Source organism: Somniosus microcephalus, chromosome 22, assembly GCF_052327205.1.
Source record: "Somniosus microcephalus isolate GS21.2 chromosome 22, FLI_Smic_1.0, whole genome shotgun sequence".
Taxonomy (NCBI): Eukaryota; Metazoa; Chordata; class Chondrichthyes; order Squaliformes; family Somniosidae; genus Somniosus; species Somniosus microcephalus.
Genome location: NC_141008.1, coordinates 45,041,488 through 45,183,537, shown reverse-complemented (window position 1 = coordinate 45,183,537; position 142,050 = coordinate 45,041,488). Strand labels below are relative to the sequence as shown.

General features: G+C 52.5%; 4 protein-coding genes across 11 annotated transcripts in view; 2 read left to right on the top strand and 2 right to left on the bottom strand.

Moving 5' to 3' along the window:
* Nucleotides 1-46,023: 46,023 nt before the first annotated feature.
* Nucleotides 46,024-103,382, bottom strand: poldip2 (polymerase (DNA-directed), delta interacting protein 2). 5 transcript variants are annotated; one of them, XM_085964594.1, is made up of 12 exons: nt 103,131-103,382; nt 92,426-92,507; nt 86,957-87,054; nt 80,523-80,622; nt 79,195-79,270; nt 78,068-78,175; nt 74,556-74,692; nt 73,173-73,199; nt 71,900-72,025; nt 61,149-61,228; nt 54,101-54,237; nt 46,236-46,324 (listed from the first exon to the last, which is right to left on the bottom strand). In XM_085964594.1, the coding sequence occupies exons 1-11, from the start codon at nt 103,262-103,264 to the stop codon at nt 54,108-54,110; spliced, it is 1,098 nt and encodes a 365-aa protein (XP_085820720.1). In that variant the 5' UTR covers nt 103,265-103,382; the 3' UTR covers nt 46,236-46,324; nt 54,101-54,107. The 5 variants fall into 5 exon arrangements, with proteins under 5 accessions (XP_085820722.1, XP_085820720.1, XP_085820723.1 ...); XM_085964597.1 differs by having other exon boundaries at nt 74,556-74,677; XM_085964595.1 differs by lacking the exon at nt 46,236-46,324 and adding an exon at nt 49,250-49,338.
* A 3-nt stretch (nt 103,383-103,385) lies between these two features.
* On the top strand, nt 103,386-117,678 carry vma12 (vacuolar ATPase assembly factor VMA12). 2 transcript variants are annotated; one of them, XM_085964599.1, is made up of 7 exons: nt 103,386-103,488; nt 103,923-104,162; nt 106,491-106,564; nt 109,063-109,152; nt 109,289-109,331; nt 110,327-110,439; nt 117,012-117,678. In XM_085964599.1, the coding sequence occupies exons 2-7, from the start codon at nt 103,979-103,981 to the stop codon at nt 117,105-117,107; spliced, it is 600 nt and encodes a 199-aa protein (XP_085820725.1). In that variant the 5' UTR covers nt 103,386-103,488; nt 103,923-103,978; the 3' UTR covers nt 117,108-117,678. The 2 variants fall into 2 exon arrangements, with proteins under 2 accessions (XP_085820725.1, XP_085820726.1); XM_085964600.1 differs by lacking the exon at nt 103,386-103,488 and adding an exon at nt 103,511-103,601.
* Nucleotides 117,679-128,169: 10,491 nt separating this feature from the next.
* LOC147102239 (homeobox protein SEBOX-like) lies at nt 128,170-131,555 on the bottom strand. Its single transcript, XM_085965078.1, has 2 exons — nt 131,279-131,555; nt 128,170-129,116 (listed from the first exon to the last, which is right to left on the bottom strand). Exons 1-2 carry the CDS (start codon nt 131,507-131,509, stop codon nt 128,556-128,558), a joined length of 792 nt encoding a protein of 263 aa, XP_085821204.1. The 5' UTR covers nt 131,510-131,555; the 3' UTR covers nt 128,170-128,555.
* Nucleotides 131,556-135,246: 3,691 nt separating this feature from the next.
* Nucleotides 135,247-142,050, top strand: part of LOC147102238 (kinesin-like protein KIF12) — a 47,695-nt gene continuing 40,891 nt past the window's right edge. For 2 of the 3 annotated variants that reach the window (XM_085964588.1, XM_085964589.1), the window contains exons 1-4: nt 135,247-135,326; nt 135,443-135,502; nt 137,830-137,908; nt 140,366-140,487. In XM_085964588.1, coding sequence (XP_085820714.1) covers nt 135,310-135,326; nt 135,443-135,502; nt 137,830-137,908; nt 140,366-140,487 — 278 coding nt within the window. In that variant the 5' untranslated portion in view covers nt 135,247-135,309. The remainder of the gene's footprint in view (nt 135,327-135,442; nt 135,503-137,829; nt 137,909-140,365; nt 140,488-142,050) is intronic. The other variant, XM_085964587.1, reaches the window with a different exon arrangement.

Sequence of the window (142,050 nt, the reverse complement as noted above, 5' to 3'; positions counted from 1 at the left end):
GAGCCCCGGGAGCACCGCCCGGTGTGGGACTGAGCCCCGGGGAGCACCGCCCGGTGTGGGACTGAGCCCCACAGACTAGGAGTTTTTAAGGTTCCAGTCAGATCTGATCAGAGCCCCTGCTGCCCAGCGCTGTGTGGATATTGGGCTACGACAGGCTCAGGTACTATGCCAGTCTGCCGTCCTCTCCTCACTGCGCTGGGTAACTTTCCCAGAGAATGGGATTCATCGGAAGAGCTCCTTCAAGCAGACGTTCCATTCTTGAACAATCCTCACTGTCCCTTCAAATCCCCCATAATACAATGCAGTGCCGATAGTTTTTAAATGTTGTTGCTTTTAATTCCTAAACAATTTTTGAACACTGCAATCATAGAATCATACAGCACAAGAGGAGGCCCTTCGGCCTGCCGAGCCTGTGCCGGCTCTTTGAAAGAGCTCCAATTTGTCCCACTCCCCCTGCTCTTTCCCCAGGGTCCTGCAGATATTTCCCTTGAAGTATTTATCCAATTCCCTTTTGAAAGTTACTATTTTGGGTGAGGGACCGGAGGGAATCTGATAACCCAGAGCCCACCCCCAGGAAGAGTCATCGCCTTCATGAGAGGAAGAGAGGCTCTGTGTCCAGCCCCTGGGGAGTGACTGGTCCAGTCTGGTCTGGGTCAGTGCTAGGTCCTGTGTCCAGCCCTTGGGGGGTGACTGGTCCGGTCCGGTCTGGGTCAGTGCTAGGTCCTGTGTCCAGCCCTTGGGGAGTGACTGGTCCGGTCCGGTCTGGTCTGGGTCAGTGCCAGGCTGTGCCCAGCCCTTGGGGAGTGACTGGTCCAGTCTGGTCTGGGTCAGTGCCAGGCTGTGTCTAGCCCATGGGGAGTGACTGGTCCGGTCCGGTCTGGTCTGGGTCAGTGCCAGGCTGTGTCCAGCCCATGGGGAGTGACTGGTCCGGTCTCGTCTGGGTCAGTGCCAGGCTGTGTCCAGCCCCTGGGGAGTGACTGGTCCAGTCTGGTCTGGGTCAGTGCCAGGCCCTGTGTCCAGCCCCTGGGAAGTGACTGGTCCAGTCTGGTCTGGGTCAGTGCCAGGCCCTGTGTCCAGCCCCTGGGGAGTGACTGGTCCAGTCTGGTCTGGGTCAGTGCTAGGCTGTGTCCAGCCCCTTGGATTCTCACCGTTAGTTAATGAGGAGCCTTTGGATTGGTGGAGGGATGGTTATCACATGGGTGCAGCTATCTCACGCTAACACCAGGCACCGCTATTTCCACTGTGGGATCCTGTTTCTCCTCCAATGTTGACTATGGCTTAAACACCACCTCCAGCAACCAACGCCACAAACACAGAGAGACTCAGCCCTCCACCATTACCCAACAGCGATCAGTGGCCACAGACCTCACCCCTCGCCTCCTACAACCACAGCAAGGTGATCAGCCCAGGCTGGGCTAGTTCAGTCAGCCAAACACGGCATCTGGTCCCACCCGAACTGCCGGCCTTCCGCCTGAGGTCGGGCAGTGTCTCGTGGGTGGAGGCTCCCTGATAACTCTCGCTGCCTTCCACCTAATCAGACAGTGAGGCTTCGAGTCTGCAGCTCACCCTGTTCATCAACCTCGCCACACTCCCAGCACAACACAACACACAGACGCACAATCCACTCAAACCTATTCTGTTGCTCACCTGTCCTGACTCATTCACTATTTACTCAAACAGGCAGTCCTTCTCATTTTATCCAATCTTTCCCTGAAGGTGCTGACTCTCACTGGGGTACAGTTCCTGAAGGTGCTGACTCTCACTGGGGTACAGTTCCTGAAGGTGCTGACTCTCACTGGGGTACAGTTCCTGACGGTGCCGACTCTCACTGGGGTACAGTTCCTGAAGGTGCTGACTCTCTCTGGGGTACAGTTCCTGAAGGTGCTGACTCTCACTGGGGTACAGTTCCTGAAGGTGCTGACTCTCACTGGGGTACAGCTCCTGAAGGTGCTGACTCTCACTGGGGTACAGTTCCTGAAGGTGCTGACTCTCACTGGGGTACAGTTCCTGACGGTGCCGACTCTCACTGGGGTACAGTTCCTGAAGGTGCTGACTCTCTCTGGGGTACAGTTCCTGAAGGTGCTGACTCTCACTGGGGTACAGTTCCTGAAGGTGCTGACTCTCACTGGGGTACAGCTCCTGAAGGTGCTGACTCTCACTGGGGTACAGTTCCTGAAGGTGCTGACTCTCACTGGGGTACAGTTCCTGAAGGTGCTGACTCTCACTGGGGTACAGTTCCTGAAGTTGCTGACTCTCACTGGGGTACAGTTCCTGAAGGTGCTGACTCTCACTGGGGTACAGTTCCTGACGGTGCTGACTCTCACTGGGGTACAGTTCCTGAAGGTGCTGACTCTCACTGGGGTACAGTTCCTGAAGGTGCTGACTCTCACTGGGGTACAGTTCCCGAAGGTGCTGACTCTCACTGGGGTACAGTTCCCGAAGGTGCTGACTCTCACTGGGGTACAGTTCCCGAAGGTGCTGACTCTCACTGGGGTACAGTTCCCGAAGGTGCTGACTCTCACTGGGGTACAGTTCCCGAAGGTGCTGACTCTCACTGGGGTACAGTTCCTGAAGGCGCTGACTCTCACTGGGGTACAGTTCCTGAAGGCGCTGACTCTCACTGGGGTACAGTTCCTGAAGGTGCTGACTCTCACTGGGGTACAGTTCCTGAAGGCGCTGACTCTCACTGGGGTACAGTTCCTGAAGGTGCTGACTCTCACTGGGGTACAGTTCCTGAAGGTGCTGACTCTCACTGGGGTACAGTTCCTGAAGGTGCTGACAGTGTAGAGGGAGATTTACTGTGTTGGATTTATACCTCTGATAAATATTCCCTGTACAATCTGAAATTGAAGTATTCGGTGAGCTATTGACGTGGGTTCTCCAGTACCGCGTCCCCGAGCTCGGATTGAGTCTCTGTATCGAGTCGTTCCATCGCTCCTCCTGGAATATTTCGTGGTGCAGCGATCCGGTGATTCTGGTTTTCCTGCTGGTTTGCTGCAGTGTCTGTGTGACTCGCCTCTCTCAACTGTAAGAGTTTATGTGCTGACACAGATCACACAGCATATAAACCCTTACTGTTCTGTGAAACAAGCCGACTCTGTGGGTCAGCGAGGGACCCCTCCTCAACACCTGGGAACACACGGCAACAGGTCACAACACGCCGAACTCCCCTCCGCAGCCCGAACCCCCAAACACCCTCCTCCACGCCACCTGGGAACAAACAGCAACAAACACTCAGTGCCAATCCCCCCCTACCCCACACACCTTCCTTCCCCCCCCCCCCCCCAGCAGGGGTCATTCCCCATGTCGAGTGAGGTCTGGCACAGGTTGGGAACGGTGACCCTGATGAGGAGCCACAGGTGTGAAAGGTTCTGACCCCTGATTCCCTCCCTGAGTCTGTGTGTGTTGTAGTGAATGAACAGCAGATAGAATCATAGAACGGTTACAGCACAGAAGGAGGCCATTCGGCCTGTCGAGCCCGTGCCGGCTCTCTGCAAGAGCACTTCAGCTAGCCCCACTCCCTCGCCCTTTCCCCGTAGCCCTGCAATTTTTTTCCTTCAGGTACTTATCCAACTCCCTTTTGAAAGCTATTTTGGAATCTGCCTCCACCACCCTTTCAGGCAGTGCATTCCAGATCCTCACCACTCACTGAGTAAAATGTTTTTCCTCATGTCGCCTTTGGTTCTTCTGCCAATCACCTTAAATCTGTGTCCTCTGGTTCTCGACCCTTCCGCCAATAGGACCAGTTTCTCTCTATCTACTCTGTCCAGACCCCTCATGATTTTGAACACCTCTATCAAATCTCCTCTCAATCTTCGCTGCTCCAAGGAGAACAACCCCAGCTTCTCCAGTCTCTCCACGTAACTGAAGTCCCTCATCCCTGGAATCATTCTTGTAAATCTTTTCTGCACCCTCTCTAAGGCCTTCACATCCTTCCTAAAGTGCGGTGCCTAGAATTGGACACAATACTCCAGTTGAGGTCGAACCAGTGTTTTATGCAGGTTCATCATAATTTCCTTGCTTTTGTACTCTATGCCTCTATTTGTGAAGCCCAGGATCCCGTAAGCCTTTTTAACCGCTTTCTCAACCTGCCCTGCCACCTTCAATGATTTGTGCACCTTTACCCCCCGGGTCTCTCTGTTCATGCAACCCCTTTAGGATTGCACCATTTAGTTTATATTTCCTCTCTTCATTCTTTCTACCAAAATGTATCATTTTGCACTTTTCTGCATTAAATTTCATCTGCCACATGTCCACCCATTCCATCAGCCTGTCTATGTCCTCTTGAAGTCTGTCACTATCCTCCTCACTGTTCACTATACTTCCAAGTTTTGTGTCATCTGTAAATTTTGAAATTGTGCCCTGTACACCCATGTCCAAGTCATTAATATATATCAAGAAAAGCAGTGGTCCTAGTACCGACCGCGGTGAGAGGATAAAGAGCGGCAGCGGCAAGAGGATAAAGAGCAGCCTGAGAGCGGACCTGTATTAAATCAGCAGCAGCGGCGAGAGGATAAAGAGCGGCCCGAGAGCGGACCTGAATTAAAGCAGCGGGATCGGCGAGAGGATACAGAGCGGCCTGAGAGCGGACCTGAATTAAAGCAGCGGGATCGGCGAGAAGATAAAGAGCGGCCCGAGAGCGGACCTGAATTAAAGCAGCGGCAGCGGCGAGAGGATACAGAGCGGCCCGAGAGCAGAGCTGAATTAAAGCAGCGGGATCGGCGAGAGGATAAAGAATGGCCCGACAGCGGAGCTGAATTAAACCAGCGGCAGGAGCGAGAGGATAAAGAGCGACCCGAGAGTGGACCTGAATTAAAGCAGCGGCAGCGGCGAGAGGATAAAGAGCGGCTCAAGAGTGGGGCTGAATTAAAGCAGCGACAGCAGCGAGAGAGAGAGCGGCAGCGGCGAGAGGATAAAGAGCGGCTCGAGAGCGGACCTGAATTAAAGCGGCAGTGGCGAGAGGATAAAGAGCAGCCCGAGAGCGGAGCTGAATTAAAGCAGCGGCAGTGGCGAGAGGATAAAGAGCGGCCCGAGAGCGGAGCTGAATTAAAGCAGTGGCAGCGGCGAGAGGAGAGAGAGTGGCCCAAGAGTGGAGCTGAATTAAAGCAGCGGCAGTGGCGAGAGGAGAGAGAGCGGCCCAAGAGCGGAGCTGAATTAAAGCAGTGGCAGCGGCGAGAGGAGAGAGAGTGGCCCAAGAGTGGAGCTGAATTAAAGCAGCGGCAGTGGCGAGAGGAGAGAGAGCGGCCCAAGAGCGGAGCTGAATTAAAGCAGTGGCAGTGGCGAGAGGAGAGAGAGCGGCCCAAGAGTGGAGCTGAATTAAAGCAGCGGCAGCGCGAGGCACCGATTCAAAAACAACAACAAAGAGTGACGTCACAGGAGAGCAGGTAGGTGATTGGTTGCTGACTATTACGCTCTTTTAACCCTCTAAGTTAGGGAAGGGGGTTAAATTAAGAGCTGAGAAACTGTAACGTGCTAGTACTTATTAAATGAATAACTTAAACTAAAAAAATAATCAAACAATAAACCTAAAATATCGATTGAATAAAATAGTTAACTAATTAATTAATAAATGAAACAAGGTTAGAGATGGCAGGGCAGGTGGTGTGTCGTAACTGCAGCATGTGGGAGTTTGTAGAGAGCATCGTGATCCCGAGCAACTGCACCTGCAGTAAGTGTCTGCAACTCGAGGAACTTCGGCTCAGAGTTGTTGAGCTGGAGTTCGAGCTGCAGACATTGTGGAGCATCAGGGAGGGGGAGAGTTACCTGGACACTTTGTTCCAGGAGGCAGTCACACCCTTTAGGTTAAGCAGTACTTTAGAGTTTGTCAGTGGTCAGGGACAGGAGGGTGTGACTGCGAGTCAGGAAGGTATGGGGACCCAGGATGTAGTGGTGGAGGAGCCTTAGCCCTTGACCTTGTCCAACAGGTACCGGGTATGTTAAGTATGTGTATTGTATTGAACAATTAACACAAAGACTTAAACGTATAACTCAAACAGGTCTTTACTGGTTGGAGGTAGGGACTATACATAGGTCTTTACTTCATGCCCACAGGCGGGAACTGAGGGGGATCAGTACCCACAGTACTATTTATACCCCTATGGCCAGTAGTGGTACTGCGTATCACTACGCCCAACAAGTAGTGCAGTCCTGTCCATAGGTTCAAAGTAGCACACATATTACATACACAACATTCCTCCCTTCCTAGCTTTACAGTCATCTCCCCATTTAACATAACGTAATAACATATATACATATATAACTTCAGGTTTACATAACAGAATAACATAGATACATAGATAACTTCATGTCAAAACAGATCACAGATTCAGTCTCTGCGGAAAACAGTTCACAGATTCAATCTCTGTGGTGTAGTCGGTTCACGTTGCTGGAGTGACTCATTCAATAGTCCTTCCATGGATTTAACAGTTTGAACTTCCGAACTGAATTGGCTCCGTTCGGAGGGACCACGTGTGTGATCTGGTAGAGGTGATAATGGTTCAGATGGGTCATCTTCTGTTTTTACTTTTCCTTTTCTGCTTCTTGGAGACTCTCTGGGCTCCATTGTCAGCTGCCACAGCTGCCAGCTGCATGCGCAGTTCCTCCTTCTCTTCCTCCTGTTTCCGTCGTAGAGCCAGCTTCTCCCGATGTTCCGTAGACTTTTGGTGCTCCTCCATGATTTCTGCACTTTGGGAGTCGAAGTTACAAGCTGGGCAGGACAGGACATCGTAATATTCGGTGTCGTCCTGAGCTAGACCAGTGAGAGGGTCGTCTATTTCCTCCATACCCAGCTGGACGTTAGCCAGCTCTTGTTCCAAATCCAGACATCTTTCCTGAAGAGACTTCTTCATGTGTACCTCTGCATCCAGCTTTTTCTGGGCTTTCAGCAAGTCGTTTACTAGTGACCTCATTTGTGATTTTAATACTTCAACTTCCTTTGGAGATTGATTGATCGGACTATGCAATCCCTCTACCGGAGCAGCTGTTTCAGCGGTCTGTTGTTCTACGTTGACGTGAGTCAGCATACTTTTGGCATCCAAGGGCTGCTCTGTTGCAGTCATCTCAGTCTGTGTTGCCACCTCAGCTCTTCCAATAACCTTTGAGAGCTCCGAACCCCTTTCGTTTGAATATTGAAGTTCATGTTCAAGTTTTTCCCATTTCAGAGTCCTGTCCTTCAGCATATGCAGGAGTTGGCTGACCGTTAACTCCTCTGACATCAGACGTTTTGTGTGCTCCTGCTCCATTTTCTCCATCAGCTGCTTCTGTTGTCTTTCCAGATTCTCCAACTCTATATCAAAGAACTCTTTCGTTGCATTCAACTCTTGCTCAAAACGGCGAAGCATTTGTTCTAATTGCTGTTGTAGTTTGAAATGGAGTTGAGTTCGAGCCCGGTGTCCCTCAGAAATGGGCACATCAGTAGACTTGCCAGACTCAGAATCCACAGTTAAACTATGTTGTTGTTGCTCAGTGGAATTCTGTGCTGAAACTTTGTCTTTTGCACCTGAGTTGGGCTTACCATCATCCGTTCCAGAGTCTGGGCCGACTATCTTCACCGAGTTCTCACTCGTTATTGTTTGTAGGAAATGCCAGTCCATATTCATTTTCCTAATCCACTCCCATCCTAGTAGTGGAGGACCTCCTTCAGATATCACATATAAGTCCATTATTTGATTGTCTTCGCCCTTGTGGACCACTGCAACCTCTATTTTCCCGATGGGGTACACTCTTTGCCCCGTGTATGTTTTCAATATAATCCCCGTATCCTGTAGGGGAATATGTTGGAATAACTTTCCGTAATCTTTCTTATTTATGACCGTCAATGCCGATCCAGTGTCCAATTCCAGTTTTACTTGGATTCCTTCTATCTGAAGAGTGACCCAAATTGTCTGGAGGTCTGCACCCTTACCAGCGTTGAGTACTCTTAAGCTAGCCAGTTCATTACAGCTTAAGCTAGCCAGTTCATTACTGCTAGCGTCTGAATCGGACTCCTGTTCGGTCACCTTGTGTACCTTTGCGTATTTTCCTTGCGGTGACTTCTTGTTGCTGGTCTTCTTCCCTGACCTGCATACTCTAGCTATATGTCCAAGCCTACCACAAGTTCTACATTCTTGGTTTTTAAACCAACACTGGTTCTGATCATGCGTTGTCTTTCCACAACGATAACATTTGCCAGAACTCACACCCAATTTGTGTGCACTGAGCTCCGGTGACCGTAGCTGCATTACTGCCGTGCCTCTCGCTGCGGCTTCGTGTGCTGCTGCCATAGTGACCGCCTTCTCAAGCGTCAGCTCATTCTCCTCGAGCAGTCGCTTTTGTGTATCCTGTTTAAATAAACCACACACAAATTTGTCTCGAAGTGCCTCTGTCAGTCCCGTTCCAAACTGGCAATATTTCGCTAATTTACGCAATTCCAGCAAATAATCAGCATTGCTTTCATGCTGTAGCTGCCTTCTGTCGTAAAATTTAAATCGTTCCGCTAGCATCAGCGGCGTGGGGTTTAGATGATCTTTCAGGACAGTAACAATCTCATCGAACGTCTTATCCGCCGGTTCATCTGGTGATAACAGGTGTTTCAATTGCCCGTATGTCTTCGCACCCATTAAATTTAATAATGTTAGTGCTTTATCAGCCTCACGAATTTTATTGGCCTTACAATAATTTTTAACTCGTTCAACATATATGGCCCAATCTTCGATGTCACTATCAAAGTTGCTAATATTCCCGTGTTTAGGCATTGTAGTACTTTATCAGATTTGCAATTTCTCAGATTTTTTTTTTTACTGTTATCCAAGATGGCGGCTTCCCGCTCTTGCCGTCGTCCTCCGCCCACAAAATGGCGGTTTTCCCGCTTCTGCCTTCTTCCCCAGCGGTTTTCCCGCGAAAAATGGCGGCTTTCCCGCGCTTCTCGCTCTCCCCGCCCACTTCAATGGCGGTTTTCCCGCGCTTCTCGTCGCTGACTTTCAGCCCGACTGCGGCTCTTATCTCCTGTGCGATCGCTGGTGCGCCGCCCGCCCGAAACGGTTCTCAGCCCTTATCACCGGTGCGATCGCTGGCCCGCTAAGCGCCTCCCGCTTGAAGCAGCTCCCGGCCTCTGGCTCACCCGCTCGGCGGCTCTTGCTCGCTCCCTCCCGGGCTCTGGCTTACCCGCTCGCGCCCTCCCGGGCTCTGGCTTACCCACGAGGTTATGGAGGCTTCAGGGTCCTAATGCCTGTCGCTTCCAGTCGCTGGAAGCTGTCAGGATTTCTGCTGCCCTTCAGTTTTCAGTGGGGTGTTGAGGATTGGAACCTCTCTTCAACGTCCTGTCTTTGGACGAAGCCGCTGTGGAATAACTGCCGCAGGGTTCGAACCGACTCGTCGCCAGTGTTAAGTATGTGTATTGTATTGAACAATTAACACAAAGACTTAAACGTATAACTCAAACAGGTCTTTACTGGTTGGAGGTAGGGACTATACATAGGTCTTTACTTCATGCCCACAGGCGGGAACTGAGGGGGATCAGTACCCACAGTACTATTTATACCCCTATGGCCAGGAGTGGTACTGCGTATCACTACGCCCAACAAGTAGTGCAGTCCTGTCCATAGGTTCAAAGTAGCACACATATTACATACACAACAGGGTACTTGCTACCTGTATTGATGAGGAAAAGGACTGCAGGGAGGATGGGCAAACTGACCACGGCACTGTGGTATGGGGGCCATCCAAGTGGGGGGAGAAGGAAGGAATGTGGTAGTAGTAGGGGGCAGTATAGTCAGGGGGATAGATACTGTTCTCTGCAGCCGCGAAAGAGAGTCCCGAAGGCTGTGTTGCCTGCCCAGTGCCAGGGTTAAGGATGGGCCAGAAATTTGGGTCGTAGCTTCCCGCGGGTGCAAGCCTCCGACCTGCACTTACCTAACGCGCCGGCCGTTGTGCTGTGGGCCCGCGTGGGATTCCGATCCTGGGCCTCCTCCAACTGCCGGCGCACAGTGCTTGCGTATCCCAGGGGCGCAGTTAGTTCAAAGCGTCCCCTGGGATTACGTGGGCCATGGAGAGCCAATGGTAGCAGGGAATCTGTATTCATAGATTTGACAGGAAGACCTGTCAAATCTATGAATACAATTCAGCTCCAAAACATCACTAAAACTTCAAATAATTTTTTTTTAATCACATTTTTAAAATAACTATAAATTACATAAAATAACTACTTTAAACAATAATTTAAATTTTTGAAAAAATTAATTACAGTTTCTAATGGGGCTAAAAATAAACTTACCTTTCTTTAAAGTATTTAAAAATAATAAACCAGTGGAAAAAATGTTTTAATTTAACTTAATTCACCACTTACCTTGTTAAAAGCAGGCCTTGCAACTGCTTTTTACAAGCGTAGCTCCTGGAGACTTACCCTCCCAGAGAAACCTGAAAAAAAAACGTAAGTTCAATGTGCACGCGCTGCCTCTCCGGCGCACGCGTTCGACCTGTGAACCCCTTCCTTTAAGGGAACAGAAGTTCCGGTTTCCCGCACATGCGCAGTGCATGCACGAAACCAGCATTTTCGTTGGGCCTACGCGTGAGTATCCAGCGCGTACTCACCCGTGGGGACCCGAAGTTCTGGCCCGATATCTCCTTGTGGCTGGAGAAGAACTTGGAGTGAGAGGGGGAGGATCCAGTTGTCGTGGTCCATGTAGGAACCAACGACATAGGTAGAACTAACAATGAGGTTCTGCTGAGGGAGTTTGAGGAGCTAGGGTCTAAATTAATAAGCAGAACCACAAGGGTAATAATCTCTGGATTACTACCTGAGCCACGTGCAAACTGGCATAGGGTCAAGCAGATCCGAGAGTTAAATGCGTGGCTCAAAGAGTGGTGTGGGAAAAAGGGGTTTCAATTCATGGGGCACTTAAACTAGTACTGGTAAAAGAGGGAGCTGTTCCGTCCGGACAGGCTCCACTTAAACCGGGCTGGGACCAGCGTCCTGGCGAATCGAATAACTAGGGATGTAGATAGGGCTTTAAACTAAAAAAAGGGGGGAGGGGTCAGGTGAGGGTAAATTTAAAAATCTAAAGAGCAAGTTCAAGGCAATAGAGAAGTGTAGCGATTTGGGTAAAAATAAGCAAAGTGTGACAGGAAGGGACAGAGAGTTTAACGGTGGCAGTGCAGCAGAGAATAAGGTCAAAGCAGGGAATAATGGTAAAAAATGTAAATTAAAGGCACTTTATCTAAATGCACGAAGCATTCGTACGTAACAATATAAATGAACTCATGGCAAAATAGAGATAAATGGGTTTGATCTAATATCCATTACAGAGACATGGTTGCAAGGTGGCCAAGGTTGGAACTAAATGTTCCAGGGTCCTTGACGTTTCAAAAAGACTGGCAGAATGGAAAAGGAGGGGGAGCAGCCCTGATAATAAAGGATGACATAAGGACAGTAGCGAGAAAGGATCTCGGCTCAGAAGATCAGGAAGCAGAATCAGTATGGGTGGAGATAAGGAATAGCAAGGGGCAGAAAACACTGGTGGGAGTAGTATATAGGCCCCCTAACAGTAGCTATACCGTTGGACAGAATATTAATCAAGAAATAGTAGGGGCTTGCAACAAAGGTAATGCAATAATCTTGAGGGACTTGAATCTTCATATAGACTGGACAAGTCAAATTGGCAAAGGTAGTCTGGAGGACGAGTTCATGGAATGCATTCGGGACAGTTTCCTAGAACAATATGTCATGGAACCAACCAGGGAACAAGCTATTTTAGATCTTGTACTGTGTAATGAAACAGGCTTAATTAGCAATCTCATAGTAAATGATCCTTTGGGGCAGAGTGATCATAATATGATAGAATTTCACATTAATTTTGAGAGTGACTTGCCTAAGTCCAAAACTAGAGTCTTAAACTTAAATAAAGCCAATTACATAGGTATGAGGGGCGAGTTGGCTAAGGTAGATTGGAAAAATAGATTAAAAGCTATATTTTTTTATTCGCTTATGGGATGTGGGCGTCGCTGGCAAGGCCAGCATTTATTGCCCATCCCTTGTTGCCCTTGAGAAGGTGGTGGTGAGCCGCCTTCTTGAACCGCTGCAGTCCATGTGGTGAAGGTACTCCCACAGTGCTGTTAGGGAGGGAGTTCCAGGATTTTGACCCAGCAACAGTGAAGGATCGGCGATATATTCTAAGTCAGGATGGTGTGTGACTTAGAGGGGAACTTGGAGGTGGTGGTGTTCCCATGCGCCTGCTGCCCTTGTCCTTCTAGGTGGAAGAGGTTGCAGGTTGTGCCTTGTAGATGGTGGAAAGTCTTTGGGGAGTCAGGAGGTGAGACACTCGCCGCAGAATACCTCAGCCTCTGACCTGCTCTTGTTGCCACAGTATTTATGTGGCTGGTCCAGTTCAGTTTCTGGTCCCTAGGATGTTGATGGTGGGGGATTTGGTGATGGTAATGCCATTGAATGTCAAGGGGAGGTGATTAGGCTCTCTCTTGTTGGAGATAGTCATTGCCTGGCACTTCTGTGGCGCGAATGATACCTGCGGTAGGTGAGCAGTGGCTAGCATTTAAAGAAATATTTCATAATTCTCAACAAAAATACATTCCATTGAGAAACAAAAACTCAACAGGAAAAGTGATCCAACCGTGGCTAACTAAAGAAGTTAATGATAGCATTAGATTGAAAGAAGAAGCTTAAAATGTTGCAAAGAATAATAGTAAGCCTGAGGATTGGGAGAGTTTCAGAAACCAGCAAAGGTTGACCATAAAATTGATAAAAAGGGAAAAAATAGAATATGAGAGAAAACTAGCAAGAAACATAAAAGCAAAGAGCTTCTACAAGTATGTAAAAAGGAAGAGAGTGGCAAAAGTAAACTTTGGTCCCTTGAAGGCTGAGACAGGAGACATTATTATGGGGAATAAGGAAATGGCAGAAACATTAAACAAATATTTTGTATCTGTCTTCACAGTAGAAGACACAAAGAGCATACCAAAAATGGTGGGGAACAAAGGGTCTAATGAGGGGGAGGAACTTAACGTAATTAATATAGTAGAGAAAAAGTACTGGAGAAACTAATGGGACTAAAAGCCGACAAATCCCCTGGACCTGAGGGCCTACATCCTAGGGTTCTAAAAGAGGTGGCTGAAGAGATAATGGATGCATTGGTTTTGATCTTCCAAAATTCCCTAGATTCTAGAATGGTCCCAACGGATTGGAAGGTCGCAAATGTAACACCGCTATTCAAGAAAGGAGGGAGAGAAAAAACTGGGAACTACAGGCCAGTTAGCCTGACATCAGTCGTCGGGGAAATGCTGGAATTGATTGTTAAGGAAGTGGTATCAGGGCACTTAGAAAATCATAACATGATTTGGCAGAGTCAACAGGGTTTTATGAAAGGGAAATCGTGTTTGACAAATTTATTAGAGTTTTTTGAGGATGTAACTAGCAGGGTAGATAAAGGGGAACCAGTGGATGTAGTATATTTGGATTTCCAAAAGTCATTCGATAAGGTGCCACATAAAAGGTTATTACACAAGTTTAGGGCTCGCGGGGTTGGAGGTAATATAGTAGCATGGATCGAGGATTGGTTAACGGACAGCAAACAGAGAGTAGGGATAAACTGATCTTTCTCAGGTTGGCAGGCTGTAACTAGTGGGGTGCCGCAAGGATCAGTGTTAGGGCCTCAGTTATTTACAATCTATATGAGTGACCTAGATGAAGGAACCGAGTGTAATGTATCCAAGTTTGCTGATGATACAAAGCTCGGTGGGACAGTAGCTGTGAGGAGAACACAAAGGGCTGGATTTTACCAGCCCTGAGGAGGCGGGTTTGTAGGCGGCACTGCTGGGAAAGTCAAAAAGAATGGGAGTGGTTACCAAACCCGCTCCCAACCCTCCTCCAACCAATCTTCCCGGGAGTCGGGTCCCTGATTTGCACAGGGGCCCGACTCCCAGCGGCGGGAAGAGGATTATAGCCACTTAACTGCCTGTTAACAGGTAGTTAAGAGGCGTTTTCCAATTTTTAGACTTCTGCTGCGGGCTTCCCGACATCGGGGAACCTTGCCTGGGTAAGTCACTAGGTTAATTCCAGAGATGAGGGGGTTGACTTATGAGGAAAGGTTGATCAGGTTGGCCCTATGCTCATTGGAATTTAGAAGAATGAAACATAAGATACTGAGGGGGCTCGACAAGGTAGATGAAAGAGAGGATGTTTCCCCTCGTGGGGAAATCTAGAACTCGGGGGCATAGTTTCAGAATAAAGGGTCGCCCTTTTAGAACTGAGATGAGGAGGAATTTCTTCTCTCAGAGGGTCGTAAATCTGTGGAATTCTCTGCCCCAGAGAGCCGTGGAGGCTGGGTCATTAAATACATTTAAGGTGGAGATAGACAGATTTTTGCAAGGGAATGAAGGGTTATGGGGAGCGGGCGGGGAAGTGGCTTTGAGCCCAAGATCAGCCATGATCTTATTGAATGGCAGAGCAGGCTCGAGGGGCCAAGTGGCCTATTCCTGCTCCTATTTTTTATGTTCTTATGTTCCCCTGGCTGGAGAGTCTAGAACTAGGGGGCATAGTCTCACGATAAGGGGTCGGCCATTTAAGACTGAGATGAGGAGGAATTTCTTCACTCAGAGGGTAGTGAATTTTTGGAATTCTCTACCCCAGAGGGCTGTGATACTGAATCGTTGAGTATTTTTACTCTAGATTGCTCCCTGTCCTTTTCCATAGCTAATCTAAACCTTATGATATTATGATCACTGTTCCCTAAATGTTCACCTACTGACACTTGCTCCACTTGACCCACCTCATTCCCCAGAACCAGATCCAGCAATGCTTCCTCCCTCGTCGGGCCAGAAACATACTGATCAAGAAAGTTCTCCTGAACACACTTCAGAAATTCTTCCCCATCTCTGCCCTTTACACTATTCACAATCCCAGTCTATATTAGGATAGTTGAAGTCCCCCATTATTACTACTCTATAGTTCTTGCACCTCTCTGTAATTTCTCTGCAAATTTGCTCCTCCATATCTTTCCCACAGGTTGGTGGTCTATAGAATACACCTAGTAGTGTAATGGCACCTCTATTATTTCTTCACTCTAGTCATATAGATTCTGTCCTTGACCCCTCCAGGACATCCTCCCTCTCCAGCACTGTAACATTCTCCTTGACCAATACTGCCACACCACCTCCTAGCTTTCCTTCCCTATCTTTCCTGAACACCTTATATCCAGGAATATTTAATACTCAATCATGCCCTTTTCTGAGCCAGGTCTCAGTTATTGCCACGACATCATATTCCCATGTGGCTATTTGTGCCTGCAGCTCACTTACCTTGTTTACTGTGCTTCGTGCGTTCACATACATACACTGTAAACCCATCTTAGACCATCCTGTATTCTCTCTTAGTTTGACCCCACCTAATACCTTACTATTTCTTACTTTAGTGCTATCCGTCTCTCCCAATCCTTTGAGCACTTTATTTCTCATTTCGAATGCTACATCCTGGTGCCCATCCCTCTGTCAACTTAGTTTAAACCCTCCCCAACAACACTAGCAAACCTCCCCATGAGGATATTGGTTCCGGCTCTGTTGAGATGCAACCTGTCCGGCCTGTACAGGTCCCACCTCCTCCAGAACTGGCCCCAATGCCCCAGGAATCTGAAGCCCTCCCTCCTGCTCCATCTCTCCAGCCACACATTCATCTGCTTAATCCTCCTATTTCTATACTCACTAGCTCGTGACACCGGGAGTAATCCGGAGATTACTATCTTTGAGGTCCTGCTTTTTCATCTCTTTCCTAGCGAATTAGTGTTAACGAGTATAATTAACTAAATGACATTATTAACGACCAAAAGACATTCAACCGCGGAGTGGGAGCGGTTCTCATCAACAGGCAACTAATTAATGATCAATTATTAATAAGAGTGCAGCCTCCCACTGGTGCTCAAATCCTCTCCCCGGCTGTGCTAGAAGTCAAGGAGACCAGGTCTGCTTTTCCGCCTTTAACCAGAAACCTCAGTCCCTCTAAAATCTGAAATTATTGAAAGATTTGTACCAACAACTTATAAATATCCCCTGGAACGTATCAAAGTCCCGCACTGCCCACAAGATCTCCTTCCATCCCCCTGGGTCAGTATCTTGCCCCGTGGGTCAGTGTCTTGCCCAGTGGTCAGTGTCTTGCCCAGTGGGTCAGTGTCTTGCCCCGTGGGTCAGTGGGTCAGTGTCTTGCCCTGTGGGTCAGTGTCTTGCCCCGTGGGTCAGTGGGTCAGTGTCTTGCCCAGTGGGTCAGTGTCTTGCCCCGTGGGTCAGTGGGTCAGTGTCTTGCCCCATGGGTCAGTGTCTTGCCCCATGGGTCAGTGGGTCAGTGTCTTGCCCAATGGGTCAGTGTCTTGCCCCGTGGGTCAGTGTCTTGTCCCATGGGTCAGTGTCTTGCCCGATGGGTCAGTGTCTTGCCCAGTGGGTCAGTGTCTTGCCCAGTAGTCAGTGTCTTGCCAAATGGGTCAGTGTCTTGCCCTGTGGTCAGTGGGTCAGTGTCTTGCCCCATGGGTCAGTGTCTTGCCCTGTGGTCAGTGGGTCAGTGTCTTGCCCCATGGGTCAGTGTCTTGCCCTGTGGTCAGTGTCTTGACCCATGGGTCAGTGTCTTGCCCAGTGGGTCAGTGTCTTGCCCCATGAGTCAGTGTCTTTCAGTGGGTCAGTGTCTTGCACAGTGGTCAGTGTCTTGCCCCATGGGTCAGTGTCTTGCCCTGTGGTCAGTGGGTCAGTGTCTTGCCCAGTGGGTCAGTGTCTTACCCGATGGGTCAGTGTCTTGCCCAGTGGTCAGTGTCTTGCCCCATGGGTCAGTGTCTTGCCCTCTGGTCAGTGGGTCAGTGTCTTGCCCCATGGGTCAGTGTCTTGAACAGTGGTCAGTGGGTCAGTGTCTTGCCCAGTGGGTCAGTGTCTTGCCCCGTGGTCAGTGTCTTGAACAGTAGTCAGTGGGTCAGTGTCTTGCCCCGTGGGTCAGTGGGTCAGTGTCTTGCCCCGTGGGTCAGTGTCTTGCCCTGTGGTCAGTGGGTCAGTGTCTTGCCCCATGGTCAGTGGGTCAGTGTCTTGCCTCGTGTTCAGTGGGTCAGTGTCTTGCCCCGTGGGTCAGTGGGTCAGTGTCTTGCCCTGTGGTCAGTGGGTCAGTGTCTTGCCTAGTGGTCAGTGGGTCAGTGTCTTGCCCTGTGGTCAGTGGGTCAGTGTCTTGCCCCGTGGTTCAGTGTCTTGCCCCATGGTCAGTGTCTTGCCTCGTGGTCAGTGGGTCAGTGTCTTGCCTCGTGGTCAGTGGGTCAGTGTCTTGCCCAGTGGGTCAGTGGATCAGTGTCTTGCCCCATGGTCAGTGGGTCAGTGTCTTGCCCCATGGGTCAGTGTCTTGAACAGTGGTCAGTGGGTCAGTGTCTTGCCCCATGGTCAGTGGGTCAGTGTCTTGCCCTGTGGGTCAGTGGATCAGTGTCTTGCCCCATGGTCAGTGTCTTGCCTCGTGGTCAGTGGGTCAGTGTCTTGCTTAGTGGTCAGTGGGTCAGTGTCTTGCCCAGTGGGTCAGTGTCTTGCCCCATGGTCAGTGCGTCAGTGTCTTGCCCCATGGTCAGTGTCTTGCCACATGGTCAGTGGGTCAGTGTCTTGCCTCGTGGTCAGTGGGTCAGTGTCTTGCCCCGTGGGTCAGTGGATCAGTGTCTTGCCCCATGGTCAGTGGGTCAGTGTCTTGCCCCGTGGGTCAGTGTCTTGAACTGTGGTCAGTGGGTCAGTGACTTGCCCAGTGGGTCAGTGTCTTGCCCCGTGGGTCAGTGGATCAGTGTCTTGCCCCATGGTCAGTGGGTCAGTGTCTTGCCCCGTGGGTCAGTGTCTTGAACAGTGGTCAGTGGGTCAGTGTCTTGAACAGTGGTCAGTGGGTCAGTGTCTTGCCCCGTGGGTCAGTGTCTTGCCCCGTGGGTCAGTGGATCAGTGTCTTGCCCCATGGTCAGTGGGTCAGTGTCTTGCCCCGTGGGTCAGTGTCTTGAACAGTGGTCAGTGGGTCAGTGACTTGCCCCGTGGGTCAGTGTCTTGCCCCATGGTCAGTGGGTCAATGTCTTGCCCCATGGTCAGTGGGTCAGTGTCTTGCCCAGTGGGTCAGTGGGTCAGTGTCTTGCCTCGTGGTCAGTGGGTCAGTGTCTTGCCTCGTGGTCAGTGGGTCAGTGTCTTGCCCCGTGGGTCAGTGTCTTGCCCCGTGGGTCAGTGGGTCAGTGTCTTGCCCCGTGGGTCAGTGTCTTGCCCAGTGGGTTAGTGTCCTTCCCGGCTGTGCTGAGCCCGGCCCCTGGGGTTAGGGAGAGGGAAACCATGCAGGGTCCCAGCTTCTGATCACTGGAGAGAATGGGAGCGGTCTCCGCTGTGATGCCCTCCACAGTGGAACATCTTGTCGACATTCTGTCCGGGCTCATCGTGGCGGGGAAGGGAGTCTGAGGCAAGGCTGGAGGGAGGGGGGAGGTGGGTGGGGGGAGGCAGAGATTGTAGATCCAGTCACTCAGCAAGAGCCAGAACCTGCAGGGGTGGGAGATGAACTAGTTTATTATCTGCATTGCGGAATATGCACAGCCAGTTTTTCTTTCCATTGTACAAATGTTTGTACTGGATCTTTTACTGAACATATTTTTAGGTGGATGCTCTTGATACGAGAGATTATTTGTTGTGATTTCTGAGCTTGGCTCTTTATTACATTGTTTGAGATCAGCGGAGCCAGAAACCAGCAGCAGAATGTGAGGCAGCACTGCCACACTGTGGCGCATCCAGGTATTGCACCAATCAGCAAGACTCCAGTTGGAGAACAATTGAGGCCCCATCAGTGGGTGGGAAATGAGTTACTGGTCGGGCTGTGGACCCTCCGCCCGGTTACTGACTGCCAAGAATGAGTTAGCAGATCCCAACAGTGACTGACAGCAATCCCGGGGATAAGGAGAAGGGGAAAAAAGTGATTCAGAATTCCTGCAGCTCGTCCTGTTCTAATGACCACTGGAAAGTGCCTGTGTGGGTGGGGGGGGGGGGGGGGAGGGGGGGGCGTGGAACAGCCAGCCAGAATTGACTGCCCAGGATCATGAATGAAGAATGGTCAGTGGAGCTCTGGACCCGAGATCAGTCAACAGCAGAGGGCAGAGGGTAGGGGACAGGGAGCAGGGGGTAGACAGCGGGGGGTCAGAGGGATGCCGGTACAAACAGCTTTGCCGTCAAACTACTCGCACTGTTTGAGACGCTGAGTGGCCGTATGTCCATCGCCTGGAGACAGTGCCCCGGGGGTTAAATTCGAACCCTGCCTCACCCTGGGTGCTGGTTTTGCTGTGGTTTCACCCCTCGAGCCCCACAGATTGAGCTCAGTGAGGCTGCAGGGGCGGGAATCTAAACCAGCCACTTCACAACATAAAATCATGGGCTGCGTGACATCTAGTGTGAACAGGGGGCTAGTGAGTGTGAACAGAGACTGGTACCAACAGACGCCAGTGAGTGTGAACACAGACCAGTACCAGCACACGCCAGTGAGTGTGAACACAGACCGGCACCAGCACACACCTGTGAGTGTGAACACAGACCGGCACCAACAGACGCCAGTGAGTGTGAACACAGACCGGCACCAGCACACGCCCATGAGTGTGAACACAGACCGGCACCAGCACATGCCCGTGAGTGTGAACACAGACCGGCACCAGCACACACCCATGAGTGTGAACACAGACCGGCACCAGCACACGCCAGTGAGTGTGAACACAGACCGGCACCAGCACACGCCCATGAGTGTGAACACAGACCGGCACCAGCACATGCACGTGAGTGTGAACACAGACCGGCACCAACAGGCGCCCGTGGGTGTGAAAACAGACCGGCACCAGCACATGCCAGTGAGTGTGAACACAGACTGGCACCAGCAGACGTCCATGAGTGTGAACACAGACCGGCACCAGCACATGCCCGTGAGTGTGAACACAGACCGGCACCAGCACACGCCCATAAGTGTGAACACAGACCGGCACCAACAGGCGCCCGTGAGTGTGAAAACAGACCGGCACCAGCACACGCCAGTGAGTGTGAACACAGACCGGCACCAACAGACGCCCATGAGTGTGAAAACAGACTGGTACCAACAGACGCCCGTGAGTGTGAACACAGACTGGCACCAGCACATGCCCGTGAGTGTGAACACAGACCGGCACCAGCACACACTAGTGAGTGTGAACACAGACCGGCACCGGCACACGCCTGTGAGTGTGAACACAGACCGGCACCAAGACATGCCCGTGAGTGTGAACACAGACCGGCACCAGCACACGCCCGTAAGTGTGAACACAGACCGGCACCAGCACCCCCCCCGTAAGTGTGAACACAGACCGGCACCAGCACACGCCCGTGAGTGTGAACACAGACTGGCACCAACACAAGCCCGTGAGTTTGAACACAGACTGTTACCTACACAGTCCTGACATACCAGCGAGTGTGAACAGGGGGCTGGTACAAACACAGCTCAAATCCCTCAAGAATGTTGCGAAGCCACTGAACTCAATGAGCTCGAAGTGGAGTTTGGGCTGGACCGTATCTGGCAGAAAGTCTTCAGCGAAAAAGAACAGAGTGTCCTACACAACAGGAAGTGTGAGAATCCCCTGGGGCCACAGCTCAAATATCCCATCGCTACTCATTCTCTCAGTGTAACATGCAATGAGCAGCACAGTGCCAATCCCGGGGCTACACTACAAACAGACACACAATCCAGATACATGTACGAAAGTTCAATCCCAATTACAGGGCTTATTTACAATGATATTCAAAGAGCTGCTACTCACTCACATCTCACCAAACATACACACTCCCTGCAACATAGAGTCCTCCAAATGCATCAAGTTGTGTGGGACGGAGCCCCAGGGAGCCCCGCCTGGTGTGGGCCTGAGCGGCGGGGAGCCCCGCCCGGTGTGGGCCTGAGCCCCAGGGAGCCCCGCCCGGTGTGGGCCTGAGCCCCGGGGAGCCCCACCCGGTGTGGGCCTGAGCCCCGGGGAGCCCCGCCCGGTGTGGGCCTGAGCCCAGGGGAGAGCCCGGTGTGGGACTGGGCCCCGGGGAGAGCCCGGTGTGGGACTGGGCCCCGGGGAGAGCCCGGTGTGGGACTGGGCCCCGGGGAGAGCCCGGTGTGGGCCTGAGCCCCGGGGAGAGCCCGGTGTGGGACTGAGCCCCGGGGAGAGCCCGGTGTGGGACTGGGCCCCGGGGAGAGCACCGCCCGGTGTGGGACTGAGCCCCGGGGAGAGCCCGGTGTGGGACTGGGCCCCGGGGAGAGCCCGGTGTGGGCCTGAGCCCCGGGGAGAGCCCGGTGTGGGACTGGGCCCCGGGGAGAGCCCGGTGTGGGCCTGAGCCCCGGGGAGAGCCCGGTGTGGGCCTGAGCCCAGGGGAGAGCCCGGTGTGGGCCTGAGCCCCGGGGAGAGCCCGGTGTGGGACTGAGCCCAGGGGAGAGCCCGGTGTGGGACTGGGCCCCGGGGAGAGCCCGGTGTGGGCCTGAGCCCAGGGGAGAGCCCGGTGTGGGACTGGGCCCCGGGGAGAGCCCGGTGTGGGACTGAGCCCCGGGGAGAGCCCGGTGTGGGACTGAGCCCCGGGGAGAGCCCGGTGTGGGACTGAGCCCAGGGGAGAGCCCGGTGTGGGACTGGGCCCCGGGGAGAGCCCGGTGTGGGCCTGAGCCCAGGGGAGAGCCCGGTGTGGGACTGAGCCCAGGGGAGAGCCCGGTGTGGGACTGGGCCCCGGGGAGAGCCCGGTGTGGGCCTGAGCCCAGGGGAGAGCCCGGTGTGGGACTGGGCCCCGGGGAGAGCCCGGTGTGGGACTGAGCCCCGGGGAGAGCCCGGTGTGGGACTGAGCCCCGGGGAGAGCCCGGTGTGGGACTGAGCCCCGGGGAGAGCCCGGTGTGGGACTGAGCCCCGGGGAGAGCCCGGTGTGGGACTGGGCCCCGGGGAGCCCCGCCCGGTGTGGGACTGGGCCCCGGGGAGAGCCCGGTGTGGGCCTGAGCCCAGGGGAGAGCCCGGTGTGGGACTGGGCCCAGGGGAGAGCCCAGTGTGGGACTGGGCCCCGGGGAGAGCCCAGTGTGGGACTGAGCCCCGGGGAGAGCCCGGTGTGGGACTGAGCCCCGGGGAGAGCCCAGTGTGGGACTGGGCCCCGGGGAGAGCCCGGTGTGGGACTGGGCCCCGGGGAGAGCCCGGTGTGGGACTGGGCCCCGGGGAGAGCACCGCCCGGTGTGGGACTGGGCCCCGGGGAGAGCCCGGTGTGGGACTGGGCCCCGGGGAGAGCCCGGTGTGGGCCTGAGCCCCGGGGAGAGCCCGGTGTGGGACTGGGCCCCGGGGAGAGCCCAGTGTGGGACTGGGCCCCGGGGAGAGCCCGGTGTGGGCCTGAGCCCAGGGGAGAGCCCGGTGTGGGCCTGAGCCCCGGGGAGAGCCCAGTGTGGGACTGGGCCCCGGGGAGAGCCCGGTGTGGGCCTGAGCCCAGGGGAGAGCCCGGTGTGGGACTGGGCCCCGGGGAGAGCCCAGTGTGGGACTGGGCCCCGGGGAGAGCCCAGTGTGGGACTGGGCCCCGGGGAGAGCACCGCCCGGTGTGGGACTGAGCCCCGGGGAGAGCCCGGTGTGGGACTGGGCCCCGGGGAGAGCCCGGTGTGGGACTGGGCCCCGGGGAGAGCACCGCCCGGTGTGGGACTGGGCCCCGGGGAGAGCCCAGTGTGGGCCTGAGCCCCGGGGAGAGCCCAGTGTGGGACTGGGCCCCGGGGAGAGCCCGGTGTGGGACTGGGCCCCGGGGAGAGCCCGGTGTGGGACTGGGCCCCGGGGAGAGCACCGCCCGGTGTGGGACTGGGCCCCGGGGAGAGCCCAGTGTGGGCCTGAGCCCCGGGGAGAGCCCGGTGTGGGACTGGGCCCCGGGGAGAGCACCGCCCGGTGTGGGACTGAGCTCCATCACACGGCTCGTACCGTCCAGACTTGTACAAGATGAATGGCCACGAGTGGGAGACTGGAGTTTGGTGCCTTCAGAACCCGTACCCCACGAGAGACAGCGTCTCCTATAGGGGATAAGGATTAGGGTATAAAATGGCCAAAAAATATTATTCATCAGGATCTGTGGCTACATTATTGAAAATACATGATTTCGGCAGGGTAAGGGTCACTCACTGTGTAACTGTACAGAGTCACTGTTTATTCAGGGTAAGGGTCACTCACTATGTAACTGTACAGAGTCACTGTTTATTCAGGGTAAGGGTCACTCACTGTGTAACTGTACAGAGTCACTGTTTATTCAGGGTAAGGGTCACTCACTGTGTAACTGTACAGAGTCACTGTTTATTCAGGGTAAGGGTCACTCACTGTGTAACTGTACAGAGTCACTGTTTATTCAGGGTAAGGGTCACTCACTGTGTAACTGTACAGAGTCTCTGTTTATTCAGGGTAAGGGTCACTCACTGTGTAACTGTACAGAGTCTCTGTTTATTCAGAGTAAGGGTCACTGACTGTGTAACTGTACAGAGTCACTGTTTATTCAGGGTAAGGGTCACTCACTGTGTAACTGTACAGAGTCTCTGTTTATTCAGAGTAAGGGTCACTGACTGTGTAACTGTACAGAATCTCTGTTTATTCAGGGTAAGGGTCACTCACTGTGTAACTGTACAGAGTCTCTGTTTATTCAGAGTAAGGGTCACTGACTGTGTAACTGTACAGAGTCTCTGTTTATTCAGGGTAAGGGTCACTCACTGTGTAACTGTACAGAGTCACTGTTTATTCAGGGTAAGGGTCACTCACTGTGTAACTGTACAGAGTCACTGTTTATTCAGGGTAAGGGTCACTCACTGTGTAACTGTACAGAGTCTCTGTTTATTCAGGGTAAGGGTCACTCACTGTGTAACTGTACAGAGTCTCTGTTTATTCAGAGTAAGGGTCACTGACTGTGTAACTGTACAGAGTCACTGTTTATTCAGGGTAAGGGTCACTCACTGTGTAACTGTACAGAGTCTCTGTTTATTCAGAGTAAGGGTCACTGACTGTGTAACTGTACAGAATCTCTGTTTATTCAGGGTAAGGGTCACTCACTGTGTAACTGTACAGAGTCTCTGTTTATTCAGAGTAAGGGTCACTGACTGTGTAACTGTACAGAGTCTCTGTTTATTCAGGGTAAGGGTCACTCACTGTGTAACTGTACAGAGTCACTGTTTATTCAGGGTAAGGGTCACTCACTGTGTAACTGTACAGAGTCACTGTTTATTCAGGGTAAGGGTCACTCACTGTGTAACTGTACAGAGTCTCTGTTTATTCAGGGTAAGGGTCACTCACTGTGTAACTGTACAGAGTCACTGTTTATTCAGGGTGAGGGTCACTCACTGTAACTGTACAGAGTCACTGTTTATTCAGGGTAAGGGTCACTCACTGTGTAACTGTACAGATTCACTGTTTATTCAGGGTAAGGGTCTCTCACTGTGTAACTGTACAGAGTCAGTGTTTATTCAGGGTAAGGGTCACTCACTGTAACTGTACAGAGTCACTGTTTATTCAGGGTAAGGGTCACTCACTGTAACTGTACAGAGTCACTGTTTATTCAGGGTAAGGGTCACTCACTGTGTAACTGTACAGATTCACTGTTTATTCAGGGTAAGGGTCTCTCACTGTGTAACTGTACAGAGTCAGTGTTTATTCAGGGTAAGGGTCTCTCACTGTGTAACTGTACAGAGTCAGTGTTTATTCAGGGTAAGGTTCACTCACTGTGTAACTGTACAGAGTCACTGTTTATTCAGGGTAAGGGTCTCTCACTGTGTAACTGTACAGAGTCAGTGTTTATTCAGGGTAAGGTTCACTCACTGTGTAACTGTACAGAGTCACTGTTTATTCAGAGTAAGGGTCACTCACTGTGTAACTGTACAGATTCACTGTTTATTCAGGGTAAGGGTCACTCACTGTGTAAATGTACAGAGTCACTGTTTATTCAGGGTAAGGGTCACTCACTGTGTAACTGTACAGATTCACTGTTTATTCAGGGTAAGGGTCACTCACTGTGTAAATGTACAGAGTCACTGTTTATTCAGGGTAAGGGTCACTCACTGTGTAACTGTACAGATTCACTGTTTATTCAGGGTAAGGGTCACTCACTGTGTAACTGTACAGATTCACTGTTTATTCAGGGTAAGGGTCACTCACTGTGTAACTGTACAGATTCACTGTTTATTCAGGGTAAGGGTCACTCACTGTGTAACTGTACAGAGTCACTGTTTATTCAGGGTAAGGGTCACTCACTGTAACTGTACAGAGTCACTGTTTATTCAGGGTAAGGGTCACTCACTGTGTAACTGAACAGAGTCACTGTTTATTCAGGGTAAGGGTCACTCACTGTGTAACTGTACAGATTCACTGTTTATTCAGGGTAAGGGTCACTCACTGTAACTGTACAGAGTCACTGTTTATTCAGGGTAAGGGTCACTCACTGTAACTGTACAGAGTCACTGTTTATTCAGGGTAAGGGTCACTCACTGTAACTGTACAGAGTCACTGTTTATTCAGGGTAAGGGTCACTCACTGTGTAACTGTACAGAGTCACTGTTTATTCAGGGTAAGGGTCACTCACTGTGTAACTGTACAGATTCACTGTTTATTCAGGGTAAGGGTCTCTCACTGTGTAACTGTAGAGTCAGTGTTTATTCAGGGTAAGGTTCACTCACTGTGTAACTGTACAGAGTCACTGTTTATTCAGGGTAAGGGTCACTCACTGTGTAACTGTACAGATTCACTGTTTATTCAGGGTAAGGGTCACTCACTGTGTAAATGTACAGAGTCACTGTTTATTCAGGGTAAGGGTCACTCACTGTGTAACTGTACAGATTCACTGTTTATTCAGGGTAAGGGTCACTCACTGTGTAACTGTACAGATTCACTGTTTATTCAGGGTAAGGGTCACTCACTGTAACTGTACAGAGTCAGTGTTTATTCAGGGTAAGGTTCACTCACTGTGTAACTGTACAGAGTCACTGTTTATTCAGGGTAAGGGTCACTCACTGTGTAACTGTACAGATTCACTGTTTATTCAGGGTAAGGGTCACTCACTGTGTAAATGTACAGAGTCACTGTTTATTCAGGGTAAGGGTCACTCACTGTGTAACTGTACAGATTCACTGTTTATTCAGGGTAAGGGTCACTCACTGTGTAACTGTACAGATTCACTGTTTATTCAGGGTAAGGGTCACTCACTGTAACTGTACTGAGTCACTGTTTATTCAGGGTAAGGGTCACTCACTGTAACTGTACAGAGTCACTGTTTATTCAGGGTGAGGGTCACTCACTGTGTAACTGTACAGAGTCACTGTTTATTCAGGGTAAGGGTCACTCACTGTGTAACTGTACAGAGTCACTGTTTATTCAGGGTAAGGGTCACTCACTGTAACTGTACAGAGTCACTGTTTATTCAGGGTAAGGGTCACTCACTGTAAGTGTACAGAGTCTCTGTTTATTCAGGGTAAGGGTCACTCACTGTAACTGTACAGAGTCACTGTTTATTCGAGGTAAGGGTCACTCACTATAACTGTACAGAGTCACTGTTTATTCAGGGTAAGGGTCACTCACTGTGTAACTGTACAGAGTCACTATTTATTCAGGGTAAGGGTCACTCACTGTAACTGTACAGAGTCACTGTTTATTCAGGGTAAGGGTCACTCACTGTAACTGTACAGAGTCACTGTTTATTCGAGGTAAGGGTCACTCACTATAACTGTACAGATTCACTGTTTATTCAGGGTAAGGGTCACTCACTGTAACTGTACAGAGTCACTGTTTATTCAGGGTAAGGGTCACTCACTGTAACTGTACAGAGTCACTGTTTATTCAGGGTAAGGGTCACTCACTGTAACTGTACAGAGTCACTGTTTATTCGGGGTAAGGGTCACTCACTGTAACTGTACAGAGTCACTGTTTATTCAGGGTAAGGGTCACTCACTGTAACTGTACAGAGTCACTGTTTATTCGGGGTAAGGGTCACTCACTAACTGTACAGAGTCACTGTTTATTCGGGGTAAGGGTCACTCACTGTAACTGTACAGAGTCACTGTTTATTCGGGGTAAGGGTCACTCACTGTAACTGTACAGAGTCACTATTTATTCAGGGTAAGGGTCACTCACTGTGTAACTGTACAGAGTCACTGTTTATTCAGGGTAAGGGTCACTCACTGTGTAACTGTACAGAGTCACTGTTTATTCAGGGTAAGGGTCACTCACTGTGTAACTGTACAGAGTCACTGTTTATTCAGGGTAAGGGTCACTCACTGTAACTGTACAGAGTCACTGTTTATTCAGGGTAAGGGTCACTCACTGTATAACTGCAGGGTTGATGTACAATCCCACACTGGGTGGTGCTCTCAATCTCTCCACTGTCTCTGATTTGTCACATTGTTTGTCCGACGTCCAACTCTGGATGAACTGAAACTTCCAATGATTAAATATTGGGAAGACTGAAGTCATTGTCTTCAGTCCCCACCATAAACTCTGTTCCCTAACCATCGACTCCATCCCTCTCCCTGGCCACTGTCTGAGGTGAAACCACAGCATTCGCAACCTTGGTGTCGTATTTGACCCCGAGATGAGCTTCCGACCACATCACTAAGGCCGCCTATTTTCACCTCTGTAACATCACCTGACTCTGCCCCTGCCTCAGCTCATCCTCTGCTGAAATCATCATCCATGTCTTTGTTACCTCTAGACTTGACTATTCCAATGCTCTCCTGGTCGGCCTACATAACCTTCGGGTTATCCAAAACTGCTGCCCGTAGCCTAACTCGCACCAAGTCCCCTTCACCCATCACCCCGTGCTCGCTGACCTACATTGGCTCCCAGTTAAGCAACGCCTTGATTATAAAATTCTCATCCTTGTTTTCAAATCCCTCCATGGCCTCACCCCCTCCCTATCTCTGTAACCTCCTCCAGCCCCACAACCTCCCGAGATCTCTGCGCTCCTCCAAATCTGACCTCTTGTCCATCTCCCACTCCCTTCACCCCACCATTGGCCTTCAGCTGCCTGGGCCTCAAGCTCTGGAATTCCCTCCCTAAACCTCTCCGCCTCTCTCTCCTCCTTTAAGACGCTCCTTAAAACCTGCGTTTTTGACCAAGCTTTTGGTCACCTGTCCTAATCTTTAGTACACATAAAAGGCGCTATATAAATGCTAGTTATTGTTGTTGGGCTCAGTCCCACACTGGGTGGGATGGTTCCCACTGAATCTCGGGTGAGTTGTTGGAAAGCTTCTAATGGGACGGATGCCGGACTGGTGCCGTTTACATCACGCGGTGCCGGGTCCAGTTACATAAAAACTCCTGTGTGACCGGGATTAATGTCATTGCCCCAGACAGCCCTCCCACTGAAAGTGACTCCGGATCCAGACCCAGATCCGGATCAATTAAGGGGCAAGCAGGAGGCAGGAGATCGGCAACCGAACTGGCTCCCGCTCCGGGGAGCAACCACAGGGATTCTACACCACTTCCTGCTAAAATTCATTGGCAGACAATCAGACAGACAGGGAATCAGAGAGACAGACAGGGACTCAGACAGACGGACAAGGAATCAGGCAGACAGACAGACGGACAAGGAGTGAGGCAGACAGGGACTCAGACAGACAGAGAATCAGACAGACAAGGAATCAAGCAGACAGACAGGGAATCAAACAGACAGAGAATTAGACAGACAGACAAGGGATCAGACAGGCAGGGAATCAGACAGGCAGACAGACAGAGACTCAGGCAGACAGACAGGGACTCAGTCAGACAGAGAATCAGACAGACAATCAGATGGACAAGTGATCAGACAGACAAACAGGGAATCAAACAGACAGGGAATCAAACAGACAGGGAATCAAACAGACAAGGGATCAGACAGAGAATCAGACGGACAGAGAATCAGAAAGGATCAGACAGACAGAGAATCAGACGGACAGAGAATCAGAAAGGATCAGACAGACAGAGAATCAGAAAGGATCAGACAGACAATCAGACGGACAGAGAATCAGAAAGGATCAGACAGAGAATCAGACGGACAGAGAATCAGACAGACAAGGGATCAGACAGACAGAGAATCAGAAAGGATCAGACAGACAATCAGACGCACAGTGAATCAGACAGACGGAGAATCAGAGAATCAGACAGACAGAGAATCAGAAAGGATCAGACAGACAGAGAATCAGACGGACAGAGAATCAGAAAGGATCAGACAGACAGAGAATCAGACGGACAGAGAATCAGAAAGGATCAGACAGACAGAGAATCAGACGGACAGAGAATCAGAAAGGATCAGACAGACAGAGAATCAGACGGACAGAGAATCAGAAAGGATCAGACAGACAGAGAATCAGACGGACAGAGAATCAGAAAGGATCAGACAGACAGAGAATCAGAAAGGATCAGACAGACAGAGAATCAGACGGACAGAGAATCAGAAAGGATCAGACAGACAGAGAATCAGACAGACAGAGAATCAGACGGGCACAGTCGGGTTCGGGACCGCACCCACCTGGGTTTGCTGGATCCGGATCCAGCTCCTGGTTCACGGCCTGTCTTCAGTCTGTGCTCCAGATACAAACAGCTTCTCCTCGCCCCCTGCTCTGCTGATCCTACCAGAGATCCGGGGTTAAACCGCTTCTTGCGCCGCTCTGCTCTGCAGCCGCCCTCTGACAGCGAGAAATGCCGATTTTAACCCCACTATAAATAGTTCGGAGAGAGTCCGGTCCCTCCCCGTCCCTCCCACCCTGATCCCGGCCAAGAACCAGCCCTGAATCCGCCACACAATAACAGCGCAGCCCTGAGCCCGGCTGCAATCTGGACACTCACTGGAGTCAATTTAAATCTCGCAGGAAAATGGTCCGCGACATTATCAGAGACACATGTGGACTCTCTCCAGCCAGGAGAGGAATGTGAACGGGAAGCTGAGCCAAGGCACTGACTGCTGACTCCAAAACATGTTTTCAAAACAATCCAGGTTCATGGTGGAGGCGATTGGGCTATTTATATAAATTTATAGTAAGGACAGACAGTGATTTTATCAGTCAAATTATTTGTCTTATAATACTCCTGTGAAGCACCTTGGGACGTTTTACTACGTTAAAGGCGCTGTATAAATACAAGTTGTTGTTAATCTCGATTTAAAACACAAAGTGAGAGTTTTTATTTATATTTGCATAAGTAAGTATCCAAACATTGCAGCTTTACCCAGCTCATACACTGTCTTACACAGGAACAGGAGGAGGCCATTCAGCCCCTCGAGCCTGTTACACAGGAACAGGAGGAGGCCATTCAGCCCCTCGAGCCTGTTACATGGGAACAGGAGGAGGCCATTCAGCCCCTCGAGCCTGTTACACAGGAACAGGAGGAGACCCATTCAGCCCCTCGAGCCTGTTACACAGGAACAGGAGGAGACCCATTCAGCCCCTCGAGCCTGTTACACAGGAACAGGAGGAGGCCATTCAGCCCCTTGAGCCTGTTACACAGGAACAGGAGGAGGCCATTCAGCCCCTCGAGCCTGTTACACAGGAACAGGAGGAGGCCATTCAGCCCCTCGAGCCTGTTACACAGGAACAGGAGGAGGCCATTCAGCCCCTTGAGCCTGTTACACAGGAACAGGAGGAGACCATTCAGCCCCTCGAGCCTGTTACACAGGAACAGGAGGAGACCCATTCAGCCCCTTGAGCCTGTTACACAGGAACAGGAGGAGACCATTCAGCCCCCTCGAGCCTGTTACACAGGAACAGGAGGAGACCATTCAGCCCCTTGAGCCTGTTACACAGGAACAGGAGGAGACCATTCAGCCCCTCGAGCCTGTTACACAGGAACAGGAGGAGACCCATTCAGCCCCTCGAGCCTGTTACACAGGAACAGGAGGAGACCCATTCAGCCCCTCGAGCCTGTTACACAGGAACAGGAGGAGACCCATTCAGCCCCTCGAGCCTGTTACACAGGAACAGGAGGAGGCCATTCAGCCCCTTGAGCCTGTTACACAGGAACAGGAGGAGACCATTCAGCCCCCTCGAGCCTGTTACACAGGAACAGGAGGAGACCCATTCAGCCCCTCGAGCCTGTTACACAGGAACAGGAGGAGACCCATTCAGCCCCTCGAGCCTGTTACACAGGGACAGGAGGAGACCCATTCAGCCCCTTGAGCCTGTTACACAGGAACAGGAGGAGGCCCATTCAGCCCCCTCGAGCCTGTTACACAGGAACAGGAGGAGGCCATTCAGCCCCTTGAGCCTGTTACACAGGAACAGGAGGAGACCATTCAGCCCCCTCGAGCCTGTTACACAGGAACAGGAGGAGACCATTCAGCCCCTTGAGCCTGTTACACAGGAACAGGAGGAGACCATTCAGCCCCTCGAGCCTGTTACACAGGAACAGGAGGAGACCCATTCAGCCCCTCGAGCCTGTTACACAGGAACAGGAGGAGACCCATTCAGCCCCTCGAGCCTGTTACACAGGAACAGGAGGAGACCCATTCAGCCCCTCGAGCCTGTTACACAGGAACAGGAGGAGGCCATTCAGCCCCTTGAGCCTGTTACACAGGAACAGGAGGAGACCATTCAGCCCCCTCGAGCCTGTTACACAGGAACAGGAGGAGACCCATTCAGCCCCTCGAGCCTGTTACACAGGAACAGGAGGAGACCCATTCAGCCCCTCGAGCCTGTTACACAGGGACAGGAGGAGACCCATTCAGCCCCTTGAGCCTGTTACACAGGAACAGGAGGAGGCCCATTCAGCCCCCTCGAGCCTGTTACACAGGAACAGGAGGAGGCCATTCAGCCCCTTGAGCCTGTTACACAGGAACAGGAGGTGGCCATTCAGCCCTCGAGCCTGTTACACAGGAACAGGAGGAGGCCATTCAGCCCCTCGAGCCTGTTACACAGGAACAGGAGGAGGCCATTCAGCCCCTCGAGCCTGTTACACAGGAACAGGAGGAGGCCATTCAGCCCCTCGAGCCTGTTACACAGGAACAGGAGGAGGCCATTCAGCCCCTCAAGCCTGTTACACAGGAACAGGAGGCCATTCAGCCCCTTGAGCCTGTTACACAGAACAGGAGGCCATTCAGCCCCCTCGAGCCTGTTATACAGGAACAGGAGGAGGCCATTCAGCCCCTCGAACCTGTTACACAGGAACAGAAGGCCATTCGGCCCCTCGAGCCTGTTACACAGGAACAGGAGGAGGCCATTCAGCCCCTCGAGCCTGTTACACTGGAACAGGAGGAGGCCATTCAGCACCTCGAGCCTGTTACACTGGAACAGGAGGAGGCCATTCAGCCCCTCGAGCCTGTTACTAGTCTTTCTGCATTAGACATCTGGAAGTTAAAAACAAATCAGGAAGATTCTGGAAACAATGAAAACAGTAAAGATATGAGATCAGATCCAAATGTTCCAAATAAATGAACACTTGCTAAGAGGGGAGGAACTGGGGCAACATCCCACCTTCACCCGGCGTTTTCAAAGTCCCATGGTATAATCAGTCGCCCGGTCAAAGGTATTAGGACAAGTGATGGCAGGAATGACGTATGAAGAGAGATTGAGTCGATTAGGCTTATATTCGCTAGAGTTTGGAAGAATGAGAGGGGATCTCATTGAAATTTATAAAATTCTAACAGGACTAGACAGACTAGATGCAGGAAGGATGTTCCCGATGGCGGGGGAGTCTAGAACCAGGGGTCACAGTCTAAGGATAAGGGGCAAACCATTTAGGACTGAGATGAGGAGGAATTTCTTCACCCAGAGAGTGGTGAACCTGTGGAATTCTCTACCACACAAGGCAGTTGAGGCCAACTTATTAAATATATTCAAGAAGTAGTTAGATATATTTCTTAAGGCTAAAGGGATTAAGGGATATGGGGAGAAAGCAGGGACAGGGTACTGAATTTGGATGATCAGCCATGATCTCATTAAATGGCGGAACAGGCTCAAGGGGCCGAATGGCCTACTCCTGCTCCTATCTTCTAGGTTTCTATGTGAACAAAGCTTGGTTAAAAAAATAGGATTCACAGAGGATCTTAAAGGAGAGAGGTGGAGAAGTGGAGGGTTTGAAGAGGAGATTCCAGAGCTTGGGGTCCAGAATAGTCAAGCCTGGAAGTGAGAAAGGCATGAATGAGGGTTCCAGCAGCAGATGAGCTGAGGCAGGGGCGGAGACGGGCAATGTTACGGAGGTGGAAATAGGAGGTTTTAGGGTAAGTTTGGGGGGCACATTATGATCTTATGGTTGAGTTTAAAGGTAAGGATGAGTTTTGGTTGAGTATAGTTTGACAGTATGGTTACAATTGAGGAGAGAGGTTGAATTTGAGAGTGTGATTGGGTTGGAGTAAGGATGTGTGATTGAGTTTGTCGGTTAGAGTTTTCTGAGGTTGTAACTAGCAGAATAGATAAGGGGGGACCAGTGGATGTGGTGTATTTGGATTTTCAGAAAGCATTCGATAAGGTGCCACACAAGGTTATTAAACAAAATTAGGGCTCATGGGATTGCGGGTAATATACCAGCATGGATTGAGGATTGGTTAATGAACAGAAAACCGAGAGTAGGAATAAATGGGTCATTTTTGGTTGGCAGGCTGTAGCTAGTGGGGTACCGCAAGGATCAGCGCTTGGGCCTCAGCTATTCACAATTTACATCAATGATTTGGATGAAGGGACCAAATGTAAGATATCCAAGTTGCTGATGATACAAAGCTGGGTGGGAATGTAAGTTGTGAGGAGGATGCAAGGAGGCTTCAAGGGGATATAGACAGGCTAAGTGAGTGGGCAAGAACATGGCAAATGGAATATAATGTGGAGAAATGTGAAGTTATCCACTTTGGTAGGAAAAATAGAAAAGCAGAGTATTGTTGGTGTTCAGAGGGACCTGGGTGTCCTTGTACACGAATCACTGAAAGTTAACATGCAGGTACAGCAAGCAATTAGGAAAGCAAATGGTATGTCGGCCTTTACTACAAGAGGATGAGTATAAGAGTAAGGATGTCTTACTGCAATTACATATGGCCCTGGTGAGAGCACACCTGGAGTACTGTGTACAGTTTTGGTCTCCTTATCTAAGGAAGGATATACTTGCCATAGAGGGAGTGCAACAAAGGTTCACCAGACTGGTCCCTGGGATGGGAGGATTGTCCTATGAGGACAGATTGAGTAGGCTAGGCCTATATTCTCTAGAGTTTAGAAGAATGAGAGATGATCACATACAAAATTCTTACAGGACTTGACAGGGTAGATGCAGGGAGGATGTTTCCCCTGGCTGGGGAGTCTAGAACCAGGGATCAGTCTCAGAATAAGGGGTCGGCCATTTAGGACTGAGATGAGGAGACATTTCTTCACTCAGGGGCTGGTGAATCTTTGGAATTCTCTACCCCAGAGGGCTGTGGCGGCTCAGTTCTTGAGTATATTTAAGACAGAGATCGATAGATTTTTGAATCAGCCATGATCTCTGAATGACGGAGTAGACTCGAGGGGCCAATTGGCCGACTCCTGCTCATATTTCTTATGTTATGTTCTTATGCGTGGTTGGGTTTGAGGCGGAGAGTCTGAAACAGTGAGTGAGGTTTACCCTCTGCTGCCTGGTTATTTCCCAGATTGTTTTCCAATATAGAAGAGGTAGCAGTGGTGGGGCGGGGGGAGGGTAAATGTTGCAACCTCGTGCGGTTTGAGAGCAGAGAGGGTTTTGTTTTGCCAGTTATGATGCCGAGTTACCCCTCCCAGGCTGCAGAAGACTGTTTGTAGCCGTCATGGACAGTATCCAGGAACAGCACATGACAGTGAGTCAGAGAGTACACGGAGTTCTGTGGTTCTGTTGTTTGTGCTTTGCGTGTCTGCCTCAGTCCCACTCCCAGGCATCGTCCTTCCACAGGCACACAGCCATAGGAAGCACAGCAAGGGTCAGCGTGCTCCCAAACAGCGAGGTCCAGTGAGAGAATTTGGAGCACGTTTCCCCTCTCCCAGTAAAAGTCTCCACATCTTCTAGCGAGCTTGCACTGAAAATGCCAGATACAGTAAGGTGTAAAATACGTTCACTTCCACATATATCGGGTTATTTTTATCCTGGAGTTGGATGTTGTCTGGATCTGTCAGGACGGGAGCTGAACACAGTGCTGAACTATCAGGCTCCCCCATCCCAGCTACTAGTAAATTCATCGCCCAGTGTGGCACTGAACGGAAAGATCCCAGGCCTCCCTCTCTTCACCTTATTGGTCCCAGGCCTCCCTCTCTTCACCTCATTGGTCCCAGACCTCCCACTCTTCACCTCATTGGTCCCAGACCTCCCACTCTTCACCTCATTGGTCCCAGGCCTCCCACTCTTCACCTCATTGGTCCCAGGCCTCCCTCTCTTCACCTCATTGGTCCCAGACCTCCCACTCTTCACCTCATTGGTCCCAGACCTCCCACTCTTCACCTCATTGGTCCCAGGCCTCCCACTCTTCACCTCATTGGTCCCAGACCCCCCACTCTTCACCTCATTGGTCCCAGACCCCCCACTCTTCACCTCATTGGTCCCAGGCCTCCCTCTCTTCACCTCATTGGTCCCAGACCTCCCACTCTTCACCTCATTGGTCCCAGACCTCCCACTCTTCACCTCATTGGTCCCAGGCCTCCCACTCTTCACCTCATTGGTCCCAGGCCTCCCACTCGTCACCTACCCAGGGCGGGGCTCTCAGGCAAGGCCAAAGGGGTGGGGTCCCCACTGTGATGCCCCTGCTGTCAAATAGCTGCCAATACTCGCTCTCTGGGCTCACATATGAAGTATGGAGACCCAGCTGGTTTCACATTGGTATCAGGGAACATTCTAGAATCGACTGTTAAGGAGAAGTTGTTGGGACATTGAGAGATGTAAACGGGATGGATTTACAAGTTACTTTTGATAAGTTGTCTCCTGGAACAACCAGTTGAGATAATATCCGGGCACCAGCAGCCATGTGCTGGGATGGATTGAATCGCAGCCAATGGGAAACGGAGAGTCTGTGAGACAGCAGTTGTTGTGGGTGAGATCGGGGTTGGGTGTCAACAGCCTCATCTCAAAGGTTACACCAAATGGAGACAAGCTACACGGGGTCCGGACTGTGGGGACCGGCAACCGGCAGATACAATTTAATGGGGATACATTTAAGGTCGTATTTAGGATGACTAAATAAGCGAAGTGATTCTAGGATTAATATACTGACAAATCAGGAGAGGGAGCTGGAGTCATCTCTGCGGACATCAAAACAATGTCTGGCTGCAGCAAACGGGATGTTCGGCTGTGCGAACAGATTGTAAATGGAACAAAGTTATCCTGCTGCTTTATCAATGAGCTGCCACAGACAGGCCGTACACTACCAGACAGGAGTGTTGTACATGTACAGGAGCTGACACTGAGACACACACAGGCAGCACAGTAATGATGACACTGGCCTGCTGTAATATATACTTTTATTATGCCTTGATCAATATGTTTCAAGTGAAAATAGAATGAGTTTATACTCAGCTAGAGATGAAAGTTGCAGCCATAAAAGTGAGCCTGGAACAGACCTGAAGGAAATCCAGAACCAGAACTATTAAGAATTCCTTGACACGAGAGACTTAAACAGCCCCAGCTGTGATTCTGGGGTTGTGCCTGGGATCATTAGGGATTGCCGCAGACACCAACACGAGCCAGCCCTCGGGGTCTGTGAGCTGATTATAGTGGATACAACATCAAAGTATTATCAGGGGCTAGTGACAGAACCAGCTTGGGGGGGCGGGGGGGGGGGGGGGCAGGTCGTAAGATGCTCTTTATAGGGGCAGGGAGGGAGTGCAGAGCAGATGGCAGTCAGTGAAGCCGTTGGTGTGTTGGATTAACCTTTTAAAATCTGGGGTAGCTTCTGCATCAGTCACGATCACAGAAATGAAGCAACGCTCTTGTACATTTCCCGTCTTCCTCCTGATGGCACAGACTCTGGGGAGTGACGGTTCTAACCTTCTTGTACCCACTCCAGAGACTTGAGCACATAATCCAGACTGACAGTTCAGTGCAGTACTGAGGGAGCACTGCACTGTGGGAGGGTCAGTACTGAGGGAGCACCGCACTGTCGGAGGGGCCGTACTGAGGGAGCACCGCACTGTCGGAGAGGCAGTACTGAGGGAGCGCTGCACTGTCGGAGGGGCCGTACTAAGGGAGCGCTGCACTGTCGGAGAGGCAGTACTGAGGGAGCGCCGCACTGTCGGAGGGGCAGTACTGAGGGAGCGCTGCACTGTCGGAGAGGCAGTACTGAGGGAGCGTTGCACTGGTGGAGGGGCAGTACTGAGGGAATGCTGCACTGTGGGAGGGTCAGTACTGAGGGAGCACCGCACTGTCGGAGGGGCAGTACTGAGGGAGCGCTGCACTGTCGGAGAGGCAGTACTGAGGGAGCGTTGCACTGTCGGAGGGGCAGTGCTGAGAGAGCCGCACTGTCGGAGGGGCAGTACTGAGGGAGCGCTGCACTGTCGGAGAGGCAGTACTGAGGGAGCGTTGCACTGTCGGAGAGGCAGTACTGAGGGAGCGTTGCACTGTCGGAGAGGCAGTACTGAGGGAGCGCTGCACTGTCGGAGAGGCAGTACCGAGGGAGCGTTGCACTGTCGGAGAGGCAGTACTGGGGGAGCGCTGCACTGTCGGAGAGGCAGTACTGAGGGAGCGTTGCACTGTCGGAGAGGCAGTACTGAGGGAGCGTTGCACTGTCGGAGAGGCAGTACTGAGGGAGCGCTGCACTGTCGGAGAGGCAGTACCGAGGGAGCGTTGCACTGTCGGAGAGGCAGTACTGAGGGAGCGTTGCACTGTCGGAGAGGCAGTACTGAGGGAGCGTTTCACTGTCGGAGGGGCAGTGCTGAGAGCCGCACTGTCGGAGAGGCAGTACTGAGGGAGCGTTGCACTGTCGGAGAGGCAGTACTGAGGGAGCGTTGCACTGTCGGAGAGGCAGTACCGAGGGAGCGCCGCACTGTCGGAGAGGCAGTACTGAGGGAGCGTTGCACTGTCGGAGGGGCAGTGTTGAGAGCCGCACTGTCGGAGAGGCAGTACTGAGGGAGCGTTGCACTGTCGGAGGGGCAGTACCGAGGGAGCGCCGCACTGTCGGAGAGGCAGTACTGAGGGAGCGCTGCACTGTCGGAGGGGCCGTACTGAGGGAGCGCTGCACTGTCGGAGAGGCAGTACTGAGGGAGCGTTGCACTGGTGGAGGGGCAGTACTGAGGGAATGCTGCACTGTGGGAGGGTCAGTACTGAGGGAGCACCGCACTGTCGGAGGGGCAGTACTGAGGGAGCGCTGCACTGTCGGAGAGGCAGTACTGAGGGAGCGTTGCACTGTCGGAGGGGCAGTGCTGAGAGCCGCACTGTCGGAGGGGCAGTGCTGAGAGAGCCGCACTGTCGGAGGGGCAGTACTGAGGGAGCGCTGCACTGTCGGAGAGGCAGTACTGAGGGAGCGTTGCACTGTCGGAGAGGCAGTACCGAGGGAGCGTTGCACTGTCGGAGAGGCAGTACCGAGGGAGCGCTGCACTGTCGGAGAGGCAGTACCGAGGGAGCGTTGCACTGTCGGAGAGGCAGTACTGAGGGAGCGCTGCACTGTCGGAGAGGCAGTACTGAGGGAGCGTTGCACTGTCGGAGAGGCAGTACTGAGGGAGCGTTGCACTGTCGGAGAGGCAGTACTGAGGGAGCGCTGCACTGTCGGAGAGGCAGTACTGAGGGAGCGCTGCACTGTCGGAGAGGCAGTACCGAGGGAGCGTTGCACTGTCGGAGAGGCAGTACTGAGGGAGCGTTGCACTGTCGGAGGGGCAGTGCTGAGAGCCGCACTGTCGGAGAGGCAGTACTGAGGGAGCGTTGCACTGTCGGAGAGGCAGTACTGAGGGAGCGTTGCACTGTCGGAGAGGCAGTACCGAGGGAGCGCCGCACTGTCGGAGAGGCAGTACTGAGGGAGCGTTGCACTGTCGGAGGGGCAGTGTTGAGAGCCGCACTGTCGGAGAGGCAGTACTGAGGGACCGTTGCACTGTCGGAGGGGCAGTACCGAGGGAGCGCCGCACTGTCGGAGAGGCAGTACTGAGGGAGCGCTGCACTGTCGGAGGGGCCGTACTGAGGGAGCGTTGCACTGTCGGAGGGGCAGTGCTGAGAGCCGCACTGTCGGAGGGGCAGTACTGAGGGAGCGCTGCACTGTCAGAGAGGCAGTACTGAGGGAGCGTTGCACTGTCGGAGGGGCAGTGCTGAGAGCCGCACTGTCGGAGGGGCCGTACTGAGGGAGCGCTGCACTGTCAGAGGGGCAGTGCTGAGAGCCGCACTGTCGGAGGGGCATTGCTGAGAGAGAGCCGCACTGTCGGAGGGGCAGTACTGAGGGAGCGCTGCACTGTCGGAGGGGCAGTACTGAAGGAGCGCTGCACTGTCGGAGGGGCCGTTTTTTGGATGAGACGTTTTTCTGATGCCCCATCTGCCCTCTCAGGTTGACGTAAAAGATCCCACGGCCACTATTCGAAAGTGAGCAGGGAGTTCTCCATGGAGTCCTGGGGCTAACATTTATCCCTCAACCAACATCACTAAAACACATTATCTGGTCATTATCACATTGCAGTTTGTGGGATCTTGCTGTGCGTATAAGCTGCCACAACAGTGACTACACTTAGGGGAGTAAGGGCAGAATCAGCCAGGGTTCCCACTCATGATCACCATCCAGTGACCCTGCTAGAATGTGTGTCTCAGAGGGCAGGAACATGTGATGCTCCCCACGGTTCAATGTCCCAACTTTCCCTGTCTAGGCTCACAGAGTGGTCACTTGGCTAAGGTAGTGGAGGACAGCACTCGGAGAGTTAACCAGGAGACAGACTGGGAAGTTATCCCAGCACTCAGGGGGTTAACCAGGAGACAGATTGAACTGTCGTTAGAAACTGCCGGAACATTCTGGAACATACGATTTTAAGGGCGAGCCTCGCCCCGCACCATCTGAGACCAATTATTAACCAGATTAATAATTAAACACAGACCAGAACAACAACAGATCAGTGGGAGGGCGGCGCACAACTGTTTCTCGGAGTGTTTTCTGGAGATGTGTCCGGCCCATCTCCTGGTTAGCCCGGGGTCTGGGGACTGGGGTCTGAACTTTAAATTAAATTAACTCACCTGCTGCTACCGGGAAAAGCAGCACATTCCCCGACGTGCCAATCTTCTGCCGGTCCCTGCAGGGCACATTCCTGGCATTTCCGCCACTGGAAACAATTTCTCTCCTGGTACAAATTCAGGAAAATCCTCCAGCTCTCCCCGGTCACTCAGCATTTCGGCCGAGACACTGCCCTGTGCTGGCTCAGAGGGCTATCACTGTTAGGGTCAGTGCAAAGCCAGCAACAAGTTGTTGTGATCGGGAATGCGCTGCCTGAAAGGGCGGTGGAAGCAGATTCAATAGGAACTTTCAAAAGGGAATTGGAGAAATACTAAAGGAAAAATTTGCACGTCTATGGGGAAAGAGCAGGGAAGTGGGATTTATTGGAGAGCTCGACCAAAGAGCCGGCACAGGCACGTTGGGCCGAATGGCCTCCTTCTGTGCTGTGTGATTCTATGATTCTGAGTGACACTAAACCCAGTGCCACGTAATCATAATCAGCACTGCCAGTACTCCCTCTTTAAATGCCATCCATTTAATGATCCATTTAAGGGGAAGCTAGATAAATACACGAAGGAGTAGTGAATAGGTTATTCTGATAGGGTAAGATAAAGTAGGGTGGGACGAAGCTCATGCGGAGAATAAACACTGGCACGGACCAGTTGTGCTGTACATACCGTGTAGCACCACAGAAACAATATGCTCAGAGAGTTAAGGAATATACGGGTGTGGTGCGGACTTGACTGCCGGCTCTCCAAGGCCTGTATTTCTGTATCTGGAGGTGTTTAAATGTAGCCTGTTTAACAATGAGCCTTCATCCATTGCGGACCCTCCGTGTCGAACCTGACTAATTGCTTCTCATTTTGTCAATACTGACCTCATAGCTCCTGTCCCACTCTGCAAAAAAATTGTTTTTGTTTTTATTTCAAGGACTTATATTCTGGATTATATGCCTCTAACACCCCCCATAAATATACAGAGACCAGCAAGAGGAGCACTGCAGTCCATGCAGCGTAAACTCTGAGAACAGAGTGTGCAGGAGAAACTAGTGGGGACTGTTAGTGGCAAATACTGGCAGTAACGTAAAAAACAGCAACTCTTCCCCCCCCCCCGTAATCTCCGAGCGACCCCAGCCCAACATAATAGAGCAGGTACAGCCCCAGTCTGATCGCACCTTCCTGACTGGTGGAATAACCCGAGTCCACACCATTCCCATTCATACAACAGGCACCCAGGCAAGGCAATTTTAACAAGTGAGTGAGGACAGTTCTCACTGCTCTAACCCCACCCGCCACTCTCCAGAAACAAGCTGCTTCCACCTTTAAAGCCCCACAGCCGAGGATGGATGCTGCAGCACTTACACACACCGTGACTGAGTGCCGAGCCAGCTCGCTGTCTTGGGTTACTGTTTCACCCAGTATGGAGGCTGAGTACCAGCAGTATACTGGCCTGTACTACGGGCCACTGCGAGCGGGAGGACGAGGTCGACTTCGAACTCACTACAGTTTATGCAGTGACCGGTAGATGAACAACTTGCCTTTATATAGCGCCTTTAACGTAGGCGCTTCACAGGAGCGATTATCAAACAAAATTTGACACTAAGCCCCATAAGGAGATCTGAAATAACAGAAAACGCTGGAAAAACTCAGCAGGTCAGGCAGCATCCGTGGAGAGAAAAAACGTTTCAGGTCTGGGACCCTTCATCAGAACTGGAAAAAGCTGGAGATGTAGTAGATATTAAGCAGCCGCAGAGACAGGAGGGGAGGAAGGAATTGAAGGAACATACTGTGCTTTTGTAAGAGGCAGGAAAGATAAAATGTTGCAAATGGGAATGGCAAAATCATACAGCATGAAAAATGGGGGCAGGGGTTACAGTTTGAAATTGTTGAACACAATGTTGAGGCCAGAAGGCTTTAAAGTGCCTAATTGAAAGATGAGGTGCTGTTCCTCGAACTTATGTTGAGCTACATTGGAACAATGTAATAGGCTGAGGACAGAGAGATCAGAGTGGGAGTGAAGCGGAGAATTAAAGTGACAGGCGACCAGAAGCTCAGGGTCAACCTTACAGGACTGAACGGAGGTGTTCCGCAAGGCGGTCGCCCAATCTGCGTTTGGTCTCCCCAATGTAGAGGAGACCGCAACGTGAGCAGCGAATACAGTATACTAGATTGCAAGAAGTACAAGTAAATCGCTGTTTCACCTGGAAGGGGTGTTTGGGGCCCTGGACAGTGGGAAGGGAGGAGGGAATGCTGAAAGGGGAGGTGAGGGGAAGATGCGTAAGGAGATATTAGGGCAGGTGACCAAAAGCTTGGTCAAAGAGGTAAGTTTTAAGGAGCATCCTAAAGGAGGAGAGGCAGAGAGGTTTAGGGAGGGAATTCCAGAGCTTAGGGTCCAGGCAGCTGAAGGCACGACCGCCAATGGTCGAGTGATTAAAATCGGGAATGGACAAGAGGTGGGAATTGGAGGAGTGCAGAGATCTCGGAGGGTTGTAAGGTTGGAGGAGATTACAGAGATAACCTCATGTCACAGCATCTTGGCACAATCACTTTCCGCTACGTAGCCAGACTGTGGGATGGTACAGACCCCATGTACAGTACAAAAGCATAGGGTGCAGCCTGTGACTCACCTTAACGTCAGACCCCAGCCTCAAGCTGGCTGAGGTCAAGGGAGGTACCATCCTTGCAGGAGATGTTGAACCAATGGCTGTCTGCCTGGCCCAGTGGTTCAGGTGGATGTTAACGATCCCATGACACTATTTCAAGGAAGAGCAGGGGAGTACTCCCCGGTGTTCACCAAAAACAGATTGACTGGTCATCCACCTCATTGCTGTTTGTGGGATCTTGCTGTGTACAAATTGGCTGCCGCGTTTCTCTACAGAACAGTGACTGCACTCATCGTGTGTGAAGCATTTTGAGAAGTTTGAGACAGGAGGGACGATTAGGATAACATAACGGCAAGTCTGGCAGGACAGGCACTACTTGGCCCTGATTGGTCAGCCCGAGTCCAGCTAGCCCCAGGCAGCCGGAGTCCAGACAGCTGGTTTCCAGACAACTAGAGACCAGCTCACCACAATTAGTGGACAGACTGCCCTATCCCATTTTGCAGCCCATTTTGGCATAATTAAAACTGGGGAGATAAAAAATGTTTGAAAGGGACAGTCACTACCCACAAACCCCCTCCCCTCCCCCACTGCCCACAAACCCCCTCCCCTCCCCCACTGCCCGCAAACCCCCTCCCCTCCCCCACTGCCCGCAAACCCCCTCCCCTCCCCCACTGCCCGCAAACCCCCTCCCCCACTGCCCGCAAACCCCCTCCCCCACTGCCCGCAAACCCCCTCCCCTCCCCCACTGCCCGCAAACCCCCTCCCCTCCCCCACTGCCCGCAAACCCCCTCCCCTCCCCCACTGCCCGCAAACCCCCTCCCCTCCCCCACTGCCCGCAAACCCCCTCCCCTCCCCCACTGCCCGCAAACCCCCTCCCCTCCCCCACTGCCCGCAAACCCCCTCCCCTCCCCCACTGCCGGCAAACCCCCTCCCCTCCCCCACTGCCGGCAAACCCCCTCCCCTCCCCCACTGCCCCGCAAACCCCCCTCCCCTCCCCCACTGCCCGCAAACCCCCTCCCCTCCCCCACTGCCCGCAAACCCCCTCCCCTCCCCCACAGCCCGCAAACCCCCCCTCCCCTCCCCCCACTGCCCGCAAACCCCCCTCCCCTCCCCCCCGCAAACCCCCGCCCACAAACCCCCTCCCCTCCCCCACTGCCCGCAAACCCCCTCCCCCACAGCCCGCAAACCCCCTCCCCTCCCCCACTGCCCGCAAACCCCCTCCCCCTCCCCCACAGCCCGCAAACCCCCTCCCCTCCCCCACTGCCCGCAAACCCCCCTCCCCTCCCCCACTGCCCGCAAACCCCCTCACCTCCCCCACTGCCCGCAAACCCCCTCCCCTCCCCCACTGCCCGCAAACCCCCTCCCCTCCCCCCACTGCCCGCAAACCCCCTCCCCTCCCCCACTGCCCACAAACCCCCTCCCCTCCCCTCCCCCACTGCCCACAAACCCCCCTCCCCTCCCCCACTGCCCACAAACCTCCCCCCTGCCCACAAACCTCCCCCCTGCCCACAAACCCCCTCCCCTCCCCCCCCGCCCACAAACCCCTCCCCCCACCCCACAAACCCCCCTCCCCTCCTGCCCACAAACCCCCCTCCCCTCCCCCCCGCCCACAAACCCCCCCTCCCCCCACCCACAAACCCCCCCTCCCCTCCTGCCCACAAACCCCCCTCCCCTCCTGCCCACAAACCCCCCCTCCCCTCCTGCCCACAAACCCCCTCCCCTCCTGCCCACAAACCCCCCTCCCGCCCACAAACCCCCTCCCCTCCCCCACTGCCCACAAACCCCCTCCCCTCCCCCACTGCCCACAAACCCCCCTCCCCTCCCCCACTGCCCACAAACCCCCTCCCCCACTGCCCACAAACCCCCTCCCCCACTGCCCACAAACCCCCTCCCCTCCCCCAACTGCCCACAAACCCCCTCCCCTCCCCACTGCCCACAAACCCCCTCCCCTCCCCCACTGCCCACAAACCCCCTCCCCTCCCCCACTGCCCACAAACCCCCTCCCCTCCCCCCACTGCCCACAAACCCCCTCCCCTCCCCCACTGCCCACAAACCCCCTCCCCTCCCCTCCCCCACTGCCCACAAACCCCCCTCCCCTCCCCCACTGCCCACAAACCTCCCCCCTGCCCACAAACTCCCCCCCGCCCACAAACCCCTCCCCCCCGCCCACAAACCCCCCTCCCCTCCTGCCCACAAACCCCCCTCCCCTCCTGCCCACAAACCCCCCTCCCCTCCTGCCCACAAACCCCCCTCCCCTCCCCCCCGCCCACAAACCCCCCTCCCCCCACCCACAAACCCCCCTCCCCTCCTGCCCACAAACCCCCCTCCCCTCCTGCCCACAAACCCCCTCCCCTCCCCCACTGCCCACAAACCCCCTCCCCTCCCCCACTGCCCACAAACCCCCTCCCCTCCCCCACTGCCCACAAACCCCCTCCCCTCCCCCACTGCCCACAAACCCCCTCCCCCACTGCCCACAAACCCCCTCCCCCACTGCCCACAAACCCCCTCCCCCACTGCCCACAAACCCCCTCCCCTCCCCCACTGCCCACAAACCCCCTCCCCTCCCCCACTGCCCACAAACCCCCTCCCCTCCCCCACTGCCCACAAACCCCCTCCCCTCCCCCACTGCCCACAAACCCCCTCCCCTCCCCCACTGCCCACAAACCCCCTCCCCTCCCCCACTGCCCACAAACCCCCTCCCCTCCCCCACAAACCCCCTCCCCTCCCCCACAAACCCCCTCCCCTCCCCCACTGCCCACAAACCCCCTCCCCCACTGCCCACAAACCCCCTCCCCCACTGCCCACAAACCCCCTCCCCCACTGCCCACAAACCCCCTCCCCCACTGCCCACAAACCCCCTCCCCCACTGCCCACAAACCCCCTCCCCCACTGCCCACAAACCCCCTCCCCTCCCCCACTGCCCACAAACCCCCTCCCCTCCCCCACTGCCACAAACCCCCTCCCCTCCCCCACTGCCCACAAACCCCCTCCCCTCCCCCACTGCCCACAAACCCCCTCCCCTCCCCCACTGCCCACAAACCCCCTCCCCTCCCCCACTGCCCACAAACCCCCTCCCCTCGCCCACAAACCCCCCTCCCCTCCTGCCCACAAACCCCCTCCCCTCCTGCCCACAAACCCCCCTCCCCTCCCCCACTGCCCACAAACCCCCCTCCCCTCCCCCACTGCCCACAAACCCCCCCCTCCCCCAAACCCCCACAAACCCCACCCCTCCCCCACTGCCCACAAACCCCATCCCCTCCCCCACAAACCCCACCCCTCCCCCATAAACTCCACCCCCCTCCCCCACTGCCCACAAACCCCATCCCCTCCCCCACTGACCACAGATCCCATTCCTCCGTCACCTCGCACCCAACATCCTTCCATTTACTCTTTCAATGATACAAGCATCATTCAGTCCCAGTGTTTAACTTTCAAAACAATTTCTTCAGCAAAAACAGACGTAATGTGACCGTGTTTATACAGCGAACCCGGGACATCTGCAAGGGCTGGCAATGGAAGACTATCCCCTCCGTTTGCGCCCCAAAGTTCCAGGCAGAATCTTCCCCCAGCAGCCCAGGGTCCCAGCAGGCGCTGCTCTACCAGCTGTACCCAGCAGGAGGAGCCTTGTCATCTTTATTGCTCTCCAGGGAGAATGGCGGGATGCGGACATCAAGCTGAGAACCTTCCGGCCTCTCGAAGCGGAACGTTCCCCTGCAAAGAAGGAGATGAAAGTGGGAAAAGGTGAGTAATGTGACCCTCCTGGGCTCGGAGGCCACCTGTGAATCGCCAGCAGCCCCGACCCAGAAACTAACAGCGACTCGAGAATCAAAGCTGGCCCGTGTGGCTTGGTGCTTGCGACAGGATTTTACAACAGGCATGCGGTCACGTCACTGCTCGCCAGCTCTCCTACTCCATTTACCCAGGGTGGTGGCCCTTTGGTACAGCCCTTGCCCCCTTCATCCAATCTCCCCAGTAACGCACACAACAGTTCAATAACCAATGGAAACAGAAAATGCTGGAAATACTCAGATCAGGCAGCATCTGTGGTAGGGTCTCTCCTGCCCTCCATCCTATCACACACCTTCCCTTTTGTTCTTTCCTCCCCTCCCCCCTTTCCCTGCCCCTGCACTTGCTTAAAACCTGTTATATATCAAACTTTTTCAATTTCTGATGAAACGACATCGACCTGAAACGTTAACTCTGTTTCTCACTCCACAGATGCTGCCTGACCTGCTGAGCATTTCCAGCATTTTGTTTTTATTCCAGATATCCAGCATCCGCAGTATTCTGCATTTGTTTTAAATTCGTTAACCATAATCTTGTAACCCAACCAAGAAGGGGCAGAGTCTGTGTGGGGAGAGAAGAGGCTTCATGTTGCAGGCTCTGTTACTGATGTACACATGCTGGGCTCCTCACCCCCCCAGCTGTGCCCGGCTCTCTGCAGGGGGGAGGGGGGCTTAGATAAGAACATAAGAAATAGGAGCAGGAGTCGGCCACACGGCCCCTCGAGCCTGCTCCGCCATTCAATAAGATCATGGCTGATCATCGAACTCAACTCCACTTTCCTGCTCGGTCTCCATATCCCTTGATTCCCCTAAGAGTCCAAAAATCTATCGATCTCAGCCTTGAATATACTCATCGACAATTCCCTGTAATTTATTTGGGGTGCGTGATCCTTTCAATGGGGTGCGCGATCCCTTTAACCATTCAAATTTCCATGCGTGCGAGTTTTTCCATTCAGAGGCCGGTGACAAGCCTGCGTGGGACCTCCACCGCTGCGCGATCGTGCAGCTTAACAGGAACGTTGCTCATCGACTGCGAGCATCCACTGCCCTCTGGGGTAGAGAATTCCGAAGATTTACAACCATTAGTGAAGAAATTCCTCCTCATCTCAGTCTTAAATGGCCAAACCCTTATCTATGCCCCCTAGTCCTAGACTCTCCAGCCAGGGGAAACAGCCTCTCGGCATCTACCCTGTCAATCCCCCTCAGAATCTGCTTCAATGAGATCACCTCTCATTCTTCTAAACTCCAGAGAGGATAGGCCCATTCTATTCAAGATTCTGGATTAGCACATCCAAAAATATACTGACAAAATAAGGAAAACCGATTATCTGACCAAAAATCTTTATTTAAACTGGTCATTGATCATCAGCAGCAGCTTGGCACATGTTGGGTACAGCACAACAAATATCAAAACATGAACATGCACGGAGAAACCAGCAATACTGGTAGAGAACAATTAACATGTAGAACCCCCGCACAGCTTTGACCCTAGGACTTACCCGCTCCGTGTGGCTCAGTACCACACCAGACGGTGCATTGACTGCACGTTAATGGAGTGTTAACTCAGCAGAGTCAGGGATGACCTACATAGATCATCACAACATCCAAACCAGCAGATTCCCTGGGCTGGGACTGACCAATGACATGTGCCTCAAACTGGCCTGAGTTACATGCAACTGCCTAGTGCTGGCACTGAGGTTATTTAACAATTCAACACTCGAATGTGGAGGGATCAGCTCACGTGATAGCGTTAATCAAAGCTCTCCCACTACTGCTATCCCAAATGACCAGTACTGTACCCCAGTGTTAGTGACAGACCTGTACCCACCAGTACTGTACCCCAGCATTATACAGTGACAGACCTGTACCCATTGGTACTGTACCCCAGAGTTATACAGCGACAGACCTGTACCCACCGGTACTGAAGCATTATAGAACTCAAAATGCTGTCTCCAGTAACAAATCAAGGACAGAATCTAGAACTGTACTGCTGGGAGTTTGTCACACAGTGTTAAATGTTACTGAACTCCCAGTAACAAGGCTGCGCCTATCCTTAGGCCCTCGAGTGCAGTCACTGTTTGGTATATAATTTCTCCACATAGGCACTGTACAGACTTTAGTAAACCCCTAGCGAGGGGCGAGCAGGTATACAGCACTACTCCCACTAGGATCGAGAGTTGGCACACAGAGTTCAGTGAGTGTAGGAACAGAATTACTGATTTGGTAAAATATGGAACCCCTTATCGGGAGGTTCTAAAAGCGAAAGTGAGGTACAATCAGTCTTTCACATCACTGGCCCCACACAGTGAACACAGACACTTAAGAACACCATCAAATTAATCTGTAAGATGCTGGTTGGAGATATGTTGGCCAAGAACAGCATTGAAATGCCAAACAAACAGAAATGTGACCTCATCTCAGACAACCACCCGCCCTCAACCCCAGCCCAACCTCAACCACCGTCCCCCGCCCTCAAGCACACCCCCCAACCTCAACCCCAGTCCAAGCTCAAACCCCACCCTCGACCCCAGCTCTCAAGCCCACCCTTCAACCTCAACCCTGCCCCATCAACCCCAACCACTGCCCTCGACCTTCAACCCCCACAGATATAAAGCCTCACAATGGAACCGTGAGTGAGTGAGTGAGCTTGCGTTGAAAGGTGTAACTAGTTATGATGTGTTCCTGTGTGTGGGAAGGTGATGTGCCTCAGTGCTATCCGACATCACCAGCACTGCCCCTCGAGGCGGAACCACTGCTGCTCTGGTGTGAGGCCGGATCCTGCGTGCAGACTGTGTTTAGTTATTCGATCAAGTGCTAGAGGCAAATATTCAGACCAGGGAAGCGAAGGGCCCGTCGTCCTCAGTACTGCTCTCGAGAGAAAAGGATGGGATGGAAACGTCGAAGGTGCCGGTGTCTGCCCTTTGGAAAGTATACGAGCCCCTGCGGAAGGTGGAAACAGCAATAAGCAGCAGCAATACCGTCCACTCCGCTTCAGCGCGGCCCCAGAACATCACCCAAAGCAGCATCACCTCGGGTCCCCTCAGCACCGGCCTACTGAGACAGTACACAGGCCCCCCTGTCCCTCTATAACACTACACCTCCATTTCCCCACCCTCCACATTTCTCCCTTTACTCCACTCCCCCCCCAGTTCCAGCAGCAGCAGTGCCCGATCAGGAGTGGAACTCAGGGATGTGGATTGCGCTGTACCCTGGCTGAGATGAGCTTGTCAAGGCCTTGGAAAGGGTGTAGAAGAGATTTACTAGAATGGTACCAGGGACGAGAGACTTCAGTTATGTGGAGAGACTGGAGAAGCTGGGATTGTTCCTGTTAGAGCAGAGAAGGTTAAGGGGAGATTTAATAGAGATGTTCAAAATCATGAAGGGTGTTGATAAGAGTAAATAAGGAGAAATTATTTCCACTGGCAGGAGGGTCGGTAACCAGCGGACACAGATTTAAGGTAATTGGCAAAAGAACCAGAGGGGAGATGAGGAGAAATGTTTTTACGCGGCGAGTTGTTGTGATCTGGAATGCGCTGCCTGAAAGGGCGGTGGAAGCAGATTCAATAGTAACTTTCAAAAGGGAATTGGATAAATACTTGAAAAGGAAAATTTACAGGGCTGTGGGGAAAGAGCAGGGGAGTGGGAATAATTGGAGAGCTCTTTCAAAGAGCCGGCACAGGCACAATGGCTGAATGGCCTCCTTCTGGACGGTAAGATTCTATGAACGCAAGTGTGTGCGTGTGTGAGTGAGAGGAGTGGGGCTCTGTACATTACTGTGTAACTAGCACACCCGCCCCACAGCTACCCAGGAGAAAACTGCACTAAAACCTCGACAGATCTGCATTGAAAATTGTGCAGCTGAAACCTGATTGGCCGAGAGTCGTACAGCCCCGGCACTCCCTGGGTACAAAGGCAGAGCCAAAGATACGCTGAACAATCTCTGGACAAAGCAAGGCTCGGGTAAACAGAACAGATAATGGATTGAAAGCCGACAGCTCCAAGGGAGAGTCACCGAATTGGAGCAGACCATATTGTAAAGACGGTTTAGATGAACGATTGGTTAAGCTGTATTTGGTGGTGTTGGTTGAGGAAGGAATGTTGGCTGGACACCAGGAGAACTCCCTGCTCCTCTTCAAAGTGTAACGTGGAATCTTTAGTATCCACTTGAACAGGCCGTTGGGGCTTTATCCAACATCTTGTAAAAAGCACGACACCTCTGACAATGCAGCACTCCCTCAGTACTGAAGTATCAGCCTAGATTAGCTCAAGTCCTGGAACGAATTCACAACTTTCTGATTCAGAGAGATTACGCCCCGCTGAGCCAGGTTAACAAGCGGACACGCTGCCTGCTGTACATTCGAATGGGTTGTCGGATTCCACAGGGTAAGCACGGCAGTCATTGGGTTTATTTGATGCCAATGCACTGCGGACACCAATCTCACACTTGCACCAATACTCAATGTTGTGCTACACTCCTATCTGATACTCTTAATCTATCCCCTCAAAATGCTGCCACCGATACCAGACCTATACCCGCCCCCCACCCAGTACTATAGCACTGTGTTATACAGCCACAGACCTGTACCCGGCAGTACTATAAGAACAGAGAAATAGGAGCTGGAGTCGGCCATTTGGCCCTTCGAGCCTGCTCCGCCATTCATCGAGATCATGATTGATCTTCTACCTCAACTCCACCTTCCCGCACTATCCCCATATCCCTTAATTCCCAAAAATGTATCGACCTCTGTCTTGGATATACTCAACGACTGAGCATCCACAGCTCTCTGGGGTAGAGAATTCCAAAGATTCACAACCTTTTCAGTGAAGAAATTTCTCCTCATCTCAGTCCTAAATGGCCGACCCCTTATTCTGTGACTGTGACCCCGTGTTCTAGACTCCCCAGCCAGGGGAAACATTTTCCCAGCATTAACCCTGTCAAGCCCCTTAAGAATTTTATATGTTTCGATTAGATCACCTCTCATTCTTCTAAACTCTAAGGAATATAGGCCTAGTCTACTCAATCTCTCCTCATAGGACAACCCCCTCATCCCAGGAACCAGTCTGGTGAACCTTTGCTGCACTCCCTCTAAGGCAAGTATGTCTTTCCTTAGGTAAGGAGACCAGAACTGTACACAGTACTCCAGGTGTGGCCTCACCAATGCCTTGTATAATTGTAGCAAGACTTCTTTACTCTTATACTCTAATCCCTTTGTAACAAAAGCAAACATACCATTTGCTTTCTTAATTTCGTTGTACTGCACTTGTGCACTAACAATGACAATAAAAGTTGATTTGATAATTGCTTGCTGTACCTGCATGTTAACTTTCTGTGATTCATGTACAAGGACACCCCGGTCCCTCTGGTGCAAACATTTCCCAGTCCCTCACCATTCAAAAAATATTCTGCTTTTTTGTTTTTCCTGCCAAAGTGGATAACTTCACACTTCCCCACATTGTATTCCATTTGCCATGTTCTTGCCCACTCAGTCAACCTGTCTATATCTTTCTGCAGCCTCTTTGCGTCCTCCTCACAGCTTACTTTCACACCTAACTTTGTATCAGCAGCAAACTTGGATATGTTAGATGTCTAAGTCATTAATATAGATTACAAATAGCTGAGGCCCAAGCACTGATCTTTGTGGTACCCAGCTAGTTACAGCCTGCCAACCTGAAAAAGTCCCGTTTAGTCTTACTCTGTTTTCTGTCCATTAATCAATCCTCAATCCATGCTACTATATTACACAAAATTAGGACTCGTGGTATTGGGGGTAATAACCTCTTGTGTGGCACCTTATTGAATGCTTTTTGAAAATCCAAATATACTACATCCACTGGTACCCCCTTATCCATCCTACTAGTTACATCTTCAAAAAACTAACAGATTTGTCAAACATGATTTCCCTTTCATAAAACCATGTCGACTTTGCCTAATCATATTATGATTTTCTAAGTGCCCTGTTACCACGTCCCTAATAATAGATTCTAGCATTTTGCCTGCTACTGATGTCAGGCTAACTGGCCTATAGTTCCCCGTTTTTTCTCTTCCTCCTTTCTTAAATAGCAGGGTTATGTTTGCTATCTTCCAATCCTTGGGGACTGTTCTAGAATCTAGGGAATTCTGGAAGATTAATACCAGTGCATCCACTATCTCTGCAGCTACCTCTTTTAAAACCCTAGGATACAGGTTGTCAGGTCCAGGGGATTTATCGCCACTTAGTCCCATTAATTTCTCCAGTACTACGTCTTTACTTATACTGATTTCTTGAAGTTCCTCATTCTCTCTAGACCCTTGGTTCCCCATTATTTCCGGAATGTTTTTTGTGTCCTCTACTGTGAAGACAGATAAAGTATTTGTTTGATGTCTCTGCCATTTCCTTATTGCTCATTATAATTTCTCCTGTCTCTGCCTCTAATGGGCCCACGTTTACTTTCACTAAACTCTTCCTATTTACATACTGTGCCCCAGTGTTTTATAGTGACAGATCTGTACCCACCAGTACTGTATCCCAGTGTTATCCTAGTTGAAAATGTTTCATCTTGTCACAAACCTATGTTTGGAAGGGCTAATTGGGCTGCTGTTTATTTGTCACAGTTCAAGTGGTCACAATGCAAACATTTTACACACCCACCGTTAGTTACACTGTACTGCAATCCCAGTGACAACACCATGCCCTCCTTTGCTCTCGTGAGTAGTACGGAGTGTCCAGAAAGCTGGGAGCAGTATGCACTGTTCTTTGCGTCAAATCGACAGAATGCTGTGCTTGATGGCACACAACTGGTTTAGCCGTCCATTACCAGACTTGGCTGGACCACATCAAGTGCTGTTAGGCCCAGCTCCCCTGTGCAAAACCACCCACTTCACCAGGATCACCCCAGAGAGGAAAGATAAACCCCGCTTCCTTTGTCTACTACCAACCAACTCCTTCCAACAAGTGCAAAGAAATCAGGAGCTCCTTTGTCACTCTGGTACAGGCCATCGGTCAGCTGCTTCTCCTTGCCCAGCAAGCCAACCCCCTCCCAGTTTCCCTCCCTCCAATTTCTGTCCGTTTCTAGTTTCTCTCCCATTTCCCCTGTGCTCTCAAGGCCGGTAAATAATAGTGCCTGGGACCGGTCACAGTGCTCTTCAGGTGAAGCAGGGCGAGGGGGTGGGGTCTAATTGGACCTTGGTGCACAGGTGTAACTCACAGGTCATTCGGAAGTCAGACATTTTACCCTTTTTGATATACTATTTTGATTTTATATCATTCGTGGATAAGTAGTAATATTCACAGCAATTGGGGAAGCAGAGTGGAGTTGTGGACAGCCGTGGAACTGGGAGGCTACAGCACAGCGGTGTGATTACTTTGGTTCACACGGGCACTTTCCATTCTAAAGGTGGACAGAGAAATTTATAATGGCAAAAGTCAACATAAAATGACCAAAAAATGTAATAAGAGTTTTGTAGACACAAGATTTTAATACATTATATAGATCCTAAGCAAAGCTCCCCTTTCATTGCCTGCTCCCCTTTCAGTGCCATAACTCCAAGCTCAGCTTTACACACTCCACTCCAGTTCCCTGCCCTTACTGCTCAGGTCTGACTGAGGTAGTCTGGTCATTGCTAAATCTGGCTGCACTACTGCACCGTGGACTGAGACAGCCCAAACCCATTCCCCAGCACTTCCATCTTTCTATTACTATAGTGTGTGATTGCAGGAGCTACCTCGTGGTCAGGTTAAGGAGGTGAATGGGCCAGGCAAAAACCCATTGGGAGAGTCTTCGTTCTTGCTTTCGAGGGAGAATGGCGGAATACGAACATCGAGGAGAATCCGGTTGGCTCTCTCAAAGCGATAGGAACCCCTGTGGAATGCAGAGACAAGGTCAGCCTCTGGAAATGGCTCCTGGCTACTTACAGCTGATCAGCAACAGCGGGAGCAGGGTTGGGAAGGAGGGGAGGGGATAAGCTGGCGTTTAAACTAAAGGGAAGGAGTTATTCCTAGCTTCTTCAGGTAACATAGTAATCTTCGATAGCCTCAGGTAATGAAAAAGTCTCTCTCCAAACCAATCATCTTTCTAACAACTTATACAGCACCTTTAATGCAGTAACGGACATGTTCATCATCTGGTGTTCTCTGCTCCCAGAGAACCATGGAAATGTTGGTGTTTGTGCGGCCTCAGAATCATAGAATGATTCAGCACAGGAGGCGGCCATTTGGTCCATCGTGCCCTCCAGCTTTAAACATTCAGCGCTTTGATTTGAGGCAAGTCTACAGATTGTGCTGCACTACAAGGGCCTGTGCATGCACATTCTAACATCTACAGCATTACAGAATGCCCTGCGTACATCGCAAACCTGCAACACACAAACACCGCCATTTCCTTCAATCCCACAGCACACACACACCAGCTGGTACAGATAAGATTTATTTTTCTCCTGAAGGTGTAGTCTCTTGCTGGGCTATGGTTTGATGAACACCCTAGTGTCCCAGTGTGACCCAGACAGTGAGTGTAAGCAGAATATTCAACTGTAGGAGCATCACAGGCAAGCCCAGTGCTTCGCTCCAGGACACATGGGTTGGGGATTTCTCCTCCCTAACCCAGGAGAGTCCTGTCAACTACAGTCCCCCCTCATTGCTGCTCCAGGTGAGACCAGTTAACTCAGACCATTGATGGAACTTGCGACTAGCCTGATTTGCTTGGCAAGCCACATATTTGTTCTTAAAAATCTACACTTTATACATTTCACATATTGCAGATTTCTTAAAAGTGGCGAGAATGTGGAACTCGCTACCACCAGGAGTGGTTGAGGCGAATAGCACAGATACAGTTAAGGGAAAGCTAGATAAACACATGAGGGAGAAAGGAATAGAAGGATATGCTGATAGAGTTAGGTGAAAGAAGGGTGGGAAGAGGTTCGTGTGGAGCATAAACACCAGCATGGACCAGTTGGGCCGAATGGCCTGTAACTGTGCTGCACATTCTATGTAATTCGATGCCAATCCTGGAGAGTAATGAAAGAGATGGGGTACATGACATGGGGGATAATACAATATAAAGTACTCCCTTCAGTGAAAAAGTTACACTCCTCCATTGTAGGAGGTATTTGAATTATTACTGCTCCACACTCTGCTAACAACTGCTACTGACCCTACCAGCACCCAACTCCATGGGGAATAACATGGACCCTACCAGCACCCAACTCCATGGGGAATAACATGGACCCTACCAGCACCCAACTCCATGGGGAATAACACAGACCCTACCAACACCCAACTCCATGGGGAATAACATGGACCCTACCAGCACCCAACTCCATGGGGAATAACATGGACCCTACCAGCACCCAACTCCATGGGGAATAACACGGACCCGACCAGCACCCAACTCCATGGGGAATAACACGGACCCTACCAGCACCCAACTCCATGGGGAATAACACAGACCCTACCAGCACCCAACTCCATGGGGAATAACACGGACCCTACCAGCACCCAACTCCATGGGGAATAACACGGACCCTACCAGCACCCAACTCCATGGGGAATAACACGGACCCTACCAGCACCTAACTCCATGGGGAATAACACAAACCCAACTGCAACTCCATGGGGAATAACACGAGCCCAACCGCCCTATAACAGGCACAGCATCACCCACAGGGGCAAAGCATGACCCAAGGCCCGACACGACAGGGGCAGAGTGACCCACGGCCTTATAACAGGGACAGAGAGTGACTCATGGCCCTATACTTAGGGGCAGGGAGTGACCCACAGGTTAGCCTTTATAACTAGAGGGTTAGAATATAAAGGGGAGGAAGTTTGGCTACAGCTAAACAAATCCCTGGTTAGACCACATCTGGACACTGTGTACAGTTCTGAGCACCGCACCTTAGAAAGGATCTATTGGCCTTGGAAGGAGAGCAGCGCAGATTCACCAGAATGATACTGGGGCTCCAAGGGTTAGATTGAGGAGAGTTTGCATAAACTAGGCTTGTATTCCCTGGAATATAGAAGGTTGAGGGAATTGATAGAGTAGATAGAGAGAAACATTTTCCGCTGGTGGGGGAGTCCAGGACAAGGGGACATAACCTTAAAATCAGAGCCAGGCCGTTCAGGAGAGAAGGTAGGAAACACTTCTTCATGCAAAGGGTGGTAGAAGTGTGGAACTCTCTCCCACAGAAAACAGTAGATGCTCATTCAATAAATAATTTTAAATCTGAGATTGATATATTTTTGCTAGACATGGGTCTATAAAGGGATATGGAGCCAAGGCGGGTGGATGGATACAGATCAGCCATGATCTCATTGAATGGCAGAGAAGGCTGGAGGGGCTGAATGGCCTCCTCTTGCTCCTATGATAGAGAGTGACCCACAGCTCTCTTATCCTTTTCCACTCCTACCCGTAACCTATCCTTATTTTCCAAAACCAGTCAATCCTCTCCCTGCTCTAATCCTCACCTGTGTCCACCAGTAGATTAATTCTGAGCAAGAGTCGGCTGAAAGGCATGAACAGCTGGGAATAAATCCACACTGAACTGGGGAGGAGTAATTGGGCTGGATTATAAGGGAAACCTAATTTGCACATTGAGGATTAAGAGGTTATGGAGGGAAGGGTCAGTACATGACTAATATCTCATACACCTTGTACTCAAAGATTGTATAGGAAAATCTCAAATAAAACCGTGAACAGACTAAGAAACGGATTAGATCGATTTGAACAATGGATGAAGAGGTATAAAGCTCATACGCCGACACAAACATTCCCCAGATTAGTCGGGGCCATTCGCGCACTGCTGAGGAAGGATATTCCCTGCTGACGGAAGGTTACGTTGCAGCATCAACACAGGTAGTGTCCAGCAATGTACGGGCAGTTTTACAGAGGCACGTGTTCAGTGTGGACTGCAGGCAGGCTGTCTGTGCATTACACTGCTGAAACCGGCTCCTTTATTCCCCTCCTCTTGGAGGGTCTGCTGCCAACGACCCCCATAAGCTGCACTGCCTGCTGCACGGCCCATTCAAGTTTTTGCGCATGCGCAGTATCTACAATGTAAAAGCCGGTGAGCGGCCTGCGCGGGACCTTGCAGATGACTGCGCGGCCGAGCTGCTGCCAGGATGGGGGAGCTGGTTTTAGCCGCGTGCTTGAGAAAGGTGTTCAATGCATGGGGTCCAGTCTCTCGTGATCTGGTCTAAAGCGCAGCTTAAAACTAGCACCAGGACCTGCAGTCAGCAGACACTGGAAGGACACGCACTGACACTTTCGTTCTGTATATGGGATACAGCAACAACTTGCATTTATATAGCACCTTTAACATAGTAAAACATCCCAAGGCCCAACAACAACAGCAAGCCTAGCTTTGTAGGTCACGCCAGAGTTACGAACACTGTGTTGTGCCTCCACTCTGATTTAGGCTCATTCATACCCTTGTCCAGCAAAAGTGAACAACCAGTCTCCTTCTCAGGCTCATGCTCTAATCATAGAAACATAGAAGATAGGAGCAGGAGTAGGCCATTCGGCCCCTCGAGCCTGCTCTGCCATTCAATGCCATCATGGCTGATCATCCAAATTCAGTACCCGGTCCCTGCTTTCTCCCCATACCCCTTGATCCCTTTAGCCTTAAGAAATATATCCAACTCCTTCTTGAATATATTTAATGAACTGGCCTCCACCACCTTCTGTGGTAGAGAGTTCCACAGGTTCACCACTCTTTGGGTGAAGAAATTCCTCCTCATTTCTGTCCTAAATGGCCTACCCTTTATCCTTAGACTGTGTCCCCTGGTTCTGGACTCCCCCACCATCGGGAACATCCTTCCTGCATCTAGTCTGTCCAGTCCTGTCAGAATTTTATAAGTTTCAATGAGATCACCTCTCATTCTTCTAAACTCCAGCGAGTACAAGCCCAATCGACCCAATCTCTCCTCATACGTCATTCCTGCCATCCCAGGTATCAGCCTGGTGAATCATCGCTGAACTCCTTCCATGGCAAGAACATCCTTCCTCAGATAAGGCGACCAAAACTGCACACAATACTCAAGATGTGGTCTCACCAAGGCCCTGTACAACTACAGCAAGACATCCTTGTTCCTGTACTCAAACCCTCTCGCTACAAAGGCCAACATACCATTTGCCTTCTTAACCGCCTGCTGCACCTGCATGCTTATCTTCAGCGACTGGTGCACAAGGACACCCAGGTCTCGTTGCACTTCCCCTTCTCCCAATCTATTGCCATTTAGATAATAATCTGCCTTCCTGTTTTTGCCACCAAAGTGGACAACCTCAGATTTATCCACGTTATATTGCATCTGCCATATTTCTGCCCAATCACCCGACATGTCCAAATCATCCTGGAGTTTTTCGACATCCTCCTCACAGCACACACGCCCACCCAGCTTTGTGTCGTCTGCAAATTTGGAGATATTACATCTAGTTCCCTTGTCTAGATCATTAATATATATTGTGAATAGCTGGGGTCCAAGGACTGATCCCTGCGGTACCCCACTAGTCACTGCCTGCCACTCGGAAAAGGACCCGTTTATTCCAACTCTTTGCTTTCTGTCTGCCAACCAGTTCTCTATCCAAGTCAATACCCTTGCCCCCAATCCCATGTGCCTTAACTTTACATGCTAATCTCTTATGCGGGACCTTATCAAAGGCCTTCTGAAAGTCCAGATACACCACATCCACTGGTTCTCCCTTATCTATTTTACCAGTTACATCCTCAAAAAATTCCAGTAGATTAGTCGAGCACGATTTACCTTTTGTGAATCCATGTTGACTTTGTCCGATCCTGTCACTGTTTTCCAAGTGCTCTGCTATTACATCTTTTATAATGGACTCTAGCATTTTCCCCACTACCGATGTCAGGCTTACCGGTCTGTAATTCCCCGTTTTCTCTCTACCACCTTTTTTGAATAGTGGGGTAACATTAGCTACCCTTCAATCCATGGGTACTGTTCCAGATTCCATCGAATGTTGGAAGATGATCAGCAATGCATCTACTATTTCTAGGGCCACTTCCTTAAGTACCCTAGGATGTAGATTATCAGGCCCTGGGGATTTATCGGCCTTCAATCCCATCAATTTCCCTAACACCATTTCCCTACAAATACTGATTTCTTTCAGTTCCTCCCTTTCATCAGGCCTATGTTCCCCGGCATCTCTGGGAGGTTATTTGTGTCCTGCCCAAAAGCAGGGCAGAGACACAGCACAACACACTGGTTCACAGCAAGCAGCTTTTCGAATTTTAAAAACAATTTGCTGAATGGTCAAAAAGATTTTATTTCTAAAGGGTTTACTATATTTCACAGAGATTTCTACAAGAGTATGTTCATCATTTACATCAACGGCCTAGGTTGATCCGAGAATCACCTTAACCAGCAGCGAGAGGGGCCAGAGTGGGAAAGAGGCAACACAACAGGGACTACAGTGCCAGCACTGCGGGACCAGCCAGCAGCATCCGGACCACCATTGAAGTGAACCCACAATCAGCAGCTTTAATCAGGAATGGCATGGTCACAAACACATCAAAAAATAGAATAATGGGAAGGGCCCCCTCCCTCACCTCAATCAGCACACACATTCAGTCCCGATCAGTTTGTGAATTAGATTACTGAATAAAACTTCATCATCTTCTGTGGCTCCTACATAAACAAGTCCTATTACCTTATTAGTGATGGTCTTGGCCAGGTTTACTGATCAGTGCAAATGACTGAGGCAGCTGTCGTTGAATCATTCTCTCTTACCCTGATCCCACCATTACTGTCTCCCCCAGTCAGACTTCAAACACCTTATCGAACAATTAGCACATATTCAACAGCCGTCTGACTTGCATGTTAATTTTGTAAATTGAATGTCCTTTGGGACAGTTAACGCTGTTTTACACTGGGGCTCATGAAGCTCAGACTCTGGATCTCTGCTTCAACCAGCGGCAAAATCAGAAACCCACGCACCTGGCACTACGACCCTAGTGACAGGTTAAAGGAGGATACTTTACTGTTGACACAGAGACCTGGCTCACAGAAAGCAAACTAAACCAGCACGTGTAAAAACCAGTTTACATTTCAATGCTGGTTTCTGGAGTGTGAGAACGGCAGTACCATGAGAATACTGAAAGAACTTCTGGCTGTGGTAAGCTGGTCTAATTTGCTTATTGAAGATCTCACACAGGTGACGTAACAATTAGAGGTAATCAATTTTAACTTTTTGTCCTAAAGGCACACACACACACATACACGAGAATTCAATAATTGGAAGGGCAACAACCCTCCCCCCCATCACATGGTGGATCCTGGATACCGACCCAACTCATCCGCACCAGCAGGAGTGCCCAGTTATAGATCAGCAGCTGGGACCCTGGCTGATTCACCCTCACTAATCCAGAGGCATGGAGACCAATAGTAGCAACCTTGCTCCATTCCCCAGGCTGAGACATAGAAACATAGAAGATAGGAGCAGGAGTAGGCCATTCGGCCCCTCGAACCTGCCCGCCATTTAATGAGATCATGGCTGATCATCAGCACAGCCCGCAGAATCGAAGCTGGGACCCTTCTGCTCCATATGGCCCAGTGCCTCACTGGTTAACCATTGGTGGCCCATCGGAGGAGCAGGCCACTCACAGCAAGTGCAGCTTATGTTTGTGCAGAAACATGACCCCCACTCCCTGAAGGGTTTCATTTCACAGAAACCAGGTAGTCTGCACAATGCGTCAGACACCGAGAACAGTGAAGCGATGATCCCAGACCCGACCTTTACACCACAGTTAATGGGTTACTCACCACATGTGACCGCTGGGAGCCTGCAGTGAGACATGGCTGCTGTACTGAAACGCAGGCTGTTCCTTCGATAAAACTGGCTCCTGGTCAGGGAGAGAGACAAAAAATACATTTACTTTTTGGTCAGAATATGCCGTGAGGGGGGAAATTAGTGGAGGATAGGCTTTAGGGAATGGAGGACATGAATATTCTACATAAGAAATAAGAGCAGGAGTAGGCCTTGTGGCCCCTCGAGCCTGTTCCACCATTCTATAAGATCATGGCTGATCATCGACCTCAACTCCACTTTCCCGCCCGATCTCCATATCCCTCGATTCCCCTAGAGTCCAAAAATCGATCTATCTCAGCCTTGCATATACTCAAAGACTCAGCATCCACAGCCCTCTGGGGCAGAGAATTCCAAAGATTCACAACCCTCTGAGTGAAGAAATTCTTCCTTATCTCAGTCTTAAATGGGCTATCCCTTATCCTGAGACTAGGCCCTCTAGTTCTCGACACTCCAGCCAGGGGAAACAACCTCTCAGCATCTACCCTGTCAATCCCCTTCAGAATCTTGTATGTTTCAATGAGATCACCTCTCATTCTTCTAAACTCCAGAGAGTATAGGCCCATTCTACACAATCTCTCCTCATAGGACAGCCCTCTCATCCCAGGAATCAATCTAGTGAACCTTCGTTGCACCGCCTCCAAGGCAAGTATATCCTTCCTTAGATAAGGAGACCAAAACTGTGCACAGTACTCCAGGTGTGGTCTCACCAAGGCCCTGTTATGTGGCACCTTATCGAATGCCTTTTGGAAATCCAAATATACTACATCACTGGCTCCCCTTTATCTACCCTGCTAGTTACATCCTCAAAAAACTCTAATAAATTTGTCAAACACGATTTCCCTTTCATAAAACTATGTTGACTCTGCCTAATCATGTTATGATTTTCTAAGTGCCCTGATACCACGTCCTTAACAATGGATTCCAGCATTTTCCCGACGACTGATGTCAGGCTAACTGGCCTGTAGTTCCCTGTTTTTTCTCTCCCTCCTTTCTTGAATAGCGGTGTTACATTTGCGACCTTCCAATCCGCTGGGACCATTCTAGAATCTAGGGAATTTTGGAAGATCAAAACCAATGCATCCATTATCTCTTCAGCCACCTCTTTTAGAACCCTAGGATGTAGGCCCTCGGGTCCAGGGGCTGTCGGCTTTTAGTCCCACTAATTTCTCTACTTATATTAATTACGTTAAGTTCCTCACCCTCATTAGACCCTTGGTTCCCCACCATTTTTGGTATGCTTTTTGTGTCTTCTACTGTGAAGACAGATACAAAATATTTGTTTAACGTTTCTGCCATTTCCTCATTCCCCATAATTTCTCCTGTCTCAGCCTCTAAGGGACCAACGTTTACTTTTGCTAATCTCTTCCTTTTTACATACTTGGAGAAGCTCTTACAATCTGCTTTTATATTTCTTGCTAGTTTTCTCTCATTCTATTTTTTCCCTTTTTATTAATTTTATAGTCAACCTTTGCTGGTTTCTGAAACTCTCCCAATCCTCAGGCTTACTATTATTCTTTGCAACATTTTAAGCTTCTTCTTTCAATCTAATGCTATCATTAACTTTAGTTAGCCACGGTTGGATCACTTTTCCTGTTGAGTTTTTGTTTCTCAATGGAATGTATTTTTGTTGAGAATTATGAAATATTTCTTTAAATGCTAGCCACTGCTTATCTACCACCATACCTTTTAATCTATTTTTCCAATCTACCGTAGCCTTCTGCAGAAGGCAAAACATTCCAGCACTTTCAAAGGGCATTTTCTCCCCTTCTGCTTACACACTGCTCCCTAGCTGTACACGGCTGAGAAAGTGTCAGGGCAGTCAACTGCCCAAAGTCTACCAGCCTTGCTTCAGAACAGGCCACAGTGCAGCAGGTGGGCACGGCCTGTCAGCTGGTGTCTGGCCTCTCTACAACAACTTGTATTTATATAACACCTTTAACACAAAACATCCCAAGGCATTTCACAGAGGTGTAATCAGAAATTCGTGGACAATGAGCCAACGATTGAGATATTAGATGGGGCGGCCAAAAGCTCAATCAGGGAGATGGGTTTTAACGAGGGTCTGAAAAGGAGGAGAGGGAGGCAGAGAGGTTTAGCAAGGGAATTCCAGAGTGACTGAAGGCAAGGGTCAGAGATAGGGAGGGGTGTGGCTATGGAGGGTTTTAAGCCCGAGGATGAGAATTTTAAATTTGAAGCATTGGGGACCAGGAGTCAGTGTAGGTCAGTGGAGATGTGAGAGGGAGATGGTGCAGGGCTTCAACACGGTGCTCTGCATTAGTATTGCATCACCAGGGGAAGCCAAGAGAATCTCAGCACAGGAGGAGGCCATTGTGCCTGTGCCCATGTTGGACCCCCTATCGAAGCTGTCTACTCTCCAAGGGACTGCCTAAGAAGAAGATGATTTCCCTGTATTAGTGAGATAATAAACACAAGGCGTGTTATTATCTCCATCAGCACAGTGGGGTCCCTGGAGGAGGTCCAGGGTAGATTGCATCTTAATTAACCCAGCTCCAATAGCCCCTTGCAGTAATGTATTCCAAAGCCTAATAACCCTTTGTGTGAAAATATTTCTTCTAACCTCCTCCTTTGAGTTTGTAGTGTCTCCTTGTGACAGATTCACCAACTCATGTAAATAATCTTTCTCTATTTACCTTCTCGAACCATTTCCTAATTTTGAACCCTATTAGATCTCCCGTTAACCTTCTCTGCTCCAGCAAACATAGCCCTAGATTCCTCTGTCGCACATCGTAGCTATAACCCTCTCAGTTGAGTATCACTCCAGTCAATCTACACTGCACCTTCTCCACAGCACACCCTGCTGTATGGACACTCCGATAAGGTAAATTCAATTAAATTCATTATTTTAATCCCATTATTACAAGTAAATGGGTTTAGTTAACATTCAGGTGACCCTCAACCTCAATAGCATGTTAACCAGGGGAAGTCGTACATTAAATCACATCAGCTATTTGGAGCAACTCGTACTTGATTACAGTTACACATTCACATTTTATTAAACTCTATTGGTACAAGTATTTCAGGGACATAACCCACTAGGTGCAGGAACAAAGGATTGTGCGAACGGAGTCATAGTTACACAGGCAGCTACCTGCAGATGGCCGCAGGCAGGCCTGGGAGCAGAGGGGGTAAGGCAGGGTCCTGGGGGCCCAAGACAGGGTCTAGGGGGGAAGGCAGGGTCCAGGGGGGGTGGGGAAGGCAGGGTCCGGGGGGGGGGGGGGGGGGGGGGGAAGGCAGGGTCCGGGGGGCCCAAGGCAGGGTCTAGGGGGGAAGGCAGGGTCCGGGGAAGGCAGGGTCCGGGGGGGGAGGCACGGGTTCCGGGGGGGGGGGGGGGTGGGGAAGGCAGGGTCCGGGGGGCCCAAGGCAGGGTCTAGGGGGGAAGGCAGGGTCCGGGGGGGGGGTGGGGAAGGCAGGGTCTGGGGGGGGAAGGCACGGGTCTGGGGGGGGAGGCAGGGTCCGGGGGGCCCAAGGCAGGGTCCGGGGGCAGCAATTTTTTTAATGATCCAGAGGTGCCTGTGTAATCCCATATCCTTCAGGAGAGTGCCTCATTTACTGTATCACACTGTTGCTAAAACTAATGGCAGCACAGTAAAGGAGATGCAGCAAGTACTTTTGAAGGGTTGGAGCTGGCTCAGTGTGGGGAATTAGAATGGTATCAGTGCTGGAGGCGGGTGCCAGCTTTCCACCAAGGTGAAGACAGCCCTTTAATTTACAATGTCCCATTCTCCCGGAATACTGACCCTGCTGCTTTCCCATTACAGTATCTGTTATTTTAATGAATCCGTTAACTGGCTTCAGTTGCTCTTCCTGGGAACCCTGTTCCAGCTCAGGATCACCCTTGTGTAAAGAACAGCTATTCTAAACGTGCCCTTCACGCCCTGACCCTGTCCCCTCCTGCCCTGGAGTAACTGACAGTATTGTTCGGGCTTCATTTTCTTTCCCAGGTTAAGTATCGTGTATATATTTTCATATAAGTCCCTTGAAAAACAGGTTCTGACATTTGCCGTACTGATGAAAATTCACAAATAAATTTTGGTAAGCAACACCTCCACAGCATGAGACACTGAGGCAAAGTGTTCAAATAAAGCTATTCACCTCAACCGCTCCCTGTGGTAGGGAGTTCCACATTCTCACCACTCTCTGGGTAAAGACGTTTCTCCCGAGTTCCCTATTGGATTTATTAGTGATTATCTTCTATTGATGGCCCCTAGTTTTGGATTCCCCACAAGTGGAAACATCTTCTCTACATCTACCCTATCAAACCCCTTCATTAAGACCTCTATCAGGTCACCTCTCAGTCTTCTCTTTTCTAGAAAATTTTAGAAGTTTCCAAACAGCTCCCCCAGTACACCTAGCTGGGCAGAAAGACACATCGCTATTTGCAATGTGTATTTGATAAAAAGAAAAAAAGGATTGACAGAATAATAGCTGGTTCTAGGAGTAGGTGTGATGACTGTGCCCATTTGCCCGGCCGCTGATTGTGTAGCTGTGTGTCCTGACCACAATGTGATAATCATGTTGCAGCCACGGGACAGACAGTAACTCCGCACCCATTGTCCACTGAAAGCTTGGTAATGTCGTCCATTAACACTTCAATCCCCTTTCCTGCTGAAGCAGGCGCCCCAGACTAAACACAACCCAGCTCGTTGACTCAGACCATCGCCCCGCCCATTCACATTCTCACAGTGTGCAACAACAGGAGGCCAGATACACACACCAGCATTGTTTACTGCTGAATACCTGCTTCCTCCCATTTACATGTGAGGCATCTTTACATTAAAGCCCAGGTCACATCAGAGGAATTACATTGAGCCATTCTCCAGGGTTCAGGTGTACAAGTGGAGTCAGTCCCGGGGTCTGGGTGTATAAGTGGAGTCAGTCCCCGGGGACCGGGTATATAAGTGGAGTCAGTCCCGGGGTCCGGGTATATAAGTGGAGTCAGTCCCGGGGTCCGGGTGTATAAGTGGAGTCAGTCCCCGGGGACCGGGTATATAAGTGGAGTCAGTCCCGGGGTCCGGGTGTATAAGTGGAGTCAGTCCCCGGGGTCTGGGTGTATAAGTGGATTCAGTCCCGGGGACCGGGTGTATAAGTGGAGTCAGTCCCGGGGTCCGGGTGTATAAGTGGAGTCAGTCCCGGGGTCCGGGTGTATAAGTGGAGTCAGTCCTGGGGTCCGGGTGTATAAGTGGAGTCAGTCCTGTCGTTCACAACCGTTCACTATTGTTACACTGTTGTTATCACTACACAAGGTTACCTCTTGCCACGCACGCTGTTATACCTAGGCATACCTCAGCTGACTCCGCCCATGGCTCCGCCTGCTTGCCCAGGTATAAAGGTGACTGATTGGCTAGTATTCTTCCTTGTTGGAACCGATCACCCACGAGGGTGGGCTCTGTTATTTAGCCAATAAAAACCTATAGTTACTATCTTAACTCGTCGCTTTTCATGGAATGAATTGATAGGTATATCAATTTTATTGGCTAAATTTTGAAATGAATGGACTGGAGCAGCCAAACGACCAGCCACAACAGTCCCAGCAGCCGACTTGGCTGTGAGCCCTCCGACCGCCGTACCTGGATCTAAATCCACAGGCAGCGAATTCAGCCCTCGACTTCGATCACTGGCTGAGCTGCTTTGAATCCTACCTGGTAGCCTCCGGCATGCCATCGGAAGCCGACAAACTAAGAGTTCTGACCGCCCAGGTGAGCCCTAAAGTATTTGCACTCATCCGGGACCTTGCTACATACGAGGAGGCCCTCGACCTGCTAAAAGAGCAGTACCGGAGCCCAGTAAATTCAATGTATGCCAGACATCTCCTAAGATCCCGCTCGCAACAGCCAGGAGAGTCTGTAGATGAATTTTTACGGGCGCTACAAACACTCGGCAGGGACTGTGACTTTAAAGCTGTATCGGCTGCACAACATGCTGAAGGAAATATCCGTGATGCCTTCGTGAAAGGCCTTCGGTCCGACTACTCACGGCAAAGACTGCTCGAATCAAAGGACCTCGGCTTGAAAGCAGCTGCAGCCCTCGCTCGCTCCCTGGAAGTGGCCCATCGGGACCTCGAGGCGTACTCCGGGTACAGTGCTGCGCGACCCTGGGACTCGGGCCCGACTTCGGCCGCAATACCCCTCGCACCGCCGCCCCTGGGACCTACTACAGCGTCGGTGTCCCGGAATCGATCGGGACCGCCACCCTCGGGACCTGCTGCGGCAGCGGAGCCCCGCGATCGGGCCGCCAGCTGCTATTTCTGTGGCCAGGCGAGACATCAAAGGGCGCGCTGCCCTGCAAGGAACGCGACCTGCTCCGGATGCAAAAAAAAAGGCCACTTCGCAAATGCCTGCAGGGGGAAAGCCACAGACGCCAGCAGTGCCTCATGTGAGTCGTGGGAGCAGCCATCTTTGATCAAGGCCACAGATGCCAGCAGTGCCTCATGTGAGTCGTGGGAGCGGCCATCTTTGATCAAGGCCACAGACGCCAGCAGTGCCTCATGTGGGTCGTGGGGGCGGCCATCTTCTCCGCCATTTTGTCCAACTTCGACCTCGTGGGGATCCGCGTCATGGGCGCCGCCATTTTGTTCGCCGCACTCGGCCGCCATTTTGTCTCCAGACCCGACCACCGCCTCACCTGCCGACTACAGCAGCTCACTCAGCCATACACTGGCCTCTGTCACGCTTGACCAAGCTCTCCCGCATCATCTGTCCAGGTCCATGACGGACATCGAAGTAAACGGCCACGCCACGACCTGCCTGTTCGGCAGCGGGAGCACGGAGAGTTTTATTCACCCAGACACGGTGCGCTGCTACTCCCTCACTGTCCGGCCAACGCGCCATCGGATCTCGATGGCGTCGAAGTCCCATTCAACAGACGTCAGCGGCTACTGTGTGGTGACCCTGTCGGTTAGGGTCACGGAATATAAAAACTTTAAACTTCTCGTCCTGCCCCAGCTCTGCGCTGCCGTCCTACTAGGGCTGGATTTCCAATGCCACCTTCAAAGTGTCACTTTGGCATACGGTGGATCCCTCCCCCCACTCAGTCTACAACCAGCAGTTTTTAAACCGCCCGCCGCGTACCACCTGCGGCCTCTCCACTCTCAAAGTCCCGCCCCCCTCCTTGTTCGCTAACCTCACCCGCGACTGTAAACCCGTCGCTACCAAGAGCGGGCGGTACAGCGCCGGGGACAGAGCTTTTATTAGCTCCGAGGTGCAGCGACTCCTGAAGGAGGGCATCATCGAGGGGAGCACCAGCCCCTGGCGTGCCCAGGTCGTAGTCGTTAAGACCGGCAATAAACACCGCCTGGTCATCGACTACAGCCAAACCATAAACCGGTACACCCAGCTGGACGCATACCCCCTTCCCCGCATATCTGATATGGTCAACCAGATTGCACAGTACCGAGTATTCTCCACCATCGACCTTAAGTCGGCCTATCACCAACTCCCTATCCGCCCTGAGGACCGCCAGTATACCGCCTTCGAGGCGAATGGCCGCCTCTACCACTTCCTTAGGGTTCCCTTCGGCGTCACCAACGGGGTTTCGATCTTCCAAAGGGAGATGGACCGGATGGTTGACCAGAACGCGCTGCAGGCCACGTTTCCTTATCTAGATAACGTCACCATCTGCGGCCACGACCAGCAGGACCATGATGTTAATCTGGAGAAATTCCTCCGTACGGCCCAACGGCTGAATCTCACTTACAATAAGGAGAAATGTATGTTTAACACCTCGCGCCTTGCCATTCTCGGCTGCGAACGGAGTCATCGGCCCCGACCCCGAAAGAATGCGCCCCCTCATGGAGCTTCCCCTTCCCCACTGTCAAAAGGCACTGAAGAGAACCCTGGGGCTCTTCGCTTACTATGCCCAATGGGTGCCCAATTATGCGGACAAAGCCAGAGCCCTCATGAAGTCCACCTCCTTCCCCCTGACAGAAGAAGCATGCGCAGCCTTCTCCCTCATAAAAGGAGACATTGCGAAGGCCACAATGCACGCAGTGGATGAGTCCATCCCTTTCCAAGTGGAGAGCGATGCATCCGACTTCGCCCTAGCTGCAACCCTTAACCAGGCGGGGAGACCTGTGGCCTTCTTCTCAAGGACTCTCCAGGGCCCTGAGATCCGACACTCTTCTGTCGAGAAGGAGGCCCAGGCGATTGTGGAAGCGGTACGACGCTGGAGGCATTACCTGGCAGGCAAACGATTTACCCTCCTCACCGACCAGCGTTCGGTTGCTTTTATGTTTAATAACAAGCTGAGGGGCAAAATCAAGAACGACAAGATCTTGAGGTGGAGAATTGAGCTCTCCACCTACGATTACGATATCTTGTACCGGCCTGGTAAACTCAACGAGCCCCCAGATGCTCTATCACGAGGTACATGCGCCAACGCGCAAGTTGATAGACTGTGGACCCTCCACAACGACCTCTGCCACCCCGGGGTCACTAGACTTTACCACTTCATTAAGGCCCGCAACCTGCCCTACTCCATCGAGGAGGTCAGGACCATGACCAGGAACTGCCAAGCCTGTGCCGAATGCAAACCGCATTTCTATAGGCCGGACAGAGCAAGCCTGATCAAGGCCACCCGCCCCTTCGAGCGCTTGAGCATCGATTTTAAGGGGCCCCTCCCGTCCTCTGACCGTAATGTGTACTTCCTCAACATTATTGACGAGTACTCCCGTTTCCCCTTTGCCATCCCCTGCCCAGACATGACCAGTACCACGGTCATCAAATGCCTGAACGACCTCTTCGCCTTGTTCGGGTTCCCGAACTATATACATAGCGACCGGGGCTCATCCTTCATGAGCGAGGAACTTCGCCAGTTCCTGCTCGCGAGAGGTATTGCTGCGAGCAGGACCACCAGCTACAACCCCCGGGGGAACGGCCAGGTGGAAAGAGAGAACGCGACAGTTTGGAAGGCCGTCCTCTTAGCCCTAAAGTCTAAAGGGCCTCCCAACCTCTCGCTGGCAGGAAGTCCTCCCGGCAGTGCTCCATTCCATCCGGTCACTGCTTTGTACTGCCATTAATGCCACCCCTCATGAGCAAATGTTTGTTTTCCCCAGGAAGTCGACTACGGGAACCTCGCTACCAACATGGCTGACTTCTCCGGGGCCCGTCCTGCTGTGGAAGCACGTGAGGACCCATAAAACGGACCCCCTGGTCGAGAGGGTGAACCTCCTGCACGCCAACCCCCAGTATGCCTATGTGGCATACCCAGACGGGCGGGAGGACACAGTCTCCTTGCGAGACCTCGCACCCTCGGGCACCCCTGAGATACCACCGTTATCCCCCACCACTCCCCCAAATCCAGCTCCTGTAGGCGGCATGCCGGAACCCCAGGAGCCTTCGTCGACCACGCAGACACCAGCACTAACATCGGATACTGCACCACCGCCGCCGCTGCTGCGCCGATCAGAAAGGCTTACGAGGCCTCCTGATAGACTGACATACACGAACTGGTAGTACACTTCACCCCGCCGGACTCAATTTTAAACAAGGGGTGAATGTGGTAAACCAGTGTTATCGTTCACAACCGTTCACTATTGTTACACTGTTGTTATCACTGTTTACACTGTTGTTATCACTACACAAGGTTACCTCTTGCCACGCACGCTGTTATACCTAGGCATACCTCAGCTGACTCCGCCCATGGCTCCGCCTGCTTGCCCAGGTATAAAGGTGACTGATTGGCTAGTATTCTTCCTTGTTGGAACCGATCACCCACGAGGGTGGGCTCTGTTATTTAGCCAATAAAAACCTATAGTTACTATCTTAACTCGTCGCTTTTCATGGAATGAATTGATAGGTATATCATGGAGTCAGTCCCCGGGGTCCGGGTGTATAAGTGGAGTCAGTCCCCGGGGTCCGGGTGTATAAGTGGAGTCAGTCCCGGGGTCCGGGTGTATAAGTGGAGTCAGTCCCCGGGGTCCGGGTGTATAAGTGGAGTCAGTCCCGGGGTCCGGGTGTATAAGTGGAGTCAGTCCCGGGGTCCGGGGGTATAAGTGGAGTCAGTCCCGGGGTCCGGGGGTATAAGTGGAGTCAGTCCCGGGGTCCGGGTGTATAAGTGGAGTCAGTCCCCGGGGTCCGGGTGTATAAGTGGAGTCAGTCCCGGGGTCCGGGGGTATAAGTGGAGTCAGTCCCGGGGTCCGGGGGTATAAGCGGAGTCAGTCCCCGGGGTCCGGGGGTATAAGCGGAGTCAGTCCCCGGGGTCCGGGTGTATAAGCGGAGTCAGTCCCGGGGTCCGGGTGTATAAGTGGAGTCAGTCCCGGGGTCCGGATGTATAAGTGGAGTCAGTCCTGGGGTCCGGGTGTATAAGTGGAGTCAGTCCCCGGGGTCCAGGTGTACAAGTGGAGTCAGTCCCGGGGTCCGGATGTATAAGTGGAGTCAGTCCTGGGGTCCGGATGTATAAGTGGAGTCAGTCCCGGGGTCCGGGGGTATAAGTGGAGTCAGTCCCGGGGTCCGGGGGTATAAGTGGAGTCAGTCCCGGGGTTCGGGGGTATAAGTGGAGTCAGTCCCCGGGGTCCAGGTGTATAAGTGGAGTCAGTCCCGGGGTCCGGGTGTATAAGTGGAGTCAGTCCCGGGGTCCAGGTGTATAAGTGGAGTCAGTCCCGGGGGTCGGGTGTTTTGCTGTGCTTAATATTCCAATCTGGAGCACTGTATATGTTCCCTCGGTGAGCCGGCCTCGCGCTGGTACTCACCCTGCCCACTACTCCTCTGCCTCGCACCGTCTCCAACGTCCCGGACAGACTGAAGATCCGCCAGTGCCTTTCCCGAAGCTGAACAACTTCTGTCCCAAGGTTCTCCAACCGGATACAGTACCGCCACTGAGGAGAGAGACAGTGAGACAGGCTACAGTCAGAGCCTCAGACTGAATCAGCGAGTCAGACTCCTTCATACAAAGGGAAGGTGCCTGTCTGTACCAGCATGTCGTGTATTATCAGGCATGTTCTACCAATTAGGTTGTTGCAGGGGTTTGACCCAGGGCTATTGTAGTGCCGGATTTCAACAATGGGAAATGGAGCGTGTTTTCCACTTTTGTCATTGTGCCCTCTCGGGGAGAGTACAGCAAGGCCATTTATAGAGTAATCTCTCTTTATCCAGAGGACACAGATTTAAGGTGATTGGCAAAAGAACCAAAGGCGACGCAAGAAAAAACTTTTTACACAGCGAGTGGTTAAGATCTGGAATGCACTGCCTGAAAGGATGGTGGAGGCAGATTCAATCACGGCTTTCAAAAGGGAGTTGGATAAGTATCTGAAAGAAAAAAATTTGCAGGGCTATGGGGAAAAGGCAGGAGTGTGGGACTAGCCGAGAGTCGGCACGGGCTCGACAGGCCAAATGGCCTTCTTCCGTGATGTAACCATTCTATGATCCTACTCCAAGAATGCAACTTAACTCCAATCCCACACAGGAACCCCAACTGCACCCCCGTGGCTCTTTTCCCCCATCAGCCATCACCGTGGCCTCTCGAGAAAAATTAGGGGTAGTATCATGTGGCAGGGTGATGCCCCCCACTCCCTTCCCCCAGCACCCACCTCCCCCCCAACCCCTCTCCCAGCAACCATCTCCTCGCCTCCCCCACCCCTAGCAACCACCCCCTCCCCTCCTCACCCATTGCAACCACCCCTCAGCCAGCAACCAACCCTCCCCACCCGTCGCCTAGCAACCCTCCCCTCCCTCCACCCTTCTTTTCCCCCACTCCTTTCCCCTACCCAGTAACCACCAGGATGGGTTTTTCCTCTCTGTGCTTCTATGCAGCATCACCCCGCAGTGTAATGGCTAACAGTGTAATCTAAATGTACACTCTCGGGCGCCGCAAGCCTACATTTCATTGTACTGCACTTGTGCACTAACAATGACAATAAAGTTGATTATGATTATTAATTCCCAGCACTGGTGGTCAGTAACACACACCAAGACACTCAATGAGCATTAACCACATGAATCTTGTTAAGAATGAGCAGTACTTACCCAGTACACATGGGAATTCTGTGCTTCCTGCAATTAAATTGGACATTGTAAGAATGAGTGAAAGATCTTTGTAAACAGTTTGCCACTTTTACACAGGACACTCACTTCCACAGCAGCAACACTGCAAACTGCTCCTTCTTTCCACTGAAGCATCGCAAACATTCACTCGTACAAATCCAGGTGGCAACAACAACAACTTGCATTTATATAGCGCCTTTAACGCAGTAAAACGCCCCAAGGCGCTGCACAGGAGTGTTATAAGACAACAACCGAGCCACATAAGGAGGGCAGGTGACCAAAAGCTTGGTCAAAGAGGTAGGTTTTAAGGAGCGTCTTAAAGGAGGAGAGGCAGAGGTGCGGAGAGGTTTAGGGAGGGAATTCCAGAGCTCAGGGCCCAGGCAGCTGAAGGCACAGTTGCCAATGGCAGAGCAAATAAAATCGGGATGCGCAAGAGGCCAGAATTGGAGGAGCACCGATATCTCGGGGGGTTGTGGGGCTGGAGGAGGTTACAGGGATAGGGAGGGGCAAGGCCATGGAGCGATTTGAAAACAAGGATGAGAATTTTAAAATCGGGGCCTTGCTCAACTGGGAGCCAATGTAGGTCAGCGAGCACAGGGGTGATGGGTGAACGGGACTTGGTGCAAGTTAGGATATGGGCACTACTCCTAATCTCTCCCTCCATGGCTCATCTATCTCCTCAGTGAACTGCCCTGGGACATTTTTCACATTACAGGTTCTATACAAATGCAAGTAGTTGTTGTTGTTGTCCTACCAGTATCCCAATCCACCCTCACCAAATTCTGTTCTTTTAATGCAAGAACAAATATTACATCTCAAATTCACCAGGAGACTGCAACTAATAAAATACAACATTTCTAGAAGATATTCTCCATTCAGAACATTTCTACATCATCAACATTCACCAAAGAGATGTCAACACTCTTTCAAAGAGCTGGCACAGGCACTATGGGCTGAATGGCCTCCTTCTGTGTTGTATCATTCTATGATTCCAAGATAGCTCCAGCAGTCACTGCCATGCAAGAGGATCAATGAGAGTGAGAAACAAGCACAGGCCTGTGACATGGTCAGTTAAGCGAGCACCTCAATTGCTGGATAGCTCAGACTGTACTCGCAGCACATCCAGGGTTCATTCCGAGCTAGACGGAGCAGAGGTTTGGGATCATTCAATACAATTACAGTAAAAGCCTGGCGTTTAACTGCATCTTTACACAAGTTTACACCAAAACCATTTATAGGAGTCGTGTTAAACTGGCAACTGCAAAATGGGAGGAGGTTAAATTTAATAGTAAGTTTCACCAAACGTTGTTAGTGCCAACATTAGAAACGCTTGGTGTGCCCGGTGAGCAGGCCAGACACCCTTACCCGCATGCCCATGTAGAAGGGTATAACTGTGACCCGGATATTCTCCGTCGTTTCTCGATGTACGTCAGACAGCTCCAACCAGGGATGATTCTTCTCCTGCCAGGCACGCAACGTGTCTCTGGCTATAAATGGCAAAGCTGGGGGTTAAACGGTGCAACATTTTAAACACAGATCCACATCACCAGGACAAACCAGCCGGGTGCCGAAAACCAACCGCACAACACCAGTTTCAGCTGGAAGGCTTTGCTTTGGCCATTTTTCTCTCCATCGTTTCTGTAAGAGGCGGGGTGGGGCCTATTAGAGACAAAGAAGGTGATCTATGCTTAGAGGCGCAGGGCAAGGCTAGAATACTCAATGGGTACTTTGTATCGGTGTTTACTAAGGAGGTGGATGCTGACAAAATATCGGTAGAAGTGGAAAAGGTAGAAGCAATGGGAGGGATGAAAATTGATAGACAGGATGTACTAGAAAGGCTGGGTATGCTTAGAGTGGATAAGTCACCTGGTCCAGATGGCTTGCATCCCAGGTTGCTAAGGGAATTGGGGGAGGAGATAGCAGAAGGGCTTGTCATAATTTTCCAATCTTCCCTAGATGCGGGGGAGGTGCATCTTACATGGATTTTAGGAAGGCGTTTGACAAAGTACCACATAGAAGGTTGGTTAACAGAATTGAGGTTCATGGAATAGGTGGGTCAGTGCCAGCTTGGATAAGGAATTAGCTTAAGGACAGAAAACAGCAAGTTGTGGTAAAATGTCTGTTTTTCGGATTGGAGGATGGTAGACAGTGGTGTTCCCCAAGGGTCAGTGCTGGGGCCACTGCTTTTTTTGATATATATAAATGACCTGGATATTGGAATATTGAGTAGAATTTCTAAATTTGCCGATGACACCAAACGTGTGGGGGTGTGGCAAACAGTGAGGATGTTACCAATCGACTGCAACAGGACATAGAAAGGCTAGCAGAATGGGCAGACAAGTGGCAGATGGAATTTAATACAGAGAAGTGTGAGGTGATGAATTTTGGCAGAAGGAACAGGGAGAGGCAATATACACTTAATGACACAGTTTTAAAGAGTGTGCAGGGACAGAGGGACCTGGGGGTTAATGTGCATAGGTCTCTGAAGGTGGCGGGACATATTGAGAGAGTGGTTAGCAAAGCATATGGGATCTTGGGCTTCATAAATAGAGGTATTGAGTACAAAAGTAGAGAAGTTATGCTGAATCTTTATAAAGCACTGGTTAGGCCACAACTGGAGTATTGCGTCCAGTTCTGGTCACACTTTAGGAAGGATGTGAAGGCCCTTGAGAGGGTGCAGAGGAGATTTACCAGAATGGTTCTGGGGATGGGGGAATCTTAGTTACAAAGATAGGTTGGAGAAGCTGGATTTGTTTTTATTAGAGCAAAGGAGGTTGAGGGGTGACTTGATAGAGGTGTACAAGATTATGACGGGTTTGGATAGGCTAGACGGGGAAAGGCTGTTCCCACTAGTTGACAGTACAAGGACTAGGGGACACAGATGTAAGGTTTTGGGCAAGAGATACAGGGGGGACGTGAGGAAAAACTTTTTTACGCAGCGAGTGGTGAGGACCTGGAACTCGCTGCCGACGGAAGTGGTGGAAGCGGAAACACTGAATGTTTTCAAGGGGAGACTGGATAGGCACTTGAGGGAAATAAACTTGCAGGGCTACGGGGATAGAGCAGGGGAATGGGACTGACTGGATTGCTCTACAGAGAGCCAGCACAGACTCGATGGGCCGAATGGCCTCCTTCTGTGCCATTATGACTATGACTCTAAGCACCGACATTTGCTGGGGCACAGTTCCACAGATGTTGCAGCCCTCCTGTACCTCACTCAAGTGCCCATTCATCATGTATAAGCCATGACACTGAGTGAGGAGGCTATTAGACTCTGGGGAACATCGCAGCCAATCCCAAGCTGCACCTGTACTATCCTGCAAGTCCTCACATAGTGTCCAAGGGAGGGAAACTGGCCAATATTCTCCCCCTAGCTCAGGAGTGTTGCCGTTAATTTAAGGTCCCTGTTGCGCTGACTGAGATTGGTTACATGAACTTACTGAGGTCTGTACGGGCCAGTACTAAAGTCATCAGGATGATTAACTTAGAATCTAATGCGGCGACCATTAAGCTTCTAATACCTATAAGAGATTCTTCAAGGGATCTGGATGACACAGCCAATTAGACAGTATGCCTTTCACATCTGCAACCCAAGTTCAAATCCAACCCATGCAGGCTGTGAAGGTCCTTTGGGGCATTCTCAGTCCAGTTCCTGGTAGGCATAAGCTTTCCACACAAAACTGCCCCAACATGGCACCAATTGGCAATCTCATTCAGAGAGGCTGTAGGATGGCTGGTGTGGGCAGTAGAGGGTGGTCTAGTTTTGGGGCTGAGGTATATTGTTGGGTAGAGCAGAGGGACATCTTCTCTGCAATTGGCTATACCTGACCAGGGAGCGCTTGCTGACGACACTGGGTACCTGAAATGGGAAGAGTTCCATTCCCCAGCACCAACATCACTCACCGTGATGAGCACAAAAATGATATTCGCAGCCGTATCACATCGCCCAGAAACACCGTATCACATCGCCCAGAAACACCGTATCACATCGCCCAGAAACACCGTATCACATCGCCCAGAAACACCGTATCACATCGCCCAGAAACACCGTATCACATCGCCCAGAAACACCGTATCACATCGCCCAGAAACACCGTATCACATCGCCCAGAAACACCGTATCACATCGCCCAGAAACACCGTATCACATCGCCCAGAAACACCGTATCACATCGCCCAGAAACACCGTATCACATCACCCAGAAACACCGTATCACATCACCCAGAAACACCGTATCACATCACCCAGAAACACCGTATCACATCACCCAGAAACACCTCACAGCACTTAACATACAATTAATTACTTCTGAAGGGTAGTAACTTATGTAGTCAACTAGGATAGATCCCACACACAGCAATGAGATGAACGGCCAGATAATCTGTTTATAGTGCCGTTGTTTGAGGGAGGAATGTTGACTCGGACACCTGGAGAATTGCTGGCTCTTTCAAATCCTTGGGATTTGAAACATCCACACAAGCAGCAGACAGTGCCTCAGTTTAACATCTCATCTGAAGGACAGTACCCCTGACAGTGCAGCACTCCCTCAGTACCGCACTGGAGTGTCGGATAAGAATATTTGCTCTGGAGTGGGGCTTGAACCCACAACTTTCTGAAACAGTACTGCAAACTGAGCCAAGCTGAAATACCTCAGTAACAATTTTGGGAAATCACTTCTCTCCCTATTTGTGGCCTGCTTATACACAGCTTGCTTTCCCCTCAATCTGTTGCCCATAAAGTACAGAGTGATATGACATAGCTACAATTCAGACAATTCCAGCCTCTTTGTAAACTTACACAAAGAACATCACAGCATCAAAAACAAGAACACAACGCAGCAGACAGGTGCCAGTGTGCAGACCCATCTCGGACGTACCTTTTGCAGAGTCATAGGAGAGAAACCTTTCAAATAACTCGTGCTGGATGGGGCTTCTATCCGAGGAGCTGTAAGGCAGGATGTCTTCATGGCTCACGTAGTCCAAACCTAACACAAGGCAAATGTTCACATCTTACAAACAGACCCATACTCTTACCAGCTTTGGTTATTGCATCCAATTAGACAAGCAATGGTTTCACTGGCGGTGTGCAGATTCCTCCAACTACAGGACAACTATATTCACAAACCAGACTCCTCCCGCCACCCCCCCTTAACAACTTGCATTTATATAGTGCCTTTAACATAGTAAAACATCCCAAGGCACTTCACAGGAGCGTTATCAAACAAAGTTTAACACTGAGCCACATAAGGAGATATTAGGACAGGCGACCAAAAGCTTTGTCAAAGAGGTAGATTTTAAGGAGTGTCTTAAAAGAGAGAGGCAGAGGGGTTTAGGGAGGGAATTCCAAACCCAAGGGCTCAGGCAGCTGAAGGCACGGCCGCCAATGGTGGAGCGATTAAAATCGGGGATGAGCAAGAGACCAGAATTGGAGGAGTGCAGAGATCTCGGAGGGTTGTAGGGCTGGAGGAGGTTACAGAGATAGGGAGGGGCGAAGCCATGGAGGGATTTGAAAACAAGGATGAGAATTTTAAAATTGAGGCACTGCTGGACCAGGAGCCAGTGTAGGTCAGTGAGCACAGGGGTGATGGGTGAACAGACTTGGTGCGAGTTAGGACATGGGCAGCAGAGTTTTGGATGAGCTCAAGTTTATGTAGGTACTGATTCCATACTGGTTTACAGTTCTAAGGGTGCCGATGGTCTCACTTGGGACCCTAGACGGTGTGTGTCAGCAGGCTAGTCAACTTGGAGGCACATCACAGTCGAGCTTGATGCTGTTCTTACCTAATGCCCACACTGTCCAGCAGTACCCCAGAGTGAAAACAGGAATGGGAAATCTGGCCAACTTTGCTCGCACCCACCCCAACCCCACCCCAGGGGTACTGCAGCCAATCATAGCAACCCGACTGATTTCAGCTAACTTAATAAAAGCTAACAACATAGGAGCCACGATCAAACATGGGGCCTCCCTGCTTTTACACCACGAACAGAAAAAACAGCATGTTACCTGGAATAGCGTAAAGGGCTCTACTGTCATCATGGTTAGCAAGAAAGGTTACTGCTTCAGTCTGTGACCTCTGAGACTGCAACAGAAAAATACACAATCAATCGCCGGGAGCTAAACACAAGGCCACAGCAGCTGACTTTGCGGCTATTGGGGTCACAAAGAAGGGATATATTAACACCGGCATTACGTTAGCTGAACTCGGCAGCAGAGGAGTATAATGACCCCTCTCCTAGTTCAGGTCTGCCCACTGTTTTGTGTTGCAAACGCAATCAATCCAACAAGAAATGATTCGCCCCCACCCCCCATTCTTCTCCCCCTCCTGAAGGTGCTGGGCTACAGCTCCCCAGTACCTCACCAACACCACCAGTCCTTCTGTTTAAACCCAGAGTGGGGGGCATGGCCAGATGTTCCATTGTGGAGAGGGGGGCATGGCCGGATGTTCCATTGTGAAGAGGGTGGGGGGGCATGGCCAGATGTTCCACTGTGGCGAGGGGGGCATGGCCGGATGTTCCACTGTGGAGAGAGGAGGGGGGGGGGGCATGGCCAGATGTTCCACTGTGGAGGGAGGGGAGGGGGGCATGGCCAGATGTTCCACTGTGGAGGGGGGGGGCATGGCCAGATGTTCCACTGTGGAGAGAGAGGGGGGGCATGGCCAGATGTTCCACTGTGGAGGGAGGGGCATGGCCAGATGTTCCACTGTGGAGGGAGGGGCATGGCCAGATGTTCCACTGTGGAGGGAGGGGTGGGTGGGTGTCATGGCCAGATGTTCCATTGTGGAGGGGGGGGGCATGGCCAGATGTTCCACTGTGGGGGGGGGGGGGCATGGCCAGATGTTCCACTGTGGAGGGGGGGCATGGCCAGATGTTCCACTGCGGAGGGGGGGGGGCATGGCCAGATGTTCCACAGTGCATGGAGCGTCAGACCCAAGCCTGACCCTCTCTGTACAGGGGCATGTTCCAGCAGGAGTCACTGAACAGTGATCAGCAACAGAACCCAGGCCCTGGGATCCTCCTGGTCTGTATGCCTCAGTACCACCGGGTAGTGCCTTTACCCACACAGACATCGGGAGTGACGGAATGATTTATACACAATATAATTACGTATCACGTTCAGGAAATAGCTCTAACAATTTCTTCTCTTCTGCCTCACAAAAGCGATCCACTTGAGTGGGAACACCCGATCATCAGTCTGCGGGGTTTCCCTGGAGAGTCACAACTTTACCCGTTAGTCTTTTCAGAATATACCTTCACAAATAGGAAGCTTGGGCAGAGCGGTCCTGGATAAGTAACCCCCTACCCCACCGCTGGTGTGCAGACGCTCACACTTACTATATGAGGGCAGTCCCTGGTGTCGATCAACACCTGGTAGTAGGTGTGTGTTTTGCCTTTCACCTCTTTGGAACCTTGAGTTCCTGAACTTTCTGTTTTACTGCGAGCGAGAAAAAGACACAAAGGGTTAATTCATTCATTTGCAGCATGCAGCTGGGGAATATTAAACTCGATACACCACCTGCGCCCACTTCAAGCAGCAAGGAGTTGTATGGATATACCTCCATAGCACTGCTCTGGACAAAGGGGATAGGAGATTGTCGGACTGACCGAGGAGTGGGTCAGGGCCTGGGAACACGGGAAAAATATTTCAACGGGAAGCACAGTGAAAGTCATTTGAAAAAGAAACTGGCTCCCTCGTGTTCCTGAACCAATGATGCATCTCACTACAGGATTACAGACACCACGCCTGGAATTTCTGCAGGGATTCTCCCGATCAGCCAGCATAACGTCAGCAGAAAACCAGTTGATACGTCTCTCCGGGGATTTGACAAACTTCTGTCAAAGTCACGGTAGCTGATTGGGAGAAATTCCCGGTGCACATGATTAATACAATCAATATTTAAACAAATTACTTAGCCTCATTCCATTCCCTTTTTTGTAAGTGGTTGTAGCAGCACCATCTGATCTTGCCGATCAAACTGGGCAGTGACCTTCAACAGAGTGTTTGGCAACACAATCCAGCTCCCAAAACCAGCATCCGGACTCAGTGCTGGGCCCCTGCACCAGGCAAGGACTGGACTCCGTGCTGGCCCCCTGCACCAGGCAAGGACCACAAGGACCAGACTCCGTGTTGGCCCCCTACACCGGGCAAGGACCGGACTCCGTGCTGGCCCCCTGCACCGGACTCCGTGCTGGCCCCCTGCACCGGGCAAGGACCGGACTCCGTGCTGGCCCCCTGCACCGGGCAAGGACTGGACTCCGCGATGGCCCCCTGCACCGGGCAAGGACCGGACTCCACGCTGGCCCCCTGCACCGGGCAAGGACTGGACTCCGCGCTGGCCCCCTGCACCGGGCAAGGACCGGACTCCGTGCTGGCCCCCCCCACCACCCCTCCCCCCCTCCAGGACCAACTTACACACACCAGGGAGCCCCGTACTTCAAAACAGTTCATACACTGGTATAACACAGTATAATTCCCGGGCGGTTGATAAAGTTTGACACAATCAGATCACATGGAAGGCATCTTAACTGAGAAATAAAATCCAATGGAAACCGGAGCATATCGTGTGGGAATCCTGAGTGTAGTGTATGTGCCTTTAAGAGCCCCCTGTGTACTGTAATGCCGGTAATGGCCACTCGGGCTATATAAGCCTGTATATTGTGTTGTATCAGTTAGTTCCCCTCCAGGCTGTGTTCAGTAAACACCTGTGAAACCAACTCCTGTCTTCAGTGACTCTATTAACACACGGAAACAACAGTGGCGACGAATTGGAAACTGACTTACCTGCAATTCGGCAGCACCTCAAGGACATCGATTCCTCTGGCGTCCAAAGTCGAAGAAAATCAAGAAAAAGAAAAAGCTGTGGTTTCACCAGCTAGCCGAGCTGGTGGCAGGTACTGCAATAATCCTTCCTGGGCGTCGGGCTGGGGCTCCAGCGGCTGGCTCTGCAGCTAGGCCAAGCAGCAAAGGCGGAGGCAAGCAGTAACAGACGGGGAGGGAGCACTCGGGAGACGGCCGGCGCTGCAAGCAGGTCGGCGTTCAGACCTAGCAGAGAGAGTCCGGCGGGAACGAGTCTCCACCTGTAAATAAATAAATAAAAAGGGAAACCCGCGAGAAACAGCGGTGTCATCGGCAGCAGCAGCGGGGAAGCGCCATATCTTTTCTGCAGATGCTTTTGATAACGAGACAGAGGATTGGACCACATATGTGGAAAGAGTGGAGGTATATTGCACCGCAAATGGAATAGAAAATGAAAAAAAAGCGTCAGTACTTCTAAATCTAATGGGCGCAAAGACATACGGGCTGTTACGAAACTTAATCACTCCAGCCAAACCAAAGGACAAGAATTTTAAAGAAATTGTTGATACCCTGCAGGAGCACTTAAACCCAACACCGCTGCGGATAGCGGAACGATTCAAATTCTTCAAGACGAATCAACACAAGAATGAAAGTAACGCTGATTACCTCACCGAATTAAGAAAGCTATCAAAGCACTGCCAATTCGGGGCAGGACTAGCAGATTATCTTCGAGACAAATTCGTCTGCGGTCTCCTAAGTGAAGGAACACAGAAAAGGCTGCTTTCTGAAAAAGATTTAACACTGGACAAGGCTTTCAGTATGGCTATCATACGAAGCAGCCGCAAGCGGAGCTGCAGAGATACAACAAAAGACACAGGACTTCGGCACCCATGAAATGACACAGGATTGCGAGAGATGTTATCGCTGCGGCAGATCCACCCATGACCAGAGGGACTGCTGGTTCAAGGACAAAGCATGCAGGCAATGCGGAAAGATTGGACACATTGCACGGGTATGCCGATCTGGACAAAAAAAATCCACGGACAGGAAAAAAAAAATCAATAAAGAAAAGTACAGAAAGGTACAAATGATGACGGACAGTAGCTCCGAAGACCAGAAGAGCGATAGCGACTCCGAAAACAAGAGACTAAGCTGTCTCAAATTACATAATGTAATTGCCAAAGAAGATTACCAGACCATTTGGGTTACCCTCACGATAGCAGGGTCCCCAGTTAAAATGGAGCTAGATACAGGATCAGCTCTGACCGTCATAAATCGACGGGATTACGAGCGGCTATTTCCGCATATACCTTTAAAAGACACATCCATTATCTTGAAAACATATACAGGGCAGAAAGTATACCCCAAAGGAAAAATAAGGGTGCCTGTTGTATACAATGGCAAGGAAATAAAGAAGTTGTATTTATACGTTCTACAAGATGGTGGTCCACCGCTGTTGGGACGTGAATGGATCAGGAAAATACGTTTAGACTGGCACTCCATTCAGGCACTGACGGTGACCAGTAAGGAAAAAAACGATGATGACGTCATACCTGAACGATTAAAAGACATCTTGGCCAACGCCAAAGAACTGTTTCAAGAGAAACTTGGAACCTTGAAAGGCATCACCGCCTCAATAAAAGTGGAAGATGCGGCAATTCCCAAGTTTTTTAAGGCAAGACCGGTGCCATACGCAATTCGTCCAGCAGTCGAGGCAGAGCTGGAGAATTTGGAAAAGGCAGGCGTATTATCCAAAATAGACTGGAGCGAGTGGGCAACACCCATCGTCCCAGTCATGAAGAAAGCGTTGAATAATGATAAATCTGAAGAACAGAGAAAAATTCGCATCTGTGGAGACTTCAAGGTGACTGTAAACCCGGTCCTTCACACGGTACAGTATCCTCTTCCGAGGATAGAAGATATTTTCGCCTCACTATCCGGAGGGAAAGGTTTCACCAAAATTGACTTGGCACAGGCATATCTACAGATGGAGGTTGAAGAGGCCTCTAAAAAGTATCTCACGATAAATACACACAAAGGTCTGTACCAGTACAATCAACTGGTTTTCGGAGTAGCATCCGCTCCAGCTATCTGGCAAAGAGCTATGGAGCAAGTCCGCCAAGGGATTCCGGGGACTCAATGCTACCTAGACGACATCCTTGGAACAGGAGAAAACGACAACGAGCACCTTGCCAATTTGGAGCAGGTGCTCACTAGGCTGAGAGAACGGGGCCTACGAGCAAATCGCCCCAAGTGCGAATTTTCCAGAATCAAATATCATATTGTGGCCACATAATTAATAAGGAAGGGTTGCATAAGTCACCTGAAAAAATTGAAGCGGTCATAAAAGCCCCAGCACCTGAAAATGTTTCACAATTAAGGTCGTTCCTGGGATTAATAAATTACTATCATAAATTTTTACCGAACTTATCAACTCTTCTGCACCCTCTTAATGAACTGCTACAAACAGGAGTAATTTGGAAATGGAGCGAAGACTGTAAACGTGTCTTCCATAAATGCAAAGACTTAATCACGTCCAAAGAAGTTTTGGCTCATTACAACCCATCACTGCCAATCAGACTGGCGTGCGATGCATCAAATCAAATCAAATCAAATCAACTCAACTTTTATTGTCATTGTTAGTGCACAAGTGCAGTACAACGAAATGTAGGCTTGCGGCTCCCGAGAGTGTACAATTTGGATTAGGACACTTAAACATTTCAACATACATTTGTACATATATATTAGCATAAATATGACCATAATAAAGTGAATAAAGTGCATCGGCAGATGTGCAGGCTTTAGTGTTTATTTGTGGAGTTCAGTAGGATGACAGCCCTGGGAAAGAAGCTGTTCCTAAATCTGGTCGTAGGAGTAGGAACAGTATTATCGCATAAATTCCCTGATGGCTCGGAACGGCCGATAGCTTTTGCGTCACGCTCATTGAACTCAGCTGAGCGTAACTATGCCCAAATCGACAGGGAAGCACTCAGCCTGGTATGGGGAGTGAAGAAATTCAACCATTACCTACACGGACAAAAATTTACCTTGTTGACTGACCATCAACCCCTCATCTCCATATTCAACCCTAGAAAGGGTGTTCCCATCCATTATGACAGCGCAAAGGCTACAGAGGTGGTCCCTTTTTCTAGGGGCACATCAATATAACATAGAATACAAAGGATCAAAACAGCATGGGAATGCTGACGGTTTATCGCGCCTACCGTTGCCAACGGTAGAAGAAGCACCTACCGTAGACCCAGTGGAGATTTTCCACTCTACCATAGTCGAATGTCTACCAGTAACAAATTCTGCCATTGAAAGGGAAACTAGAAATGACCCGACTCTCTCACGAGTCTACGATTTAACAGTGAAGGGATGGCCAGCACATGGCGAACCACTGTTGCCAGCATTCTCGCAAAGAAGAGAACAGCTGTCAGTGTGCCGAGGAACCTTGATGTGTGGATCCAGAGTGGTGATTCCACCCAAACTCCAGGATAAAGTTCTAAAGGAGCTTCACGAGGGGCATCTGGGTGGAGTGAAAATGAAGAACCTAGCCAGGGCGTTTGTATGGTGGCCAGGTATCGATGGAGACATCGAAGACATGACCAAGAGCTGCCTAGGATGCCAGAAGGTCCAAAACGCTCCACCACAAGCCCCTCTACATCCATGGGAGTGGCCCTCATCTCCCTGGCAAAGGGTACACATCGACTTTGCTGGTCCATTTATGGACTCAATGTTCTTAATCGCGGTTGATGCACACTCCAAGTGGCCGGAGGTAATAAAGATGTCCTCCACCACCACGGAAAAAACCATCACAGTATTAAGGACCATATTTGCCAGGAATGGGCTGCCTGAACAGATCTGTTCTGATAATGGACCACAATTTGTGTCCGAAGAATTCAGGAAGTTCTTAAAAAAACAATGGGGTTAAGCACTACACGTCCGCCCCATACCATCCCGCCACCAATGGATTGGCTGAAAGGTTTGTCCAGACCTTCAAGAAGGCCATAAAGGCCATGGGTAACGAAGACATAAAACTTCAGCACAAGGTGGATAACTTCTTGTTTGCATACAGGAATGCAACACATATGGTTACAAACCAAACTCCCGCCATGGTGTTCTTCAATAGAAACCTAAGATGCCGGCTGGATTTGATCAAGCCAAACATCAGAAGGGACGTGGAGAACCGGCAATTTCAAGGCATGAATGAAAGGCCAACTAGAACCTTCCAGATAGGTCAACAAGTTTTGGCCCGGGACTACCGTACCGAGAAATGGCAGCCTGGAACTATCTGCACACGACTAGGACCGCTGATGTATACCGTGGACATCGGAGAAAGCATAATAAGGCGTCATGCTGACCAAATCATAGAGTCATCCGAAAAGGGACAACCTACACCACAACTCTATACGCCTAATGATGAAGTAGAGATACCCCTATCTACCTCCGATCCGGTGATACTGGAACCCGATGAACCCGACACTGGCATTCAAGCCGAATCAGCCTTGCCAAAAGAAGCTACTACACCACCAAAAACTACTACACCACTGAGGCGTTATCCGGACCGAGTCAGGAAGCCTCCAGAGAGACTGACTTATAATTAATTGACTACAGCAATGTGTAGATTATTTTTCTTGTAACATGTAATTAATGATTGCTTAAAATATTATGTACTGGTTGGCTAAAAGGGGAGGAATTGTAGTGTATGTGCCTTTAAGAGCCCCCTGTGTACTGTAATGCCGGTAATGGCCACTCGGGCTATATAAGCCTGTATATTGTGTTGTATCAGTTAGTTCCCCTCCAGACTGCGTTCAGTAAACACCTGTGAAACCAACTCCTGTCTTCAGTGTCTCTATTAACACACGGAAACAACACTGAGAAACCGCCCACTGGCTGTAATATTTAAGCTTAATGAGCAGCACACAAAACTAGTAAAGCAGTGAGCTGCTCGAGGACGTTAGTCTCTTACCTGTCAGGGCTGCAAGATGCCACATCCCGGTCATATAACCTGGCGTGCCAGGGGAACAGGACGATCCCTCGGTACCCAAACACGCTGTGCAGAAATAACTACAGGGAGAAGACGAAAAAGGTCAAAGACTGCTCTGGTAGCACGGTGGCATAGTGGTTAGCACTGTTGCCTCAGCGCCAGGGACCCAGGTTCAAATCCGGCCTCGGGTGACTGTGTGGAGTTTGCACGTTCTCCCCGTGTTTGCGTGGGTTTCCTCCGGGTGCTCCGGTTTCCTCCCACAGTCCAAAGATGTGTGGGTTAGGTTGATTGGCCATGATTAAAAAAATTGACCCTTAGTGTTAGGGGGGATTAAATACGTGGGGTTACGGGGATAGGGCTTGGGTGGGATGGATGTCGGTGTAGGGACCGGGTGCTAGGGTTTGGATGATCAGCCATGATCTCGTTGAATGGCGGAGCAGGCTCGAGGGGCCGAATGGCCTACTCCTGCTCCTATCTTCTATGTTTCTATGGTAATCCAAGCTAATGGTACATCATTAACTTGAGGTCATCCAAAACTTTGCTACCCGTGTCCTAACTCGCACCAAGTCCTATTCACCCATCACCCCTGTGCTCACTGACCTACATTGGTTCCCAGTTGAGCAACGCCTCGATTTTAAAATTCTCATCCTTGTTTTCAAATCCCTCCATGGCCTCGCCACTCCCTATCTCTGTAACACCGCGCCCCCCCCCCCCCGCCGAGATATCCGCGCTCCTCCAATTCTGGTCTCTTGCGCATCCCACCGCGGCTCCCAGCACGCCGTCCCACCAAATGGTGTCTGTCCCCACCACCTGGGGGTTTGGGGTCTGTCCCCACTGTCCAGTGTTTGGGGGAGGGGGGATGGAGGGGTCTGTCCCCACTGTCCAGTGTTTGGAGGAGGGGGGATGGAGGGGTCTGTCCCCACTGTCCAGTGTTTGGGGGAGGGGGGGATGGAGGGGTCTGTCCCCACTGTCCAGTGTTTGGGGGAGGGGGGGGATGGAGGGGTCTGTCCCCACTGTCCAGTGTTTGGGAGAGGGGGGATGGAGGGGTCTGTCCCCACTGTCCAGTGTTTGGGGGAGGGGGGGATGGAGGGGTCTGTCCCCACTGTCCAGCGTTTGGGGGAGGGGGGGATGGAGGGGTCTGTCCCCACTGTCCAGTGTTGGGGAGGGGGGGGTGGAGGGGTCTGTCCCCACTGTCCAGTGTTGGGGAGGGGGGGGTGGAGGGGTCTGTCCCCACTGTCCAGCGTTTGGGGGAGGGGGGATGGAGGGGTCTGTCCCCACTGTCCAGTGTTGGGGAGGGGGGGGTGGAGGGGTCTGTCCCCACTGTCCAGTGTTTGGGGGAGGGGGGATGGAGGGGTCTGTCCCCACTGTCCAGTGTTTGGGGGGGGGGGGGATGGAGGGGTCTGTCCCCACTGTCCAGTGTTTGGGGGAGGGGAGATGGAGGGGTCTGTCCCCACTGTCCAGTGTTTGGGGGAGGGGGGGGGATGGAGGGGTCTGTCCCCACTGTCCAGTGTTTGGGGGAGGGGGGGATGGAGGGGTCTGTCCCCACTGTCCAGTGTTTGGGGGAGGGGGGATGGAGGGGTCTGTCCCCACTGTCCAGTGTTTGGGGGAGGGGGGATGGAGGGGTCTGTCCCCACTGTCCAGTGTTTGGGGGAGGGGGGGTGGAGGGGTCTGTCCCCACTGTCCAGTGTTTGGGGGAGGGGGGGGATGGAGGGGTCTGTCCCCACTGTCCAGTGTTTGGGGGAGGGGGGATGGAGGGGTCTGTCCCCACTGTCCAGTGTTTGGGGGAGGGGGGGATAGAGGGGTCTGTCCCCACTGTCCAGTGTTCAGTAGACTATATGATTACAGACTTAGACCCATCCTCTTTCAGAGCATTCACAGTCAAACCACAAACAACACTGTCAGATCACAGTCAAATTACTATGTTCCTCAAAAAGACAGAAACAAACAACATAGAAACACAACCCAGTAAACTGTACAACACCAAAAAATCGTACAGATGGGCCAAAAACGACACGGAAAAATACCAGAAAACAATTAGCAATGCATCAACTCAAGCTCTCTTAGACACCTTTCTGGATAACATATACACTCACAATAAAGAAGGCGTAAACCGGGCAGTTAGTAAACTAAACAATATTTTTGATAATTTGGCAACAAATGCAAACTTGAAAGCTCGCAAGAACAAACCCAAAACAAAAAACTATGAAAAATGGTTTGACCGAGATTGCCATAACACGAGGAAAAAACTTAGAAAAATATCAAACCAAAAACACAGACATCCAGAAAACGAGGAACTACGCCTTACTTATTGTCAGACACTAACACAATACAGAAACACACTCAGAACCAAAAAAGAGCAATATATTAAGAATACACTCAGCTCCATGGAGGAATCCATTGATTCCAATTGTTTCTGGGAAAACTTGAAAACACTACACAAAAAACAACACGACGATTTGGCCATTCAAAATGGGGACACATGGGTAAACCACTTTGAAAAATTATACCAGAAAAACACACTAGGACCAGAGCAACACCAAATATGCAAAAAACTGGAAAAGCTAGAAATGGCCATAAAAGATAACCAAAACCCGCTGGACGCCATAATAACAGAAAAAGAACTTCTTGAAAAACTCAAGGACCTGCGACCAGGAAAAGCCTGCGGGACAGACGGCATACTAAACGAGATGATTAAACACACAGACAACAAAATGAAACTGGCTATCCTAAAACTCTTCAACTTGGTTCTGAGTGTCGGTTATTTCCCTGATATCTGGAACAAAGGACTCATAACGCCCATATACAAAAGTGGGGACAAAATCGACCCAAACAACTATCGAGGCATCTGTGTAAACAGTAACCTGGGGAAGGTATTCTGTAGCATCATAAACAAAAGACTTATAAACTTCCTTGAGGAGCACAATGTCTTGAGTAAAAGCCAAATTGGATTCCTGCCAAACTATAGAACATCCGATCATATCTTCACCCTACAGACCCTAATTGACAAACACGTTCACCATAACAAAAGCAAAATCTACGCATGCTTTGTAGATTTCCAGAAGGCTTTCGACTCCATCTGGCATGACGGTTTATTCCTGAAACTTATCGAAAGTGGGGTAGGAGGGAAAACATATGATGTAATTAAATCAATGTATACAAACAACAAATGTGCAGTTAAAATTGGAGACAAACAAACAAAATACTTCCCACAGGGGCGGGGGGTGACGCAGGGCTCGCCAATCTCACCGACACTCTTTAATATTTACATTAATGGATTGGCAAAACTACTTGAACAATCTACAGCACCCGGCCTCACCCTATATGAGTCCAAGGTTAAATTCCTCCTCTATGCAGATGACCTGGTTCTGCTGTCACCTACTAAAGAGGGGCTACAGCAAAACCTGGACCTGCTGGAGTCGTACTGCCAGACTTGGGCCCTGACAATAAATCCCCAAAAAACCAAAGTCCTTGTGTTCCAGCAAAGATCCAAACATCAGGGACCCAAAATAAATTTCACAGTAGGAACAACCAAAATTGAACAAACCACTAACTACACATACTTGGGCTTAAAAATCAGTTCTACGGGAAACTTCAAACTGGCTGTGAATGAACTGAAAGAGAAAGCAAGAAGGGCTTTCTATGCCATCAAAAAATCAATCCAAATAGAAATCCCAATTAGCATTTGGCTCAAAATTTTCAAATCAGTAATTGAACCAATTGCACTCTATGGCAGTGAGGTATGGGGACCGCTAACTCAACAAGAATTTGCAAAATGGGACAAACACCCAATTGAGATCCTACATGCAGAATTCTGTAAAGGTATCCTCCGGACTCAAAGGAAAACAGTAAACAATGCATGCAGGGCGGAACTAGGCCAATATCCATTAATAATCACTATCCAAAAAAGAGCCACCAAATTTTGGAATCACCTACAAATGAGCAATCCCCAATGCTATCACTACGACGCCCTGAAATGCCAAGAGCTGACCATAAAGAAGAATACCCTCAGTCAACTAGTCCTGGGACTCAGTGAAGTAACTACTAACAATACTAACAATAACCAGCCCCAGGACAGTGACAGGGTAACACAAAGAATTCGACCCAACACAATCGTCGCTAAGCAAAAGGAAAAATATCTGACATATTGGGCAGAAACAACAAAAACCCAAAGCAAACTCAATTGCTACTTGGCCCTAAACAGACAATACAACATAGCTGATTACCTGACCATGGTAAAGGATAACAAACTGAGAAGAACCTTGACAAGGTACAGACTTAGCGAACATAGCCTAGCGATCGAAAAAGGCAGACACAGGCAGACCAGGCTGCCAAGAGAGGACAGGATATGCTCTCACTGCAGTCAGGGAGTGGTGGAGACAGAGATGCACTTCCTCACAGCTTGTGGAAAATATCAGGGCATCAGGGAGAATTTCTACCAAAAATTCTCACAAATATGCCCTGATTTCAGAAATCTGAATGACAACCAAAAACTCCCATTCCTACTGGGAGAGGAGAGAAGCTGTATAACACTGGCGGCACACTATGTTACAGCTTGCCATGAACAGAGGGACAACCAGTAAACTAAGAAAAGAATATATATAAACAATGCGAATGTATATTTATACACTCAGGGATATACCTGTTTATACACTGTATGAATAGAACTGCGTTTATGTGCTAAACCATAAATGTATTTTGATGCTTTGGCAACATAAGATGTAACTTATCATGCCAATAAAGCGATTTGAATTGTGAATTGTGAATTGGGGGATGGAGGGGTCTGTCCCCACTGTCCAGTGTTTGGGGGAGGGGGGGATGGAGGGGTCTGTCCCCACTGTCCAGTGTTTGGGGGAGGGGGGGGATGAAGGGATCTGTCCCCACTGTCCAGTGTTTGGGGGAGGAGGGAGGGGTCTGTCCCCACTGTCCAGTGTTTGGGGGAGGGGGGGGGTGGAGGGGTCTGTCCCCGCTGTCCAGTGTTTGGGGGAGGAGGGAAGGGTCTGTCCCCACTGTCCAGTGTTTGGGGGAGGGGGGGATGGAGGGGTCTGTCCCCACTGTCCAGTGCTTTGGGGGGGGGGGGGGGGGGAGGAATCTGTCCCCACTGTCCAGTGTCCTGTGATTGGGGGAGGGGGGGGGGGGGGGGTTCTGTCCCCACTGTCCAGTGTCCTGTGATTGGGGGGGGGGGGGGGAAGGAATCTGTCCCCACTGTCCAGTGTCCTGTGATTGGGGGGGGGGGGGGGGGGGGGGTCTGTCCCCACTGTCCAGTGATTGGGGTGGGGAGGGATCTGTCCCCACTGTCCAGTGTCCTGTGATTGGGGGAGGGGGGGGGGGGGGTGTTTCTGTCCCCACTGTCCAGTGTCCTGTGATTGGGGGGGGGGGGGGGGGGGTGATGGAGGGATCTGTCCCCACGGCCCATGGTCAGCAATTGCTTCACGGTCTAACCCAGTCTCATACCTGACCCGTTTCATATTTTCCCTGTTGTTTCGGTGCCTCGAACACGCCGACTGTCTCCAACACTTTGCCTTCGGGCCGATTCCTGGGAAGACAGAAAATACTCCTATTTCAGAATGGATCCAAACTGCAGGACAAAGACACTGCGGCCGGTCATCAGTGCCCTATGCACCACTCGTCTGGGCCGCACTTCTGCCCCAGCAGAGTCTGCACTCTCAGTGGACAGAGTCATTTCAGTGTGTTAACTATCTAACACCCGACACAAACAGCAGCATCTTCGGAACGTGTAGTCCAGAGTAAGAAAGGCTGTTTGACCCGTCAATCCCACTCGATCCACAGCCCACATCTGATTATTTAACTGTGGACTCCCCTCAAACACCTGTTGATCTCCTACTTTAGGGAACGTTAGGTTCCTTTCCCTCCCTCTGAACAAATATCAAACGGTGCTGGTAAGATCTCTATTTCACTCGATCCCCCCTTCTCAACAGATATCAGTCCAGCTCACTTTAAACGTAAGCAACTGACCCTGAATTAACAGGCCCCCTAGGGGTTTATTCTACACATTCACTCGCCTGTGGGGGAAAATCTCAGCCATCCAGGTTAGAGCTGTTTGCTCGATCGGTGACCCTGCCACAGGACTCAATATCCATCCCCTCCACCACCGGCGCATGGTGACTGCAGCATGTACACGAGGCACTGATGCAACTCACCAAGAATACTTCAACAACACCCCCTCCCCCGTGACCTCCACCACAGAAAAGGACAGCAGCAGCAATATCATGGGAACACCATCACTCCCCCAAGTTCCAAGTCATACACCATCCCAACTTGGAAATATATCGCCGATCCTTCATCGGCACTGGGTCAAAATTCTGGAACTCCTTCCCTAACAGCGCTGTGGGAGCACCTTCACCACAAGGACTGCAGCGGCTCAAGGAGATGGTTCACCACCACCTTCTCAAGGGGAACTAGGGATTGGCAATGCATGGCAACCTTGCCAGCAAAGCCTGCATCGAGAAAACAAATTTCTAAAAATAACCCGTTGTAGCAAGATTAAAAAGCAATGACATTTTCCTGGGTAGATTTTATGTTTAATATGTTTGTAGAAGGACACAGAAGCTCCAAGGGGTAGCACAGCTGCTCAGTATGGTAGCAGTATAGAGCAGGACACATGGAGCATTATATGCAACTATTTATATTTATTGAGGCGGAAGGAGGTGGAGAACGACAAGGTTTATGAATGGAGTACAGTTCAATTCTTTTAAATGCTGATGCTTGGTGAAGCGATTTCTCTGGCGGGTCGAAAGTGAGCAGTTTGTTGGCTTTGTTGCACACTTTGGCTCCGATACAGATCAGAAGCTTTGGGTTCCACAGTCACTCCGTCAGCTTGGCTCACTGGTCACACTATTTCCAAATCAGAAAGTGGAGCTTCATCCCATACAAAGAGTCAACACATAAGCTAGGCTGAGGGAGTGCTGCTTCCCCCAAGGTGTGTCTTGTGGTCGAGATGTTAAACCAAGGACCCAGCTGCCTACTCTGGTGGGTCAGGTTAAAAAAGACTTACATTTCTATAGCGCCTTTCACAACCTCAAGACATCCTAAGCACTTTACAGCCAATGAAGTACTTTTGAAGTGTAGTCACTGTTGTAATGTAGGAAACATGGCAGCCAATTTGTGTACAGCAAGATCCCACAAACAGCACTGTGATAATGACCAGAGAATCTGTTTTAGTGATGTTGGCGGAGGGATAAACATTGGCCCCAGGACACCGGGGAGAACTCCCCTGCTCTTCTACAATAGTGCCCTTGAATCTCTTACGTCTAACTGAGAGACAGGGCCTCGGCTTAATGTGTCATCTGAAAGACGGCCCCTCCGACAGTGCGGCACTCCCTCAGTACTGCACTGGAGTGTCAGCCTGAATTATGGGCTCAAGTCTCTGGAGTGGGGCTTGAACCTAAAAACTCCTGACTCAAGAGATTAAAGATCCTGTAACACAAGGAGAGCACAGAGCTCTCTGGTTCTTAAAAAGAGGAAACAAAAGACATTGATTTAAATTGTTGATATTTAATACTACAGATTAATTTCAGCACACACAGGAAAAGGTCATCAACACATTTTTGCAGCAGGGAGGCTGCATGTGGCAGCTTGCTTGGCACAGTCTAACCAGTTAAACATTAGCCTGTTCAGTTCCCCTGTCACGAGGCAAAGGGTGCGAGTGCTGCTTTGGAAACACTCAGTGCACTCACCCCTCGTTCAAACCATCTCAGCCCGCTTGGGGCTGTGTGTTACCGCTAGCTCTTTTTGTGCTTTACATAACAGACCCACATCTTTCTAATGTCGTCCGTTAGCCCCCATGGCTGAGAAGGATGTAGAACTGTTGCGACACCTTAGCTTTTGAGTAAAAATGGTCACATTCCTCCTGACATTTTTTGGTCGGAGATGTTTTGTGGAACCACTAGTGTATAAGTAATTTGTTTCCTGTTAAACCTAGTGAATGTTAGTAGCTTGCCGAGCCACAGGCAGCACAAAATACAGGACAGTCGCCTGTGTACACACCCCAAGCAGTCAATTACAGAGACCCAGGGGCAGGATGCAGCAAGAACACCAAGCCAGGGCGAGGGAGGGGGGGGGGGGGGGGGGAGCGCGGGACGCAGAACTGGGGCAGAACACAGTAGCGCAATTACACAGACAGCTGCCACAACCAAAGCTTTTTAAAAAAAACTTTACAGCCATTAATAAAGTTCTGTGATCAGGAGGGAAAGTGTGTGCAGCCAGAGTCTGTTCTTAGGGTAACTTCCCCCTTCCCTGCTCAGTAAATCATTGATTTGATACTGGGCAGAACCAGCTGTACCCAGTCACGAAAGCTCACAACAAACAGTGACTGTGAGCACGCTCCCAATCGTGTCACATGTACCCATGTTGCAGTGTGCCAAAGGCAGACAATTACATCCAGTGTTGCATGTACCACAAGAAAACACCTTGGCAGCCACACAAACTGCTGTTGTAAAAGCACAGGAACAAGTCCAACAAAACCAGGACTACAAATCCAATCATTGAGCCCCAAGCCCACCTCCAACTTTTCCTCTTTTTGTGCGTGGCTTCATAGGAACAGGAGGAGGCCATTTAGCCTCTTGCCTCGAGCCCATTCCACCATTCTATTAGATCATGGCTGATCTGTACCTCAACTCCATTCACCCACCTTCACTCCATATCCCTGGATATCCTTACCCAACAAAAATCTAGCAATCTCAGTCTTGAAAATTTCAACTGAAATTCTGGAAGGCTGAATGTATAAAACTGCACAATCTATCTAACTCTTGCCAGCCAGATAGTGACAGCAAGTATTTACATTTAAAATATTACCATGGTTGGCCCTGAGCCCTAGGTTAGTGAAGCCTCTTTGCATATTTTTATTTTGGTTTATTTGGAACTGGGCTATTCACAGAACATTACTACCAATGTCCCCTTTAAGCTCTGGACCTCCCAAGCTCACAGCCTCTACCGCAGAGCAAGACAAGAGCAGCAATATCACAGGAACAAAATCACTTCCAAATCATGCACCATCCTGCCTTGGACATATATCATACAACACAGAGGGAGGCTATCCAGCCCATACATCACCGTTCCTTCATCGTCACTGGGTAAAAATCTTGGAATGCCCTACCCTATGTAGCACCATCACCACAGGGGCTGCACCAATTTGAGGAGAAGGCCCACCACCACCTTCTCAGTGCAACTAGGAATGGCCAATAAATGCCGGCCTTGCCAGCGTCACCCACATCCCGAGAACCAATTTTAAAAACCCACTGTGACTGCCAAAGTATGCTGCACAGTTTCAAACTGCAAAACCTGTGCTACAGTATGAACAGGTACTCTGTACCACAAGCCTGCACTGATTGAATGACCAATGCAGGCAGCACACCGATCTGCAAACACAGACATGATTGCATTAATTTACGCCTCCAGGAAGCAGCATGTATTGTGCAATTCCCAGCACTGTGTCCATTTTAAAACAAATACCACACGTTCACTGGGTGGATCAGGGAGGTTAGTTGGGTTAATGTCTGCAGTCACTGACTGCCTCGCTCCCCGTTAGTTAGCAGCTGGTGAGTGATCCCCCACCTGTTTACCTCATTGTCCGGGCCATCCTGCACTCTGTAAATACTCCGTGGCACATGGCCAGGAGGCAGGAATAATAATAGCTGGAATAACAGTAGCTGTCAAGGATCGCAAGAATAATAATAGCAGGAATAATAATAGCTGTCAAGGATCGCAAGCTTCATCAACTCTTGGACACCAACGCCACTCCGGAACCTTCTTCCCCATCACTTTCCTCTGACCCCCCCCTTCTCCCAATCTCACCCCCTGCCACGTTTTCACTATCCCCTCTGACCTTCCACTCTCTGACCCCGAACGATCAGTCCTCAGCAAAGGCCTGAGCTTCATCGCCTTACGCCCCCACCTCAATGAATTTCGAGCTCGGCACGATGTTGAGCTCTTTTTCCGCCGCCTTCGTCTCCGTGCCCACTTCTTTGGCCAGGAGTCTTCCCCCCAGCACGACTGACCCTTTCTCCCGCTTGCAGAATTCCCGTTCTACCTGGACCCCTCCCCCTGGCCTCTTACCCTCTCTAGATCTTTTCATCGCTAACTGCCGCAGTGACATCGGCCGTCTCCATTTCTCTGCTCCCCTCACTCACTCCAACCTACCTCCCTCTGAACTTGCAGCACTCCATTCTCTTAGATCCAACCCTGACATTGTCATTAAACCCGCTGACAAGGGTGGTGCTGTTGTTGTTTGGCGAACTGACCTCTACCTGAACGCCAACTCTCCGACACCTCCTCCTACCTCCACCTGGACCATGACCCCACTACCGAACATCAAACCACCGTTTCCAAGACTGTCACTGACCTCATCTCCTCTGGAGATCTTCCCCCCGCGGCCACCAACCTCATAGTTCCCCAACCCCGCACAGCCCGCTTCTACCTCCTTCCCAAGATCCACAAACAGGACTGCCCTGGTAGACCCATCGTTTCAGCCTGTTCTTGCCCCACGGAACTTATCGCTTCCTATCTCGATTCTATCTTTTCTCCCCTTGTCCAGTCTCTTCCCACCTACATCCGCGACTCTTCGGACGCCCTCCGCCACTTTAACAGTTTCCAGTTTCCTGGCCCCAACCGCTTCCTTTTCACCATGGACGTACAATCCCTCTACACCTCCATCCCCCACCAGGATGGCTTGAGGGCGCTCCGCTTCTTCCTTGAACAGAGGCCCGACCAGTCCCCATCCACCACCACCCTCCTCCGCCTGGCTGAACTTGTTCTCACATTGAACAACTTCTCCTTTAACTCCACTCATTTCCTCCAAATCAAAGGTGTTGCTATGGGTTCCCGCATGGGTCCTAGCTGTGCCTGCCTTTTCGTGGGATATGTGGAACACTCGTTCCAGTCCTACTCAGGTCCCCTCCCTCACCTCTTTTTCCGATACATTGATGACTGTATCGGTGTAGTTTCCTGCTCTCGCCCCGAATTAGACAATTTCATTCACTTTGCCTCCAATTTCCACCCTTCCCTCACCTTCACATGGTCCATCTCTGACTCTTCCCTTCCCTCCCTCGACTTCTCCGTCTCCATCTCTGGGGATAGGTTATTGACCAACATTCACTATAAGCCCACTGACTCCCACAGCTACCTGGACTACACTTCCTCCCACCCCGCCTCCTGTAAGGACTCTATTCCATTCTCCCAGTTTCTCCGTCTCCACCGTATCTGCTCCGACGATGCCACCTTCCACACCAGTGCTTCCGACATGTCTTCCTTTTTCCTAAATCGAGGATTCCCCTCTACCGTGGTTGACACGGCCCTCGGCCGTGTCCGTTCTATCTCCCGCACTTCTGCCCTCACCCTTGCCCCTCCCTCTCGGAACCACGATAGGGTTCCCCTTGTCCTCACCTTTCACCCCACCAGCCTCCACATTCAACGGATTATCCTCCGCCATTTCCGCTACCTCCAAAGTGATCCCACCACCAAACGCATCTTCCCCTCCCCTCCCCTTTTAGCATTCCGTAGGGACCGCTCCCTCCAAGACACCCTGGTCCACTCCTCTATCACCCCCAACAGCCCTTCCCCTTCGCCTGGCACCTTCCCGTGCAAGCGTAGGAGATGTAACACCTGCCCCTATACCTCCCCCCTTCCCACTGTCCAGGGACCCAAACACCCCTTCCAGGTGAAACAGCGATTTACTTGTACTTCTTGCAATCTAGTATACTGTATTCGCTGCTCACGTTGCGGTCTCCTCTACATTGGGGAGACCAAACGCAGATTGGGTGAACGCTTTGCGGAACACCTCCGTTCAGTCCGTAAGGGTGACCCCGAGCTTCCGGTCACCTGTCATTTTAATTCACCGCCCCATTCCCACTCAGACCTCACCGTCTTTGGCCTCTTGCATTGTTCCACGGAAGCTCAACGTAAACTCGAGGAACAGCACCTCATCTTCCGATTAGGCACTTTACAGCCTTCCGGACTCAATATCGAGTTCAACAATTTCAGATCATAACCTCGGCCACTATTATATTTTTACTTATATTTTTTTCCCCACCCCTTTGTTTTAGGTCTTCCCTTCCCCCCCAACTCTTTCCTTTTTTTCTCCCACATGGCAGCTGTCTCTCATCCTGCCAGTACACTTCACACCTAATCTGAGCCGTCTTTTGTCTCCACTGTCCTATCACCATCTAGTCTGGTTTTTGAATACCTCTCAATGTCTCTTTACTTCTTTTTTTCTATCGCAGCCTTGCCTTCGATCTATTTTATTTCCTTTCCAGTTTTCAAAAAGGGTTTCGACCCGAAACGTCGACTCTAATTTCTCTCCACGGATGTTGCCTGGCCTGCTGGGTTTTTCCAGCATTTTCTGTTTGTTATTTCGGATTTCCAGCATCTGCAGTATTTTGCTATCATAATAGCTGGAGACCCTGACACACAGTCCCCAACCAAAGACGTCTCCCCCCTTCCCTCCAAACACCCACCCCTCCAACAAGCCACCCCCCTAACCAAACCTCTCCCCCATCCAGAGACCCCCATACACAACACTCTCCCCCACAACCAGAGACCCCCCAACCCACTCCCCTACAACCAGAGAGCCTTATACCCACCCCTTTCCACCCTGCACCCCTCTCCGCACCCCTCTCCGCACCCCCCCCACACCCACCCCTCGCCCCCTCCCCCCGGCACACCCACCTCTCTTCCCCCCCGCACCCACCCCCCCACCCCTCTCTCTCCCCCCGCGCACCCACCCCTCTCCCCCCCCCCCGCGCACCCACCCCTCTCGGCCCCCCCCCCGCGCACCCACCCCTCTCGGGCCCCCCCCCCCGCCGCGCACCCACCCCTCTCGGCCCCCCCCCCCCCCGCGCACCCACCCCTCTCTCCCCCGCGCGCACCCACCCCTCTCTCCACCCCCCCCCGCGCGCACCCACCCCTCTCCCCCCCCACCGCGCACCCACCCCTCTCCGCCCCACCGCGCACCCACCCCTCTCCGCCCCACCGCGCACCCACCCCTCTCCCCCCCACCGCGCACCCACCCCTCTCCGCCCCCCCGCGCACCCACCCCTCTCCCCCCGCACATCCCCCCCTGCACCCACCACTCTCACCGCACCCACCCCTCTCACCGCACCCACCCCCACCCCTCTCCCCCCCCGCACCCACCCCTCTCCCCACCCCCCGCCGCACCTGCCCCTCTCCCCCCTGCACCCGCCCCTCCCCCCCGCACCCGCCCCTCTCCCGCACCCGCCCCTCCCCCCCGCCCCTCTCCCCCCCAGCACCCGCCCCCCCCGCACCCGCCCCTCTCCCCCCCCGCACCCTCCCCCCCGCACCCGCCCCTCTGCCCCCCTCCCCCCACCGCCCCTCTGCCCCCCTCCCCCCACCGCCCCTCTGCCCCTCTCCCCCCACCTGCCCCTCTCCCCCCCACTGCACCCCTGCCCCTCTCCCCCCCCGCACCCGCCCCTCTCTTCCCCCCCCCGCACCCGCCCCTCTACCCCCCCGCCCCTCTACCCCCCAGCACCCGCCCCTCTACCCCCCCCGCACCTCTCCCCCCCTCCCAATTCACAATTCACAATTCAAATCGCTTTATTGGCATGATAAGTTACATCTTATGTTGCCAAAGCATCAAAATACATTTATGGTTTAGCACATAAACGCAGTTCTATTCATACAGTGTATAAACAGGTATATCCCTGAGTGTATAAATATACATTCGCATTGTTTATATATATTCTTTTCTTAGTTTACTGGTTGTCCCTCTGTTCATGGCAAGCTGTAACATAGTGTGCCGCCAGTGTTACACAGCTTCTCTCCTCTCCCAGTGGGAATGGGAGTTTTTGGTTGTCATTCAGATTTCTGAAATCAGGGCATATTTGTGAGAATTTTTGGTAGAAATTCCCCCCTCTCCACCCCACCCCCCCTCCGCACCCCTCCCCTCCACCCCACCCCCACCCCCTCCACCCCACCCCCGCACCCCCCCTCCACCCCACCTCCCCCTCCACCCCACCCCCTCCCCCCGCACCCCCCCTCCACCCCACCCCCTCCCCCCGCAACCCCCCTCCCCCCGCACCCCCCCTCCACCCCACCCCCTCCCCCCGCACCCCCCCTCCACCCCACCCCCTCCCCCCGCAACCCCCCTCCCCCCGCAACCCCCCTCCACCCCACCCCCCGCACCCCTCCACCCCACCCCACCCCTCCCCTCTCCACCCCTCCTCTCTCCACCCCACCCCCCTACCCCTCCACCCCTCCCCTCTCCGCACCCCTCCCCTCTCCACCCCCCTACCCCCTCCCTTCTCCACCCCCGCACCCCTCCCCTCTCCACCCCCGCACCCCTCCCCACTACCCCCGCACCCCTCCACCCCCTACCCCTCCACCCACCCCTCTCCCTCCACCCCTCTCCCCCCCACCCCCCCTACCCCTCCACCCCCTACCCCTCTCCCCCTACCCCCCTTACCCCTCCACCCCACCACCCCCCCTACCCCACCCCTCTCCACCCCCGCACCCCTCCCCACTACCCCCGCACCCCTCCACCCCCTACCCCTCCACCCACCCCTCTCCCTCCACCCCTCTCCCCCCCACCCCCCCTACCCCTCCACCCCCTACCCCTCTCCCCCTCCACCCCATCACCCCCCCTACCCCACCCCTCTCCACCCCACCCCTCTCCCCCTACCCCTCCACCCCACCTACCCCTCCACCCCACCACCCCCCCTACCCCACCCCTCTCCACCCCACCCCCCCTACCCCTCCACCCCACCCCTCTCCCCCCCACCCCTCCACCCCCCCTACCCCACCCCTCTCCCCCCCACCCCTCTCCACCCCACCCCCCTACCCCTCCACCCCTCTCCACCCCACCCCCCTACCCCTCCACCCCACCCCTCTCCCCCCCACCCCCCTACCACTCCACCCCACCCCTCTCCCCCCCACCCCCCCTACCCCTCCCCCCTCCACCCCACCTACCCCACCCCCCCTACCCACCCCTCTCCCCCCCACCCCCCCTACCCCACCCCTCTCCCCCCCACCCCCCCCTACCCCTCCACCCCTCTCCCCCCCACCCCCCCCCTACCCCTCCACCCCTCTCCCCCCCACCCCCCCTACCCCTCCCCCCACCTACCCCACCCCCCCTACCCACCCCTCTCCCCCTACCCACCCCTCTCCCCCTACCCCTCCACCCCACCTACCCACCCCTCTCCCCCTACCCCTCCACCCCACCTACCCACCCCTCTCCCCCTACCCCTCCACCCCACCTACCCACCCCTCTCCCCCTACCCCTCCACCCCACCCCTCTCCCCCCCACCTCTCCCCCTACCCCTCCACCCCACCCCTCTCCCCCCCACCTCTCCCCCGCACCCCACCCCCCCACCTACCCACCCCTCTCCCCCTACCCCTCCACCCCACCTACCCACCCCTCTCCCCCTACCCCTCCACCCCACCTACCCACCCCTCTCCCCCTACCCCACCTACCCACCCCTCTCCCCCTACCCCTCCACCCCACCCCTCTCCCCCCCACCCCTCTCCCCCCCACCCCACCCCTCTCCCCCCCACCCCACCCCTCTCCCCCCCACCTCTCCCCCGCACCCCACCACCCCCCCCCTCTCCCCCCTACCCCCGCACCCCACCCCCTCTCCCCCCTACCCCCGCACCCCACCCCCCCCCCTCTCCCCCCTACCCCCGCACCCCACCCCTCTCCCCCCTACCCCCGCACCCCACCCCCTCTCCCCCCTACCCCCGCACCCCACCACCCCCCCTCTCCCCCCTACCCCCGCACCCCACCCCTCTCCCCCCTACCCCCGCACCCCACCCCTCTCCCCCCTACCCCCGCACCCCACCCCTCTCCCCCCTACCCCCGCACCCCACCCCCTCTCCCCCCTACCCCACCCCTCTCCACCCTACCCCACCCCTCTCCACCCTCCAACCCACCCCTCTCCCCTCCACCCAACCCCCCCTCTCCTCCTCTCCTCCACACCCTTCTCTGCCCCTGGATTTATTTAATGGAATGGGGTGACGGGGGTCTCTCTCAATTTACAATTTACAATTCTCTCTCCCCCAGCTCTGACCTATCCCACTCCTCAGCTGTCACCCTCTCCATGTTCGATGCCCTGTTTCCCAAGGCCCGTAGGATCAGGATCGCTCCGTCCCGGGGCCTCTCTCGCTCTCTCTGTGTCCCGGGCCTGCCGCTTACCTGGAGGAGAGGAGCCGGGCGTGCTGCTGGCGCTGGCCGGTGCTGCAGGCCGAGCAGGCGGCCAGGGCGCGGATGGCGGCGGCGGGGTTTCTGGCCAAAGCCGACACGCAGCGCCTGAGAGCCGGGGCCGCCATGACATTGAGTGAGGGGCGGAGCGGAGGCGCTCTCTCGAACCCGCCCCGCCGGGCTCCGGGCCAACACTTGGCGGCTTGCAGGGGAAGGCCTCGTTCTGTCTGGCTCAGTCACTCCGCTGCGATCGCGCCCCCAACAAAGATGGCGGTGGCCTGGCGGGTTGCCATGGGGATGGGCCTAGCGCGGCCTAGTGAGGCCTGAAGCCTGCCGAAGAGTCAGCGCCAAGGTCAGAGCCCGCAACCCGGGAGCCCTTTAATGTAAAATCACATCAACCGGCGTGTAGATTCCGATCCATTAGCTGAAAGTATATTGTGAAATTTAATATCGCAAACAGAGAATGTGAGAAGCGGGCGTGACCTTTCATTTTATATATGTAAAATGTGTTTCATAATCCTTTACATTCACATTCGTGTTAAAGTCTTTGCCCCATTCTTCCTGATTGCACCCTCATAAAAAACCCATTAAATTAACTATTTATTTAGAATATTTTCTCTGACTCAAGGTATGTTTGCAATGAAATATTTTCTAGGACGCTTTTTAAAGTTGGAATTGGATTTAAGATAAGTGCTTGCTGAGGAACAGTAAAGTTCCTTTTTTAAATAATTGCCCTACTTTTTATTTTGCTTATTTTGAATGTGTGTGTGTGACTTGTTCCCCCAGGTTGTCTCCTTGCTGCCTTGCCTGATCCAGTCTGGGTGCTGAGGGTGGGAACAAGCATGGCATGTGCCCTGCGAGTGAGGGATTGCTTCCAGCAGCAGCTCGACCTTGTGCTGAAAGAGGATCATTCTATTCCTGAGGACCTGCGCTGCGAGCTCGAGTCCTGTCTCAGCAGCACCTACTCCTCCCGCACCGTACCCTTCGCCCTGCTGAGAAAACTTCACAAATTCCTACAAGAGAAAGGTGAGCGGTCTAAGTCTGGCCTTCAGATAGTTGCCTCTGGGTTGACCAGCCTGCACATACCTGCTGCTGTTTACTAATTCCTAACTAGTGTTGCCACCTGCCCAAATTTGGAACAGGCTGCACTGACATCTTGAAGATGTAAACAGGACAATAAAAGTCTTGTCTTTAACAACAACATTTCCATTATTCTGTGTTTTTTGATGTTCGGGATATTTCCTGCATTTTCTGCTTTAATGATTTTCAGCACCTACAGTATTTTGCCTTTTCAGTTCTCCAGTGTTGTACCCTTCATTCTTTCCTCATCGAACACCACCCAAAATAATTATCTGGTCATTTATCTCGATTGCTGTTTGTGGAACCTTGCTGTGCGCTAATTGGCTGCTGTGTTTGCCTTTATAACAACAGTGACTTTGTTTCAAAAGTAATTTATTGCTGTGAAGCTTTTGGATGTTTCGAGGACGTGCAAGGCACTAAATAAAAGTTGGTTCTTTTTATTTTTCAGTGTCACACACAAGTGCACCTGCATCACAGCCTCAAACTCAGTCTGTACAGTGTACTCAAACTCTCGATAATTAAGATGAGTGTCTCCACTGTATCAGACTGTTGAGTGAAAATGATTTTACTGAGTTATGTGATGTTTAATCCGTGGAATGTGTGCATGTTTGTCACAAGCAGTAAAAGGAGCAAGAACCTACAATCAGTAAGGACACTGGGAGAACCCCTGCTCGCCCTCGCTTACTGCAGTGGGATATTTAATGTCCACATAAGCTGTGAGACAGAGCTTCAATTTAACATCTACTCCAAAGGACAGCACCTCTGACACTGCAGCGCTCCCTCAGTACTGCCCCTCCAACAGTACAGCGCTCCCTCAGTACTGCCGCTACGACAGTGCCACGCTCCCTCTGAACTGACCCTCCAACAGTGCAGCGGAGAGCTCCCTCAGTACTGCCCCACCTATAGTGCGGCGCTCCCTCCTTCTCCTGTACTTGAATCCTCTCACTATGAAGGCCAACATACCATTTGCCTTCTTAACCGCCTGCTGCACCTGCATGCTTACCTTCAACGACTGGTGCACAAGGACACCCAGGTCTCGTTGCACTTCCCCTCTGACAGTGCAGCGCTCCCTCAGTACTGCCATCCGACAAGTGCAGCTCTCCCTCAGTACTGCCCCACCTACTGTGCGGCGCTCCCTCAGTACTGCCCCACCTACAGTGCAGCGCTCCCTCAGTACTGCCCCTCCGACAGTGCGGCGCTCCCTCGGTACTGCCCCACCTACAGTGTGGTGCTCCCTCAGTACTGCCCCACCTACAGTGCGGCGCTCCCTCAGTACTGCCCCTCCGACAGTGCGGCGCTCCCTCAGTACTGCCCCTCCGACAGTGCGGCGCTCCCTCAGTACTGCCCCTCCGACAGTGCGGCGCTCCCTCAGTACTGCCCCTCCGACAGTGCGGCTCTCCCTCAGTACTGCCCCTCCGACAGTGCGGCTCTCCCTCAGTATTGCCCCTCCGACAGTGCAGCTCTCCCTCAGTACTGCCCCTCCGACAGTGCAGCACTCCCTCAGTACTGCCCCTCCGACAGTGCAGCTCTCCCTCAGTACTGCCCCTCCGACAGTGCAGCACTCCCTCAGTACTGCCCCTCCGACAGTGCAGCACTCCCTCAGTACTGCCCCTCCGACAGTGCGGCACTCCCTCAGTACAGCCCCTCCGACAGTGCGGCACTCCCTCAGTACTGCCCCTCCGACAGTGTAGCTCTCCCTCAGTACTGCCCCTCCGACAGTGCAGCACTCCCTCAGTATGGCCCCTCCGACAGTGCGGCACTCCCTCAGTACTGCCCCTCCGACAGTGTAGCTCTCCCTCAGTACTGCCCCTCTGACAGTGTAGCTCTCCCTCAGTACTGCCCCTCCGACAGTGCGGCGCTCCCTCGGTACTACACTAGATTGCCAGCACAGATCTTGTACTCGTCTTCGAATGGAGTTTGAAGCCACTAACCTCTGACTCAGTAGGGAGAGTAAAGTGGTCTGCGCCATGCTGGCACTGCCAGCTACAGCAATGCAATGTAAATGGTTCACTGGATTGTGAGCTGTGTTCTGTCCATTTTGTTTAAGTAGTCACTCACTCACTTGTGAAATAGGGGAGGTCCTGTCAGTCTGAACCATGCACTGAGACTCAGAGTAAACCTGGTGTCAGATTGTGAACGTGGCCAATTGCTCACTGATGATTTGGAGCCAGTACATTGATTGAGGGCATCTCACCAGCCCAGTCAGTACCAGCCCTCATAACCCTGGCAAAGCGAGTTGGGTGAGCTGTGACGGTTTGTATGTTTTGTTTGCAGGGTTCCCCGTTTATCTGCATGAACTTTTGGAAGGAGCGGAAATATTCACGCCGGAGGTGAAGCTGCCGGAGCGGGTCAGTATAGAGCAGCCTCGGTTAGAATATGGAATGGGACCGGGGGAGAAACATAGAAACATAGAAGATAGGAGCAGGAGTAGGCCATTTGGCCCCTCAAGCCTGCTCCGCCATTTAATGAGATCATGGCTGATCATCCAAACTCAGTACCCTGTCCCTGCTTTCTCCCCATATCCCTTGATCCCTTTAGCCTCAAGAAATATATCCAACTCCTTCTTGAATATATTTAATGAATTGGCCTCAACTGCCCTGTGTGGCAGAGAATTCCACAGGTTCACCACTCTCTGGGTGAAGAAATTCCTCCTCATCTCAGTCCTAAATGGCTTTCCCCTTATCCTTAGACTGTGACCCCTGGTTCTGGACTCCCCGCCATCGAGAACATCCTTCCTACATCTAGTCTGTCTAGTCCTGTTAGAATTTTATAAGTTTCTATGAGATCCCCTCTCATTCTTCTAAACTCTAGCGAATATAAGCCTAATCGACCCAATCTCTCCTCATACGTCATTCCTGCCATCCCAGGTATCAGCCTGGTGAATCTTCGCTGCACTCTCTCCATGGCAAGAACATCCTTCCTCAGATAAGGCGACCAAAACTGCACACAATACTCAAGGTGTGGTCTCACCAAGGCCCTCTCCAACTGCAGCAAGACATCCTTGCTCCTGTACTCGAACCCTCTCGCTATGAAGGCCAACCTACCATTTGCCTTCTTAACCACCTGCTGCACCTGCATGCTTACCTTCAGCGACTGGTGCACAAGGACACCCAGGTCTCGTTGCACTTCCCCTTTTCCCAATCTATTGCCATTTAGATAATAATCTGTCTTCCTGTTTTTGCCACCGAAGTGGATAACCTCGCATTTATCCACATTATACTACATTTGCCATGCATCTGCCCAATCACCCAACCTGTCCCAATCGTACTGGAGTTTCTCTGCATCCTCCTCACAGCACACACGCCCACCCAGCTTTGTGTCATCTGCAAACTTGGAGATATTACATCTAGTTCCCTCGTCTAGATCATTTATATATATTGTGAATAGCTGGAGTCCTAGCACCGATCCCTGCGGTACCCCACTAGTCACTGACTGCCACTCGGAAAAAGACCCGTTTATTCCAACTCTTTGCTTCCTGTCTGCCAACCAGTTCTCTATCCAAGACAGCACCTTACCCCCAATCCCATGTGCTTTAACTTTGCTCGCTAATCTCTTATGCGGTACCTTATCGAAAGCCTTCTGAAAGTCCAAATACTCCACATCCACTGGTTCTCCCTTATCTATTCTACCAGTTACATCCTCAAAAAGTTCCAGTAGATCAGTCAAGCACGATTTACCTTTTGTAAATCCATGTTGACTTTGTCCGATCCTGTCACTGTTTTCCAAGTGCTTTGCTATTACATCTTTTATAACAGGGAGGGGTAGTGCCCTGTGATCTAAAACAATTAGAAACTTTGGTTTGTACCTGATGTGTGACAGAAATTGCCACGTTCCATTATTCTGGCGAATGTGATGTTCATTTATTTGTATAAATTTGAGCAGATGGTTTTAAAGGAATGCTGTTATAAGTAGTTGCAGTTTTGACAAGTGTCCAAAATTCTAGATCCCCGTTCTACACATCTTCATTCTTCCTGCTCTCTCACCTTGCCCAACACTTCCACTCCTCACCTCTCTGTCCTTTAAAAGCCAAGCTTGGTGTCATGCAACACTACTTCCTGATTTACTTCACCCTCGCTCCCACTCTGTTCCACCTGGTGTATCCTGCACTCTGGATTCTCACCTGGATTTCTCAAATTGTTTTTAAAAACCTAGAAATTCCCTGGAAAAAAAGCATCAGGCACAAGCCTAAAGCCCCCAAACTCCTTCCGTGCTCTGAGTGGTTGTTGGGGCAGAAACATTTATTTTTAATATGGAGTTGAAGTGGCGAAAGTTTACTGCATGACTGTTGCGGGCGGCAGTTGAATTGTGAGCTTTTAAAACTCTGCCAGTGTTAAGCTTTACACTGTTTCCCAATCACCGATCGATTCCTGGACACTACAGGAGTGTGAGAGTGAGCAAGGGTGCTCTTCAGAGGTGATTCGTAGCTGACATCTAACTCCCCAGCTGCCTTGTGGACGAGGGAAGCTCCAGATTCCAGCCCCAGTCTGTGCTGAATTAGCTGATCTCGGGAGCTGCACTTGGCCTCAACATTCCTGTGCCAAAATCCACCAGGGTTCCCGCTGCTGATCCCGATCCACTGATCCACGCTGCAAGTGCGTGAGTGAATGCCGAGGACAAGAGCAGATTTGGCTGTGATTGCGCCTCACGCAGGCGACTAACCTGCTGACTCGCTGGACTGGCATGTAGAGAATGGCTACCTGGGTGGGGTATTGGTGAATAACAGCACCCATGAGACCGTATCCCAACTGGAGTTGGCACTTTCAGGAGTGGGGTGGGAATATTGGGCCGGGGTCTGGTCTTGTTGGAAGCTGTCAGTTCTGAAATGTTACATGCCTGTCTCTTTCAGAACCCCGAGCTGGTGGCCCGATTGGAGAAGATCAAAGTGAAGCTCGCAAACGAGGAGTACCGACGGATTACCAAAAATGTCAACTGCCAGGTGTTGTAATCTATCCCACCGCTTCTGATTCCACTTCACTCGTGCTCGTCTGGTCTAGTCTGCAGCAAAAGGGTGGTCCCGGCTGAGAATGAAATTACACTCTCGCCATAACTTGCCTTTGTTTTTCTTTTCGTAGCAGATAAACCGTTACGGCACACTGGGAGATTTGGGGAGACAAGGTGAGTGGGCCGACGTGTTTATTCTGGATTGGTTTCCAAACCGTTTCCATTTCTCCAAACGGACATTAAAGGCTGTAAGGGCCCAACATGAAATGAGTCGGTCAGTCTCGCACCAAGTGCCGGTGTCCACGATACAAAACCGCCTCTAATTCAGCACTAAATTGGCACTCGTACTCCGAGAGTTCACGGGACGGCTGGAGCCTGGAATGGAAGCAGGTCACACTGGGACAGTAGTGGGCACTGTGCTGAGGTTGAGGTAGTGTAAAGGGAGCTTTACTGTGCATCGAACCCATTCTACACCTCGCCCAGGAGCATTGGGTGGACAGGATGGAGGGCATTTCACTTTGCATCTCGCCCATGCTGTACCTGATCTCCGAGTGTTTGATCCTTACATTGTGTGCCTGAAATGGAAGTGTTCCGTCTCCCAGACACTAACATTCCTTGTCTTGATAACACAAAATTTAAACAAAATAAGCTGATAACCAACCCGTCCCTACCGTCTCTCGGGTCAAGGCAGGGTAGGACAGGAGCTGTTAAGGTGTCGGATGTGCTTCCTGCATCGTCACCTGAGTAATGGCAAGGATAGAATTTGGGTGGCAGGCTGTTCTTGAACTTGACCTCGCAATGTGTTTGGTTGGGAACTGGGAGCTCGATCACTTGAGCTTGTGATGAGATTGGAAGATTTGCTTAGATTCGCTAATAGATTCAGTGTCAGCGACGCTATAAAACCCTCTGCTCCCAGTGGGTGATGTCTTTATTGTAAAGAAGTGTTTTCGGGGTTGAATTTTTTGCTGGTTGTGCCCAGGTTACTGGGGTGCACCTGCGCGGCCATGTGACCACTGGCGCTGGCCATGTGACTGGCGCTGGCCATGTGACCGGCGCTGGCCACGTGACCGGCGTTGGCCATGTGACCGGCGCTGGCCACGGCCCCTTGTCGGGGTCTGGCTTCAAGGCTCGCTAAGGTTTCCTAAACTCTGCTGTTTTTTTTCATGCAGTGCGATCAGTGAAGGCGGTGGTGGTGACCATCTTTAACTTCCTGGTGACGGTGGGAGCTGCGTTTGCCTGCACGTACCTCGGCAGTCAGTACCTCTTCACAGACACAGCGGCGGTGAGTCTGACGGAATCTGTTGTACCCCACACAGCAAAAAGATTGACGGGCACTGGAGAGGGAGCAAGGGACTGCTCCCAAGTGTAACAGGGCTGAGCTCCAGGGGGAACCTCATCAAATCCAGGAATATAAAGAAAGCAATGTTAATTTAAAATAATTGGCAAAAGTAGAGGGGAAATTAGGAGAATTTTTTTCACACAGAGGACTGTTATGATCTGGAACACGTTGCCTGAAAGGGTGTGAATCAGATTCCATAGGAACTTTCAAAAGGCAATTAGACATGTACTTGAAGAGGACTTATTGCAGGGTTATGGGGAAAAAGCTGGGGGTGGGACTAAATTGGACAGCTCTTTAAAAGAGTAGGCACAGGCACGATGGGCCGAATGGCCGCCTTCTGTGCTGTAAGATTCGATGATTCTATGAATATTACCACATAGTAAGGCACAAGTGTAGGAGAGGACTTATGGTAAATACTTGACAGCACCTCCCTTCCCTGTGACCTCTACCACTGAGGAGGACAAGAGCAGCAATGTCATGGGAACCCCATCACCTCCAAGTTCCCCTCACTGTCCTGAGTTGGACATATATCACTGTTCCTACATCATGGCTTGGTCAAGATCCTGGAACTCCTGATCTAACACCAGTGTGGGAGCACCACCAGCACCCGGACTGCAGCGGTTCAAGAAGAAGGCCCATCACCGCCGTCTCAGTACAACTAGGGGTGGACAAGAAATGCCAGCCTTGCCAGCGACATCCACATCCCTAGAATGATTTTTTTAAATCCCAGAGAGCGGGGCTTTGATGGGAGAGTTAGTAGCAGAGGGATGGGCTTTGATGGGAGAGTTAGTAGCAGAGAGCGGGGCTTTGATGGGAGAGTTAGTAGCAGAGAGCAGGGCTTTGATGGGAGAGTTAGTAGCAGAGAGCGGGGCTTTGATGGGAGAGTTAGTAGCAGACAGCGGGGCTTTGATGGGAGAGTTAGTAGCAGAGAGCGGGGCTTTGATGGGAGAGTTAGTAGCAGAGAGCGGGGCTTTGCTGGGAGAGTTAGTAGCAGAGGGATGGGCTTTGATGGGAGAGTTAGTAGCAGAGGGATGGGCTTTGATGGGAGAGTTAGTAGCAGAGAGCGGGGCTTTGCTGGGAGAGTTAGTAGCAGAGAGCGGGGCTTTGCTGGGAGAGTTAGTAGCAGAGGGATGGGCTTTGATGGGAGAGTTAGTAGCAGAGGGATGGGCTTTGATGGGAGAGTTAGTAGCAGAGAGCGGGGCTTTGTTGGGAGAGTTAGTAGCAGAGGGATGGGCTTTGATGGGAGAGTTAGTAGCAGAGAGTGGGACTTTGATGGGAGAGTTAGTAGCAGGGAGCGGGGCTTTGATGGGAGAGTTAGTAGCAGAGAGCGGGGCTTTGATGGGAGAGTTAGTAGCAGAGAGTGGGGCTTTGCTGGGAGAGTTAGTAGCAGAGAGCGGGGCTTTGATGGGAGAGTTAGTAGCAGAGGGATGGGCTTTGATGGGAGAGTTAGCAGCAGAGGGATGGGCTTTGATGGGAGAGTTAGTAGCAGAGAGCGGGGCTTTGATGGGAGAGTTAGTAGCAGAGGGATGGGCTTTGCTGGGAGAGTTAGTAGCAGAGAGCGGGGCTTTGCTGGGAGAGTTAGTAGCAGAGAGCGGGGCTTTGATGGGAGAGTTAGTAGCAGAGAGTGGGGCTTTGATGGGAGAGTTAGTAGCAGAGAGCGGGACTTTGCTGGGAGAGTTAGCAGCAGAGAGCGGGGCTTTGATGGGAGAGTTAGTAGCAGAGGGATGGGCTTTGATGGGAGAGTTAGCAGCAGAGGGATGGGCTTTGATGGGAGAGTTAGTAGCAGAGAGCGGGGCTTTGATGGGAGAGTTAGTAGCAGAGGGATGGGCTTTGATGGGAGAGTTAGTAGCAGAGAGCGGGGCTTTGATGGGAGAGTTAGTAGCAGAGGGATGGGCTTTGTTGGGAGAGTTAGTAGCAGAGAGCGGGGCTTTGCTGGGAGAGTTAGTAGCAGAGAGCGGGGCTTTGATGGGAGAGTTAGTAGCAGAGAGTGGGGCTTTGATGGGAGAGTTAGTAGCAGAGAGCGGGACTTTGCTGGGAGAGTTAGCAGCAGAGAGCGGGGCTTTGCAGGGAGAGTTAGCAGAGAGCGGGGCTTTGATGGGAGAGTTAGTAGCAGAGAGCGGGGCTTTGATGGGAGAGTTAGTAGCAGAGAGCGGGGCTTTGCTGGGAGAGTTAGTAGCAGGGAGTGGGACTTTGATGGGAGAGTTAGCAGCAGAGAGCGGGGCTTTGATGGGAGAGTTAGCAGCAGAGGGATGGGCTTTGATGGGAGAGTTAGCAGCAGGGAGCGGGACTTTGGTGGGAGAGTTAGTAGCAGAGGGATGGGCTTTGATGGGAGAGTTAGCAGCAGAGAGCGGGGCTTTGATGGGAGAGTTAGTAGCAGAGGGATGGGCTTTGATGGGAGAGTTAGTAGCAGAGGGATGGGCTTTGATGGGAGAGTTAGTAGCAGAGAGCGGGGCTTTGATGGGAGAGTTAGTAGCAGAGAGTGGGACTTTGATGGGAGAGTTAGTAGCAGTGAGCGGGGCTTTGATGGGAGAGTTAGCAGCAGAGAGCGGGGCTTTGATGGGAGAGTTAGTAGCAGAGAGCAGGGCTTTGATGGGAGAGTTAGCAGCAGAGAGCGGGGCTTTGATGGGAGAGTTAGTAGCAGAGAGCGGGGCTTTGCAGGGAGAGTTAGTAGCAGAGAGCGGGGCTTTGATGGGAGAGTTAGCAGCAGAGGGATGGGCTTTGATGGGAGAGTTAGTAGCAGAGGGATGGGCTTTGATGGGAGAGTTAGCAGAGGGATGGGCTTTGATGGGAGAGTTAGTAGCAGAGAGCAGGGCTTTGATGGGAGAGTTAGTAGCAGAGAGCGGGGCTTTGATGGGAGAGTTAGTAGCAGAGAGCGGGGCTTTGATGGGAGAGTTAGTAGCAGAGGGATGGGCTTTGATGGGAGAGTTAGTAGCAGAGGGATGGGCTTTGATGGGAGAGTTAGTAGCAGAGAGCGGGGCTTTGATGGGAGAGTTAGTAGCAGAGAGCGGGGCTTTGATTGGGAGAGTTAGCAGCAGAGAGCGGGGCTTTGATGGGAGAGTTAGTAGCAGAGAGCGGGGCTTTGATGGGAGAGTTAGTAGCAGGGAGCGGGGCTTTGATGGGAGAGTTAGTAGCAGAGAGCGGGGCTTTGATGGGAGAGTTAGTAGCAGAGAGTGGGACTTTGATGGGAGAGTTAGTAGCAGAGGGATGGGCTTTGATGGGAGAGTTAGTAGCAGAGAGCGGGGCTTTGTTGGGAGAGTTAGTAGCAGAGAGCGGGGCTTTGATGGGAGAGTTAGTAGCAGAGGGATGGGCTTTGATGGGAGAGTTAGTAGCAGAGCGTGGGACTTTGATGGGAGAGTTAGTAGCAGTGAGCGGGGCTTTGATGGGAGAGTTAGTAGCAGAGAGCGGGGCTTTGATGGGAGAGTTAGTAGCAGAGAGCGGGGATTGGATGGGAGAGTTAGTAGCAGAGAGCGGGGCTTTGATGGGAGAGTTAGCAGCAGAGGGATGGGCTTTGATGGGAGAGTTAGTAGCAGAGAGCGGGGCTTTGATGGGAGAGTTAGTAGCAGAGGGATGGGCTTTGATGGGAGAGTTAGTAGCAGAGAGTGGGGCTTTGATGGGAGAGTTCGCAGCAGAGGGATGGGCTTTGATGGGAGAGTTAGTAGCAGAGAGCGGGGCTTTGATGGGAGAGTTAGTAGCAGAGGGATGGGCTTTGATGGGAGAGTTAGTAGCAGAGAGCGGGGCTTTGATGGGAGAGTTAGTAGCAGAGGGATGGGCTTTGATGGGAGAGTTAGTAGCAGAGGGATGGGCTTTGATGGGAGAGTTAGTAGCAGAGGGATGGGCTTTGTTGGGAGAGTTAGTAGCAGAGAGCGGGGCTTTGATGGGAGAGTTAGTAGCAGAGGGATGGGCTTTGATGGGAGAGTTAGCAGCAGAGAGCGGGGCTTTGATGGGAGAGTTAGTAGCAGAGGGATGGGCTTTGATGGGAGAGTTAGCAGCAGAGAGCGGGGCTTTGATGGGAGAGTTAGTAGCAGAGGGATGGGCTTTGATGGGAGAGTTAGTAGCAGAGAGCGGGACTTTGCTTGGAGAGTTAGTAGCAGAGGGATGGGCTTTGATGGGAGAGTTAGTAGCAGAGAGCGGGACTTTGATGGGAGAGTTAGTAGCAGAGGGATGGGCTTTGATGGGAGAGTTAGTAGCAGGGAGCGGGGCTTTGATGGGAGAGTTAGCAGCAGAGAGCGGGGCTTTGATGGGAGAGTTAGTAGCAGAGGGATGGGCCTTGGACAAATGGCCCTTTTCTTGTCCATGAACTTTTTTATGAATGGGCAGATTCTGTGGTTGTTATTTGAATGTGAACGAATTGCGGGATCATTGCTTCTGTGAAATGCGACCTTGCACACTCCAAGTCTCTGATGTCAGCTTTGCTCTAACGGGTAAATGCACACCTGGTGTGGGACTGAGCCGCGTCGAGCTGGACTGGTGTGGGACTGAGCCGCGTCGAGCTGGACTGGTGTGGGACTGAGCCGCGTCGAGCTGGACTGGTGTGGGACTGAGCCGTGTCGAGCTGGACTGGTGTGGGACTGAGCCGCGTAGAGCTGGACTGGTGTGGGATTGAGCCGCGTAGAGCTGGACTGGTGTGGGATTGAGCCGCGTCGAGCTGGACTGGTGTGGGACTGAGTCGCGTCAAGCTGGACTGGTGTGGGACTGAGCCGAGTCGAGCTGGACTGGTGTGGGACTGAGCCGTGTCGAGCTGGACTGGTGTGGGACTGAGTCGCGTCAAGCTGGACTGGTGTGGGACTGAGTCGCGTCAAGCTGGACTGGTGTGGGACTGAGTCGCGTCAAGCTGGACTGGTGTGGGACTGAGCCGTGTCGAGCTGGACTGGTGTGGGACTGAGTCGCGTAGAGCTGGACTGGTGTGGGATTGAGCCGCGTCGAGCTGGACTGGTGTGGGATTGAGCCGTGTCGAGCTGGACTGGTGTGGGACTGAGTCGCGTCAAGCTGGACTGGTGTGGGACTGAGTCGCGTCAAGCTGGACTGGTGTGGGACTGAGTCGCGTCAAGCTGGACTGGTGTGGGACTGAGCCGTGTCGAGCTGGACTGGTGTGGGACTGAGCCGCGTAGAGCTGGACTGGTGTGGGATTGAGCTGCGTTGAGCTGGACTGGTGTGGGACTGAGTCGCGTCAAGCTGGACTGGTGTGGGACTGAGCCGAGTCGAGCTGGACTGGTGTGGGATTGAGCCGCGTCGAGCTGGACTGGTGTGGGACTGAGCCGAGTCGAGCGGGACTGAGCCGAGTCGAGCTGGACCGGTGTGGGATTGAGCCGCGTCGAGCTGGACTGGTGTGGGATTGAGCCGAGTCGAGCTGGACTGGTGTGGGATTGAGCCGCGTCGAGCTGGACTGGTGTGGGACTGAGCCGCGTCGAGCTGGACTGGTGTGGGACTGAGTCGCGTCAAGCTGGACTGGTGTGGGACTGAGCCGCGTAGAGCTGGACTGGTGTGGGATTGAGCCGTGTCAAGCTGGACTGGTGTGGGACTGAGCCGCGTCGAGCTGGACTGGTGTGGGACTGAGCCGCGTCGAGCTGGACTGGTGTGGGACTGAGCCGCGTCGAGCTGGACTGGTGTAGGACTGAGCCGTGTCAAGCTGGACTGGTGTGGGACTGAGCCGCGTAGAGCTGGACTGGTGTGGGATTGAGCCGTGTCAAGCTGGACTGGTGTGGGACTGAGCCGCGTCGAGCTGGACTGGTGTGGGACTGAGCCGCGTCGAGCTGGACTGGTGTGGGACTGAGCCGCGTCGAGCTGGACTGGTGTAGGACTGAGCCGTGTCGAGCTGGACTGGTGTGGGACTGAGTCGCGTCGAGCTGGACTGGTGTGGGACTGAGTCGCGTCGAGCTGGACTGGTGTGGGACTGAGTCGCGTCGAGCTGGACTGGTGTGGGACTGAGTCGCGTCAAGCTGGACTGGTGTGGGACTGAGCCGCGTCGAGCTGGACTGGTGTGGGACTGAGCCGCGTCAAGCTGGACTGGTCCAGGTTCAGTTCCTCCTCTGTGCTAACACCTGCTGTTGGCGGGAATCTCCGTGATTCTGGATTTCACTGGTCATGGTGTATAACATACGTGAAGATTTATTTTTGAACATGCTTGTGATTTTGCCAATGACAGCCTCCATCGCACCAGCGAATCATCGCTACACCCGAGCACAGGATTGGACTGTGACGCCCCCCATGGTTAAATGATCTGCTGACCCCCTCTTCCTAGAGTCGTGTGTGGGAGGAGCTCTCATCTCTGTGACTCAGTCTTGAAGGCGTTGTGTTTGTGTATAATCTTTTGATAACTATATATGCAAAATATCTGTTTCCGTCCTTGTGGGTCGAATCCTTTATTCTGCGGAATATAACTGAAGGAGTCTGATACACGCAGTACTGTGTGATGAGATGGGACCCCTGGTATTGAGTGCTCTGAGACCCGCGGATGGAGTTGATGTGTTCTCTGTTTGCTGTGTGATTTATTCTCTCTCTCTCTCTCTCTCTCGCAGCGGGTCCTCTCTGCGCTCATTGTGGCCTCCGTGGTGGGTTTGGCAGAGCTCTACGTGCTTGTGCGGACAATGGAAGGAGAGCTGGGGGAGATGTAGCATGCTGCTGAATAACCCTGTGCTGTCCTCGGCTCTGGTTTCACAGGACGAGATTTGTGTTCCACTGATTCTGTGTTTGGCTGGAACCTGCTCCGTAAACTGGTTCATGTGACACTGAATATTGTGGGGATGTTTGTAGCTTCTCATGTTATAACTTCTGACTTTGTGCATTCCATTTGTGACGGGAGCCTATTGCTCTAATTGTTTTACTTGTTCTTACGCTGTGCTGCATTCACTGCCCTTGCTTTGAGCGTGTTAAGGAGTCAAGCAGATAGTGTGGGACTGGAGTCATTACAGGCCAGAGCGGGGAAGGGTGCAGGTTCCCTTCCCTGAAGGACATTAGTGAACCAGTTGGGTTTTTACGACAATCCGGCAGATTTCATGGTCACTTTTTTTCTGTTGAATTCAATTTCGCAACTTCCAAAACTCTCAACCCCTGGGTAATGAGTCCAGCACCAAAACCACTACACGAGTGTTCTGGAACAGTTCTGGGATCGGGTGCACTGGGTTGAGGCTAGCTGGAACCGAGAGCAGCCCTTTGACTCCTTTGCCAGAGCTGAATTCGGGGGTTTGGGGGATAGGGTGGGGGGCGGGTATGGACGGGGGTGTGGGGGGGCGGGTATGGACTGGGGACGGGGGTGTATGGGGGGCGGTGACAGTGGGGTATGGACTGGGGAGTGTGGGGGTCTGGGGGTGTATGGGCCGGGTATGTGGGGGGCGGGGGGTGTGTGGGGGGCGGGGGACAGGGGTTATGATGTGGGCTGGGGGAGGGGGTATGCTGGAAGGGGGTTATGAGAGGGTCGGGTGAGGTAATAGCGAACCTCTGGAGCCAGTGTGGTGGTGCAGATGCTCAGCCTCCTCTCAGTACTTTGCCTGATCAAAGCAGCCGTGATTGGCCAATGTAGGTCAGCAGTACCTTGTATAGTCAGAGGGGTAGAGAATAAATTCCAGGAGGGGATAATGAGTCTGTAAGAAGGAAGCTCGTTTCCCTTGCTGCAGCATCTTGCGTGAAATAAGCTTGGACAACTTCACCTGGTTAGGGTTGCTCCCAGTTCCTGGTTCGAGCGATCACCTGGTTAGGGTTGCTCCCAGTTCCTGGTTCGAGCGATCACCTGGTTAGGGTTACTCCTAGTTCCTGGTTCGAGTGATCACCTGGTTAGGGTTGCTCCCAGTTCCTGGTTCGAGTGATCACCTGGTTAGGGTTGCTCCTAATTCCTGGTTCGAGCGATCACCTGGTTAGGGTTGCTCCTGGTTCCTGGTTCGAGCGATCACCTGGTTAGGGTTGCTCCTAGTTCCTGGTTCGAGTGATCACCTGGTTAGGGTTGCTCCCAGTTCCTGGTTCGAGTGATCACCTGGTTAGGGTTGCTCCCAGTTCCTGGTTCGAGTGATCACCTGGTTAGGGTTGCTCCTAGTTCCTGGTTCGAGTGATCACCTGGTTAGGGTTGCTCCTAGTTCCTGGTTCGAGTGATCACCTGGTTAGGGTTGCTCCTAGTTCCTGGTTCGAGTGATCACCTGGTTAGGGTTGCTCCTAGTTCCTGGTTTGAGTGATCACCTGGTTAGGGTTGCTCCCAGTTCCTGGTTCGAGCAATCACCTGGTTAGGGTTGCTCCCAGTTCCTGGTTCGAGCGATCACCTGGTTAGGGTTGCTCCAAGTTCCTGGTTCGAGCGATCACCTGGTTCGGGTTGCTCCAAGTTCCTGGTTCGAGCGATCACCTGGTTAGGGTTGCTCCAAGTTCCTGGTTCGAGTGATCACCTGGCTAGGGTTGCTCCTAGTTCCTGGTTCGAGTGATCACCTGGTTAGGGTTGCTCCTAGTTCCTGGTTCGAGTGATCACCTGGTTAGGGTTGCTCCTAGTTCCTGGTTTGAGTGATCACCTGGTTAGGGTTGCTCCCAGTTCCTGGTTCGAGCAATCACCTGGTTAGGGTTGCTCCCAGTTCCTGGTTCGAGTGATCACCTGGTTAGGGTTGCTCCAAGTTCCTGGTTCGAGTGATCACCTGGTTAGGGTTGCTCCTAGTTCCTGGTTCGAGCGATCACCTGGTTAGGGTTGCTCCAAGTTCCTGGTTCGAGCGATCACCTGGTTAGGGTTACTCCTAGTTCCTGGTTCGAGCGATCACCTGGTTAGGGTTGCTCCTAGTTCCTGGTTCGAGTGATCACCTGGTTAGGGTTACTCCTAGTTCCTGGTTCGAGCGATCACCTGGTTAGGGTTGCTCCTAGTTCCTGGTTCGAGTGATCACCTGGTTAGGGTTGCTCCTAGTTCCTGGTTCGAGCGATCACCTGGTTAGGGTTACTCCTAGTTCCTGGTTCGAGTGATCACCTGGTTAGGGTTGCTCCCAGTTCCTGGTTCGAGTGATCACCTGGTTAGGGTTGCTCCTAGTTCCTGGTTCGAGTGATCACCTGGTTAGGGTTGCTCCTAGTTCCTGGTTCGAGCGATCACCTGGTTAGGGTTGCTCCCAGTTCCTGGTTCGAGCGATCACCTGGTTAGGGTTGCTCCTAGTTCCTGGTTCGAGTGATCACCTGGTTAGGGTTGCTCCTAGTTCCTGGTTCGAGCGATCACCTGGTTAGGGTTGCTCCCAGTTCCTGGTTCGAGCGATCACCTGGTTAGGGTTGACTCCAGTTCCTGGTTCTGTCGGGTTTTGAACTGAACGGTCCAGGTATCCGTGTCTGGAAATGTTATAAAGTGTAAACCAAATGACGAGTGTGTTTCAGGCAATAAAAGACCATTTTCCTGCTTACTGACGTGCCTGGCAATGAGTTGTGGTCAGCTGACCTGTGAGATGTGGAAACCCATCACCAGGCTGAAGATTCACCAAACAGCTGAGAAACCCACAGAAGTCGTGTTTCTGTTTATCCAATATATGAAATGCTCAGTTCACTTACAAAGAAACAGATTGTCTGCTCATTATCACAGAATCACAGAATCACAGAAACCTCACAGTGCAGATAGAGGCCATTTCGGCCCATCGAGCCTGCACCGACACATATCCCACCCGATCCCCGTAACCCCTACACCAACACATATCCCACCCTATCTCCGTAACCCCACGTATTTAATCCCCCTAACACTAAGGGTCAATTTTTTATCATAGCCAATCAACCTAGCCCGCACATCTTTGGACTGTGGGAGGAAACCGGAGCACCCGGAGGAAACCCACGCAAACACGGGGAGAATGTGCAAACTCCACACAGACAGTCACCCGAGGCCGGATTCGAACCCGGGTCCCTGGCGCTGTGAGGCAACAGTGCTAACCACTATGCCACCGTGCTGCCCGTTGCTGTTTGTGGGATCTTGCTGTGTGAAAATTGGCTGCTGCGTTTCCTACATTACAACAGTGATGACACTTCAACAGTACTTCATTAGCACAGTGTAGAGGGAGCTTTACTCTGTATCTAACCCGTGCTGTACCTGCCCTGGGAGTGTTTGATGGGACAGTGTAGAGGGAGCATTACTCTGTATCTAACCCGTGCTGGTCCTGCCCTGGGAGTGTTTGATGGGACAGTGTAGAGGGAGCATTACTCTGTATCTAACCCGTGCTGGTCCTGCCCTGGGAGTGTTTGATGGGGCAGTGTAGAGGGAGTTTTACTCTGTATCTAACCCGTGCTGTACCCACCCTGGGAGTGTTTGACGGGACAGTATAGAGGGAGCTTTACTTTGTATCTAACCCGTGCTGTACCTGCCCTGGGAGTGTTTGATGGGGCAGTGTAGAGGGAGCTTTACTCTGTATCTAACCCGTGCTGTACCTGCCCTGGGAGTGTTTGATGGGGCAGTGTAGAGGGAGCTTTACTCTGTATCTAACCCGTGCTGTACCTGCCCTGGGAAACATAGAAACATAGAAGATAGGAGCAGGAGTAGGCCATTCGGCCCCTCGAGCCTGCTCCACTATTCAATGTGATCATGGCTGATCATCCAAATTCAGTACTCGGTCCCTGCTTTCTCCCCATACCCCTTGATCCCTTTAGCCTTAAGAAATATATCCAACTCCTTCTTGAATATATTTAATGTATTGGCCTCTGCTGCCTTCTGTGGTAGAGAATTCCACAGGTTCACCACTCTCTGGGTGAAGAAATTCCTCCTCATTTCTGTCCTAAATGGCCTACCCCTTATCCTTAGACTATGACCCCTGGTTCTGGACTCCGCGACCATCGGGAACATCCTTCCTGCATCTAGTCTGTCCAGTCCTGTCAGAATTTTATAAGTTTCCATGAGATCCTCTCTCATTCTTCTAAACTCCAGCGAGTACAAGCCCAATCATCCCAATCTCTCCTCATACGTCATTCCTGCCATCCCAGGTATCAGCCTGGTGAATCTTCGCTGAACTCCTTCCATGGCAAGAACATCCTTCCTCAAATAAGGCGACCAAAACTGCACACAATACTCAAGATGTGGTCTCACCAAGGCCCTGTGCAACTGCAGCAAGACATCCTTGTTCCTGTACTCAAACCCTCTCGCTACGAAGGCCAACATACCATTTGCCTTCTTAACCGCCTGCTGCACCTGCATGCTTACCTTCAGCGACTGGTGCACAAGGACACCCAGGTCTCGTTGCACTTCCCCTTCTCCCAATCTATTGCCATTCAGATAATAATCTGCCTTCCTGTTTTTGCCACCAAAGTGGATAACCTCACATTTATCCACGTTATATTGCATCTGCCATGCTTTTGCCCAATCACCCAACCTGTCCAAATCACCCTGGAGTTTCTCGGCATCCTCCTCACAGCACACACGCCCACCCAGCTTTGTGTCGTCTGCAAATTTGGAGATATTACATCTAGTTCCCTTGTCTAGATCATTAATATATATTGTGAGTGTTTGATGGGGCAGTGTAGAGGGAGCTTTACTCCGTATCTAACCTGTGCTGTACCTGCCCTGGGAGTGTTTGATGGGGCAGTGTAGGGGGAGGGGGTATCTAACCTGTTCTGTCCCTTGGAGTGAAAGTGTTCCAATCCCCAATACTGACATCATCAGCTTGATGCTGATGTTATCTCTCCAATGGTGTGTGGGGTGGTGCTGAGACATCAGACCTAGGAAGGTCCCTGTTCTGTGCAGAAGTTGGGTGCTATAGTTGACTTTGTTGCTACAGGACTCTGCCAAGTGTAGGGAAGTCAGTGGGCTCTTGCTCTCACCTGCTATACTGTGAATTGGGGAGGAGCTTGTTTTGGCTTTTCTGTCCTCCACAGTCAAATCATCTACCAGAACTCAGTCGCTCGACACCTTGAGAATGGCCAATGTGGTGAGGTGACAGAAAATTGTGGGTGCCCTGTACCCTAATGGGAATTAGTAACAGAATGGGAACACAACTGGATTCCATGTATCTGCCTTGCTCAAGGTGCTGCCTCCCACAGGATGCAATCCCCCACCCCCCAGACCCTCCACCCCCAGCTGTTCAATGAGAGACTTTGGCAGTCTGTGGGACTGAGAGAGAGGGGGACAGCGAGTATGCAAAAGAGTGATGGCGAGAGAGGGATGGTGAGCAAGCGAGAGAGAGGGACGGCAAGAGAGAGAGGGACGGCGAGCGAGAGGGGAGAGGTACGGCGCGAGAGAGAGAGAGGGACGGCGAGTGAGAGAGAGAGGGACGGCGAGAGGGACGGCGAGCGAGAGGGACGGCGAGCGAGAGAGAGAGGGACGGCGGGCGAGAGAGAGAGAGGGACGGAGAGAGGGACGGCGAGCGAGAGAGACGGCGAGTGAGGGCGAGCAAGCGAGAGAGGGACGGCGAGCGAGAGAGACGGCGAGCGAGCGAGAGGGACGGCGAGCGAGAGAGGGACGGCAAGAGGGATGGCGAGCGAGCGAGAGATGGACGGCGAGCGAGAGGGACGGCGAGCGAGAGAGAGAGGGACGGCGGGCGAGAGAGAGAGGGACGGAGAGAGGGACGGCGAGCGAGAGCGAGAGAGGGACGGCGAGCGAGCGAGAGAGGGACGGCGAGCGAGCGAGAGGGACGGCGAGCGAGAGAGGGACGGCAAGAGAGAGGGACGGCGAGAGGGACGGCGAGCGAGCGAGAGAGGGACGGCGAGCGAGCGAGAGGGACGGCGAGCGAGCGAGAGAGGGACGGCGAGCGAGCGAGAGAGGGATGGCGAGCGAGAGAGGGACGGCGAGCGAGAGAGGGACGGTGAGAGAGAGAGGGACGGTGAGAGAGAGAGGGACGGCGAGAGAGAGAGGGACGGCGAGAGGGACGGCGAGAGAGAGAGGGACGGCGAGAGAAAGAGGGACGGCGAGAGAGAAAGGGATGGCGAGAGAGGGACAGCGAGAGAGAGGGACGGCGAGAGAGAGGGTCTGCGAGAGAGGGACGGCGAGCGAGAGGGACGGCAAGCGAGCGAGAGAGGGACGGCGAGCGAGCGAGAGAGGGACGGCGAGAGAGAGAGGGACGGCGAGAGAGAGAGGGACGGCGAGAGAGAGGGACGGCGAGAGAGAGGGACGGCGAGAGAGAGAGAGGGACGGCGAGAGAGAGAGGGACGGCGAGAGAAAGAGGGAGAAAGGGATGGCGAAAGAGGGGCGGCGAGAGAGAAAGGGATGGCGAGAGAGGGACAGCGAGAGAGAGGGTCTGCGAGAGAGAGGGATGGCGAGAGAGGGACGGCGAGCGAGAGGGACGGCGAGAGAGGGACGGCGAGCGAGAGAGAGAGGGACGGCGAGCGAGAGAGAGAGGGACGGCGAGCGAGAGAGAGAGGGACGGAGAGAGAGGGACGGCGAGCGAGAGAGAGACAGTGAGAGAGAGTGGGACTGCGAGTGAGAGGGACGGCGAACAAGCGAGAGGGACGGCGAGCGAGAGAGAGGGACGGCGAGCGAGCGAGAGAGGGACGGCGAGCGAGCGAGAGAGGGACGGCGAGCGAGCGAGAGGGACGGCGAGCGAGCGAGAGGGGCGGCGAGAGAGAGAGGGACGGCGAGAGAGAGGGACGGCGAGAGAGGGGGACGGCGAGAGAGAGAGGGACGGCGAGAGAGGGGGACGGCGAGAGAGAGAAAGAGATGGCGAGAGCGGGCGAGCGAGAGAGACGGCGAGCGAGAGAGAAAGGGACAGCGAGAGAGACGGCGAGAGAGAGACAGAGGGCGGGCGAGAGAGTGACGGAGAGAGATGGAGGGCAGGCGAAAGAGAGAGACGGAGGGCGGGCGAGCGAGAGAGAGAGTGACAGCGTGACAGTGATAGCGAGAGAGATGGCAATGTGAGGGATGTTTTGCCAGTGAATGTGTCAGTGAGATTCAGTCCCCCTCATTCTGTAGCATCTTTCACACAGGATCCATCCCAACAGAGAAATAATAAAACCCAAGAACCAATAAGATGCTGCAGGTTTTTTTTGGATCATTCTGGTGGATGGGCCGAATGGTCTCCCCCATCTGTAATTAACCTGTGACCTCGCAGTACCAGGAACAGACGGCAAGCTTTGGTTAGGAGAGGGGACTGGGTCAACCAGGTGGATTGCGAGAAGCCAAGAGAGGGATGTAGGGAGGAGCTGGCAGAGTCGAGCTGAGCCAGTGAAGACTGATGGTGGGTGAAGGGAGCCTGCGACATGAGAACATTTATCACTTCAACTGGTAAAAACAGCCAAAGCATCCTGAGCTGATGTTAACCCCACCTTCCCCCCGGCCCCCCAGCGACCCGTTTTCCACACGCAATTCCTCTTCCCCATGAATGTGGAGGACGTTTACTCCCAGCTCCGCACCTGCTCTTTTAAGGAAAATAAAACGAGGAAACTGAAGTCAAAATCGCGGCCAATGGCTGCACATGAGGCTGTAGGGTGAGGGCACGTAACAGGAGCAGGTAAAAGGTTACACAGAGATGGAGGGGGTTCATAGAATCTCACAGCACAGAAGGAGTCCATTCGGCCCATCGTGCCTGTGCCGGCTCTTTGAAAGAGCTCTCCAATTAGTCCCACTCCCCCTGCTCTTTCCCCAGAGCCCTGTACATTTTTCCCTTCAAGTATTTATCCAATTCCCTTTTGAAAGTTATTATTGAATCTGCTTCCACCGCCATATCAAGCAGCGCGTTCCAAATCACAACAACTTGCTGCGTGAAAAAAATTCTCATTTCCCCTCTGGATTTTTTGCCAATTATCCTAAATCTGTGTCCTCTGGTTGTCAACCCTTCTGCCAGTGGAAACAGTTTCTCCCTATTTATTCTATCAAAATCCCTCATAATTTTTAACACCTCTATTAAATCTCCTCTTTAACCTTCTCTGCTCTAAGGAGAACAGTCCCAGCTTCTCCAGTCTCTGCATATAACTGAAGTGCCTCATCCCTGGAACCATTCTAGTAAATCTCCTCTGCACCATCCTTCCTAAAGTGTGGTGCCCAGAATTTTTTTAAAATTCATTTATGGGATGTGGGCGTCGCTGGCAAGGCCAGCATTTATTGCCCATCCCTAGTTGCCCTTGAGAAGGTGGTGGTGAGCCGCCTTCTTGAACCGCTGCAGTCCATGTAGTAAAGGTACTCCCACAATGCTGTTAGGGAGGGAGTTCCAGGATTTTGACCCAGTGACAATGATGGATTGGCGATATACTTCTAAGTCAGGATGGTGTGTGACGTGGAGGGGGAAATTGGAGGAGGTGGTGTTCCCATGCGCCTGCTGCCCCTGTCCTTCTAGGTGGAAGAGGTCGTGGGTTAGGAAGGTGCTGCTGAAGAAGCCTTGGCGAGTTGCTGCAGTGCATCTTGTAGATGGTACACACTGCAGCCACAGTACACCAGTGGTGGAGGGAGTGAATGTTTAAGGTGGTGGATGGGGTGCCAATGAAGCGGGCTGCTTTGTCCTGGATGGTGTTGAGCTTCTTGAGTGTTGTTGGAGCTGCACTCATCCAGGCAAGTGGAGAGTATTCCATCACACTCCTTACTTGTGCCTTGTAGATGGTGGAAAGGCTGGAGTCTAACTGGTGTTTTGTAAAGATTTAGCATAACTTCCTTGCTTTTGAGTACCTTTTCTTAATTTAACAAATTCTACCTTAATCACCGTTTACCACTGCATGGCATGTGATGTGAGCAGCGTTGGGAGTTACAGCAATTCAGAGCTTGAAGGAGCCGCATCCAGTCCTCAGAAACTGCCTGGGCTGCAGGCAGGGAGATATTAACTTAAACCGCAGCCCAGATCCACACCAGACAGTTGCCATTGGGTATGTTGATTAATGTTATGATGTCTGGTAAACCATCTAAACTCCTTTGTTTATGCTAAAAGAATAATACATTTTTTTAAATGAAGACAGGGTTTTATAAATGACCCGAGTGTGGGACTCAGTGTAGACACTGTGCTTACCTCTTGCACTCAATTTGATTCTGACAGCAGGATTAAGGGATTGCTAGAGATTATTCTCGTTGCTAGGGGTCCCACTATACTGCCACTGCCATGCAGAGGCAGGTGGAGAGCAGCTTGGTAACTGGTACAATGATGAGACTTTGGCGCAGAATGATAGCTCATGATATTTGGATACTGTAAAATCCCACTGTAATTAAAAAGATCATCCGAGGCTCATGGCTATAGTTCAATCTGATTGTTGTAAACCAATTTTTAGATATAAAATAATGAAAAAAAGTTATCATTACATTGTACTGTAAATGAGGGCAGGAGAATTGTGTTTTGGTCTGGATTCAAAAAGGATCAGAAAGTCTTGCAGTAAAATGTTCAGCAGCCACAGCTGAGGGGATCTTTATTTCATTTACTCTACACAGCTTTACAGAGTGGGAAGGGAGAGAGGAGGAACTTTGTTCATGAAGCGTCTAATGCATTGCAATCAAACACAATCGCAACACTGAGAATGGATCCTCTTTTCTAAAAAAATTAACAAAAGGACGAGATTGGGATAGAGAATTCTGAAAAAATGTTTTCCTTCCAATTTCCCTCATTCTCTGCTGAAGGTGACGTGTGCCCGTGGCACTGAGGATCATGCTCACTGAGCAGCTGGGATCAGATCATCGTGTGGCTCGCTGACACCAGGGTTGAAGGAGCGGTGATCTGTATTACAGCACAAGTTCTGGCCACCATGCTCCAGGTGTCACACCTTGTTACACCTGCAAAACCATGCTGTAAAGAAACCAAGCCATGCTGGGTATTTCTGACCTGGAATCTGTAACTTGCACAAGAATTTTCCAATCTACATTCTTCTCACCAACAATTAAACAGAAATTCGCCAACAGCAGCAGAATAATACATTGTGTTTTACACTCCAGCCCTTGGGAAGCAGCACATCCGCCAACTTACAGACACAGGGCGTCTATTTATATAAATAACTTCCTGTTATAAATTTATAATCGATAATGTTTTCATTGAGTTATGACGCCCAGCTCGTGTGAACAGTAGAGAGACAGCAATAATATTCAGAGCTTGAAGGAGCCGCATCCAGTCCTCATATAATATTTTTTTCCCGCCCCTTTGTTTTGGATCTTCCCTTCCCCCGCTCTTTCCTTTTTTTTTCTCTCTCCCACACGGCAGCTGTCTCCCATCCTGCCAGTACACTTCACACCTAATCTTGCCGTCTTTTGTCTCCACTGTCCTATTACCATCTCGTCTGGTTTTGAATACCTCCTAATGTCTCTTTACTTCTTTTGTTCGATCGCAGCCCTGCCTTCGATCTATTTTACTTCCTTTCCAGTTTGAAAAAGGGTTTTGACCCGAAACGTCGACTCTAATTTCTCTCCACGGATGTTGCCTGGCCTGCTGAGTTTTTCCAGCATTTTCTGTTGTTATTTCGGATTTCCAGCATCTGCAGTATTTTGCTATCGTAATAATATTCCCATCATTGCTCACCCGAGAGAGATCAGTAAAACCAACACCTCACCTCACCCCCACCCCCCACCCCTCACCCCACACCACCCCCCGCCCCTCACCCCACACCTCACCCCAAACCCCCGCCCCACACCTCACCCCACCCACCCGCCCCACACCTCACCCCAACCCCCCCGCACCACACCTCACCCCAACCCCCCGCCTCACACCTCACCCCCCCAACCTCACCCATCCCCCCACCCCACACCTCACCCCCCCGCCCCACACCTCACCCACTCCCCCCGCCCCACACCTCACGCCATCCCCCTGCCCCACACCTCACCCACTCCCCCCGCCCCACACCTCACCCCTGCCCCTCACCTCACCCCCCGCCCCCGGACCACACCCACTGGGTCAGGCTCAGTTGCGATGCCTCCACTGGTGAATAGTCTGCTGATGCTCACTGCCCAGCTCCATATACAGAGGATGAGGGTGTGTCGGTGGGTGAGATGCGGAGGGTGTCGGTGGGTGAGATGTGGGAGGGTGTCGTGGGTGAGATGCGGGAGATGTGAAATCCGCCAGTGTCATTCCCTCCAGGTCACTGTGCCAGTGATCTCTGGAAAGGCAGGGAGAGATTCCTGGTCCTGTGATTTGTACTCTAACAGAGAATGTCTGTGCCGAGTTTTTGTTGTCAGTCTGTACTGTGCGATGGGCAGTTCCAGGGAGCTGGGAATCGGGTCTCTTGTCCTCTTGTTCCCGTGGAGTTTGGGACGATTCCAGTTACACGTTGGTGACGATCGCAGCATTGTAGATGAGGTCAGAAGTGCAGCGGAGAGAGGTGCATGTACCGGCCTCTCCCTCCTCTCCGGGCGCTGGTTCCAGGTACGGCATAACTTGGTCAGATACTGCCAGCCGTGCAGAATCAGCGCCATGGTTTCTGGACGGAGTCACTGCCTCCCCTTTGTTCCTAAAGCGGAGGCTGGTGTTGAACTGACTGCCACCATCTCTGGAGACATCGCAGCTTGGCAGGTGGCTGAACGCTGAGCCATTCTCCCACATGAGCTGGTCCAGGGAGGCTGGAGAGAGGTTCGCTGGACAGCCTTGATGCTGTATTGGGGAGTTTCCGTAACTCAAGCTGTGTCTGGTGTGGCTGCCCTTCACTGGGGTGTTGCCGAGGGCAGGTCTGTATGGGTGAGCCCCTCCACCTGGTTCACTGGCACTGACAGCGGGTTTAAAGTGAGGCTGCACTTGGAGGGGAGAGGGTGAAAGTTGCCCCAGCAGACAATTCCTCACCTTCTTGCCCTGTTTGGTGCATCGTGCGCGACGATTCTGAAACCAGACCTGGAAAGCAATTCGCAAAATGTTAAGAAATAATTTGCACTGGTTTGGGATCATTTGATTCAATCATACAGTCCCTGCCGCCCCATCCCCTGCACTTAGCTCCTGTCACCTGGGTGCTGTTGACTTGATCTGAGTCCTGATTTCAGCCGGAGCCCGCAGTGGAGGGGTACAATCGCCCTCAGTGCCCCGGGCTCGGGAGGTCAGGCAGACTTCTTACTCCTGATTGCTATCCAACACCCTTTCTGGAAGGGCCTGTGTATGGACATCAGGTGAGGACAGGACTGGTTTAGCTGTGATACCCCTCCATGGTCAATAGCTGCCCGCACTGACTGATCAGGTGATCCTTGAATAATCCAATTCCCAAACAGCCCATTATAATCCACCACTGGAAAGGTATCAGAAAAAGCAGAGGGTGCAATTACACTGAGACAAGTTTACAGAGGAAATCTCCATTAGAAAGGTGACAGAGGAATTGATAATAGAGAGAGAGGCGGTGAGCGAGAGGGAGAGGGAGGGACAGAGAATCAGGGACAGAGAGAGGGAGACAGAGAGATAGAGAGAGAGGGAGACAGAGAGAGAGGGTGAGGGACAGAGAGAGGGAGACAGAGAGAGGGAGAGTGAGGGACAGAGAGAGGGAGACAGAGAGATAGAGGGAGAGGGAGGGACAGAGAGAGGGAGACAGATAGAGAGAGGGAGGGTAAGGGACAGAGAGAGAGAGACAGAGAATCAGGGACAGAGAGAGACAGACAGAGAGAGAGAGGGGAGGCAGAGAGAGAGACAGACAGAGAGAGAGAGGAGGGGGGGTGGACAGAGAGCGACAGTGCAGGGAGAGGGAGCTGTGCTTAATGATTCCTATAAACAGCCGGTTTGGGTTTTCGCATTCTCTGGTGATTTTGTACTAACAATGATTTAAATCATTTCTGCTCCCAGTTTGGGAGCTTGCTCCTGGATGTGGTCTGATTCTGCAGTAACTCAGTGCCGGGGGGACTCGGCAGCCGCGTGTCAGTAACTCAGGAAGTTTGTTCTCGGCTACTGAGAGCAAGCACTCCTCCCTCACCCACCCACCCACCGGGGGTTCCAGCACTCCTTCCTCACCCACCCACCGGGGGTTCCAGCACTCCTTCCTCACTGACCCACCCACCCATGGGGGGTTCCAGCACTCCTCCCTCACTGACCCACCCACCCACCGGGGGTTCCAGCACTCCTCCCTCACCCACCCACCCACCGGGGGTTCCAGCACTCCTCCCTCACCCACCCACCCACCGGGGGTTCCAGCACTCCTTCCTCACCCACCCATCGGGGGTTCCAGCACTCCTCCCTCACTGACCCACCCACCCATGGGGGGTTCCAGCACTCCTCCCTCACTGACCCACCCACCCACCGGGGGTTCCAGCACTCCTCCCTCACCCACCCACCCACCGGGGGTTCCAGCACGCCTCCCTCACCCACCCACCCACCGGGGGTTCCAGCACTCCTTCCTCACCCACCCACCGGGGGTTCCAGCACTCCTCCCTCACTGACCCACCCACCCACCGGGGGTGCCAGCACTCCTCCCTCACCCACCCACCCACCGGGGGTTCCAGCATGCCACCCTCACCCACCCACCCACCGGGGGTTCCAGCACTCCTTCCTCACCCACCCACCCACCGGGGGTTCCAGCACTCCTTCCTCACCCACCCACCGGGGGTTCCAGCACTCCTTCCTCACCCACCCACCCACCAGGGGTTCCAGCACTCCTCCCTCACCCACCCACCCACCGGGGGTTCCAGCACTCCTCCCTCACCCACCCACCCACCGGGGGTTCCAGCACTCCTCCCTCACCCACTCACCCACCGGGGGTTCCAGCACTCCTTCCTCACCCACCGGGGGTTCCAGTCCTCGGCCACTCCAGCTTATGTCGTTGTCCCTGGAGTGATTTAACACTGTTCCAAAATACAGCCAGAGAACGCTCGACCCTGAGCCGCTTTTCTCTTTAATAAAAGCTCTTGGTTCATACAATTGCTGCGCTGATGTTTTTTGACTGATTTTGCTGCATTTCCCAGAGAACTCTGAATAACCCCACCCACTCTGCCACACACACCTGGGAGATCCCAAGTTTCATCCCTGGTATCTCAATGCCAAGGTTTACAGGGAGCTGAGGGACGGTGTCAGTCAAACACTACCTGGATCTTAGACTCCGGGAGGCTGATGATCTCGGCCAGTGTCTCCCTCATGTTGATGTCGGGATAGGGAGTCACCACGAACGCTTTCTCCAGCTCTCCGAGTTGCCATCTGCTGAAGATTGTCCTCTTCCTCTTGCGCTGCCCCTCGGCCATAAACCCCACCAGGTCCACCGAACGGGGCAAACGCGCCACCAGAGCCCCAGGATCTGACAGGATAACAGGGCACATCATCAGATCCCGTCAGCGCACAGAGAAACTCCCAGATCAAACCACCCGACCTGATCCTTCATTCATCATCACCCCAACACCTCACCACCCCACCCCACCCCAAAACCCCACCACCCCACCCCAACACCTCACCCCAAAACATTCCCCCAACACCTCAACACCCCACCCCAACACCCCACCCCAAAACATTCCCCCAACACCCCAACACCTCAAAACCCCACCCCAACACCCCACCCCAAAACAATCTCAGACCCTCTTAACTCCACCCTATTCCACACTCCGAGTCTGTTTCCCCTCTTTCGATGTTTCCAATTCACAGAAACTGGATTGGATAATTTAAAAGTTTGGTTTATCTCCGAACTGATCCACAGATCACCTCGCAGCCTTCCCCAGTACTCAGACCGACACATTCCAGACCCTGACCCCAGCCCCAGCCCCTGACCCCAGGCCCTCCCCCAGCCCCTGACCCCAGCCCCTGACCCCAGCCCCAGGCCCACCCCCAGCCGCCAGACCCTGACCCCAGCCCCAGGCCCTCCCCCAGCCCCTGACCCCAGGCCCTCCCCCAGCCCCCAGCCCCAGGCCCTCCCCCAGACCCTGACCCCAGGCCCGCCCCCAGACCCTGACCCCAGGCCCTCCCCCAGCCCCCTGACCCCAGCCCCAGGCCCTCCCCCAGCCCCTGACCCCAGCCCCAGGCCCTCTCCCAGCCCCCAGACCCTGACCCCAGCCCCAGGCCCTCCCCCAGACCCTGACCCCAGCCGCCCCTGACCCAGCCCCAGGCCCTCCCCCAGCCCCCTGACCCCAGCCCCAGGCCCTCTCCCAGCCCCCAGACCCTGACCCCAGCTGCCCCTGACCCAGCCCCTCCCCCAGGCCCTCCCCCAGCCCCCTGACCCCAGGCCTGACCCCAGCCCCAGGCCCTCTCCCAGCCCCCAGACCCTGACCCCAGGCCCTCCCCCAGACCCTGATCCCAGCTGCCCCTGACCCCAGCCCCAGGCCCTCCCCCAGCCCCTGACGCCGGGGGAGGCGCGCCCCTCTGCGGGAAGTTCCCGCTTCTCCGCAATCCGGGAGTCGGGATCAGTCTGGGTTCTGGGGTCTGGGTCCTGGGGAAGGAGTCCTCCCCGACCCCGAGACATGGAAGGCTGGGCTCACCCTCTCTCTCTGCCCCGGGGGGCTGCTGCTCCTTGAAGCGCTCCGAATCCATCCTGCTCTCCATCGGGCACTGTCCTGCTGCCGCGGGACTGGCACTGGGCTCCGGCTCCTCTCCGCTCCGCTCCGGGGTACCTGCCCTTATGTCGCCGGCTCTGCCCTGTCGGCTCCACACCCCCGTCTGCTCTGATCTCCGCTCCTGCTCAGTCCCCGGCAGGGAGTCCCAGAGCCGTCAGACACAACTTCACACCTCCCGGGACACAGGAAGAGCTGGAGAGCAACCAGTGTCCCGGGATAATCACCCAGAACCGGGATAAACACCCAGAACCGGGATAAACACTCAGAACCGGGATAAATCACCCAGAACCGGGATAAACACTCAGAACCGGGATAAATCACCCAGAACCGGGATAAACACACTCAGAACCGGGATAAACACCCAGAACCGGGATAAATCACCCAGAACCGGGATAAACACTCAGAACCGGGATAAACACACAGAACCGGGATAAACACTCAGAACCGGGATAAATCTCCCAGAACCGGGATAAACACACAGAACCGGGACACAACGTACCGTTCTGACTACAGGTCATCGACCTGAAACGTTAACTCTCTGCCCTGTCTGTATCCTGTCTGTGCCTTGTCTGGGCCTCCGTCTGTGTCCTTGTCTGTGCACCTGTCTGGGCCCCTGTCTGTGCCTTGTCTGGGCCCTTGTCTGTGCACCTGTCTGTGTCCTGTCTGAGCCCCTGTCTGGGCCCTGTCTGGGCCCCTGGCTGTATCCTGTCTGCGCCCCTGTCTGGGCCCTGTCTGGGCCCCTGCCTGTACCCTGTCTGTGCCCTGTCTGTACCCCTGTCTGGGCCCCTGTCTGTACCCTGTCTGTGCCCTGTCTGGGCCCCTGTCTGGGCCCATGTCTGTATCCTGTCTGCACCCCTATCTGTGCCTTGTCTGGGCCCCTGTCTATGTCCTTGTCTGTGCACCTGTCTGTTCTCTGTCTGTGCCCCTGTTTGTGTCCTGTCTGAGCCCCTGTCTGGGCCCTGTCTGGGCCCCTGGCTGTATCCTGTCTGCGCCCCTGTCTGTGCCCTGTCTGGGCCCCTGCCTGTACCCTGTCTGTGCCCTGTCTGTACCCCTGTCTGGGCCCCTGTCTGTACCCTGTCTGTGCCCTGTCTGGGCCCCTGTCTGGGCCCATGTCTGTATCCTGTCTGCACCCCTATCTGTGCCTTGTCTGGGCCCCTGTCTATGTCCTTGTCTGTGCACCTGTCTGTTCTCTGTCTGTGCCCCTGTTTGTGCCCTGTCTGTGCCCCTGTCTGTGCCTTGTCTGGGCCCCCGTCTGTGTCCTTGTCTGAGCACCTGCCTGTGCCCTGTCTGATCCCCTGTCTGTACCCCTGTCTGGGCCCTGTCTGGACCCCTGTCTGTATCCTGTCTGCGCCCCTGTCTGTGCCTTGTCTGGGCCCCCGTCTGTGTCTTTGTCTGTGCACCTGTCTGTGCCCTGTCTGGGCCGCTGTCTGTACCCTGTCTATGCCCTGTCTGTGCCCCTTTCTGCACCCTGACTGTGCCCCTGTTTGTGCCCCTGCCTGTGCCTCTGTCTGTGCCCTGTCTGTGCCCTGTCTGTGCCTTGTCTGGGCCCCTGTCTGTGTCCTTGTCTGTGCACCTGTCTGTGCACCTGTCTGTGCCCTGTCTGGGCCTCTGTCTGTGCCCCTGTCTGTGCCCTGTCTGGGCCCATGTCTGTATCCTGTCTGTGCCCCTGTCTGTGTCTTGTCTGGGCCCCCGTCTGTGTCCTTGTCTGTGCACCTGTCTGTACCCTGTCTGTGCTCTGTCTGTGCCCCTGTCTGGGCCCTGTCTGTGACCCTGTCTGGGCCCCTGTCTGTATCCTGTCTGTGCCCCTGTCTGGGCCTTGTCTGGGCCCCCGTCTGTGTCCTTGTCTGTGCACCTGTCTGTGCCCTGTCTGAGCCCCTGTCTGTACCCTGTCTGTGCCCCTGTCTGTGCCTTGTCTGGGCCCCTGTCTGTGTCATTGTCTTTGCACCTGTCTGTGCCCTGTCTGGGCCCCTGTCTGTACCCTGTCTGTGCCCTGTCTGTGCCCCTTTCTGTACCCTGTCTGTGCCCCTGTTTGTGCCCCTGCCTGTGCCTCTGTCTGGGCCCTGTCTGGCCCCTGTCTGTATCCTGTCTGCGCCCCTGTCTGTGCCCCTTTCTGTGTCCTTGTATGTGCCCCTGTCTGTGCCCTGCTTATGCTCCTCTCTGTGCCCTGTCTGTGACACTGTCTGTGCCCTTGTCTGGGCCCCTGTCTGTGCCTCTTTGCCCTGTCTGTGCCCTGTCTGTGTCCCTTTCTGTGCCCCTGTCTGGGCCCCTGTCTGTGCCCGTCTGTACCCTGTCTGTGCCTTGTCTGGGCCTCTGTCTGTGTCCCTGTCTACACCCCTGTCTATACCATGTCTGCACCCCTGTCTGTAGCCTGTCTGTGTTCCTGTCTGTGCCCCTGTATGTACCCTGTCTGCACCCCTGTCTGGGCCCCTGTCTGTATCCCTGTCTGGGCCCCTTTCTGTAGCCCTGTCTGGGCCCCTGTCTGTACCCTGTCTGGGCCTCTCTGATTGCCCTGCCTATATCATGCCTTGCGGAACTCCCGCTGGCTGTTTGCGTAGTGGAATCGGCTGGTCTCACGCAGGCTCATGTCCGCTAACACCCGGTGAGAATGATCCAGGAATCCACATCTCACTCCCGGAAAATCCCCTCCGAACCTCTGTAAACTTTTATTTCTGGCTCCGAGTTTGGGTGACGCTGTTTTACTTTGTTTTCTCACAGGGAATCGGCGGAGAGCGGAGTTGCTGGGCTCCCGGAATCCAACATACTGGTCGCTGTCCGGTAAACAGGCACCTTACAACAAATGGAGAGAGAGAGAAAATCAGAGAGACAGACAGGGGGAGACAGACAGAGAGAGAGAGACAGGGGGAGACAGACAGAGAGAGAGAGACAGGGGGAGACAGACAGAGACAGGGGGAAGACAGACAGAGAGAGACAGGGAGAGACAGACAGAGACAGGGGGAAGACAGACAGAGGGAGAAACAGAGAGAGAGAGAGACGGGGAGACAGACAGACAGGGAGAGACAGACAGAGAGAGACAGACAGGGGAGACAGACCGAGAGACAGGGGAGACAGACAGAGAGACAGGGGGAGACAGACAGAGATAGGGGGAGACAGACAGAGAAAGACAGGGAGAGACAGGGGGGGACAGACAGAGAGAGACAGGAGGAGACAGAGAGAGACAGGGGGAGACAGACAGAGACAGAGGGAGACAGACGGAGAGAGACAGGGGGAGACAGACAGAGACGGGGAGACAGACAGGGGGGAGACAGACAGAGAGAGACAGGGGGGAGACAGACAGAGAGAGACAGGAGGAGACAGACAGAGTGACACAGACGCAAAGAAAGGCAGTCCTGATATTTCGTTACCTCGGTGTCCAATTCTGTTTGATAATCACTCCTGTGAAACACCTTGGGAGGTTTTATTACGTTAAAGGCGCTATATAAATACATATATATATATATATATAAATGCTGTTGTTGCGACACAGAGACAGAAAGCAGGAGAGAGACAAAAATAGAGAGAAATAGAGACAGACGGAGAGAGGCAACGATAAATAAATAGAGATACATGCGCAGATACAAAGACTGAGACAGCGAGAGAGACTGAAACAGAGATGGAGAGAGAGGTAGAAAGCAAGAGAGAGACCGAGAGAAACAAAGATTAAAATAGAGTCAGAGACAGGGAGATAGCAAGAGAGGCAAAGAGACATACACTGATACACAGGTAAAGAGAGGCAGAAACAAAGAGTGACAGACAGACCCAGACAGACAGACAAAGGGTACAAAGGCACCCAGTTGAGCTCCTTCGGTGTGTGGGGTACGGCGACTGTGAGGTTGCTGCATGTAGACAGATTAAATGGATTTTGTGGCATTATTTAAATTGTGGTGAGGTCCCTTCTCGGATTGATCAGAGGGGAGGTGGCAGTTTGCGTGGCCTTGAGCTCTGTCCGGAGTGCGGGATGGGCAGGGTGGGAGTGTGGTCTGGGTGGGGGGATGGGGTCAGAGAGCGGTCTGGGTGGGGGATGGATGGGGTCAGAGAGCGGTCTGGGTGGGGGATGGATGGGGTCAGAGAGTGGTCTGGGTGGGGAATGGACGGAGTCAGAAAGCAGTCTGGGTGGGGAATGGACGGAGTCAGAAAGCAGTCTGGGTGGGGAATGGACAGGGTCAGAGAGCAGTCTGGGTGGGGGATGGACAGGGTCAGAGAGCAGTCTGGGTGGGGGATGGACGGGGTCAGAGAGCAGTCTGGGTGGGGAATGGACAGGGTCAGAGAGCAGTCTGGGTGGGGGATGGATGGGGTCAGAGAGCGGTCTGGGTGGAGAATGGACAGGGTCAGAGAGCAGTCTGGGTGGGGGATGGACGGGGTCAGAGTGCGGTCTGGGTGGGGAATGGACGGGGTCAGAGAGCGGTCTGTGTGGGGAATGGACGAGGTCAGAGAGCGGTCTGTGTGGGGAATGGACGGGGTCAGAGAGTGGTCTGGGTGGGGAATGGACGGAGTCAGAAAGCAGTCTGGGTGGGGAATGGACGGAGTCAGAAAGCAGTCTGGGTGGGGAATGGACAGGGTCAGAGAGCAGTCTGGGTGGGGGATGGACAGGGTCAGAGAGCAGTCTGGGTGGGGGATGGACGGGGTCAGAGAGCAGTCTGGGTGGGGAATGGACAGGGTCAGAGAGCAGTCTGGGTGGGGGATGGATGGGGTCAGAGAGCGGTCTGGGTGGAGAATGGACAGGGTCAGAGAGCAGTCTGGGTGGGGGATGGACGGGGTCAGAGTGCGGTCTGGGTGGGGAATGGACGGGGTCAGAGAGCGGTCTGTGTGGGGAATGGACGAGGTCAGAGAGCGGTCTGTGTGGGGAATGGACGGGGTCAGAGTGCGGTCTGGGTGGGGGATGGACGGGGTCAGAGTGCGGTCTGGGTGGGGGATGGACGGGGTCATTGGGCGAGGACCGGTTCAGTCTCTGCTTGATACCCCATGGTGCCAGTCACAGATGGTCAACAATCTCTTGGCCAAGAAGCTGGTCTTTAGACCCTGTGGCCCAGCAGGAGTCATAACCTGCTGGAGATGTGAGGAGAGAACAGGAAACAAATCGACTAACTTTCCCTTTGGTTTAACAGGGTGCGACCTCTGAACCATTTAGAGCTCAAGCGAGGAAGTCGGTCAGTGGTCCAATGTCCAGGACCGGACACTGTGCTGGTGAGTCAGAGGGTGGAGGGCAGGGAACAGCAACTGTACAGGATGGGAGTCTGATACTGACCGGTGATTGTCCCAGGTTGGGGTCTGACACTGACCGGTGATTGTCCCGGGCTGGGGTCTGACACTGACCGGTGATTGTCCTGGGCTGGGGTCTGACACTGACCGGTGATTGTCCCGGGCTGGGCTCTGACACTGACCGGTGATTGTCCCGGGCTGGGGTCTGACACTGACCGGTGATTGTCCCGGGCTGGGGTCTGATACTGACCGGTGATTGTCCCAGGCTGGGGTCTGACACTGACCGGTGATTGTCCCGGGCTGGGGTCTGATATTGACCGGTGATTATCCCAGGCTGGGGTCTGATATTGACCGGTGATTATCCCAGGCTGGGGTCTGATACTAACCGGTGATTGTCCCGGGCTGGGGTCTGATATTGACCGGTGATTGTCCCAGGCTGGGGTCTGACACTGACCGGTGATTGTCCCAGGCTGGGGTCTGATACTGACCGGTGATTATCCCAGGCTGGGGTCTGATATTGACCAGTGATTGTCCCAGGCTGGGGTCTGACACTGACCGGTGATTGTCCTGGGCTGGGGTCTGATACTGACCGGTGATTGTCCCGGGCTGGGGTCTGACACTGGCCGGTGATTTTCCCGGGCTGGGGTCTGGCACTGACCGGTGATTGTCCCGGGCTGGGGTCTGACACTGACCGTGATTGTCCCGGGCTGGGGTCTGATATTGACCGGTGATTATCCCAGGCTGGGGTCTGATATTGACCGGTGGTTATCCCAGGCTGGGGTCTGATACTGACCGGTGTTGTCCTGGGCTGGGGTCTGATACTGACCGGTGATTGTCCCAGGCTGGGGTCTGATATTGACCGGTGATTGTCCTGGGCTGGTGTCTGATATTGACCGGTGATTGTCCTGGGCTGGGGTCTGATACTGACCGGTGATTGTCCTGGGCTGGTGTCTGATACTGACCGGTGATTGTCCTGGGCTGGGGTCTGATACTGACCGGTGATTCTCCTGGGCTGGTGTCTGATATTGACCGGTGATTATCCCAGGCTGGGGTCTGATATTGACCGGTGATTGTCCCGGGCTGGGGTCTGGCACTGACCGGTGATTGTCCTGGGCTGGGGTTTGATATTGACCGGTGATTGTCCCGGGCTGGGGTCTGACACTGACCGGTGATTGTCCCGGGCTGAGGTCTGATATTGACCAGTGATTATCCCAGGCTGGGGTCTGATATTGACCGGTGATTGTCCCGGGCTGGGGTCTGACACTGACCGGTGATTGTCCTGGGCTGGGGTCTGATACTGACCGGTGATTGTCCTGGGCTGGTGTCTGATATTGACCAGTGATTATCCCAGGCTGGGGTCTGATATTGACCGGTGATTGTCCCGGGCTGGGGTCTGACACTGACTGGTGATTGTCCTGGGCTGGGGTCTGATATTGACCGGTGATTGTCCTGGGCTGGGGTCTGATATTGACCGGTGATTGTCCCGGGCTGGGGTCTGACACTGACCGGTGATTGTCCTGGGCTGGGTTCTGACACTGACCATTGATTGTCCTGGGCTGGGGTCTGGCACTGACCAGTGATTGTCCTGGGCTGGGGTCTGATACTGACCGGTGATAGTCCTGAGCTGGGGTCTGGCACTGACCGGTGATTGTCCTCGGCTGGGGTCTGACACTGACCGGTGATAGTCCTGGGCTGGGGTCTGACACTGACCGGTAATTGTCCCGGGCTGGGGTCTGACACTGACCGGTGATTGTCCCAGGCTGGGGTCTGATATTGACCGGTGATTGTCCCGGGCTGGGGTCTGATATTGACCGGTAATTGTCCCGGGCTGGGGTCTGACACTGACTGGTGATTGTCCCGGGCTGGAGTCTGACACTGACCGGTGATTGTCCCGGGCTGGGGTCTGACACTGACTGGTGATTGTCCTGGGCTGGGGTCTGACACTGACCGGTGATTGTCCTGGGCTGGGGTCTGACACTGACCGGTGATTGTCCTGGGCTGGGGTCTGACACTGACCGGTGATTGTCTCGGGCTGGGGTCTGACACTGACCGGTGATTGTCCCGGGCTGGGGTCTGACACTGACTGGTGACTGTCCCAGGCTGGGGTCTGACACTGACTGGTGACTGTCCCAGGCTGGGGTCTGACACTGACCGGTGATTGTCCCGGGCTGGGGTCTGACACTGACTGGTGACTGTCCCAGGCTGGGGTCTGACACTGACCGGTGATTGTCCTGGGCTGGGGTCTGATATTGACCGGTGATTGTCCTGGGCTGGGGTCTGTTACTGACCAGTGATTGTCCTGGGCTGGGGTTTGATACTGACCGGTGATTGTCCTGGGCTGGGGTCTGACACTGACCAGTGATTGTCCTGGGCTGGGCTCTCTGTGTCTCTCCTCCCCCTACCCCTCTCAGTGACCCTAAACAAGACTCTTTTTATTTTCAGGTTAACTCTGGTGTCAGAGACAGAATCTTCTCGTTTAGCTCAACCTTTGACCCGGGGGCGACGCAGCAGGATGTCTTTGACGGCTGCTCCGTGCGGCAGCTGATCAGCCTGGCGTTGGAGGGGTAACTGGGCGTCACTCACTGGGGGATGGGGGTAACGGGGCATATTCACTGGGTGGTGGAGGGGTAACGGAGCGTATTCATTGGGGGGTAACAGGGTGTATTCATTTGGGGGTTAATGGGGTGTATTCATGGGGGGTGGGGGTAACAGGGCATATTCATTGGGGGGGTAACGGGGCATATTCATTGGGGGGGTAACGGGGCGTATTCATTGGGGGGGTGGAGGAGTAATGGGGCATATTCATTGGGGGGTGGAGGAGTAATGGGGCATATTCATTGGGGGGGTAACGGGGCATATTCATTGGGGGGGTAACGGGGCGTATTCATTGGGGGGTGGAGGAGTAATGGGGCATATTCATTGGGGGGTGGAGGAGTAATGGGGCATATTCATTGGGGGGTGGAGGAGTAATGGGGCATATTCATTGGGGGGTGGAGGAGTAATGGGGCATATTCATTTGGGGCTTAATGGGGTGTATTCATGGGGGGTGGGGGTAACAGGGCATATTCATTGGGGGGGTAACGGGGCATATTCATTGGGGGGGTAATGGGGCGTATTCATTGGGGGGTGGAGGAGTAATGGGGCGTATTTATTGGGGGGGTGGAGGAGTAATGGGGCATATTCATTGGGGGGTGGAGGAGTAATGGGGCGTATTCATTGGGGGGTGGAGGAGTAATGGGGCATATTTATTGGGGGGGTGGAGGAGTAATGGGGCATATTTATTGGGGGGGTGGAGGAGTAATGGGGCGTATTTATTGGGGGGTGGAGGAGTAATGGGGCATATTTATTGGGGGGGTGGAGGAGTAATGGGGCGTATTTATTGGGGGGTGGAGGAGTAATGGGGCGTATTCATTGGGGGGGTGGAGGAGTAATGGGGCATATTTATTGGGGGGGTGGAGGAGTAATGGGGCGTATTTATTGGGGGGTGGAGGAGTAATGGGGCGTATTCATTGGGGGGGTGGAGGAGTAATGGGGCATATTTATTGGGGGGGTGGAGGAGTAATGGGGCATATTTATTGGGGGGTGGAGGAGTAATGGGGCGTATTCATTGGGGGGGTGGAGGAGTAATGGGGCATATTCATTGGGGGGGTGGAGGAGTAATGGGGCATATTTATTGGGGGGGTGGAGGAGTAATGGGGCGTATTCATTGGGGGGGTGGAGGAGTAATGGGGCATATTCATTGGGGGGTGGAGGAGTAATGGGGCATATTCATTGGGGGGGTGGAGGAGTAATGGGGCGTATTCATTGGGGGGGTGGAGGAGTAATGGGGCGTATTCATTGGGGGGTGGAGGAGTAATGGGGCATATTCATTGGGGGGGTAACGGGGCATATTCATTGGGGTGGAGGGGTAAGGGGGCGGTTACATTGGGGGGTGGGGGTAACGGGGTGTCATTCACTGGGGGGTAATGGGGTGCCACTCAATGGGGGATCCAGGTAATGGGGTGTCATTCACTGGAGGGGATAACGGGGTGTCACTCAATGGGGGGGTAATGGGGTGTCACTCACTGGGGGGTAATGGGGTGTCACTCACTGGGGGGTAATGGGGTGTCACTCACTGGGGATCCAGG

Excerpts from the sequence above, each read along its gene's own strand:
- vma12 (XM_085964599.1), top strand. The coding sequence starts at position 103,979 with ATGGCATGTGCCCTGCGAGTGAGGGATTGCTTCCAGCAGCAGCTCGAC. Across the intron at positions 104,163-106,490 it reads CAAATTCCTACAAGAGAAAG|GGTTCCCCGTTTATCTGCAT; the intron begins GTGAGCGGTCTA and ends TTTTGTTTGCAG. Across the intron at positions 110,440-117,011 it reads TCTTCACAGACACAGCGGCG|CGGGTCCTCTCTGCGCTCAT; the intron begins GTGAGTCTGACG and ends TCTCTCTCGCAG.
- poldip2 (XM_085964594.1), bottom strand. The coding sequence starts at position 103,264 with ATGGCGGCCCCGGCTCTCAGGCGCTGCGTGTCGGCTTTGGCCAGAAAC. Across the intron at positions 92,508-103,130 it reads GCCCGGCTCCTCTCCTCCAG|GAATCGGCCCGAAGGCAAAG; the intron begins GTAAGCGGCAGG and ends CTGTCTTCCCAG. Across the intron at positions 54,238-61,148 it reads GCTCCCAGCGGTCACATGTG|GGGTTCCTATCGCTTTGAGA; the intron begins GTGAGTAACCCA and ends TGCATTCCACAG.
- LOC147102239 (XM_085965078.1), bottom strand. The coding sequence starts at position 131,509 with ATGATGTGCCCTGTTATCCTGTCAGATCCTGGGGCTCTGGTGGCGCGT. Across the intron at positions 129,117-131,278 it reads TCCCGGAGTCTAAGATCCAG|GTCTGGTTTCAGAATCGTCG; the intron begins GTAGTGTTTGAC and ends ATTGCTTTCCAG.